At 45.8% G+C, this 119,888-nt stretch overlaps 4 protein-coding genes across 5 annotated transcripts; 2 read left to right on the top strand and 2 right to left on the bottom strand.

The window, feature by feature from the left end:
* Positions 1–1,820: 1,820 nt before the first annotated feature.
* On the top strand, positions 1,821–25,305 carry LOC149371163 (acid-sensing ion channel 4-B-like). The gene is made up of 13 exons (XM_089584934.1): positions 1,821–1,948; positions 3,037–3,438; positions 6,506–6,660; positions 15,218–15,321; positions 15,854–15,947; positions 17,177–17,243; positions 17,808–17,915; positions 19,769–19,883; positions 21,114–21,195; positions 22,439–22,484; positions 23,799–23,827; positions 24,891–24,963; positions 25,082–25,305. Exons 2-13 carry the CDS (start codon positions 3,052–3,054, stop codon positions 25,274–25,276), a joined length of 1,455 nt encoding a protein of 484 aa, XP_089441060.1. The 5' UTR covers positions 1,821–1,948; positions 3,037–3,051; the 3' UTR covers positions 25,277–25,305.
* A 15,583-nt stretch (positions 25,306–40,888) lies between these two features.
* LOC149371162 (uncharacterized) lies at positions 40,889–62,105 on the bottom strand. 2 transcript variants are annotated; one of them, XR_016286541.1, is made up of 8 exons: positions 61,775–62,105; positions 61,599–61,686; positions 61,259–61,467; positions 60,551–60,685; positions 58,079–58,219; positions 51,885–52,156; positions 47,534–50,813; positions 40,889–47,463 (listed from the first exon to the last, which is right to left on the bottom strand). XR_016286541.1 is itself a non-coding variant. In XM_089564719.1 (7 exons), the coding sequence occupies exons 1-7, from the start codon at positions 61,854–61,856 to the stop codon at positions 50,037–50,039; spliced, it is 1,704 nt and encodes a 567-aa protein (XP_089420845.1). In that variant the 5' UTR covers positions 61,857–62,105; the 3' UTR covers positions 40,889–50,036. The 2 variants fall into 2 exon arrangements, 1 of the variants encoding a protein (XP_089420845.1); XM_089564719.1 differs by having other exon boundaries at positions 40,889–50,813.
* Positions 62,106–62,280: 175 nt separating this feature from the next.
* On the top strand, positions 62,281–98,685 carry Irbp (Inverted repeat-binding protein). Its single transcript, XM_089564726.1, has 16 exons — positions 62,281–62,608; positions 63,020–63,092; positions 63,253–63,354; positions 68,115–68,189; positions 69,429–69,531; positions 71,045–71,135; positions 72,410–72,593; positions 75,795–75,871; positions 79,652–79,832; positions 84,634–84,748; positions 87,874–88,091; positions 89,581–89,782; positions 90,769–90,846; positions 92,080–92,198; positions 94,386–94,478; positions 98,520–98,685. Exons 2-16 carry the CDS (start codon positions 63,033–63,035, stop codon positions 98,631–98,633), a joined length of 1,812 nt encoding a protein of 603 aa, XP_089420852.1. The 5' UTR covers positions 62,281–62,608; positions 63,020–63,032; the 3' UTR covers positions 98,634–98,685.
* Positions 98,686–98,688: 3 nt separating this feature from the next.
* On the bottom strand, positions 98,689–111,133 carry LOC149371160 (peroxisomal trans-2-enoyl-CoA reductase-like). Its single transcript, XM_089564723.1, has 8 exons — positions 110,068–111,133; positions 109,739–109,875; positions 109,100–109,265; positions 105,046–105,127; positions 104,848–104,944; positions 103,453–103,554; positions 101,714–101,828; positions 98,689–98,786 (listed from the first exon to the last, which is right to left on the bottom strand). The coding sequence occupies exons 1-8, from the start codon at positions 110,195–110,197 to the stop codon at positions 98,722–98,724; spliced, it is 894 nt and encodes a 297-aa protein (XP_089420849.1). The 5' UTR covers positions 110,198–111,133; the 3' UTR covers positions 98,689–98,721.
* Between the last annotated feature and the right edge of the window lie 8,755 nt (positions 111,134–119,888).

The following is a 119,888-nucleotide window of genomic DNA, read 5'->3' as shown; positions in this document are numbered from 1 at the left end:
TCCTGTTGGGCAGGCGGCGAAACGTTTTTTGGAGTGCTAATGTATTGTGAAACACACATGTAAAAAAGAAATACTATCCCTGTTCTTAATCGTGAACGGGCCGTTTGACCCGTACATAAGCCGGTGACCTTCCCTGGTCGCTCGCAATAGTTTAGCGAAGTTTAGCGCTAGTCCTGTGTGGTCCTCTCTTGTGTTCGTCTTGGTTGCCCTACTGTTGTTTTCTTACAACATGCACCATCTAGCCCAACAAAATGTTCTTCTAATCGCAATAGGACTTAGCCGACTTCCGTATCTTGTGGAACCCTGGACTCAGGGCTCCATCCGCTGAGTGTCTTTTTTTTTTCTGTTCTTCCAATAAATATTTATTTATCTCTTTTCGCTTTACCCTATTCGCACATCTCTCTTCTGTACGGCCTTTATGTCTGAGTTACCTGGGCTGCAGCAGTCCCTTCTGGTATTTTCCTGTCATTTCGGCTCGCCTTGTGCCACGCGTGAGGGACTGTAGACCCTGCGAGACATCCTTTCAGTCTCAGCCTCAGTTTTGGTTTTGAAATAAAACGAAGAAAAAAGACTCATTACTTCAAGGACGGAGACTCGAACTGCTGTTTCCCGCTTTCAAAAATGAAGCGCTTATCTATTGCACCACAAAGACTTTTGTTTTTCTCACAGGTTTTCTTTACAGGTGTTTATGCACAAGAACGCGCCATGTGCAGAGGCTATTTACAAAGAAGACAGCTAGGCGGTTAAGAAGAGGGAAACAAGCACCTTAATTTTCTATTTTGCGTTAGGTGACAGTGCTGATTTTTTTCATGCGCAATTTCAGTGAGCGCTTGCACGCAATATTGGAATCGCTCGTTGACAACGGTGTCAAAAAACCCCGGCCGCACATGCGAGGCCGTCTTTTTCTCCATCGCTGCCCTCTTTCCGCAATCAGGATGTCGGCGGAAGTGACGACATGTCAGGTGATCGCTCTTCTGGGCGTCGTATGCTGTAGTGTGTTTACGGGGGATGTTTTGGCCATGAGCTCCAAGAGCACGGCACCATTCAATTAGTCTTAAAGGCTTTACAAGAGATTATCACCGTCATCGTAGGCTAAGCACACGGCAGGGACAAGAATCACTTGAATAAAGCCTCTCTGACTTCACCAAACCATCATCAGAGTGGTAAGGCAGCACATTTCAGGGATTAAGGGTACCAGGGGTTAAACTACTCACTCGCTTTTTTACGGTGGTTTGTTTTACTTGTCAACGAGAACATGCATTTCGTGATTTAAGGTTAATTAGTTTCGGCGAAAATATAAAGCAGTTTATCATACGCAGCATGCGCTTATAGTTTTGTGACACGTACATACTTCAGCTAGAGGATGCGTAAAACAAAGGAAAAATGAGAAGATAAAAAAGATCTCGCAACAAAGCTTAGGTGGCCGCCTTCTCTCCTTTTCGACCTTGAACAGCAGTTCCAATGGTCTCGATAATGAAATAAATTTCTTCGAAATATCCAGCGCTAAGGTCGTTAACGCGTTAGCGGGCAGGCAGTGTGATTAGCGTTAGAGCCATACAAACCTTTCCATCAATCGCAAAGTTGTTCCAGTCGTTACTGCCTGCGTGCGGGGCGTGTAGGCTTGGCCGAAAAACTTCCTGGCCCAACTCGAACGCCGCTTTTTTTTTGTTTTTTTTTTTATCGATGCGGCACATCCTGAGAGCACGAAGAACACGCTTCTTCGATTTGGGGACGAATTCTTCGCTCAAGTAGAACATCGATAAAAGAAAACTGCAACAACAACCACCGAGAAAATCACTACTCCTGATCCCGCGCAGGCGATCATGCCCCTGAGCTGCTTCCGGTTCGCGCCCAGGGTTCCGCATCCGCTCGACACTTCCGGCGTGAAAATGGGTCACTTTATGGATTCAGCTGCGAGGGCGTGAGCGACCACAGTAGAGGGCGCAAGGTCAGTATCGTTACTCCGGCGCTGTTCATCAAAAAAAAAAAAAAAGAGGACGCAATCGATTCTGCAGTGTGGCCATACACGGTCGCCTGCGGCGGTTAACAAGAACCAACAATTAACAGTGATCTTTTAGTATAACTTAGCGTGACAGTAATCATTAACGAAGAATGGGAAAGCGCGTGCATGTCTAAGCTTAAAAGCCGAAACATTTCAAAGTGAGCCTCACTCTGTGGACCCCTTATTACTCACTAAGGTGCGCCGTTACATGTAGGTTGTTGGCATCTCTTTGGCCATTTTCTTCGGTGCACGAGTATCCAACGTGCACTCAGGCTCGGGGAATTCTGTAAGCACCCTCTTCTGTTTCTTCTGGCGTCTCTTGCTTAATCGGGCAGGTAAGCATCGTCGTTTATTCTTCCTGCGTGTTTTAATGTTTTAAAGAAAGGAATTGCGTCGGGGCTGATCGCACTTTTCCGAGATATGTGAACATGATATTTATGCTCGCTTGTTACAAGTCTAAATGGAAGACAACACAAATAGCTTCCTGTTATTGGTATCTGGCAGCCCTTTCGCTATACAAAAGAAAATATGTTAGGTGACCTTGCCATAAACTCGCTTCAGCTTTCAGCTGGGTACGTCTATTGCTGCTATCAAAATCGTACACGAAAGTTATGAAGAATTAGGTATCAGAAGTTGCAAGTAAACGTGGAGTCTATCCTTGTTACAAGGAAAATACACCGATTCAGTGAATTTTCCAGTTTAGTCTTAAAAACTTGTGGCGAAGGTAGCATAAAATAAAAATCTTTGTCTCAGCAACCACGTCTAGTACAGCAATACTACCCTGTAAAAAAAAAAAAAAAATGAGTTAGCGGCGGCCCATAGAGGCTCGCAGGTCACGTTTGTGACCATTTGTGACTTGTTGACAACACAGATCCGTTTCTTGTCGATGTAACGCATTTGCGCAAAGAAAATAATAAGCCAGTGTTTTCTTATGGTTATTATTACGATTGCTTCATCTAACTAACAAATATGTGACCAGCTAACATGAAGACAGAATGAGGTGATCAGTGATTACTGCAACATCACCTTTTCAGGTCCCTGAGCCAACAATGACAGGCGATTTCAACCGAGAGGACAGCTTTTGGCTCACGTGCGGTCGCGTGTATGGTCAGCGTGCTCGAGACTCCGGTCTTCCGGGCGCCGAGGCCCTGGTCGAGGGCGGCAGAGTGCGCCGACTCCTGTGGGCCGCGGCGCTGGTCACGCTGCTCTACTACACCGTCAGCGAGACGACCGCCATCTTGAGCGAGTACTTCACGTACAGCGTGACCGTCGCCTTCGAGTACAACACCAACGAGTCCTTCGAGATGCCCGACGTCACCGTGTGCAACGTGAACCCGTTTCGAAGGTCCGCACTGTGCGCTCTCGATCCGACAGAGAGGGATATGGAGCCGGAGCTGGAGGAGCGCCTCTGCGGAGAGGGACAGACATTCAGAGAAGTATATACGCTGGACTATGTTCTAGGAGAAATTAAGAGTACGAAACTGACTTAGGTGGGGCGCTCAGTGGGAAGGGAAGGCAACCGAAGGTCCTATATAGTTTGCGTAGTGGATTTAAAACGCAAGGAAAACATAGCCCGGCGGCGCCAGATGATCAGATGGGAGATGAAATGAAGAAGCTTGCATCTAAGTATGCCTTGTGCTGAACGGAGTAATCGCAGATCACTGGGATAGACCTTTGTCTTGCAGTGGATGAACCTAGCTGTTGACGGTAACGACGATTGCCTGCGTTCTGACGCAGTGACCGCAGTAAAACAATTATTTGGGAGGGGTAAACTGGTAAATTGGTTTTTGAGGAAAGGAAATGGCGCAGTATCTGTCACATATCTTGGCGGACACCTGAACCGCGCCGTAAGGAAAGGGAGGAAGGTGGAAGTGAAAGAAGAAAGAGGGAAAGAGGTGCCGTAGTGGAGGTCTCCGGAATAATTTCGACCACCTGAGGATCTTTAACGTGCACTGACATCGCACAGCACACGGGAGGGGAGAACAGCGAAATGTTTAATGGAATCAAAATTGAATATTAGGAATATCGAATAGAACGCCTAATGTCTCCTGTTGTAAATATCAGGCAAAATAAAGATTGAGAGAGCAAGAGCACAAAAAAAAAATCGTTTCGATGTCTGTTCGCTTTTTTAACCGAAAACACATTTAATTCCACTTGAGCGTACAAGAATAGGTTTACCGCTCGTACTGTGCAGTTCTCGTCTTCGTCCTGCTTGGAGTTGTGATTTTCCCAACAAGTATGTCGGACCAACTGGCCCAAAACCTAGCTTTGTGGAAGTATAGTGGAGTTGAAGAGCTTGTTGGCTCATATATATGGGTGAGAACGGATCCAGCTGTCTCTGAGGCCGCGAAATGCATAGAAAAAAAAGTTACTTTATTTCTTATTATTATTGCTTTTTGTTGATGAAAAAGACTAGTCGAAAAACTTCTTTAGGTGTGAGATAATTTAGAAGAAAGTAGACGAAAAGACAATCACAAGCCGCCGCCATGATCCGAACCTTTGACTTTCCCATTTCTCGTGCAGTGCTTTCTTATCTTTCTTCTTTCACTCCCACCTTCCCCTTCCCTTACGGCGCGGTTCAGGTGTCCGCCGAGATATATGAGACAGATACTGCACCATTTCCTTTTCTCAAAAACCAATTTACCATTTTATTATTTTGCTGTACCAAAACAGTTACAGCGGCGGCTTCGCCTTCTACTTTCGAAGGTATCCGTGTGAAGCGTGGCCCAAGAGGCGGGCGTCTTGTTATAGCGCAAGTGCCACGTGTAGCGCGTCCGAAGATTGGGAGCGGCAACCGTACGAGCAGAATTGTATCCTGCCTTTAGCATCAAGCCTCCCAGATCCGAGTCCAACCAGAACCAGAATGCCATTTGGTTTGCGTTGAGATACACGGTAAGGGTTCGAGTGTGAGTGAAGAAACTTTATTTCCGCCAGAAGAAGACCCGTGCCCCTCCGGGTCCGCACGCAGGCGTCCGGGGAGGGGCAGCGTCGCAGCTGGAAGACTAGCAACGGTATAGTCGCGCAGCTTCTGCTGCCAGGCGGGTAGCGTATCGTTGTATGCTAAGGTCGGCACTTCTGAGTATGGTCTCCCATTCCTCTGCATTATTGATTCTGCCATACCCTGGGGCACTGGGGCATCTCCATAGTATGTGTTCGAGTGTAGCGGTATGCCCGCAGAACTCGCACACCTCCGCATCCTCCCTCGTGTCACCTCCTGTCCAGCTCCTCCAGAGCGGGGATGCGAAGTTTCTAGCTTGGAGTCTTCTCCAGTCATAGGCCTCAGCGGAGCTAAGCGATCTATCCGGAGGAGGATAGATCCTTTTGTTCTTTTTCTGAATGTCTGTGATGCTATTAAAGGTATTGGTTTCCTCTTTAGTGCTGAATTCGTATGAGGTGTCCACGAGGTATGTCACGGACGAGCGTATACGATGCCTCCACTTCTTGGCGTCAGTTTCTGAAAGGGATACAACAACGGCGAGCATCACAGAGCCGGATGCCGACAGATGGCGCCAGTCGATACCAATACGAACAGCAGGACAACATGACGAACTCTTTTGGCACAGTTCGCGCCGGACAGGGCCATGTCGGTAGGGAGGCGTCCTAGGGTCCCAGGCGTAAATAAATCTACAGCTAGTTCGGTAAGTGGAGAACCGTTAAGAAAAGAACCTAAATGCAGCGCGTGTACTGCATATGACCTATTCAAAGCATAAACAGTAAAGTAGCTTTAACAGTGCTCGAACTGGAAGCTATGCATGCAATTCCATCACTCCAGCTTACAATGTTGGCAGTACGCCCGTAATAAATTCCACCAGGAGAGGAAAAGATGGGATGAATTGGTTTCTGTTAACGATCGAAGGCGAAGCTGCAGTGAGGCAGTCGTTTTCTTCTAAGGCGCCTTTGCTCGCTAGAGCTCAACCACCACCCATGTTCGCTTAACAGCATGCTGCGCTTGCTGTCGCAACGTGACAGGGTCGTTATGATACTTAGACATAACCAGCGGTAGGGATTTTGCCGCGCTTTGCCGGATGTAATGAAAATAAATTTCAAGGGACCAGGTATAGCTTTAACCGTCACTGCATTGTTGTATTACAGTACTGTAAGCGCGTGCAATGCTTGCAAGCTGCCTCAATGGTGCTTTAAAACAGAAATTTCGGTTTGGGCTAGTTGGTTCATTAAAAGATTCAGATGAAACCAGCGCAACTAAACGAGGACATGAAAGACACACGTAAGACAAGCTGAGCGCTGTCCTATATGTTATAAGCGTCTTTCATACCCTTAGTTAGTTGCACTGCTTTCATCTCTATCTTTCAAAGGTGTCCACTCAACAGTGTACCAAAATGGCGTTCCAAACGCTAAAGGTATGCTGCCTAGTATACTCAAAATCCATGCCCTGGTCTGCGCTGCCCCCTGCCCCCTTCTCCTGATGATTCCAGCATACAGCCTTACTTCCTTTGCCCAAAGTCTCTCAACCGTCCCGTCTTACAAAGCTCGCGTCGTGTGCAGGCCAACACGGACGACCTGAAGCTTCAGCAGCGCCTCTCGGACTGGATCGCCCAGCGGAAGGCGGGCAACCGAGAGTGGCTCAAGACGCTCGGCCATCAGTTCGAAGACCTCGTCCTCGACTGCACCTACCACGCACAGAACTGCAGCGACGAGACGTGAGAGGCTGTTTCCATCAGTCCAGAGGACACACGCACGCGAGTGCAATGCTCACACGACAGAGTTTTTATTGCATTTTAACCATTCTGCTGTTGGAAATGTAGATCAGGGAAGAGATCATGAACGCAATTTTCTTCATACATTGTAACATTTCTCAATAACAATTCATACATCCGCAGATCTCCCGTCAGCAGGCATGCATTTTTTTTTTTTGCTGCTAACGTTTCTGCCATCGTCGAAATTGTTCCCCATTGGTTATCTATGGCAGTTTTAACTGCTCCATGCGAGCGATGGAAAAACTTTAAAAGAAACATTCTGCTAAACATCGGAAGAATGGACCATTACCTTCGGTATCTCCGTAACAGTGGCTTACAATTTTCCAATATTCAAAATTTTTATCCAAGAATGTTTGACGATGATTTGTCACCTTCGATGGTCAAAGAGGTGTGAGGCTCTAAAGTGCTTGAACGCGATTTAGCGGCATAAAGTCAGGCTGTGGAAGGACCTCTGATCATGATTCGCAACATTTTGACGATATTTGTTTGCAATCTGACCATATTTGCAGTTAGTATGTTTATTAGTATGGTATGGTATGGTATGGTATGGTATGGTATGGTATGGTATGGTATGGTATGGTATGGTATGGTATGGTATGGTAAGGTATGGTATGGTATGGTATGGTATGGTATGGTATGGTATGGTATGGTATGGTATGGTATGGTATGGTATGGTATGGTATGGTATGGTATGGTATGGTATGGTATGATATGGTATGGTATGGTATGGTTTTAACGTCCTAAAGCGACAGCCTTCTTTAACGTGCGCTGCCATCTGCCATCTCAGAGTACACGGGGTCATTAGGTTTCCCTTCCATCGAAATGCGACCGTCGAAGCCAAGGTTCCCCTTGCGTCCCGGGGCTCAAGAGCCGCTTACCACTGAGCCTCCGCGGCGGGGTGGATATCCGCTGTGGTTCTATCACTTGGAAGAAAATTCGTTCTAAACCAACTCGCTGTTTCAGGCACTCTTCCTGCCGCCGAGAAGCAGCCTCTGCGTGCAACCAACGCGCCGGGAGCATGAAGCTCATTCGGCATTTTCAACGTCTTCCCTTGAAAAGCACCACTTGATTCTTCCTTCCATGCGCACAGCGCTGTTAAAATGTTGAGTCTAAGGTGATTGTTTTTGTTCCTCTTTATTCATTATGGACGCACTGGGATTTCATATCCGTTCCCGGGAAAACATAGCGTACATGAAGCGGACCATAGAGGACGAGGATCAAAGCGGCGGAGCGGAGTTCCAGCCAGAAGAACACGCTTACGCTCAAACCGAGGACAGCCACAAAGTAGGTGCCCAGTCGCCTCATCGCACCCGCAGTTCCCGTACGCTCGAAAGTCTGCCATTCCGACTAGTTGGGAGTATACGCATTTCTAAACGCCACTTCCAGCCACAGGCTACACATTAGCGTAGCGTAGCATAGGGAGAGGCCGAAAGGTATATTCAATGGCCTTAAGGGGTCGAAGTGGTGCAAACAGCATGCCTTGCCTCCTGGGGTAGACCACGACGCTAAAGTCACGTTTCGGGCAAGCACTCGCAGATGATTCACTGTGGCGGCTCTTGTAAGTGGTATCCAGACAATGCTGACACTACCGTGGGCCGAACTAGCTGCATCGGCAGCTAAGTCGTTTTCGACAGTGCCGCTGTGACCTCGTACCCGATGGAAAATGCTGTCGTGAACCTTTTTCCGTGATGTTGTCGACATGAAATCTAGAAGAGTGGGGTGAGGGGCTAGTTGGTATGACAATATAACAAAGGAAAACTGCGCAAAAAGGACGGCACAAGTGAGAACAAGAACCACACGGGACAAACGCAGACTAACCACTGCGTTGTTAGTTGTTAGTCTGCGTTTGTCCCGTGTGGTTCTTCTTCTCTCTTGCCCCGTCCTTTTTGCGCAGTTTTTCTTTGTTGTATTGTAGACGTCTTATCTCCGCTACTAACTAACTGCCTGTCGTCGCCATAGAGTAAAGCATATTTGAGACATTAATAGGGCACTTTTAGAATCGCAGAACACAGCCCATTCGTGGGGCATTTGTGGACTGATGTACTGCATAGCCGCACGAAGGGCGGCCAATTTTGTCCCGGTAGAGTTTGTTCTATGCGAAATTTGGCTAATGCTGGCCTATCTAGCCAGAATCACTCCGGCGCGGGCTTAGCTAGTAAACAAGGCCAAGCCGTCTGTATTTAAGTAAGTAAGGTCCTTATACTCCGCGTGAAGTAAGAGTGAAGTATCTCGGCGTGAAGTATCTGACTGATAAGTGAGATTTTATCGCTATCACCGGAACTGTAATGCGCGCGCATGGATCCCGCAGAAACCACAGCGCAGAGGAAGGTCGTGCCGCCTGGGTGAACTGTGATGGGATGGACGACAGGTGGGCTGCTGTAACGTTTTGAAAGCTGCGTGCGGTCTTTGTATCGCCGCCGGCACGATGGGATGCAAAGGAATCGTTGTACGATGACGTAGTACATTCGCAGTGTGACAACAGCACAAGGGTTCACATACGTCGAAAGAGGATGGTCCTTGACAAGTGCGATGGTTGCAACTGTTGATGTGCTGCAAGAGAGACCCAAGCATGTGCAAACTGCCTGACATTGTATGGTCTAGAGGGCATGCAAATTCGTCTTGCACGTGCTTGAAAGAAAGGGTTATACATTACCGCAAAAATCCCAAGAATAGGGCTCTGTACAGCTCCAGCATTGACTTCGCCGATGAGCCCAGTGATTTTTTTGCCAAAAAATATGAGTAGGTGAGCAATAGAGGTTAAATTTTTCCGATGAAAGATGCAATGCGGGTTCCATATGATAGATTCCGGTCTATTAAAACTGATAAAAAGAGATGAGATGTACAATAGGAGATCGTAGGATCGTTGATGGATACCGGATATGGGGTCCTACATGTATATTTGCGTGTAAATGCCGCTAACGCCAACTTCTAAGCTCATACCTTGCTTTTAGAGATAGGAAGAAATTATAGCTGCTGCCCACTGAAGTATTGCACGTACCTGGAGTCGCGTCAATACAGGAGGCCCAAATGCAGACGTCATCTGCGTATACAGAGATGTGGACAGTATTTGGTAGGGTTTCTGGGAGGGCGATAAGTTCAAGATTAAATAAGGTATGGCTGAGAACTCCGCCCCGGGGTACGCCCCGGTGGGTGTAATGCACAGGTGTCGGGTGATCTTCACACCAGAAGAAAAAATGACATTTTGACCAGATAACTTTCTATCCACATAGTAACCCGACCGCCGGTTCCAGCAGCATCCAGCGCATAAAAGATGGCTTCATGAATCACGTTGTTGTACGCGTCTTTGACATCGAGAAAAAAAAATTATGGACACGCTCTTCAGGCGTTTCTGTTGCTGAACTGCAGACACGAGATCAATGACGCTGTCAATGAAGGAGGGACACTGCCGTAAGCCCACCGTTGGGGTAAATTTTAGAACTCTGAGCAAGACGAAAAGTTGGGCATGTTGATATTGGTTCATTTTAATGGATAGCACACTGCGAAAAAGACAACAAACGTGAGGAAGGCACACAATATAAGCGCTTACTAGCAACAGGGGCGTTTATTCTATCGCTACACTGTAAACAAAAATATACCCAAAAGGGAGTAAAAGGAGTGGCGGGCACCCTTTTTACTCCATTTGTGAAAACATTTACTCCATGAGTGGGGAGTAAAAAGGTGGACTGTCCTCTATTTTACTCCCATGAGGAATAAGGGAGTAAAAATGAGGATTTACCAGCATTTACTCCAATCTAGAAAGGGAGTTAATTGTGACAAATACTCCACCAGTGCCGAAATTGAGTAAAAAAACACCATTTTGAGCAATCCGCCCCGCCACCTAGCGTCTCGTCTGCTTCTGGTCAGTCGTCTCATAACGGCGGTGAGTGAAGGCCGCTTGGTTACCATCGTCGCCGGATCTCTGCTGACTTCTTCTCCTTCATGGGCGCCAGCCGCGGTACAAGATATCGGCTTGTCGCCGTTTTCCGCTACAGTACGGTACATAATTGAACTGCTCCTGTGAAGCCTCCAGTGCTCTAACCATACCTAACTTTCCTTGGTTTGTATCGCCACCCCGTTACAGCCCCCGCTTAGGCCTAATTCTCACAGGCTTTTTTCAGTGTGGTCCTCGCATTGTGTTGCAGCAGATTATGTGTTGCATGAACAGGGAACTGTGATAGAACATAGTGTCAACGCTGAGCTCTTGATTGAGCTCATGAGGCCACATTTTTCCTCAGCCATGTTTAAAATCCAAGCCTTAATGAAGTGAATATGAAAACAAACACTGCCATTCCAAACTACCATCAGGTGTATTTTCATCTTTTCTGCTCTGGTTTTGGGTCAAATATAGCGTGGTGCATGACCGTGAAAACTACCCAGCCTCTCTTTTTCAGTTTTGGACTACTGATTATAAGGTTACATCCCTTTATCTGCGAACATGGCCAACGTAACGAGCTCGTACAGCAAAAGGAGACGACAAGCAGACGGCTCCTGCCGCGTACGCCGCCGCTGGGCTAGCAGACGGCGGAAAGAATGCGTGACGCGGGGTCTGGGGCAGCGCAGTTTCCCAAGTTGGGTTGCCGGCGGCCCGCAGAGCTACTGCCCGTTTCCGCCGCTGTCACTGCTGTAAGAGTGAACCTGAATGAGGATAAACATGACGCCATTTTTGGGCTCCATTTCTGTGGGTACTAAAAAATTTACTCCCTTTTCACTCCAAAATAGCGCCCTTTATACTCCAAAATAACTCCCTTATATAAGGGAGTAGATAAAAAAACACCATACATATGGAGTAAAAAAACCTCCTTTTGGGTGTGCGTTAGAGGACAAGCCATTTACTCCCTTTTGGGTGTTTTTTTGCTAACAGTGTAGGTATTAATGCGGGCCAAGAAAAACCAGTACAACGAAATACCATGGAACAACAAAAACAAAAACCGAAGATTAAGTGTTATCATCTAAAAAGGAAATGCCTCTCCCCGTCAATTCAATGGATGGCTCGCTGAAAATGTTGTAATATATTGTCTTGGCAATATTGTAGGCTTCTACAATCTCCCAGGTCTTCTGATCATGATGTGCAAAAGTTACAAAGGTTCGCTCCATGGGGGCTGCACAGGTTTTATGTTTCACGATGTTTACACACATGGCATGCAAGGCGAGTACCTGAGCTATTTTCAACGCTGCGCGGTGTCCTGCGGGGCGCGTATTGATGCAACGGCTGGTTTGACCGATGTACACAACCCCGCACGACACAGGGATCTTATACACCACGTTTCGCTAACAGGCGACCGACGGAGTCACATGTTTTATCTCATATTTTCTGCGCATGCTTGCGTTTTCTTTTTCGGCGGGCTTTTTTTCTATCGCGCGACTAATTGTGCTGAGCTTGTTCGGCGCGGAGAAAAAAACGTTAACGTTGTAACGCTCACCAACTTTCTTAAGCCGTTCGATGAATATAATCTACCCAAATAATGTGAGGCCAAAAGACGACGCATCACAACGTTCGAACTTGTGGTCTTTGGGCTTGTGGAAGGACGTTCTGCCATTGACCCACGGCGCCTACATGGTTCTGCCAAGAATTAATGGGGAAAGGAAAATAAAAGGAAGACTTTTACATTACCGCTACCGGGGAGAAAATCGCAGCGGAAGTCACGAGGTTCTGGAGGCCATCTTGTCCGGGTGCTTTAAGCAACGGCCACACATTGCGCTGTAGTTGCAGAGAACTCATTGGTATGGCAGGAGCGGCTGTGGCGCTTCCGGTGGCAGATCCAGAGGGAGGCAAAAAAGAGAGGGCATGTAAAAGAGTGAGGACACCTTGCCCAGACGAGAAGCGGCGTTATACGGCCGGGGTTCTGGCGGGAATTTCGTCCGGGTGCTCTTGGGAGCAAATGCCAAAAATGCCAAAATGCAAATGCAAATGGAGCAAATGCCAAACATGACGGGGGGAGCAAATGCCAAGAATGGCGTCGCAGTTGCTATGAGGAGATGAGATCTCTTCCAGCTTGAAAAAAAAAAAAAAGAAGTGGTGTCATAGCCTCTTCTGTCCATCTTCCTTTCTCTTTGGCTCAAAATCTATGGCGATGCATTTGAGCCACGAATCGCTGTGGCGCAGTGGCTTTGGCGTTCGGCTGCTGATCCCAAGGTCGCGGGTTCGATCCCGGTTGGGGCGGCCGTATTTCGATGGAGACAAAATACAAAAACGCCCGTGTGTTGCGCGATGTCAGCGCACAGGAAAGAACCTCAGGTGGTCTAAGTTATTTTGGCGCCCTCCACTACAGCGTTCCTCGTAGCCTATAACCCTCAATTACAGTGTGGTCGCATGCCGATGCACGGCCTTCTCACTTACGCTGGCAGCTCTAGAGTCAGGCTTATTGATGCTACAGTCGTCACGATCTGAGAATGTGTGCTGTCGCAACTAGCTTAATTCTTTCCTGCAGCGTTTGTTTAATCGGAACATGACACATATATAGCTCAAACGACAAGAGACACAAAAGGGCACATGACCACTGGGCTATCAACTGAAGGTTAATAACACATACATAACATATAACTCCATGAAACCAATTAACCCATTCTATACAGCGCGAATAACCCCGCCGCGGTAGCTCAGTGGTTACGGCACTTGGCTGCAGGCCCGAAAGACGCGGGATCGATCCTGGCTGTGGTGGCCGAATTTCTATGGAGGCGAAATTCTAGAGGTCCGTGTACTGTGCGATGTCAGTGCACGTTGAAAAACCCCAGGTGGTCAAAATTTCCGGAGCCCTGCACTACGGCAACCCTCATAGCGATCGCTTTGGGACGTTAAACCCCAACAAACAAACAGCTCGTATACTTCTTTTATATTCCTTTATTGCCGTGACGACGAATGACAGGAGCCACCTTAAAAAGCCTTGTCGCGGACTTCAAACCTGACATCGTTTCTGGCGGTTCCGGTACACTGCAGACTGCAAGAAAATGAGCATGGCGACGGAAAAGCAACGAGTGCCCTCATCAACGGTGTAGGAATAGTGCCGTTTTCGGTGTCGGTCACCACCTGTCTACTTTGCGGTTTTATGGTCAGTGAGACAGCGAGACACCAAAGAGACACACTTCATAGCAGTCTTCAAAGGCTAGTTCAATCCATGACATTTACCATCCTACTGAGATTGTGCGTTGCTCTCACGCAGTGGTACCTCATTTAATCGGACTCGCGCAATCTTCAGACTGCGCTTCCTGTCACACCACTGAGATATATCGACCATGTAATCGTAATATTCCCTGACTATGCGTGCGAAAGACTGGCGTTGAGCGCTTCCTTTGAGCTTTTCGAGAGATGGCCGGTCTCTGAGGACCTAGCACTGAACGCTTGGCTCAGCGGTGAACTTGGCACGCTTGAGAAGACTTGGCCCACACTTGGTCTAGACTTGGAAAGTTGGCTGACAATGCGGGCGCTCTCGTTTATTGCGCAGCGCTGGCCTCGACTCGCGATTGCGTTTAGGAAGGCACATGCTGCGTTCGTCCATATTAGCATCTCTCCTGTCCACATGCTCGCCCACTATAACCATTTTATTCTCCTCTTCCTTTAGAGTCGCTGGCCTTATAACGATCCCTCAGGACAGGACGACATCTCCGCATTTCCCTCAAGTACACCTCTCTCACTTCCTTCATTAGTTCTTGCAGTAGTAAGAGCTAAATACGTTGCATTTCATTTTATTTTGATTGATTTTTTTCTGTTTTCTTATGTCTTATGTTGTATGGTTATGTCGCGTCCCATTTTACTGCTACGCTTGTACTTTCGGCGTATGTAAAGAGGAAGATGGACGTTCAATAATGCTGCATTGTGATCGTTCGATGGAACACAGTGTCCAAATTATAGCTGCCCTGGAACTGCCGTCCTGCTGCTCCCGTTTCCCTGGCTCGTCTAAACAAACCCCTTCCCAGACGAAGACAAGTCCCCTTGTCGAAACGTTGGCTCAAGCAACCTGAGGTTTTCCCCTCCCTTGTTCATTTTATGATCGCCAAGGACCATCTACCACACCCTCTCTCTACCATACCCTTCCCAACACGTGTTTTATTTTTATTTTATTCTTTCGTAGTTTTCGTGACATATTTCCCTCCGTCCAGGGGTTACATATTTGCATTCTACTCTTCTTTCCGACTCGCAATATCCTTATTTTTTTCTAAATCCAAAACATCCTTGGCAGTGTAATCTTGCTCTTGAGAAAATATGAAATAGCGCATTGGTGGGGTCTGATTGGTTTCTGGGGGCATACATATTATTCAGCATTTCAGGAACCTTCACTCGATGGTCTAGATGTCATCAATAGTTCATATCTCTGCATGGTGGTGATTGCGCTGGTTTTTTACAGTGACATGTACCACTCTCCCGATTGGCAGTTTTTTTGAAGGCTGTACAAAGACGCTGAGGCAACAGGTCATCATCCCTCACATTGATGCGGTAAACGCTACGAGTCTTCCCGCACTGCATTAACCTATTGTAGCTCTCAAGTATACTTCTGTTCATTTGCAGGCAATATCGCTGGGTCACCAGCGCCTTGTTCGGCAACTGCTTCTGCTTCCAGTGTGGTAAAAAAGAGCGGCTCGAGTACAACGCCCTGTCCTCACCTTATGACGGTAAAGCCTTGCAAATACGCAGCATATTTGCGCTAAGTGTGAAATTTAGAATCCTGAAAAGCATTTTTCTCTATGTTGAAGTTCTTACAGATTATTAGTTGAGGTCTCATACGTTCCTATTTGCTCCGCAACTTCTGTGGAAGATAGCTGTACTGGTATGCACAGCAGAGAACAGTGGGGTGTTCTAAGGAAGACAATGAGAAATCGCCAAAGCAATTTACTTATTCTGTGACTCTTTTGTAGGAGCCCAAGCGCTCATTTGTTTGCTCCTTTACTTGAATGCAAAATGTGATAAATGAGCATTTCTTGACAGGAGAGCCCAAAAGAGCTGGCGAGACCTTCGCTCAGTCATTCAAACTTGGATGAGCAACGGTTATCTCAAGACAGTTCACATATAGACGAAGTCTGTGCGTGTGTAACAGTTTTCTTAGCTTTGAGTTTCGTCTGGTTGTCCTGGCCGCGACCATTGTGCAGTGGGAGAAGGATGTAGGGTCCGCACTCCTTATGCCCCGCTTTCTTCCTGGTATGACAGGTCTGGTAATGACACTGAACCTGGAGCTACACGAGTACTTGCCCACGTCCTACCAGGCGGGCTACATCGTAATGGTTCACGCAGCTGGTACTCGGTAAGCCAAGCCGGTCAGAAGACGATGGGAGGGGTAGTAGTTTTATTGTTACGCCTATGGCTTTCTGATTGTATAGTGAGAATGTAGACCAGGAGATGATCCTAGCCAACACTGTTACAGCAGGAGTTTTTTTTTTTTTTTTTTGGGGGGGGGGGAGATTTTAGCAGCTTTAAAGTGATAGTTGCGCAAGCACCTTTCTGCGAGGTTTTTTATCACGGCATCGAATTTGCCAGCGTCGGCGTAGAATGTCGTTAGAGAAGATTCTGGCGTTCACCTGCTTCTTGAAGAAGATGCTACTGACCAGGCGGGCTTCCGCCATTAGGAACACGCAGAAAGGAAAATGGGTGGTCCTGAGAATGTGCCGTATGTCGTCATGGGACCCAGACGAGACCCCATGAGAAGGCGTACTATCGTCAACAAATGAAACGCGAACAAGGCATTCGAAATATGAATGGGAAAATGAGACTATCTTAGCCTAGGGAAAATCAAAACTACCGCATGTTAATTTCAAGTAGAATTTCAAGCACGAAGATTAATCAGTCTTACATGTATTTCGTCCCCAGGAGCTAATGTTTCTTTCCGAGCGCAGCTCTAAAAGAAACCTGCCAGCAGTGGCAGGTGGTGCGTGAAGAGCTGCGCTCAAATTTTGCGTGACCCACTATCGCAATAGTCTGTCAATTTTTTTGTGTTGGTTTTTCAGTTCTCTTGTTCGCGTTTCATTTTGAGAGTAGACGCATGGTAAGGTTGTAGGGTGGTAGAAAATGTTACAAAGCACTCACTCTTCCTTTATTTTTCCTTATTTCGGGGTGAACACCACTGGGCTTCCGCAGATTTATGTTGTTTATAGCTGAGGTACTTGCGGTACTTATGTGGAGAGGGGAGCCCTCCTTCTTTCGGGTCCATCTATTTTCTGTCTACAGATGAGGAAAATGGCCGTTAACCAAACCTGTGGGTGCACTCTTTGGGCAGAAGAAAAACCTGGCGGTAATGTCCATATTTGCCCTTGTGCATCTCCTAAGGCACGACACGGAAGGAAATAGCCGTATACAGACCTGAAAGCAAACATGACGCGAGAACTTTTAATGTGCATCATTATAATCACAAACGCCATGGCAGGGATACCTCTCCCTGGTGTGCCTGCATAAAACTAAGCATATGGACAAGTTGAATTTTTATTTGAAATATAAATAAGGTAGGCAAAATGCACTGCGCATTGTTCTTTCGCGCAGGACTTCTGTGTGCAGTGACAGCGTCTACCTTGCACCGGGCTACACAACGTACGTCGGAATCGATGTGGTAAGGTTTAAATTATTGTCAAAATCCCTCATTGCAGACCTCTTCGGTCAAACCAGGTATCTACATTTAGTGTTAGCAATGTAGATCATCACTGCAGTTTTTGACAGTGGCACCAGTTGCAGCCTACTGGTGGAAAACTGATTTTAAATCTAAAAATTGATTTTAAACAAAATGTGCCATAGTGCATTTTGTCTTCAATAATTCGCCACCCCTGGTTGTCCTGGTCTCTGTAACAAGTTTTTAGTTTTATGTTGACGCGTCATGCAGACATGATGCATGCTGAATACTGACCACATCAACTTTTCGGTGTCATCGGAACAAGAAATCTTCTGTTGGTACCAGTATACATGAAGTTTTACTGAACCCATCAGCCCACAAGTTATATGCCAATGCAAGGCACACAAACGAACTCCATCCGTGCATACGCAGCAGAACACCACTCTTTTTAATATTGATAGTTATGCACCTCTATTATTCCCCACTGTCTCGACGCCGCCGGTACGTGGAAATTTTGTACTCAGTGAATCTATGTTGTGCAGTCTCGTAATTGAAACTTGGACGCAGTTGGCGCAGACGGGACTGCCGGAACCGTACGCCAACCCGTGTCGAAACTCATGGCCTCCTCCCCTGCTGGGATACATGGATAACATGTATGGCGCTTACACGAGAGAGGTAATGCTGTTTTTACCCTCCCCTATAGGTAGGTACGTGAAGTCAGGTGTTCAGAAGCATTGTAGTAGCAAGTGTCAGATCCAAGCAAGACAGCACGATGCATTTTGGCATGATTTATGCTTGCGTAGGCAATAGAGACAATGTCTGACGCAACTGAGCTGAACTGCTCTGTGTGCCGTCAGACCGAGCAACCTTTTAAGTACGGACAGCACTCAAAGCGCCATTCACAAACTGTGCATTGTCCATCCTGCAAACATCATCATCAGCAGCAGCAGCAGCCTGACTACGCCCACTGCAGGGCAAAGGCCTCTCCCATGTATCTCCAATTAACCCAGTCCTTTGCCAGCTGCGGCCACCGTACCCCCGCAAACTTCTCAATCTCATCCGCCCACCTAACTTTCATCTACATTACCTGTCAATAATTCCTCGGGCAGTAAACGCCATGAAATGTCGTAAGCGTGAAAGCATAAGCGACGTTGTGCCATTAGCCAGCTCATTTCTTTTTTTTTTTTATCTTATGTGCTCATTCAGTACGTAGTTTTGTATTATACCCACATGTATTCTGTGTGACGTGGTCCCATGCGTTAGACAGATATACATATGACATGAGAGCGAGTCGAACACGCGAAACGATGCTTTTTGATTTGTTACTAATCTCTCTCTGACTGGGAAGAAAAATTTTTTTATTAAAACTCGAGCGGGAAATTATGCCTCAGCCGAATCTGGTGCAATATACGCTCCATACTGACACCAGGTCTTGGCTAAAATATTGGCTAGACATGTTCAATTCCCAGCCGAGTAGTATGCGTGGAACTAAAGCCTCTTCCAGAAGCACTGGGCGCAGCAACACGGCTTACACGATTCAGAGTCCTGATCTTTGTCTGCTGTGCGTGTGGATAGTACGTCTGCGCTGGTGTACAGATAGCTTCATTAGCATTTATTTCTTGTTTTTGGCCTCTGGAGGAATGACACATACCCACAGTGGGGGAGTGACCAGGCTGCCTTGCACATTCAGACATTACGGACAGTTAATATTAACGTACGTGAAATTTTGTTGTAATGGAAAGAAATGCTTGCAGATAATTACAACTAACAAAGGAATCTCCCTGATGCACCCACTGATTTTAGGACATATCGCCTGGCGCTTGCCCCAAATGAATGAAGGACCGGAATAGAAAGTGGAAGCCCTAATCGAGCGATGGGAATCTCCAGATGAACTCTACGCAGAGAAGGAAACCACTGACAGGAGAGAAGAAAGTGATCAAGTGGTTAAATTTCTCCACATGATTCACAAAGGTTCGACCGAAAGAACCCCGATCGGCACGAATAAAGATTCACTCACGGTATTATTCACTGCAAGAGGAGCATAGACACGTCGCATTGCCTTGAACTGCATAAGCGGACACTCCAATGGAATGCCAAATGCTGAAAATATAGAAGGATAGGCTCATGACTGAAGGAGTGCAGTTGCAGGAACCACTGAAATCGGGCTATTGTCAAGTACACAGCGTTCGAAATTAATGGCCCCACAGGTTTGCAAAAGGCAGACTTTGCTAAAAAATCAGTCTTCTCATAAGCATCAGTGCTGCGATGACCGGGTATCCAGTGAAAGCGCACCTCATTAATATGTGGTGGAATGAAAAATCTTAGGGAATGGCTCAGAAGATCGGACCCCTCGAGCCGTCGAGCGCAGTTAGGACAGAAATGCTATCAGCAAGGATTATGACCTCTTTTACATTGCAAGGCATCTTTTGTAAGGTCAGCTGAATCGCTAGAAATTCGGCATTTATTTTCTGAGCCCGATGGACATAACCTTCTGTCCTCATTTCCTTCCATACTCTGGGCGCGAGCAGGACTGCCTCAACATGTGCCTGCAGTTGAAAATCGTGGAGAAATGCAGATGTCTCTCGGCCCAGCTGCCGCAGATCAAAACTCTGGCGAAGAAGTACCGCACCTGCACAAAGAAGAGTGAGTTTCGCCGCATGCTCTGCTTCAGCAAAACTTCGTTTTGGGTGAGCTGGTGTGCCAAACTCTCGTAGTACTTAGCGCGAACAAAAAGACAGCACAAGAAAGACGGCAGAGGCGCTAACGTGGTCAACGGGTTTCTACATTACGTGCACTAAAGAAAGAAAAGGAAATTATCAGAAAACAAGCAAAACGTACGCGCGAGCACACAGTGATGTAGCATAAGAGATATATCTCCATTTTTTTTACATCGGGCTTACAGATAGCCGCTCCCTTGAACTCATTCTAAATAGCGTAGAAACATGCAAATAATTAAAAGTAAACATAAAAATTACCAATTACTGTAATAAATAATTTTATCGAAAAACCTAACTAACAGTGCCCATGCGACAAGTTTGAAAAGTTCTCGCAGCGCGGGAACCAAAAGTTATCCTAGTTCGCTGATAGGTCTACACGACAGATCTGAATACCAGACCCTAAAGAGACTTATGGTTCATTCTCAAGAGTGGCACCTACAAAGACTAGTAGTGACGACATTGCGGAGGTCGTGGACAGCCCGCTCTAGCTTTAAGAGAACTTGCTGTTGGGCTAGTTGGTGGCACAAAACAAAAAAAAAAAACAGACGAAACACATCGTCTTGTCATGTACCTATGTGTTTCGTGTGTTTTTTTGCGCCATTCGTCACTAAAATGCCACTCACAGTAGACCCTATATTAGGTCCTTTAGGCTGCTACAGACAGCAGCGACATGCAATGATATTCTTATTTCCCTGTTCACAGGCTATTGGTGTTTTAGACTAACTCTAAATTGTCCGAAAGCTTGATCACCTCGCTGTACATGCACAGAACATGACTTCGGTCTCGTTCAAAGAAGCCATCATGCAGTGAACTATTGCGTTACAACCCTCTTCAATGACCGCACTCTTTTCTGGCACCCTTCTTCCATCTTTACTCCCCTATTGCCTCCCCTACGCAGAGCAGTAAGCCAGCGAATATTCACGCCGGCTAAAATGCCTATTTCTTTATTAAAGAGCTCTCTCTATCTTTTTACCGTTAAAAATATTTAAATATGAACCATTTTAGCTTGTCTTCAAGCTTCACTTGTGACCAGTATTATGGCAGTAGACGAAATACAGCGAAATGGCGTGCTCATGACATCACTCCTCGGTTCAGCTCACGAAAGACATCGTGGGTATTTCACATATGATTTTAACAATACTCCATTCTGGTGCAGAGCTTGAGTGCGCTTCCGAAGTTTCCGCAATCGAGACCAACGTGAAACTTGAGAAAGAGTGCAGCTGCCATCGTGCCTGCTGGTAAGAAATGGGATCTATCTGGTATACTGGGTAACTGGGGAACTGGGTAAGAACTGCGATATTTTTATCCTTTTTTTCTCTCATTTATTCCGCATTTTCTTGCCTCTTCAGTCTATCAGGCTGAAGTGTAAACTGCTACTCGCCTTTCGGAAGAGGCTACTCTGAGATGGTCCAGCTGCTAGTCAGGATTCGCGTTCCACTGCTGAGCCTTTTCTTATCGGCTCGATTTCAGGCCGCGGTTCCGACGAGCCTACAGACACGCTTGCGCCGAGTTCTCCCCAGTCTGTCATAAAGAGTGAACGGAATAAGTCTCGCATAAGAGTCGTGTTGTCACATTTGCCGTAGCCATACATAGGCGTTGTATCGAACTTCAAATCCTACTTAAATACAGAAGTTCAAGGCGGTTATTTGTTCAATACAACGGTGATCGCAGTGTGAGATGACAAGCAATGAAAGCACGGGAAAAGCAGTGCTTATCTAAGTGTGACTTTGTTGTAATATGATACCACAGTTTTTCCGTAACAGCTGTTCAGATGATTTTAATGATGCCTTAGCATTAGAACAGTGTGTGCCAGCGAAAACTGCAACCACCATCACACATGATGTGTGGCGTGGCTTGTCCCCTATAGGATATAACGAGCCTAAGTATGCCACTTTGGGTATCGAACTTCCATATGGTAACCTCGAACATAACGAGCGTTCGTGTGTTACCCTCGAATGTAAGGAACTTAAGTTACCACCTCAGGAATAACAAACTATAGTGTGTCAGTCTCGGATATAACGAACGACTGGCTGCTAACACAATCAAACGATCCACCGAGAGTCGCGGAAGAGTTTTTCTTTATTTGCATTGGCGTTATCGTCTTCGTATGTATTTATGAATCAACATTGTATTCGTTGTGCATCTGCATCATTTGTGTGATCACCAATTAAATTTGATTTATTCACTAAGCTTAGTGGTGACATCTCACGGTGTTGGAAGTATGCATGCGACGAAAAACGAGCACGTAGCGAATGTGCACTACTGTCGCACGAAGGCACCGGCACTGTTACATTTGTGTGTTCGGTTTGACCGTGCTGAAGAATGCACAGTATGTGAGTGAAACCCAGCGTGGCCATTTCGTGAGCAAAACTCTTGAATGCAGTAGAACTCTTCGCTTTGTATTCAGCTTTGAGACAATGTCACGGGTGACTTGGCACTGACGCAAAGACAGTGCATGTAGAGTGTCATCCTTCTTTGCAGGGACATCTCATACAAGCTCGATGCGACAGTTACTGCTCTGAGAGAGGTAAGCAAAGGCGCCGTATAGAGGAAACAGAGGGTGCAAAAGAAGGCAAGTGGGGAACAAACTCGGCACTGAATGCTGCCTAAGTAGGCAGGAAAAGTGTAGTTAAGGCACTCATGCATGTTTATGATATTAAGCGGCTATTTCTTCGCAGTACGCGGGGTCAAAAATATAAATTTGTTATTTCTGTTCTCATCCGTCCTGCCACTCCCTGACACATCTCATTGGTTCGACAGCATCATTGATTTCGGCATCACTTGTTTCTCAGAGAAACACAAAATTGCTTCTTTCCATTTCATGTCTAGAAATTAGCGCACAGAAAGTGAAATGCAGATGTCATGACAGTTATGAGGACATTAGAAAGAACTTTCATCATGATGCGTTATTGAGAAGAGGAAAAATTACCACAGAATCTTCAGCGGTGTGCTAAACGGTTGTAAATGCATATCGGAACCATCAGTGTGCCTAGTTTCGCAGTCAGTGAACTAAGGAGTGCTGAGTTGACTTTGGCCAGTAAAGCAGCATTTCGATAATAAATACTCAACACCAGTACCATTGATAGGACAAATGAGGCGTTCTTCGATAGAGCAAAGTAAACGGGCCAGCAACCATTAAAATAAAGGACAATCCTTACATAGTAGGGGCCTGTGAATAGTATATACAGGGTGTTTCACGTAACTTGAACCAAGAATTTTAAAAAAGCGGTAAGCTCCAGCCCGCTGAAACCAACGATACATTGTTCGTCCTCATGTGGCGCTCCTCATAATATTTTAATTGCGCTTAATTAGTTAATTTACGAAGTTGAATTATGCAAATTTTCAAATATTCATTTTAGTGCCAAGACCGTTACGTGAGGTTGTAGAGCAGGCTGATAAACAACCGATTCAGTTTACTGCAGCATCGTATCTCCTACGGGGTCCTTTTTTACGGAATTTCAAGAAAGCCCGCGAAATATGAAAAAATACCACGTGACCACGCTCGTGCGCTACCAAATTGCAGCGCTCTCAACGGCGTTTCGAGCAAACCGAGCATGCCCGCTGACCGTGGCGAAGTGAACGGCCGCCGCTCTCAGCAGCGGCTTGACAGTGCGTCAGCACTTTCCGCAGCGGCGCGTGCCGTGGCGAAGTGAACGGCCGCCGCTCTTAGCAGCGGCTTGACAGTGCGTCAGCACTTTCCGCAGCGGCGCGGCGGCCGTTCACTTCGCCATGGTCAGCGGTATGTTGAGATAGGAGTGAAAAGATATGCCTGTTGAGAAATCATCCTTGTGCAACTCGTTTTTTTGTGCGGCTGTCTTACCGATTTCAACCCTCATTGCAGGATATCACGGGACAGCCCAAGGAGCACGGGTATGATGCTCGCTGAGTTTTTATTCTGCTGCACACGAAACTATGCGAAAACGGCGACGTCATAGTCAAGCCTCCACGCATAACCTTTTTTTTTTTTTAACTCCTCACCTTGGCTTGTGTTGCGTGCTTTACGCTTACTGTCAACGTGCATCTCCGTGGGCGTCCGGAAAGGGGGGGGGGGGGGGGGGGGGCGGTTGCAACCCCTTGGAATTGCAGATATTATTTATGCACTCGTAGAAAACAACTACACAGCTTGATTAGCACGCTTAGGTGATATTAACTTATCGGATTTTGCTTATTGAGTTCAATTCTTTGTTCATTAATAAATTCCGATATTTGTTCTCCAAGCCTAGCACTAATTTGCTGCTTCTAATTTTTGTTTCATGTGCGCAGTTTAGACCACAAATAGTTCCTTTTTGGTGCTAACCTACCGCCTCCCCCATACCCAGCCATCGGGTGCCCCCCTTCCCTGGAAAAAGTTCTGCGGACGCCCCTGTGCATCTCTATTTTTGTTTGTTGTTTCTTAAGCCCTCTCTCTTACGCGTGCTAGCGTGCGCTCCTTTGAACAAGCAGTAAACTAGAAATCCGAGTGTGTTTTTCTTGTCACCCATCAGATGAGTTCGTGGCCAAGTGAGTCCCTTTCCTAGTGAAGTGCTACATGCGCTAAGTAAGCTCAAAGCAGTGCACATGGGGTCACCACAGCGCAAAGGTGACCCGACTGCCGAATATACCACGGTACCATTAGCACGCTGCGGACCAGGTTATAGGGCGTGCTCAAACATCTCTCGTCACATGTTGCATTCTATTGAGCGCTATAGAGGACAGAAAACATGGAGATACACTACCGTCCATTTATTGTGATTTGTTACCAGGGAAAGAAATGAGTTGAGCAACATTTCCGCCGTACAACTTTACTTGTGTAAGGGGATAACAGAAGTCGATGTTGTGCGCATTATAAACTAGGTGGCACTAATCTAATTATCCAAAAGATGAAAAGGCTTAATATTCTCTTCTCCATCTCATACTTAGCTTATTTTTGCTTTATTTTTTTTTCCTGACGTAGGCCACCGGCTCGCCTGGTCCTCTATTTCAACAGTCTCACCTACGAGCACATAAGATCAGTACCGAAATACGATGTGAGTACGGGAAACTACTCCACATCCTCAAAACGTCACCTAAAACATCACCTAAAACATCACCTGATATCCCCTAAAATTATTTCCTCTCTCGTGTGCATAACGCACATTTCCCCAGGAGATCGGTGTGCTGGGCAACCTTGGTGGTGTGAACGGCATGTACCTAGGCCTGTCCTTCTTCGTGCTCTTCCAAGTGCTCGACATCCTGGTGGTCGGGGCTCTGCGCCTCAGCGGACAGCTCCGGTGGGACGCACGCTCACGCCGATTCGTGGTCCCGGTTTCTGAAACCTTCCTGCAAAGGCGGCCTGCTTGAACATTTGCGCTACTTACAGCACGCCAGATTATACTGTCCATAAAGATTCACGGTAAACCTCGGGCCAGCCAGCAACCTTTTTCACTTGGTGTAGGAAGTGGTTATAGTGGTCATCGTCAACTCTTTGAGCACCTCTAACAGTAATTGATTGGTTGGTTGGTTTATGGGGTTTGACGTCCCAAAGCGACTAAGGCTATGAGAGACGCCGTAGTGGAGGGCTCCGGAAATTTCGACCACCTGGGGTTCTTTAACGTGCACTGACATCGCACAGTACACGGGCCTCGAATTTCTCCTCCAAAGAAATTCAGCCGCCGCTAACAGTAATTGAGTCGTCTCCTTTTCATCAGGTATGAAGTTCTAGCTCTTTCTTCGTAAGCACCGTGGCTGCTCGGAGATTGTATTTATGCAAGTCGACTGCTTGGATTGCAGCGACAATCTTTAGAACTGAACAGAGCGAAGACGACAAATAAACAAATACACACACACAGTGGCTTAACTAGGTCTTGATGGAACAGCGCAAAACATCGGGACAAGAGACAAGCGATGTTTTGCGCTGTTCCATCAAGAATGAATAACCAACATGCCCAAGCTGCTGTCCTGTCTTAACTAGGTCGCCCCGTCTGGCAACCAGAGCCCGTAGATCTTTTGGGACGGGCTAGTGGATGGGAAAAGCGTGACATTGACGAAGCGGAGGTGGGAGGATTAGTGGCGGAAATCAAGGGAGGGGTGAATTTGGAGGGGAAAAGGATAGCCAGACTAGACATTGTAGGAGCGAAAGTGAAAGAAAGGGAAAGGAAAAATAAATCAACAATGGGGGAAGTATAGGCTAGGTGGCGAAAGCTACCGCCCGGTACAAAGGGTAAATCCATTATCATCCATCCAACCACCCGTATCCCCCCCCCCCCCCCCCCCCGCCCCCCGTCCCTCCGTCACCACCGAGGCGTGTCGACAGGAAGTCCTTGCGTGCAAGTGTTTTCTCGCTAAAAAAGTGTAAAAAAGGGAGTTCCTAGCTGCAGGCTACCAAGTTCAAAGCGAGTATCTTTAAAATTTCGGGGGAGCAGGGGATGTTTGAGCACCAGCACAGCCGCCTTGGCTACGTGCATGCCCCTCTGCCTCCCCCCCCCCCCTCCTTTCGTTCCATAAATGTAGCATGTATATAGTTTTTTTTTTTCAGCCCCAGATTTCAAACCAAGGGTGTTGCAAGAGAGCATTTTTGCGTCTGCCGTCAATAATCTAAGACATGGCAGCCACTGTACAAACGCGGCATCGTGCACACTACGGCTGACAATTAACGAAAATGTTTTAGGGTCATTCGACGCCAAATTAACGCCCCAGACGTTGCGCTCGACCATCTCCAATTAGTTGAAAAAAAATTCATGGAAACTTATCCGAACGTGCGTACGTATAATACGGTATAATCGATGCCTGAAGTATTTTCGCCGAAAAAAAATTATTCGTGAGGTGAGCGCAGCTTGAATACTTAGAAAAGGCAAGAAACCAGGCACAATAATTTTAACAAATTCAAATTTTTAGAAAACACTCCACATTTTTTTTTCATTGACATTTGCATAGATTCTGGCTTTCAATATAATTCGGAACATGCAGCTTTCACCCTGAGCTGGCCTAAGTAAAAATGCAAACAATAGCGCGTTCCATAGAACAATTTATTGCCTTTCATTTCTGAAATTTTTATCGAGGTAATTTTTGTTTAAAGCGAAATTAATTCTTGAAGTTGAGCTCTCGCGCCGAAAGTTGCGTCGATGTGTGTGCGTGCGTGTGTGTGTGCACAGACAACGGAAGAGCAATGAGGGGCTCATCATTATACTACAGAGGCTGGAAGGTTTTCCTAGTGTCGTGAACGGCCGCCGTTTCAAGGGGCCCCTGTGAAACCGGTTTGGATGCTCAGCGTAGGTGGCGCTGCAGCTGCCAGGCGTGCGGCTTTTGGCGCGCTATGCAAGCCGCGCCGTTCGCCCAGCAAGTTGGCAAGTGCGCGCGGGCGATTTGAGCGTGATTTTTTTGTGCGACTCTCGATGCCTCGTAGTGTTGAGAAAAAGTGAAATCTGTGCAGCACGTGTGATAATGCCGACAAAAAAAGGTCGCATGTGTTTCGTGCCGCTCTGCAAAGGTGGCTACAAGTCTTCGAAAGAAAAAGTATCGTTGTTCCGCGCCCCGTCCGACCCTCATCGGTTGCAAGAATGGGCTCGAAATATAAAGCGAGATGACAAGGCTCTCGATGAAACCTGTGTCGTGTGCTCAAGGCATTTCGACGAACGCTACATCCAAAGGACGTTCAAGCACGTCATAGACGGGAAGGTTGTGGAAATTGATCGCGAGCGGCCAGCGCTCACCGATGATGCCGTTCCGACGATATTTCCTGATGCTCCTTCCTATATGACGAGGCCTGTTCCCCAGAAAAGGAAAGAAAGGAACCTAGCGGACAACTGTCCGCCACCAAAGCGCATGGCATCAGGTAACGGAATAAACAACTACCCTGCAGATGTCAGTGATGAAGGGTGCACATTAGAACTGCAATCGCACGCATCGCATCCGTTTCGTGACATTGTCCCGCCGTCATCATCTTGTTGTAGAATTGTTTTGATGAACGATCCTGCCGCTCTGTGCTTCGGGTGGCACATTAGTTTGGAGCCAAGTGACGTGCGCGTGATCAAGCACGTAACGTTTTCGGCTTGCGCCGAAGCAGCTGGGTACATCTGCACATTGCACTGCAGAAACATCAAAGTTGAAGAATTTCATGTGCAGTGTCAAGAGGACGCCGTCGCAGCGTTGATGAAGGCAGATAAATTGCAACTTTGTCCCGGCTTTGAGATTGAACCTCTCTCACCTGGCCAACATACACAGTATGGAAAAGCATACTTCTCGAAAACCTGTGCTGTGACGACGACCGATGGCAACACTTGTCTACGATGCAAATACTCAAGAAAGCTCATCTTGAACCAGTTCAGCAGGCAGCGTAAGAAGCGACTAGCGACTTTGAAACAAATAAATGCAAGGAAGCGAAAATCCCTTGATTTATTCCGAGCCAAAAAAAAACTGTCTAAGCTCAACAAGACCGTCGAAGACCTCCGGGCACTCACGCAGTCCATCCCAACTACTGTGCTGGAGGATAAAATCGCAGGCCTTCCTCCAAAGCAGCGCCTTGCTGTGAAGGCATGTTTCGAGGCAGCTTCCAGAAAGTCAACCCGGGGCATGCGGTTCGATCAGCTGTGGGTGTTGGAATGTATCCTCATGCGGATGAGGAGCCCACAGCTGTATGAACATGTCAGGCGGCACGAGATTATGGCCTTGCCAAGCAAGTCATGCCTGGACAAGTATTTGCAGGGATTTAAGAGCACGTTTGGGTTTAATGACAGCGTATTCTCTGCACTTGAAAGAAGACAAATGAAATGGATGAAGTTAGTCGCCATGGGGGCCTTGTGTTCGACGAGATAAAGCTCTCCGAGAACATTAACGTGATGGGCTCTGGTGAACTTAGTGGTTTTGTTGATCTCGGCCCATTTAGCGACGAAAGCAGCAAGACCGTGCTCAGTGATCATGGCCTCGTGATAATGTTCCAGCCATTTCAAGGTGCGTGAGTCAATTAAGGTTGCGCAATTGTGTTTTATTATACAAAAGTTACTACTTGTGTATGTTCAGGAGTTAAAATGTTTGAGAACGAAGCAGATGATTTCTTTAAATGCTTTTCACTGACACCATGCTTCTAGTACTTACACTATTTTCCTCACAATACAATGGTCTATATTTGCAGGAAAATGGACACAAATTCTCGGGATATTTGCTGCCAAAGGCAATGTGAAAGCTCCATTGCTTTCCAAAATACTTCTTGAAGCCACGATACTTGCCGAGAAATCGGGTCTTTTTGTCGATTTCTGGACAAGTGATGGAGCTCCCTGGAACAGGTGCCTGTGGAAGCTCTTCGGCATCAAAGGTAGGTTGATTGTTGCATTAAAACTGCTTAAAAGGTTTTGTTCTGTTTAGCTCATCAGTTACTGATTCTGCTTTCTCATCTGTGCAGCTTCTTGCAAGGAAATCAAGTGTAAAGTGCCCCACCCTGTAAACAAAGAAAGAAGTATCCACTTCATATCGGACTTCCCCCACCTGGTGAAGTGTGTGCGGAATGCTTTTGTTGGAAAAGGCTTACAAATTCCAGCTGGATATGCTCATGCTTATGTAATAGAGGAAGCCTGGAAAATGGACAAAGAATCTGTGACATTGAAGGTGATGCCACACATCACGCAATCACATGTGCATCCAAACGCATTCGAAAAAATGCGAGTAAACCTTGCATTTCAGCTGTTCAGTCAGGAGGTACTAAAGGGTATTTTCTTTTATCGGGACCATTTGCAAAGGGACAACGTCAGAAACATCGAACCGACAGAGCGGTTTGTAAAACTAATGGAAAGACTAATTTTTATAATGTCATCTAGAATCCCATCAAAAGGCCTTCGTGCTGATTCAAGAAGTGCACAGTTTTTGAATGAGTTCATTGTTTTTCTCAAGGAATGGGAGGAACATGCTGCACAGTATGGTGGCGGCTTTTTAAGTGCAGGAACTGCCCTTGGGCTGCGTGTAACGCTGCAAAGCACACTGTCGCTTGTAAAATACCTGACCACGTCGCTGCAGTACAAGTACTTGTTGACTGCAAACCTAAGCCAAGACAGGATGGAGAATGTATTTGGGATTGTGCGCCAGTGCTTCGGTTGCAATGATCATCCAACTGTCGGTCAGTTTTTGATAATTATCAACAACCTTTCTTTCTACAGCCTCGCAAAGCCTCCAAAAGGAGCAAACGTACCTGCAGAAGTCGTGACTGCCCTCTTGCAACCATCTGATGTTCCCAAAGAAAAAAAGGAAAGAATAACTGAACTTGTCGATAATTTACTGGATGGCGGAAACTTGGCTTCTGCTGCAGAGCTGCTCGAGGAGCACAGCAGCTTGAGCGATCATCAGGGCTGTGTAGACAAAAAAGTGACAGCAGACTAATTTTTTATGTAGCTGGGTATGTTGTAAGAAAAATCCTTAAAAGATTTCCTTGTCCCGAATGTGCAACTTGTTTCAGCACTTCGCCTTTGCAAGCCGAGTCAAACAACAATGCCTCACTTACTCGAAATTTGACCATGGAGGCTTAGTTTATCCATCAAGGCCAATCGAACAGCTCATAGCTAAGCTTGAGGACGCATGTACGGTGTTTTTCAGCCGCAATGAGCTACACGCAGATAGCATGGTCAGCTTTCTGCATTTTCTTCAGGGACGTGAACTTCAAGGTGTGGGCTGCGCGGAGCATGGACGTCGAATTACGACAGAAGTGGTCAAGTTTTACGCCTTGACTAGGATGCATTTCCTTGTAAAGTCGGTAAACAAAGAGCGCGGCGCGCAACGCGAAAAGAAAAAGTTGCTGAAAATGAGGCGCTGTCAGTAGCCTCGCACAGGGCACTAAGCACAAAAAAAGGCATTAGTACATTGTTGTCATAGAACCTTGTGTAATAAAGACGTTCCACCCTGCAATTTGTGCCGCTTCCTTTTCTCATTTCGGTATCATGTACAAAATGCGTTTTTACGCTTCTTTACGGCGCAGTAGGTGACGCCCGACGTGACGCTTGCATTTGCTCCTGCCGCGGCATACTGTCGGTGTTACAGCTAGTCCGTGTCGAATCTAAATGAGAAGAGAACCTATGCCAGTGTTTGCACCGTCTTTAACACTTTAACGCCTTGTCAAAGCAGTGATAGCAACCCACACACGATCAACCGACTGAACCAGCGAGCACTACCCATAGGGGCTTTTTGCGGCCGCCCGCACGCCAGCGGGCGGCAGCGCCATCTGCCTTGAGCATAGCAAGTTATTTCAGCTGCGCCGGCTCGGTCGCGACACTAGGAAAACCTTCTAGCCTCTGTAATTATACATATGAGAGAAGCCAATTGACAGACACAGAAACCAAGGAACACAGGGGATTTTTTATATATCCCGTTTTTATATGGGGTTTGCTGAAGCAGCAAACCCCAACTCTCTTTCTTACATTTATTTTGTGGTGTTGATCAATGGAGAATATTATATGTTATCGCTTAAAGATAATTGATGCGAAACGCAGAATATCTATATATATATACATACAGATGGGCTACCTACCCAGGTGTGTGTGTGTGTCTCACACACACACACACCTGGGTAGGTTGCCCACCACCTGGAGGGCAGGTGAGCAGCCTGCCACAAAACTGGCTTCGGACAAACTGACCCAACAAACACAAAACCTCCTCAAAATCTCTCAAAAATGACCCATCGGGACATCTGGAATCTCCCCAGGAGGTGCTCATTTTTCCCGAACACATCTAAAAAACGTCAAAAGGTTAATGCTCGATTTCTCGGCTCTGGTTCAATAAAATTATTCCTCCTTTTTCACGCAGCCTGCAGGCATCCAAGCGCACATATGTGCCAAATTTCAGGTGCATACTTACGTTACAGGTGGTGTAATCCACCTTTCCACTCGTCTGAATGCGTGCTGGCTCGGCCGTTCTGCACTTATCTGTTTACGTGAAATGTCCTAGCATTTTTCACACAAAGAAAATATTAACTCAAAAAGTCACCCGATTTGGCCCATATAAAAGCAAATAGCTAGCAGCGCCATACAGAAGTAATTTCACTTTTAGCACGAATTGTATCCTGTCGTCCATGCCGGCGACCGCACCATACACCACCACAATCAAAATGCATTCATGTTTCAGTCAAAGAAAAACAATACAGACTGAATTGAAAGTTCGTGCCGAACAAAACTTACGTTCAACGGCGCAAATCTGAATGAATACAAACAGCAGACGCAAACGTATGCACCATTTAATACACAGTGTACATACACTACGGCGCCATGCATATAATGATGGCCACTTTTTTCTCCAGCCCTGAGAAATCTGCAATATGAAACAAGTAAAACAGAATACAGGCTGAAAGTTGATGCACCTTAAACGAGCATTCTAAGGGCTACAAAAGCAGATATGCACACGCAAAAGCAAACGCATGTAAAGAGCAACTTGGGTGACAAAAGAAAAGACGAGATGGGCGTACGCTGCAGACACGCAATTTCAGGTCACGGATTTTCTTCAAGTTGAAACCCCCTCACGCTTAGAGACTCGGAGCAAGCTTCAGCGACGTGTTATCAAAACAGAAAAAAAAATATTAGTTCTACTAGGCGAAAATAAAAAAAGTGCGAAAAGGGCCTGCAGTATGCTTAAATAAATAAATAAATTAATTAAATAATTAATTAAAATAAACCAACATACCTTGACGACGTTGCCTACGGAAACCCAGGGATGAAATACAAGGCTGCAACAGCTGAAACCGTAAATTAAACGCGGCCGGGCTTCTGTCCTGCGCCTTCTCACAGCACAGCGAGCGCTCAAACATACGCGTTACACCCTCGTAACGATCCTGGGAGTTTTATTTTCTTGTGACTAAGTGTGGGGTAAGACTGCTTGGAGCCAGGCGGGAAGGTGAACGTGCTCAGGTACGTGCCGCGGTGGCGCGCTGCATCCATATGATGCGGCAGACCGCGCATGCGACCAAGGGCGTCCGCAGAATTTTTTGCAGGGGGGGGCCCCATTGTCTGTTGGCGCCGGAGGGGGGGGGGGGTTATGTTCGTAGCAAAAAGGCACTATTTGCGGAGTAAATTTATTTATTTATAAATAAATAAAATAAATAAGTAAAATACACACATGAAAGAAAAATTACAAACAGCAAATTAAAGCGTGGCTAGGAGAGATACATTGGAGTTTATCAACGAAGAAACAATTAAAATTAATAAAAATGCAAAAAGATACTATCACTTCGTGGAGAAGAGTGCTCAGTCTTGCTGCATACGGGTTCTCGACACACCCGGATTGATGACCAGCACACAGCACAATATGTTCACAAACACGCAACGACAGTCAGTCAGTAAACAGCAACTGTAGACGCCTCGGATTTTTCTGGGCGAATTGCGTGATGACACGGGTGATAAATTCATTCCTGTGCTTCATTACACGCTCTCGGTGCACACTCATCATACAAAGGCCGTCCAGTCTGTCGTTTGTCATCGTTGAGCGTAGCCACGTTTTCACTCTCCTCATTGTACTGAAGGAGCGTTCGACCGTACAGGTAGTAACTGGCAAAGCCAGAGCCACCTCAATGGCTTTTGCAACACCAGGGAAGAATGTCTTGGCCTGATGTAGAAGCTCGCAGTAAGTTATTTCTGATGGGTCCCCAGTTTTGTTGCACCACATCTCGTACCAAGAGATGGCCTCTTCCTTGAAGTTGTCGATGCCGTAAAAGCACTGGAGTTCTTCGGCGAGAACAGCGAACTCAACACGGCTCAAGTGCTTCATTTTTGATGGATGCAGCTGGAGAAGTTTGAAGCTCCTCTCATTGCTTTCAGAAAAGCGCCGAGCTAAAGAAGCAGTGAGGGAGCCCAAGTACGGCACATATATTGCCACACGGTAGTATTCCTCCGGCGACTGAATCCCGTAGTTGTCTCGGTGGGCCTGACGAGAGACTTGTCTTGGCACAGATATCACCACATTTAAGTGATTGGCTGCCTCCCTTGCTGCATTCATGATGTTAGAGAACTCCTCTACAGCGTTCGTCCGGTGGCCGCGAAAAATACGTTGCAGCTCAGTGATGTGGTCATGCACAGAATGGAAGTCCATGAATACACCTTGCAGAATGTTCGTAACTGGTTCGAGCCGAGCGCTGTACTTCGCTACAATATGCAAGCAGACGATGAAAGATGAGCTTGTTGTTGCACAGTAGAGGATGTGAGCTCGTTGTCTAGTTGCAGCGTTCGAGCATGATTCCGTGGACGCGAGCTCCTCGAGTGCTTCGACTATGGCCACGTAATGCTGAGAGAAGATCCTAACAGACTTATATTTTGCAGACCATCTTGTCTCACACAGCATCGGAATGTTCGGCACCAATTTTCTCCGGAGTACGCTCTCGCGGAAGAAGTTTATGGTTTGTTTGATTATGCCAATTGTGTTTCGAATTTCAGAGACGTCGTTCAGATCGTTGATGACGAGATTTAGTTTGTGACTTGCACAGTGGAAAAATAGTACCTTCGGGAACTGTTTTTGTATAATTTTGTTCACTCCAGCTTCTTTTCCAGCCATTGTAGAGCATCCATCGTACCCCTGTCCAACGAGGTTCGAAAGAATCAGCCCGACATTCGTCAAAAACTTCAAGATTGCCGCGGCGATGCAAGCGGAGTTTAATTGCTCCAGCTCTACAAATCCCAAAAACTGCTCTCGAACGCACACTTCGGCTCCCGCCTTGTCAATAAAGCGAACGCCTATAGACATCTGCTCTTTTCCTGAAATATCTGCAGTTTCGTCAGCAAGAACGGAAAAAGCAAACGCTTTGTTAGCTTCGGTAACTATCTGCTCTTTCAGGATGTCGCCACAGATTGTGATGATCTCGTTCTGGACGCGGACAGAAGTGTACTTGGCATTGCCAGCAGAAGAAGCGAAGTGCTCCTGAAGTAGAGTATTTCCAGCTTCTACACGAAAGTCAAGCAGATCATTGAAGACTCCACTATCGGACTGCTTGCCGCGAATTGGCAAGTCATGCGTCGCGCAAAAGACAATGGTGGAAACTATTGGAAATAGTTTCTCACGGTTCCTTTCAACTTGCGCGTGGAGTGCTCTGTTCAGCTGCTCTACAACGGGTAGCTGCTTGCCTTTCATCACATCCATAAAGTTCTGTGAGGCCGTCATTGCCTCCTGGTGCCATTGGGATTTTACGTGATCCCTGCACGCCTCGTGCATTTTTCTGTAGTTACTGAAAGCGCGCACGATAAAACTTCCTTGAGTACCCCGGTGAACACGTGGAGGAAAAATGACGCAAAAACGACAAATAGCGCATTTCGCTGTCGCTGAGTACGCAAGCCAGGGGGCGTAATCTCCCAGCCATTGATGTCGAAAAGGCCTCTTTCCAGGTGTTACATCCTTCTTAAAATCGTATGTAACATTTGGTGACCATGGCTTAGTAAGAAGACGTAACTTCAAAAAGTCCGGTATGCCAGTGAGTTTAGCTTTGCCTAGAAACTCTCCTAAGTCATATTCTTGAGGCAAGTTATTTGTTTTCTTGATGTTGTCTCCGGACTTCGATCCCAAGCAAGGAGAAAGGGAATCGTCTCGGCTTACTGCGTGACCGGAGCTCGCTGGTGAAGTTCCTTCCATGGAGACGACGACGTCGGCTACTGTCCGGTGATGAAAGGTTGCATCGCTCTGGTCAAATCCGGACTTAAATCCCAAGAAAGGAGAAATGGAATCATCTCGGCCTGCTGCATTACCTGAACTCACTGTTGACAGAGTCCCTTCCATGGAGTCGACGACATCAGCTACTGTCCGGTGATAAAAGCTTGCATCACTCTGTTCAAATGCTACACCGTTGTCACATATCACACCAGAATCTGCAGGGGCGCATTTGGATAACGCTTCGTCAGACAACCGCTGACGCTTGAAGAAGCGCCGAATGTCCATCATTCGGAATTCCGCGCGAGACAAAGCTGGCTATGGAGTTCTTCGGGGTTGGTAGTGTTAAAAATATATACACATTGATTGAAAAAACGGTTGAATGCGTACGTTGAAAACAAAAAATGACTATATATACAACGAAAACTTATTTACAAGATAAATGCACGCTCGCAGCTTCATACACCTCGCTCCATCTTGCTCGCGCAACCGCACAGTCGAGTATTTGCACACACACTACTCGCCGCTCGTCGTTTTCTCGTCCGCTGTCTTGATTGTTCTCAGCTTCGTTGACAACCGGCCACTAAAAATACCGAAGCACAAACACAGAGGCGCGCACACATGCAAGGGCCTACTTGCCGCAGTATCCCCGAATACGCACTGTTGGAGTTGAGGGTTCAGGACAGGAGTGCCGCTGAGCGAAGAGGTAGATGGCGAAAGGAGAATAGGTTTATTTACATTTTACATTGGTGGTTAGAAGTGAGACGATTCTGCCGCATCCGTTGTCGAGTTTTATATCCTTCTTGTTCCCTAAAGTCCCTAGGTTGAGGACGCCCTTGCCGGAGTGGGAGGGGCCTAGAGCTTTCACCTGTGCGCACACACACGACACTGCACTCATGGTCACGCCCCCTTCACATCTGGAGTCTGAGGGAAAGAAGGTTGTCGTCGAGGTAGCGTTGACGGCGGTAGGTGATGGCCTCCGGCCAGCCGAAGGTTTCTGCGGGTCACCGACATCTGTTGATCATCAAATGCCACCCGCCGCTCGAGGCCAGACGCGAGGTCACGAAAACGCCGAAAGTGGTTCCTCGTGCTTGGGTCGGAGATGAGGCCCGCCAGCTTGTCGCGGTGCTTGGGCACGCCAAAGAGCAACCGGAGACGAGGCCCTTTGTTCCCTGGCACGGTCACGGCAAATGGGGAAGATAACGTTCGTCTCCCCGAGGCGGCGGCGGCGTTCTACACGTGCAGGCACTTTGTGAAGGGGGTCTGGTTTTGTTCCTGCACTCCAACCGGGCAAACTCCGTAATTGAAGTCAGCTGGCACCTGGGTCCTCTCGGTGCTTGTGGTCCATGGCGGCAGGCCCGAAAGCAATCACCCTCAAGTCGCTAGCAGCCATACACAGTAGAAACAGGCGTGCTGGCGGCCACCCGGCGAGACTTGTTGTCGTCGTTCCTAATAGCACTTTGGGGGTGAAAGGAACGCCTCGCGACTTCCGAGGGGAAGGGACACTCGCCACTCCGGTCGGAAAATTTGTTTTGTGTGTTTTTATGGGGTTCAGAGCCCCAAAACGACTCAGGCTATGAGGGACGGAGTAGTACAGAGTTCCGGATAATGTCGACCACCTGGGTCTCTTTACCATGCACTGACATCGCACAGTACATGGGCGCTGTTGGGATTTGAGGCCCAGCCAGAGGTGACAGGCGAGCCAGGCGAGCCAGGCAGGCGCCATCGGGCTGCCTTGACCAAAGGCGCTGGCTTCCGGAGAAGATGCAAGGAACGCTGGTGTGGGGGCGCCTCTGGAGACTGCGTCGCCGTGAACAAAAGCAACTGCTAATCCCCTTTGCCGAAGATTCTGAAAGCGGCGCTTCTACCGAACTGCGCTCTCCCGTGGATCGGAGGAGACAGCGAGCGGCGGCGGCGCCAACTCATCGCCTGCTTGCCCTTGAGCAGCCCGACAAAGCGGGGGTGGACACGGCTGATTTGTCCCTCCCTCCTGAAGAATTCATCGGTGGCCGGATTGTGCACTGTCTGCCTCCGTGTGGCTATCTCTCTAGAGATCAAAGAAACAGGCACCCATCTCAAGACGCCTCGAAACACATGCTCGCCGGTGCCGCTGTATGTCTGCAACGACGCGTCCCCGGACGCGGCACTTCGCAGATGTGACCCAAAGCTGGAAGCGGGGCCGCTTTTACTCTTTTTGCTGAGCGCACCGCCGCCCCTGGTGTGCGGCCATCACTCACGGTTAGAGTGAGTGATTTTCCAGGGGGGTGCAGCCGCCCCCCCTTGCCCCCCCCTCCGGACGCCCATGCATGCGGCACAGTCCAGCTTGGGAGTCGAGATCAAGGCACGATTAATCCAGTGGGAGAGAGTCAATATAACCACGCGAACACTGCACAAACTATAAGGCTGCGGCATGATGGCTGTGCGGTGAAGTAGGTAGAGCAGGCTAATCCATGGGCACTCGCAGAAAGAGAGTGGTGGGTCTCCGAAGGTCCTTCCCGCCTCAGACCGTAGTAGACGGCCACGTTGCCACCACCAACGTGCTGCAGTCGTCGGAGGTGCTGAGGAATGCAGGGTGCGTGCGAGGAGTCCCCTATTGCCACGAACTCCGCTGCCGCGAACGCCGCCTCGAACAGCGGCATCAGTAGGGCCGTGGAGCTGCGCAAAGGACTTGCGATGCGCCGCCGCGGCATCAGCTCCAAAAGGAATGGTGTGGGCACGCCGAGGTGCGCGGGAAAACTTCCGTGAATCCGTAGATACGAAGTCCACGACAGCCCAGTTGGAGCAGTGACGAGAGCAAGAACTGCCGCGCGCTGGGGCTTGTGCTCGAACGTCTCGGGCAGCGCGAATAAGCGCACGCAAAATGGCGTCCGTCCAGCGAGGAAGCCGGGCGAGCGACGGGAGGCCATTACTGCACTTCTGCTAGACAGCGGCGCAGCGAGGAGTGCCGAGAGTCGGAGACGCCTGGAGGGACCACCACACAATGTCGAAGTTGGGCGGAAGCTGGGAAAACGCTAGAAGACGGGAAAGCTCTGCCGCTGCCGGCGGTGCGATGAAAATGCAGACCGCCGCCGCCTGCCTGCAGCATGGAGCCGACGGCCACGTGCGAGAAACGCATGCGCCGAGAGAGATGCGGGGTTTACCGTTTCCTTCGGCTGTTCGAATGAAACTGCTGTTTCATCTCTCAAAACGGCGAGTGCAAGAGGAAAACCTTCTCTCCCCGCAGCTTGTGGCGCGAGGGAGAGAGAAAAGAGAGCGAGCTGTCAATTTTTATTTCTTGTTGAAAACCATTGGTCCCGAAAACGTTATACCCAGTTACCTTTCTGGGACCAAAATGCATTAATTCTTTTTTGTTGCTGCTTAAAACTCTCGAAAGAACGTTTCTAGACCTTTAGTGGGAGCACTGCCTTTTTTCTTGTGTTTCTATGTCTTGCCTCTATGGTCTGGAAACGTTTGATAAATGCTGTACTGGGACTGGGACATTCCATCCTTTTTTTGAGTTTCTGAGGAGGTTTTGTGTTTGTTGGGGACAGACAGAAAGATCACACAACGGCTAAATTCGTGGAGTGGCCACAATAAGTGCTCACGCACTAAAACCTAAAAAGTTTATTTTATAGTAACGCTGGCTTAAGTGCATCAATGGGCCAGCTAGGCGTAGGCACCTTTCAGTCTCCTGCACTCTTGTGCCGTGGCGGGGGAGCGAAAGGCCGCACACACAAAAAAGCGAGTCGGGCGGCTAAACCACGGGCGGAGCATAGTCCTGAATAGTAATCTTTTTGTAGTTCACTAGCATTAGAGTGTAATGATTAGACCTTCCATTCAGACGCTTTCTGCGCGGTCCCGAGTGGGCAGGTTGGGACGTCACAAGGTCATCATCATCATCAGCCTGACTACACCGGCTGCAGGGCAAAGGCCTCTCCCATATGTTTCTCCAATTAACCCTGTCCTTTGCCAATTGCAGCCACCATATCCCCACAAACTTCTAATCTCATCCGCCCACCCAATTTTCTGCCGGTCCCTGCTATGCTTGCCTTCTCTTGGAATCCACTCCGTTACCCTTAAGGACCAGCGGGTATCTTGCCTTCGCATTACATGCCCTCCCCCCCACCTATTTTTCTCTTGATTTGGACTAGGATGTCATTGAACCGCGTCTGGTCCCTCACCCACTCCGCCCGCTTCCAGTCTCGACATTTTTCGAAGCGCTAAAACAACAAGGACGCAGAGGGAACAGACAGGGACGAGCGCTACTTCCAACAGTTTATTTCGTAAAACCGCAAGTGCTTTTAGTGCTTTAGTTTAGTAGGAAGTAGCTAGCGCTCGTCCCTGTCTGTTCCCTCTGCGTCCTTGTTGTTTTAGTGCTTCGAAAAATGTCAAAACTGCACCAACTAGCCCGATCCGCTACCCTTCTGAACTATTTTACTTTCCATAGCTCAATGCGTTGTTCTTAGCTTAACCCTCTTCGTCAGACTCCACTTTTCTGCCCCATAGGCAAGTACCAGTAAGATACAGCTTTTGTATATTTTTCTCGAGGGATATTGGTAAACTGCCATTCATGAAAGGTCACGTGACCTATAGCTAGCCTGCCTACCACCTAGGTTGCTTCTGAGGGGATTTCAGTGCGCTAGCACTGGAGCCTCGACTCGCTTATTTGCCGGTCCCTCTGCGATCTTGAAGAGCTGGGTACCACCCGCCTAGGTAGCAGGTGGGCCACCTAGGTCACCTGACCTTGTGATGTCATCACAACCCGCCCACCAACCTGTGAGCAAACTGCCAACCATGCTTTCGGTTAATTACAAGCCCCACCGGTGGTAGCACTTACCACCGCAGGGCAGTGGAGCATTGCTTAACCACTGCATCACTGCGCCAGGAGTGGTACGAGGACTCCCTGCGATCTATGATGGATAATGACCAACGAGAGAAAAGAAACTGAAATGCTAGAGCACCTAATTCGCATCTGGCCTACTACGCTAAATCGCTGGTCACTTTTACTTTTTCTGGCCCACTACATTGCTTCATTGAAAAAGTGGACGGTCATTTTTAACCACCAATATCTCTGGCGCTACAGAAGCTATAAATGGAAGATTTTTGCGGGAGGATGATGGGTGATTTAATATCCATATCTGGTTTTTATCATTCTTGGTGGAAACCTGTTCAGTGGACAGCTGGATTAATTCGTGTCTAAAATCTAATACAGGGCTAGTTACATGCGCTATCCTGGTGGATGACGAGAGAGTCGCAAACACATTCAACTAACGCAGTTTTCAGTGCGATGTTCTTCCGTCAAATGTGAAAACATTGCCCAATGATGTAGCTAATGGTGTTGTACGCCAAGAGCCGACCAGAACGCTGGCACAGAAAACGAGGCGAGACACGGCCACACACTGGTATCGGTATAATATATAGTTTATTAGTCATCGTTGCAGCAGATATTCCATATATAATGTATGCGAGGCTCAGCAGCGATCGAGCCGACCAAGAAAGACGAGCAAGACAAAAAACAGACAACGGACACAAGACAACACGACTGACAGGAATGGATGGAGTCCTCGACCAGCTGACGTCGCTGGTCTTTGCCTCGCGCCGTGCGGAGCGAAAGCTCTGTAACATATCTTTTATCGCTTAGGACGGCACCGCCCAAGAAAAAAAAACAAACGGCGCATACTTCTACACCCAGAAAGATGCGTGGAAACAGGCGAATGACCGCTGAAATGCAGTCGCGTTCACACATCTGATAAATCAGGGCGCCACAGGTTTACCACGTATACGAACCCAGCATAACCTCTCTAGCGGCCCTACCTTTGAATGGGACTTGAGAAAGAAGCTGTATATAGACTAAGTATTTAGGCATTTCCTTTTTCTGAAGTTGAGAGCCCACATATACACAGCGAACCATGTTTCCTCATGCTCCAAGCCGATGCGCATGCACTGGAAGAGATAAATTTTTAGGAAGGCCTTTCTCGAAGCCTCTTGTTTTTCGAGTTTCCAGCTTCACATGCCTATGATTTGAAGTCTGGCAGGACGAGAGTCCCAAGAAATAGTCTCTACACACCATCCTGGGTGCAAAAGTGCTTACAATGTGGCATAGTAGCGCAACACACCAGACACCTCATTCTCCGAGGTAAATGATAAGAAAAAAAGGCCCCGGGTGAAAACGACACCACGTACGAAACATGGATATGTTGCAGCATGATAACCAATTGCACTCAACAGTTCACATATTCAATTACAGCAACTTGGAACACTACAAATGCAATGTTCGTTGACGACAGTGACATCAGCTGATAGCAATGTGAATGCGATGGCGGGTGCAAACACCTTGAAGACAGGTACGGTGTACTTTTCCAAACGTAGTTGAATCGTTTGCACATTAAGTTCAAGAGGGAACGGTGAAAAATCGCATAAAGGAACTAACGTATGCCATGCATTGATGCGCGCTGTTGTTCGCGACAACTTGTGCGTTACTATCCGCATGCACTGCTGGCGTGTAAGTGTCGCCGATAAATGCAGTTTTCGCACTGAAGTATTTGCACAGCCTCTAGGGTCATTTACATTGTTACATTGCACTTTTTCTTTTGTCAGACAGATAACGCTTATTCGGAATAAACAGTTTCGAGTGGCTATATCGCACAGGAACAGTAAAGATGCACAACCTAAAGTACGCTGTTACGCTTCAGTGTACAGTGCACAACACGTGAGCAATAAGGTACAGCTCTACGTAGCTTTGTAACAGGTACACATCAGCTACGCTGAAACTGATTTGCGAAAATGCCCCCGATGCTGGTGCCAATGGTTGACAACAGCTAGGGGTTCATCACTATAGGCGAACCAAGTAAAGTGACGGGAGGAAAGACACACCCGGTTACCGTGCTTTCCCCCCCCCAACAACGCTTCCAAATACTTTGATTCAACCAGTGAGCGTAGCTTGTTCTGCCATCGGCACTGTTTACTGAGTGCACAGCACATGGCTGTCATCACTACATGGTAGCAGAGGCGTCATTTAGTTACCGCACAGAGTCACACAAGTGTTTCACCAGACACGGTCGCACGAATTTTCTGACATTAACCTGAAAAACCTCCTAAACATTCCGGCCCTGCTGCACATTGGCTTCAAGGCAGTGAAACTTAATTTTCAGACTTCACTAATGCAGTACCTTTTGAGAATGTGTTCTAAAAGGAGTTTTTCCAGAGAACGGACCCTTTGCGCTAGCGTTTGAGGACTCGCAAACGCCCGCAGCACAGACACACGCGCGACCGTGCCTTTTTGTCACAGGTGAGTGAATGTGTACAGGCAGTTACTACGGCCACAATGCCACAACTCGCTACTGCAACAGATTCTCATTTGTTTCTAAAGTACAGAACGGTCAATTGTTAAAGTGAACACAAGACAGCATTTACTGCCGATGCTCCGCGGAGCGCCACACGCAGGTGCCTTGAAAACTAACGAGCACATCCACAGACTACGGGAAGCGGTGTGGGCACATCATATGCTACACTTCCATTTCAGAGCAAGGAACTTTCCTGTAGGGAACTGTATGTCAACCACTGATTTATACTTCTGATGGAGTAAACATCGCACACTACAAGAGTAAGAGACAATCTGCTCTGGAGAGAAAACTCAAAGTCCACGAGACGAAAGAGTCGAGTCTGCTTTGCCGCAAGATAAGAATGCTCCAGTAGCACTTGACGCACTGACAGTGCGCTGGCCACTCTCCACATGCACATCAGTTCGCAAGGAGCCTGCCTGTGGCACTGAGTGGATGTTGGCCACGCGTTCCCGTGTTCACCTTAACACTGTAGCACTCTGTACACACGTTCGAGAAGGGACAACCACTCAAAAAAAAAAGGCAGCCACTTCAAAAAGGAGAATCACATAGCACACCATGGGGTGATAGCGTTCAAACCAGCACATCTAACAGATTACATGTCACATCACCAACGTGGGAAACAGCAAAAGCTCTGTGATGCATGTGTCTCATGCACACGCGGGAGAGCGGCTCGCCAATCAATACACACCAAACAATGCGGGATGAGCCCATTTCAAATGGTCACATCATTTTCAAAGAGAAGTCAGGTCACCCAAAAGCAGCTGTTACAACGCCACTTCTGGATGCTGCTAGACGGCGACAACAAGGGGATGTGGTGGGAATAACAAGTGGTTAATTTAATCAACACGATAGGTAAGTGCAGCCGTCATCTACATGCGGTAAGATATGCTTTGTAAGAGTTCAGGGGGAAGAAGAAACAACACTGCGAGCATGACTTGTTTACCAAAAAGGATGACTGCAATGCTGCTTTCATACACAGTGCAGCACAGATACGTCACAAAAACCATGCACTAACGCACTTCCTGGCTGACACTAGGCTGTCTGCAAGTGCACACTTTCTAAACTGGCGGGATCCGACAACAAATGGGCAGTTCATGAATGATGACGGCTGCACTGTGTACAGCACAACACAGAGCGGGAGAGGACAATATTCAGTGATGAGAGTTTTGAGCACTTGACAGCAGGATGGCTCGATCGCTGCAAAGTTGCTGCACCAATAGGTGCTTGGCTCTGAGGCACTAGAAGGAACTGTAAAACTCTTCGCTGTGAACTGCCCAAGCGCACAGGGCAAGGTGACAGAGAACTGCGGAAAGAGAAGCCAATATGGTTAGGGACACTTCACTGGTGGGAGGCAGGTTTTCAAACTGCAGTGCACAACCTTGAAGCAGCTGGCAAGCTAGAGAAATCAAACCCTACAGGGAAGAATAGAAAGCTCTGATAAATGCGATCATGAAGAGACGACCCAACGGTTCACATACAAGAGAGATGGGAATCAGGTAACACTTCAATTACTTACGATTTCATGCCATTCAGTTTATTGTGGTGCTGCCTTTTTCGTGGTATCATACTGGCTATGCCGCGTACATACAACTCTATTCTGTCATTTTTTTTTATTCTTCCCACTATAGGTTGCATGGCAATATTTTAATGCTGCCACACGTTGTAAAAGCTCAATTGTTGCTTGTTTTCTAAATGACATTGCTACCATGTTGAGGCTTAAAAAAAAGGGATAAGAAAAAACACTATTCAATCTTTCTATGCATGGCTGTAAGCAATAATAATTCGCAGATGTTCACGTTTTCCCTTCCACACCATTTTTTTCTAGAAGCAGTGACTTCTGCACCAAGCAGCCAACACTGCTACTCGTTGCAACGCCCAGCAGCAAGCAATGTGCCCGTGCGGCAAGTTGCCAAAAGCAATACTAAGCTAGACTACAATGAACAAGTGCTACAGTGCAACTCTGAGAACAGCTGCAACGAGGGTAAACGCTTTGGCACTGAAGGGGGCATCATCTGAAGTCTGGCACAAGCACGGCTATAGTCGATACCTTAACAGGAATAACTCGAACGCCAGTGAAAATACACTATTGGCAATGAGAAAGAAAGTACACCTCGAGGGAAGGGTGCATGTACATTGCATAATTGTGTGGCAGCTCACGTTACAAGGATCTGTGCTTGAAAGCTAAGCTTGGGGGCTGCTGCAGTCTTCACAAAAAACAAGTGCTTGCAACAACAGCAAGGCACAAACAAGCAACATCATTGAGCTTCAAACAAAGCTGTGACCTCGATGCACTTTGTATAGCAACAGTATTTTGAGTAAGCCCACCAAAAAGATTAAGCACTGCAAGCCACTAACTGCCAACAGGGGTTTCGATGCACCTCTGTCTATAGACAGTTGCTTGTGCGGTCTACTCAGTGCATCATACCACAGCTGCGGCCAATGTAAACAATTACTTTGCGCAAGCTTCCAAATAAAACAAGTTAAAACAGGACAGGAACAGCCTGCAGAAGTGTTCCAAGAATGAAAGCTCATGTGCACCATAGTTTCAGTTAGATGCCTACGGGGACCATAAAGCAACTGCACTACAGCCAAAGGTAATTTTCAGCAATGCAAGCTGTGCACACGTGTTTCCAGGATACCTTAGCTACTGAAGCATGGGATTCATATTTTAGGCTTTAATACACAGCATAAACCACAAATAGCTGCAGCCAGAAGGCTAATGGCGGAGCAGACTAGCTTGCTTTTGCTCAAACCATCAAATGCAGAGCTCATTGCCGGATTGAGCTCTAAGGTCACACAGCAAGACATCACGTCAGTTTCCACAACAGCTGTTCTCTATCGACCAACAAACATGAATTTATTCCCTTCTTAATTCATTGTTCTTGTGTGTGTGCATGAAAAGCTATGTAAGGGACATCTCTGATCACACAAGCCAATACATTCTTCAGCCTTCAACACAAATGCTGAAGGAAATATAGCATGTGCTACGATTAATCTGCCGCTGTACACAATCACTATCAGAACTGTAATGCGACAACTGTACAGGCGAAACAAAATCTACAAGGGAAGACGCTGTGTTCCTTTCATTTTGCGTCTGTTTCTTTTCATTGTTTGTGTTAATTTCCTTGTGCAGTTTTTGTTCGCACTGCAGTTTGTTTTTTTTTTTACTCGAAACTAACAAACTCATCATCTAAATTACCATCCTGCCTCATCAATTTCTTTTTCAATTAGCAGTTAAGCACAGGCAAGTAACAAAGTACCCTGCATTTTCAACACATCACACAGAACTACTAACATCAGGTTGAAAATCCCTCACAGGTAGTAATTAGCTCCCTAAAACGTAACCTGCTGTGCCACTGCTGCGTTACAGTCCCCCAAAGGCTGAACAGAAATACTATGTTGGTGCTGTAGATCCCAAGCAGAGCAGAAAGCACAAGCCCTCGTAAGCAAGCTGTTTGGCAGGAATTCAGTCTGAGCTTTTTGCCAGCAATAACCCATGCATACACGCGACGCTCCTTGATATGCTGGTTCAAAAGGATATGCCTGCTTAATGATACGCTGCGCCATCTTCTCCACGGAAAGCAACATCATTTGTCAAGTGCAGCAAGCAACAGACAGCACAGCTTTGACCAGGAAACAAGGACACAACCATGGCTCCACTTGAATGTGCTCTGGCATAAAAATAATGTCACAGTGTATCTCTCGCTTCTGTTTCATAAGAGGGTGAGAGGTGGTAGCACAATAAATGCGCACTGCCACCACACGAGGGAGTTACGAACCTTTGTTCACTTTGAACTTTGTTTTGAAGCACAACCAGAAGTAGTGGGGGAGGAAGCTCTCCTCTGAAGATCAGCTTTTCGGAACAAATGTTTGTGCTACAGAGGCAGCGACGTGAGCAATGAATCGCGTTATTCAGGCCCGCTAATGCAACACGACGTTGCCAATGAGGAGCGACGTGACGTGCGTTCCTCGATGCTCAACTCCAAAGCACAAATTTTCCGGCTATTCCACAAACTCGTAAAAGAGAAGCACTTCAGTGGGAGAGCCTCCTAAACCAGTGGCGTGCAGCATGTTCAGCAACGCACGCACTCTGTGCCATTGTCCCAAAGCATGCTTTCAGATGTGATGGACGGGCAGAGGACAAAAAACAAGCAGCAGCACTCTCAAGCATTTTGGCACAAAGCATCCCCTTCTTCCCCACGGGAGAAACATATTGCTGCTTTAGGCTAACTGGTGAAAAACGTGTGAGCAAGAGTAAGCAGTGGGCTGGAGAAATGTCTCCACACTCAGCAATGGTGCAACCTTCTCTATTCTCCCTTCTTTTCCCCAATTCAGTTTTCTTCTCCATCCGTCCCTGTGCAACCTTTTCCATCTCCCTATTCTCCCTTCTTTTCCCCAATTCAGTTTTCTTCTCCATCCGTCCCTGCGCAACCTTTTCCATCTCCCTATTCTCCCTTCTTTTCCCCAATTCAGTTTTCTCCATCCGTCCCTGTGAAACCTTTTCCATCTCCCTATTCTCCCTTCTTTTCCCCAATTCAGCTTTCTTCTCCATCCGTCCCTGTGCAACCTTTCCCATCTCCCTATTCTCCCTTCTTTCCCCAATCCAGTTTTCTTCTCCATCCGTCCCTGTGCAACCTTTTTCCATCTCCCTATTCTCCCTTCTTTTCCCAAATTCAGTTTTCTTCTCCATCCGTCCCTGTGCAACCTTTTCCATCTCCCTACTCTCCCTTCTTTTCCCCAATTCTGTTTTCTTCTCCATCTGTCCCTGTCCATTCCCTTAACTCCTATTCTTTTTCCCCTGTCCTTGCTTTCATCTCCCTGTGCCCCTCGAAGACTAGCCATTCTCAGCGAGTTTTGTACGCTAGCTGCTGATATGTTGCGGCACAAAAGAGCCCACTTTGATGAGAGACTGGAGACGCGTCGCAGACAAAAATCCTGCAACTGTGATTTGCCACTGCAAACGGCATCAAAACTAGCAACAAAATGCAGTGCTCACAGCCATCTCACGGCTTGCACTCAGTGGCATATAAGACATCAAGAGCCCGCTCCGCCTCTGGAGTCACAATGCATTTTGTATCAGTGCTACTCACAAAAACTTGCAAGGAACCACATCCATGCAATCTCGGATCAGTTACCAGAGTGATAAACTGTTAAAGAAAGCACACCTTATTACGTGACCACGTTCATTACAAAGTGTACTCCAATAACACAGTCTGTTTTGTTTTTTTTTTGTCACGAGGTTTGGTGCGACACTTTACACTCTTTTGGGGAAAAAATCACTAGCAAGAATGCAGTTTTTCTGCTAAGAGAAAGAGGCAGGCTGCAGCCTTATGTTTCGATGTCAGCTAGGCGAGGAAAGTTTTTCCCCATAGTGTCTAGCTTCTCTTGGTCAGGCAACGGACCAAACTGCTATAGAGTAATACAAAGACTAATACAATATACTCCACGTAGCAGCATGCTCTAAAGGTGTTGCCTCAGCTGTATATAGCATGCTTTGAGCAAGCCACCTGAGAAAAACTCTGGAGCATATCACCCTCAACTCAAATCGTGCTTCCTCAGCTTAGTGAGCCTAACAAGCTCAGTCACAGAGACCGGTGCTTCTTCAGCAGCACATTTCCTCTTTTCCAGTGCTTGCATTATGAGAGCAAAATGTAATCAACTAGCTCACGTGCACCTCTAACAACCTCAAGTACAGCACTGATCTTTGTCATATGTGCTTTTTGGCTTATCAAGCGCATTCACATTGGGAGCTGGTGTGCAATTTAACACCATGGAAGTCCCAGTGCTTAAGGACTCATCCTCGAGAGAAAATGTCTGACAAGAAAACTAGTACAGTGCTTGACTATTGCACAAGAGAAAAACCTTAAGTAAGCATTAACCAGCACATGGATCGGTATGTCACACTACTAAAGTACAAAACTCAAAATTCCATAAACAGACTGGCAGATACAGCACTGCAATCATACACACAGCTGTCAACAGAAAGTATGTTCACATGAATGCCACACCAGAGACTTCTGGAATGTCCTCATTGGCACAATTACTACTATTATATAGAAATAAGCAGGAAACAAATCTACACAGCAACACCACACAAAGCTACGAAATGAATATTAAGAACCATGACGCTGCACACAACAAAACAGAATAATGGAAAGTTACAAAACTGAAAACTGCCCTGCTCTTCACTTTTCTCAGGTCACACCTTGAATACATCTGTCACAGAGCCTTTGGCTCCTCACGCAATTCTTGCAGTTTTGAATACTGAAAATGTGGGCCTTTAAAGTAGCAACCCAGTGAAGAAGGGAGGTATAGTTAAAATACTAAAAGTGCAACCCAAGTAATATAATGATAATAATGCTAAACTTTCTTTTCCACCAGATTTCTCCACTAGTCACACAAATAGTACAAGATTATGTGCTCCACCAAGACAGCAATAACTGATGGCAACAAACAACTCAGTAAAAAGCACAACATGCCTATAGCCTATACTCATCGTGTCTATTATATATATCAGTGCCAGCTCCTTCAAAGAAGCATGCTTTGCGCCATTTGTCAGAGCCATTTAGCTGGACAGCCCAAACAAAAATAAAACAAAACAAAAGATTGCTTTTGAATGTTCACTGCCTGCAGTTACATTAACAAATGTAGGGCATATCTAAGCAACTCCTTCCTGTCATGCAATGCCAAAATATTGGACATAAGCCTGTGAACACAATACAGCACCTTGTATTCAGAGGAAGGCGTATTTCCACATCTGCACTACACTTGTAGGCTGCTGTCTTGAGCAAGCTGTGCCTTGCACACATAAAGCTAAGTTGAAAACCTGAAAGACAGCTCAAAGCGTGCAACAATGCCAACGGTCACGGCAGTAGATCAGCTTTAGACGCCTTTGGGCCGTCCACAGACTCAAGTGCCTGTACTCTGCCCACAAGAAAGCTCTCTTTAAAACGGCTTCTGTTCATGGCATGCGCGTAATCAGTCTAGTGTCGCTTGTCAGCCGACAAAAGTCTCTCGTTGAGTCTGCTCGGTGTTCATAGCAAACCAACTACTGCGTGCCTACAATTTCTTGCGAGAATCCAGCAGAACAATACCATGAAACAAAGATGGGCTCTTTTAGTTAAAAAGGCTTGCATGAAACTGCCACACCACTAAAGCAGCATTGCAGCATGCAACTATTCCCGTTTCTCCTTCCGAACATCGTTGGATCAGGTAGATGCCCTTTGCTCAACACAGCTAGCTTCCTCAGAAGCGCTGTCGCTGTTCGCGTTGCCAGAAGCAATGGGACGGTCGAAAAATGCTGAATCCTCTGCTCTTGCAAAAGCTGGTGTGTGGCAAGACATTGCACCATCGGTGCCGACGGCGCGGCCGTCAGAATCGGTAGGCAACCTGTCACTTCGACTTCTGTCGGTTGCTAGAGGCCGCTCAGGAGGCCTCGACGATGCCTCCCCTCGCACCTCTCTGCCGGTGTACGCTGGCACATCGTAGAAAGGCCGGCTGCAGAAAGCCACCTCCTCCGCAGAGCAGCGGTTGCCAGCAATCCCAGTCGCCTCGTCAAAGGCCGGCAAGAGGCACTGGGCTTCGCACTCACTCAAGTCCTGTACGGAAGAGAAGCGCGGTGGTGGCGATTCGTCCCGTGGCCAAAGCTGGCACGGCCACGACGGGTGAGCGGCTGTCGGACCCCGTGCCGCCGCCCCGGCTGTGTTCCCCGCAAAAGATGGGGCAGAGCCCGACGAGTGCTGCTCCTTGCTGTTGGTGGCGAGCTGCTCGGTGCTCTGGTAGGGCGGTGGTGGGCCCTGGGCGAGCGGCGAGTACTCGGGCGGCTTGGGAAGCTGCTGGAGGAAGTGCAGCTTGGGCCGGCCACCCGGAGTGCCGCTGCTGCTGTACGTGGCCACCACGTAGCTGCCGTGGGCGCACGTCACCGTCCGCAGGTCGGCCCCTGCCAGATGGGCGCAAGACGCAGGGCCCCCTTCGCCAAAGCCCACCTGACCGGCAGGAGACGGAGAGGAGAATGCAAGTGCCTGGTTATTGAAACACTCAGACCGACAGATCGATGCAGATAGGCTTCAAAGTGGGCAAGCCTGGAAGAGGGCACATCTTTGCTGATAAGCTCTATTCAGGATAACATGTGAAGAGCTGAAGAATTTCCCATCAAAGAAAGAGTAGAGCAGAGCAAATACTGGATGTAAGATGCAAGCAGGCACGGGTAGCTACACCACATTCCAGTACTTTTCTTTATCTGTCTGGTTTCATGGACGGACCACTGACACCTACTGCTCCTTTCTTTAACTTGACTAAGAAATCTTCTTTACGCACAGAGCACAGATAATGCAGCAGCAGGTTGTTTTTTTGGTTGTTTGTCTAAGGAAAGGAAGGGGCACAGCAATGGTCTCACTTCTCAGTGGACACCCAAACCACACCATAAGGGAAGGGACGAATGGGGTAATGAAAGAAGAGAGAAAGCCGAGCCACAATGGAGGGCTACAGAATAATTTCAACCACCTGGGGATCTTTAATATGCACTGACATCGCACAGCACACGGGTGCCTTTAGCAGCAGGTCATTCTGAGCCATTTTTAGGGCTCCTAGTGTCCCGCAATTACGAGATTCCGCAGAAAAATAGTGGATTTAAGCATTTTTCGCAGAACTGCATGTCCGCAGCCATGTATAATGGCCACTGAAAAATGTTATCAATCCTCCTCCCTCCCCCCATGTGATACCTCAACTTAGGGGCATTTGAGGGTTAATGAATGAATGATAAACGATGAAAATTCCTTCTTTTTTATACTAATGTCATTACAGACATCGGTAGGAATGATAGAACAATGGGAAAATGACTAATTTACTTTATATGCATGAATATAACAAGAGGGGTAGTTTCAGACCTCAGGAGAATTCTAAAAGAAATATTATGATTATAAAGCAATCTGAAACTGTTCAGGCAAACCATGGCCGAGGGTTCCCCCAGAAAAGACACATATTACACTAAAATACGGTAACAATATATACATTGGCGTTACTTGAGAGGCAACACTTCACAAGTGCAGGTGACTCACCCCTGCTGCAGTGACGGGGTGATGCACTGGGCGGCACCAGGGCAGGCAGCGATGGTCAGTGCGGCTGCTGACGAAAGGGAACGGGCTCGCCATGACGGACCGCCGCATGTGTATGCGGCAGATCGCGGCCACCATGACTGTGGCGACCAGGATGAAGACCACTGCGCAGCTCACCACCGTGTACACCGATGACTGCAGGTATTCGACGCTGGCACCCAGCCGCTGGTGCGGGGCACCCGTGAGCACACCCACCAGTGCAGTGGTAGTGTTGGCTGCAAACACCACGAGGTGTAAAGAAAAACCAACAGAGTGGTGCACTGAGTGACAGCTGGCGAAAGCGTGTTCCCAAAGAAGTACAGTCATGAAATTTATGAGCGTCAACATGGCAGCGCGTGGCAGATAGCCTCAAGCCCTACGTGTGGCGATACACGGCGACTGCTTTTAGCAACGTGGTGGAAAGGGTTATGCCGCCTTGACAGCTTCCAGCAAGCCGAAGGACACACCTCCCTTTCCACTTTGTTTATGAAGGCAGCCGCCGCGTATTGTCACAAGTAGGGTTCAAGGCTATCTGCCACGCGCTGTAGTGTTCACGCTCATAAATTTCATGACTGTACTATCAGCAACGAATGAAACGCGAACAAGAAAATTGAGGTGGCAACACCAAAACACCAACATATTAGCTCCTGTATTGGAAATACAAGTGCGGTTGAATAACACTTCTAAAGAAGAGTCTTCAAGCCTTCGAAATCGAAATAGCAGGAGCTAGTATACAGCTTCCCCTGGCTAAGAGCTGCGCATTTTCCAGTGCGTGGTTCAATTGCCTTGTTCGCGTTTCGTTTCTTGCTGATAGTACATCAAACACGGTTCATGCATGCGACGTAGGAAACTCACTACTACTCAGCACCACAAACAATGCTGCTTAACGCGTTAACGGGTCCCCAAAACTGCGCCTGTCCAAACAAGAAGGTGACTTGAGGACAGAACCATGGAAGCGCTTTTTTTTTTGTTAGGATTTTTTTTCTCAAGTGCCCTGCTCAAAGGCAGCCAGGTGTGATTAAAAGAGGCATGCAAATAGTGTTCTTTTTTTTTGTTCCAAGTGAATTTGAAGCGAAGGGTAATTGTCTTCGAATAATTTCAAAGCAAAAATTTCGAATACTTCTGAAACACAAAAAAGTTTGAATGGCACAATAAGCATTTTCAACATCACATGTTTTTATAACACACAGGGTCAGTACATAAAAAAAAAGGGAGACGGTGCATTGAAGCTTTGTAAACTCACTAAAGCTGTGTCCACTTTCTGCAAAAATTGCCGTCGAATATTGCTATTTGAATATCGCAAGAGGCAACCTCCACGTGGAGCCAAAGTATTAGTGGGGTGTGACAACTATCTGCGGGATCTACAACTGCAGCTCTTAATTGCATCACTGCACAGCTGTTGCTCTTTTAAGCGGAAACTCCATGGACACCTGCTAGCCATAAGCACAGTGTGCCATCCCGCGTGAGCTGCCGAAAAGAGGCACTCATCCCCATGTGCACTGAGCTAGCTCCCCTTTATACTCACGCAGCTACACGTGGTTAGTGAATTTCACACATAGAAGAGCAGCTGTGGGAGCTTCAGTCAGCTCAGACTCATTCCGTAGAGGTGCAGCCGCAGACATAAGGCAGGTAGAGATCTGGGAACCACGCATCTGCGCAGACTGGCTCTGGCATAGGCACGGATGAGCAGACACGCAGTGCATACTCCTAGGAAGTGTCTATAGAGTCGGCGCTGTGGCTTTGCGTGCCGCGATGTCATCTCAGGGGAGGTACATTGAACCGAAACCACGCAAAACAAGTGTTCCAGCAATGTTATTCACTTGAGAAGAATACTTTGAGACCAAATATTTGCATTGAATCGAGTATGGAATACCAAATATTCAGATCGAATTGAATACTGAACACCTATTTGATCGAATATTGCCCCACAGTGATTAAATATCACCCTCCCTTCAATACACTACCTTCATCCTCAAAACTTCCTCCACGGCCACTTTCCACTCAGTAGACACTGCAACACCGTTGTGAAATGAAAGCTGCCTGATTTTGCCGAGCTGGAGCTCAGTGCTAGAGCTTTGTTTACAAGCTCCCACTTTAGAAGGAGCCCTATAAGACTACCAGATATATATATACAGACGAGGGTGATTAGAAAAGAACAGATAACTTCACTACTCGCTTAATTGGAACTACTGTAATTTACATGCCGATAATTAAATTATTCATGCATGCCTCAGTACATAGCTCGAAGATATGTTTCTTAGACATCTGTGCATTCACTAGACGCACCTTCATTCACTTCCAAGAGGTGAACATGTCGTGGTGGAGTGGAAGTGGCCCTGTCTCGCATGCCGGAGGCCCGAGTTTGACCCCCCCCCCCCCCCCCCCAAACTACAATTTTCTTGTTTTTTTATTAACTGAGGCCGCTTCAAGGTCATATCTGCACCGTAACATGACTTTCAATGTTTGTACATGAGAAGTGGAGCTTTCAGTAAAAAAAAAACTGCAGAAAAGGACGTGTTATCCTGAGAAACGTTGATCCAAACAACCTAATTTTGAAAAAATGTAACTGTTGAAGGAGGTACAGAGGCATTTATTGACAATTTCAGTTCATAAAAATGCCAATCAGCATTTCTTGGCACAAGGTCTGAGCAGCTTAACAAGTGCTCGCAGAATTCATTCCACGTCTGCACTGTCTTGAGCACGGAAGGAACGTGACAAAGTTGTCAAAATTTGGCAAAAGTAGCCAAAGTCGCTTCCTTGTCATTGTCGGACGCTTCGCCCCTTGCACCCAAGCATTCTGGGGAAGCTGACTCAGCGACCGATTGTTGCTGAGTTTGCTTTTCATACTGCATTCTCCAGACCACCCCAACACCCTTAGGCATCACAAAATTACCCTATCGTTCCTCCTCTTCAAGTCCCCCTCCCAAAAAAAATGCTCGAATGCACAGTTTTTTAAATTTTTTTGGTGCTTCGCCCATTTGTACCAGGCATGGCAAAGAAGCTATCCCATGGTGGATGACTGCCGCTGCAATCCTGTTCTTAATGTTTCGTAACCTCAAGTTCAGCGAACTTGCATATTTGCACATTTAGTTGGTCACTAAACATATTATACGACCTGAATTTGTCAAAATTTTGAACATAACAACCGAAAAACAGTCTTATCCGGGAACGCATTGACCAGGAGAGGTATAGTGCATCTCAATGGGACATTATTAATGCTCGCGATTTAGAGTGTATAAACTGGGAAATCATACGAGCCGGGAACGTATCAACAAGGTTTTACTGTATTTTATATCAATCAGCAGCTCGCAAACACCCCCACCTTCCCAGCCTGCTCCAGCAGGAGCATAAGTGTTTCAAACCCTGATTCGGGGTGAGTGTTCTTGGCCAGATTCAGGTTCTCTGTCACAGGGCAGGAGTTTGCCATTAGGCAGGAAAAGCACCAGAATGCCACTGCTGCAGGCCAGACTAATACCAGTGCCACACGGACATATTTAATGCCATTAAGTGCTTACTGCCTTAAGTTTTAATGGCATTCGTGCGGTGCCACACGCATAAATTTAATGGCATTAGCCTTACTGCCATTCGTGACCTACTGAGTTCGCCACAACTCATTCGCCCGTGCAATGTGTACTCTCGTTCCCATTCCACACACAGAAAAGCATGCAGCTTTGTCAGTTACAACTGCCTACCCCACTATAAAATGGTTAATTCTTAACTGTCAGCCAGATGAGGCACCTAAACTGCATTTTCGATGCGAAGAGCGCCATTTTAACCAGCCTTACTGACAGGTACTCTCGACTTGGGTGCTGACATGCGAGTTTATGGCTACATTTACGACTTGTAAAGCAGGAACAGCCATATTTTCTGGAAAATCGTTTTTACATTACATTTGACCATCATTCCCGATATATTCTGCTCATTAGGAATGTTTATATTAAGATGAAACTTTTGACTACCTTACAAGCATTATCGTCATCGTCACTTTCGATAATGGCATTAAAAGTGGACGTGTAGCACCAACTCCGAAAATAATGGCATTAACAAACTTAAGGCCTTAAGCATTTACTGCCATTTCTTGTGCGCGTGTGGCACGGGTATAAGGAATCATTTGCACTGAAGGTCATGCATTGAAGGTCATTTGCTCTTTCCTTTACACCCGAATACCCTCGGCAATGAACACCTACTGTCTGGTCTGCACGGCCATTCGCCAAGTAGATGATAATGTTTGAGTGTTCACCAATCTTGCCACTTAGTAAGCTCCCAGCCAACAACACCACAAAATTGATTCACTGTACTTCAGAAAACAGTTTAAATTAAGACTATTCACGAAGCAACATGCACCGAATGCACGAGTGAACCACATGGCAATGTGGCAAGATGACATTTTTCTCCCAGGTATGCACTAAGCTTTCAAGCTATGAAAAACTGCAGACTAAACAAACACATTTTGCAGGACCGAGCAGCGTTCCTCTGTCAGCAGGAACAAGCGGAACAGCAGAATGAACACGGAGTGTTAGCAATGAGCACATCCAAACGAGTTACTCCATCTTATGCACCCCTCCCCCCATAGTTTTTATTTGCAGAAAACTAGCAGATGACAAGGTCCAGTCCATTTTACACTATCCACTGGTTACAATGGCAGTGGCAATGGTGCACCACTGGTGATAATGAAGGTGACAGGCGGGAATGGATAAATCGACCAAGACGTACGCCACCATGTCAGGCGGCATGCCTCCTTTGCAGGAGAAAAAAAAATTACACGGTGGTTACGAGTTTGTAACGTTAATGAGCCAGCGTGAGCTGGCTTGTGATTGTGAAGAAATGGAAACATACTAGAGTGGATGCTGCAGTACAGCAACACACCGGTCTGGTGGTTAGCGTGTCGCCCATGTGTCAGAGCTACATTTTAAATTTTTACTGGTGGGAGTCCAAAGGTACAGTTTTACTTGTGGGTGCCGGGCTTGTAGGTGGGCTTTAACAGCAGCAGTGGCATACTGATTTGAGCACCCACCTCACATGTGGGAGGTGCAGGGTTCGATCCTCAGCACCACCAAGTACCCACCTGTTTATTAAAGGGACACTGAGGAGAAAGTGAAGTTGGCTTGCATCGACAGAATACCAGCTCCTGATTACAAAAACGCCACTCATACTGACAACAAAGCTCTTGTAACGTAGAAAAGAGCACGAACCAAAATACAGGTATCGCCGCCACAGGCCAAACTCGCAAGTACAAGCGTGATGAGGTCATAGGACAAAACAGTGTTGCTAGAACCAATGGTTCTAGCAACACCAGGAACCGAGAAGCCATGAATCACTGAGGCGCAGCCAATGCATGCGCAAATCTCCTTGACGTCGCCAGATGGCGCCACGTGCCCGGCAACTATGCGCGCTCCTGAAGCATCGGGACCAATCAGCGCCTGCTTATCGGCGGTAGGCGGGCTCCCAGTATTCCGCTAACGGTAACAAGGTACACGGTATGCTAAAGGTGTCTATTTGCAAGAACTTCGTTGACGACTTTGAGAGCAGGATCCATCGTAACGCTGGCAAAACGCCGGTGCAAACGTAAATGAAGCGATGGTAGCGACGGCCTCAATAGCCGATAGATGCCTTCAACGTGCGGCCGGCGGTAGCTTTCTTTTCGGCTGCTGCTGGGCCGCACTGCTGGTCACCAGAAATCACGGAGTCTGCGTTACGTCATGAGCACGTCATGTTTCACGTCACTTAGTCCTGTGTCGTCATAAGAGAATCCCAAGTTTGAATCAGAGCGGCGGGAAAAACTTTTTCAACTTCGAATCCAAATTTCTTAGAAATAAAATCATCTTTCGCTGCCGGCCAAGTGGCAACAAAGCCATGAAATGCTGAACTATAGGATTTTGCATTAAAAAAATATTAATAGAGCTCTCCTCACTGTCCCTTTAATAGGTGCAAGATTTCCCCGCCTGATGCTCGGCTTTTCAGGTGTGAAATACTTGGAGAAAGGGTCTTTAGCCGACCACTCTCCCCTTTCCCCCTTCCCCTTTCAATGGATCACTGATGCGTGAACGCTCTAACGCGTGAACGCTCTAAATCACCTTCTATGTGCGGTAAAACCCATCTGAGATATCAGTCAACCAATCAGTCAAACTAAGCATCCAGCACTTTACAAGCAGCCTCACCTATGCTGGCCAGGTACTTCTTGCAGCAAGGAAGCACGTAGGTAACTCTACAGTCTGGCTGCATTGCTGGGTCACAGCACAGCGAGCGGGGTAGACAGCGGCGATCTTCACAGAGCACCTTGTCCTCACAGGGATCAGGCCCTGGAAACAGTGACCCATGTTAACATGAGTCATCACATGATGCCTTCGTCTTCCAAAGTCCTCAAGGTGGCTCACCACTTAAAGGGAGCATGTTGTTGGGTGAGTCGGTTGTTTATTATCGCAAAGCTAACTGCCCACACGCAAACAAGGAGGTGGAGGGAATACAACAAGCGCAGAAGTGAAGAGAACATAAATAGTACCGTACTTAAAGGTGCACTGAAGAGGAATCTGAACTTGTCTTTTCGCCGCGGGAACTCAATCTACACATTCCGAGCTTTCTTAGAAACTGCGATTTACTGCCCTGTGTGGCCGATTTCCCCAATTAAATCGAATTAACTTCCGGCTCCCGCCTTTTTTTTTTAATTCTGCCTTGTACGGTGGGCAGAGTCGACCAACGCATGGAGCGCCTTTCACCCAGTCCCGTGGCGGCTTGCCGCTCTGCCATCGGCGGAGTAATACGTAGTAGTCCGTAGTAGCAAATAGTTCGCGCGTATTTTTATTTCTTCGGCCGTATTTTGCGGCTATATTAGCTGCGAATGAAACTATTTATTCATGGAAACCTAAAAAACAAAATGAAGCGAAAGCAAAGCCTCCACGGGACTGGGTGAAAGGCGCTCCACGCGTTGGTCGACTCCACCCACCGTACGAGGCAGAATTAAAAAAAAAAGGCAGGAGCCGGACGTTAATTCGTTTTAATTGGGAAAATCGGCCGCACAAGGCAATAAGTCACTGTTTCTAAGAATGCTAGGAACGTGTGGATCGAGTTCCCGCGGCAAAAAGACATGTTCAGAATCCTCTTCAGTGCACCTTTAAAAGGACACTGCAGCCATGTCATAAGCCGATCCCTGTCGTCTTATATTCAAATAACTGAGAGTTACTTTTTCAGATAATGGTTGGTTAGTAATATTCTCAAAACAGGTGCTGTTCCTAAGGTGTAAAACCCGATTCCAGATACTGCTACGCCCAATGCAACGCAGCTAAACAAGCTGGTTCTCCTGTCATGTATGATCCCAAAAGACTGCACAAATAAACCAGAACAATAAAACAAATCTCAAAAGCCAACTGTACAAAAACACATGTGAAGTACAGGATGCCACTATAGGTAGAATGCGGAATGGCTTCACATAGCCATATGATGTCACACACTCCTAGAGTCTCGTAAGCATTCCACAAAGCACAAAATGGCATCATATGCCATTTGTCGATGCGACTAATGCAACCTAATGTAATGTAATGTATTCCAACCTTTTCGAATGCTAAAACGCATTAAGCCGCTCCCACCATCAACTCCGAACCATGAAAATGGCCCAGCTTGTGCATTCACAACACCCTGTTTACAGCTCAACAAACTTAAATGAAGTTAGCAAATGAAGTTAGTTAGCAAGTTCGTAACCGGGCTTGGGTCGAGAGAGCTTCTTTTAACTGATGTCAAATGATCAGTATGTCAAGAAATAATAAATACAATAAAATACCCATGACTATGTGGAAAATACAGATAACTGTAAAAAATAACTCTTAAACTGATAACTGATAACTGTTATCTGTATTTAACAGTTAACTGATAACTGTTAAATACAGATAACTGTAAAAAATAAGACATTTCTATGTAGTTTTTTCCCCCCTCAATAACGGATCTCATGACCTCAGAAAGGTCAATGACCTACAAGACTAACCTAAACTAAAAAAAACAAACAAATAACCTGAGTGGAACAAAATCCACAAATGTTTTCAGAGAATAAAAACCCATTAGCTCAGAGAATTGTATTTCTGGCCACAAAAACACAAATATTTAAAACTGAAAGTGGGATTCCAATGAAGTGCTCAAAGCAAATCTGAGCAATTCACTGTTTTCTACTGTTTCTCAAAGGTTCAGTACGATATCATCTTGCAGCCTGGTACTATTTAAAAGCATGCCCAGAAAGAATTTGCAAGCCTGTACATGAAAGACCTCTTTCCATTCATGACTGGAATCGCCTGCCCCATGAAATTGTTGAGTGCCGTTCAGAGTCTATGTTCCGCGCGTTGCTGTCGGATGTATGAGTGCGCAGTTGGCTTTCTTTTTTTTTTTTTTTTCGTCATGTCTTTTTGTTGTTTCATATTTCATTCATTTTGTACTTGCTGTGTCATGCCTTGTTGTATTGCTTTTTTTTTTCTTCCTCTTTTTTTTCCGGCCTAATCTCCTGTTATGTATCCTCATCCCCCCTGCAATAATGCCTTCGGGCGCTGCAGGTATTTCCAATAAATAAATAAATAAATAAATAAATTTAACCACAGTGGCAAGTCTCTGTAGTTGTGTTAAATCACAGAAGGAAACTCCTGGGAGGAACCTACCGCAGTGTTCTGGAGCCTCATCAGAACTATCGAGGCAGTCGACGCGACCATCACACGCAAACCGCTTCGGGATGCAGTGGCCATTTCCACACACAAAGGACTGGTCGTAACACGGTGGTCGCCTGCCGGACAAGGCTGCAGGAGAAAGTAATGACAGTAACAATCAGACATTTTGGCAGATACACGAACTGAACAGTGGCATTGCCACAGTGAAATTATAAGCAACTCCTTGCTTTGTGAGGAGTTTGTATTAGAGTACACTTTGCTTCGCTGGAAGGAAACCTTCAAAGCCGATATTCACAGTCATCAAAAGGGCCGTGTATAATAGGAACACAACGTCCACTGTTGGCTGAAACCGACATATGGACTGTTCTGTTGAACACTCGGTTGACGCAGGGATCGTGGTGCCTGTAGCAGTGTTGAGTCACTGACGTCATGCTGCCAGCATCGTGACCTATTATGTCGTCTTCCCGTTTCTTTGTATACTCACTTCCTATCTGCAATAAACGTTGTTCTTCACCGACAGCCGGCCTGCCTACATCCTGCCTACATCCTGCCAGCTGGCCTGCTTACACCTTTCTTCGTGAGGAGTTTGTATTAGAGTGTACTTTGGTTTGCTGGAACGAAAGCTTCATACAAGCGACACTACCTCAAGCCGACATTCACAGTTACCAAAAGAGCCGTGTAGCATACGAATAGAAAACTCACTGTAAGCTGAAACCGACACGTGCACTGTTCTGTTGAACACTCGGTTGACGGAGGGATCGTGGTGACGGGCAACGCATGTGTACCAGCCGGAGTCAGGCTCTTCCAGGTGATAGATGGTCACCGTCCTTTCGTTGAAGTGTACCTCCTCGATCTTGATTCGGTGCGCTTGGCGGACCTTGTCTTGAGGGATCACCCATGTTATGTGGTACCTAGGAACCGAACCACACAGCGGTCTTCGAGTTAAACGTCCACTAGCCATTGCGAGTTCGGGCGGAAATCAGAGACTCGGCACAGGGACGACAAACCGAAGGTTTGGCGACAAGCATTACGAGGCACTTACCTTTCTTTAGAAGCGACTCTACAGGTGAGGTTGAGGTCATCCTCGACTCGCCGCGTTACTTTGCCAGACGGGACGGTTATGACAGGCTCTTTATCGGGAACGAAACGAATACTTGTTACCGTCGGCGAAGCGATCACAGGTCAAGCAACGCGTAAGGCCAGCGATCGAGTACTTACCTTCAGACTCGGAGGACCCGTGTACTGCACCAAAAAGAACCACAACTGCAAGCAATTGGCGAAAACTAGGGAGGATATCCATTTATACAAACGCATTAAGGCAGCATTCACAGGGACGCTCGGCTAGGCGATTACTCCAATTCCGAACGCGTAAAAGAACCTGCGCTCCGCTCTTTGGCATCCGGCAAAACGGCGTAAAGATGTTAATCTTGTACGCAATTGGGTGGGAGTAAACTTAATAGCGTTTTACTACTACAACAAAACACACGCAACGCTCAAAGTATAAACATTATCGTGTTGCCAACAGCTTTGAGCCCCGATTCTGCCAAAACAGGAAAGCAGGAAAGCAGCTTTACTTAAAGAAATGGTCGAAAGAATTACACACGCTACGAAAATATTTTCTTTTCAACTTGTAAAATAGTCAGTTTTTGTGGAGATAAAACTTGGAAGTAATTTTATTCAACCTTTCTAAAAATGGATAAACACAAGCCAAGCGGATCTAGTCACGTGGTCCGATACGAACGCGTGAAAATGAAAAGCATGAAAAGTTGCAGCGGCGGTGTTCAGTTGGCGGTTAACTTTTGTTACTAGTTTAGGCGAAGTTTGGTTTTATTGGGCGTAACAACACACCCCGCTTGCCGTAGTTAGGGCCGGTCACGATCTTTCGTGGCTGCCTTGCGTAAGGAGGTTCGGTAAATCGAAAATAGTGAATCGGCGCGGAGAGCGTGTGTAGTGTTTTTGATGTGATGCTGTCGAGCTCTTGAAAGATGGCCTTCTGAGCAAAGCTGCGAAACGTTGACATCGCTGTATTGCTGTTTGGTTGCAGCGATTCGGGTGAGGGGAATATATGTGTTGCCGTTAAGCGGTGTTGTGAATTGCATTTTTGAGCGTCGTTGGTTTCCCGGCTTCGCACGTCGACTTTCGCGTAGCCCATGCTACCTTGTTCGCTCCAGTACGCTTGTTGTTTTCCGAAACTTGCATTCAATTTCGTCGTCGCTTGCATGCCATCGCCTGCCGCAGTTCATCCATGGTACTTTGTACTTTACAACTGCTATGTTTCAAGCAAATCCCGACTCCGTTTCTCCCGCCCCAAACCGCAAAAATGCGCGTGCACTGAGATTTTGGCGTGCGCGAGATTTTGGCACATGCGATATATCCCCGTGTCGAAGTTATACGTCGTGATTCACAGTGTTGTTCTGACACGTTAAAACCTATTCATATTGACACTACTGCTTGTATTTGCAGGACTTAAGCCGACATGGATCAACCATGGATGCGTCAGGACGATGAAGAGAGTGAAGATGAGAGCAGTACTGTGGTACTTACCTTGTTTATCAAAGTTTCAGCATATTAATATGACATGTAATTCATTATACTACTGAAAATAATAGTACAGATGAGGGTCCCGGAGTCGCAGACTGAAATGGTGTTCCCGCATTTCCTTGGTTCTGATAATCAAAAACTTTCTTTTCTGACAGGACTATGGACAGGCTGTGGATGCCATCCTGTTCCTTATCGATGCTACTGAAAGCATGTTTGAAGACGCAGATGGCAGCACTGCCTTCATGCAATGCCTTCAGGTGGGAAGAACTGGGTTTTCTTTTCAGCATTATCTTGTGTATTAAAGGGACACTGAGGAGAGCACTATTAATTTTTTTTTTTATAGTAAAATCCGATAGTTCGGCATGTCATGGCTTTGTTGCCACTTGGCCGGCAGCGAAAGATGCATTTATTTCTAAGAAATTTGGATTCGAAGTTGAAAAAGTTTTTCCCGCCGCTCTGATTCAAACTTGGGATTCGTCTATGACGACAGAGGACTAAGAGACGTGAAACATGACGTGCAGATGACGTAACGCAGACTCCGTGATTTCTGGCTGCCAGCAGTGCGGCCTAGCAGCAGCCGAAAAGAAAGCTACCGCCGGCCGCACGTTGAAGGCATCTATCGGCTATTGCGGCCGTCGCTACAGTCGCTTCGATTACATTTGCAATTGCGTTTTGCAAGCGTTATGATGGTTCTCGTTCTCAAAGTCGTCAACGAAGTTCTCGCAAATAGACACCTTTAGCATACCGTGTACCTTGTTACCGCTAGCGGAATACCGGGAGCCCGCCTACCGCCGGAAAACAGGCGCTGATTTGTCCCGATGCTTCAGGAGCGCGCGTAGCAGCCGGGCACGTGGCGCCATCTGGCGACGTCAAGGAGAATTGCGCATGCATTGGCTGCGCCTCAGTGATGCATGGTTTCTCGGTTCCTGGTGTTGCTAGAACCATTCGTTCTAGCAACACTGTTTTGTTCTATGATCTCATCACGCTTGTACTTGCGAGTTTGGCCTGTGGCGGCGATACCTGTATTTTGGTTCTTGCTCTTTTCTACGTTACAAGAGCTTTGTTGTCAGTATGAGTGGCGTTTTTGTAATCAGGAACTGGTATTCTGTCGATACAAGCCAACTTCAATTTCTCCTCAGTGTCCCTTTAACGCAGAACGAGTGCTGTTGAAACGAATTACCGTTGTGACATTTATAGTGTGTAGTGCACTTAATACACTTTGTGTGAAATACGCTGGTAGTTCATTGCTTTCGCGACATGACTGCGCCTTCACCACTTCAGTTTTGGGACACATATCGATTGAAAAAAAAAAAAAACTATTACAGTATGGGTTAGAACCCATTGAAGATTAATATTTAATAGCAGCTGTGTCGGTACATAACCAAGCCCTTTTGTTATTGAAACGTCTTATTTTGCCAGTTTTTATGATGGCTATTGAAATATGTTTTATTGGGCAGAAACTAAAGCAGAAAAACAGATACCAGTCCTACATCGTTGCTTCATTTTATATGATGTACAGGTCACTCCAGTATAAAAGGGAACTACCGGTATGTGCAAAAAAACTAATTTTGAAGGGAAAAGCTTCACTAGGCTAGTCAAACTCCAGTCTGGCCTATGCTCTGTGATCAGAATTAGCCCCAGCTGCACATGCCCAGAACAAGGAATGTCACAGGAGAGACCAAAAAAACAAACAAACAAAGACAAACAGTGCACCAGGAAACACTGATATCTTGGTGCACACCTGAACCCTGTTGTAAGGGAAGGAAAATGAAAAGAAAATTGGTTTTTTGAGGAAAGGAAAGGGCACCTGTCTCTCTCTCTCATATCTGGGTGGATACCAGAACTTTGTAAGGGCCTTAATAAGGAAGGGAAATGCCTGTCTCTCATATATTGGTGTGCACCAAAGGAGTAAAAAAAATAAATAAAAGACAAGCAGTACCTGATCTCATGCTGTAAGGGAAGAAAAATGAAAATAAAATTGGTTTTAAGGAAAGGAAAATAATATGAAATGAAAATCGCTTTTAAGGAAAGCAAATGTGTGTCTCTCATATCTTGGTGTACACCCAAAAAGGAATGCACACCAGAGTGCATGTCTCTAAAGCAACCTTCTAAGACAGCACCCTATTCACTACACTATTCACTACAGGTGCAGCTCCACCTGGCCCCAGCTTTTCGCTTGGAGATATCCAGGCTTAACCTTACCTAAGCCACAGCCAATTTTTTTGGGTTATTTCTTTACTGATGTTGAAAATGGACTTTTGGGTAATTTAAGCCTAGAGAAAACCTAGTTTAGTTTGAAAATATTGAAGGGCGCTTAAGCTTCACCTTTAAGAGTGGAAGGTAACAGCTTGTTGCAGCTGCCAGGGAGTCCATGGAATGCCATCACCCATTGGTTCGGCAGGCAAGGCAAATCAAAAATTGGTTTTTTGAAGAAAGGAAATGACGCAGTAACAGTCTTGTGTATCTTCCCGGAAACGCTGAATCTGTGACACTAACATTCTGCAGCAAACGGTTGGATACGATTGTTTTTACACAGCCCCGGATTACTTGATTATTTCCGACACTACACTGGGGCAAACGATTGGCATGGATTGTTTTTATTGTTTTTCAATATCAATATCCCTCAGAAAGAAAGTATGTGAGCTGCTTATTTTTCCAGTATTATTTATGTGGCTGAAACTTCGAGGCTTACAAAAGGGTAGAAGTCAGGCTAAGGACAGCACAGCAAGGGGTGGAAAGGAAAATTCTCTGGTGTAATGCGGGGGTACAGAAAAAGAACAGTACAGACTAAAGAACAAACATGAGTCAGTGTTATTCTAGCTGACATTAAAAAGCATGAGTGGCAAGTAATGCACAGAGCAGACTGCATATGTTCTTGAATCATATGTTGAAGCGTGTGTTCTTGAACCAACTTGCCCAAAAGCGTGTTTTACTGGAGCATATGTTCTATTAAGAGTTGGATACTAAGGGCAGGAAAATGTAGTCGAAAGCGGCGAAAAGACATATTGAGTGACAAGCTTTGGAAGTTTGCGGGGAATGAAAATGTGGCTGCAACAGATGCTAGAGATAATTGGAGGTTTTTTTAGAAAAAAGGACCATTTTTTTTTTTTCAGTGGAGCCTATTTGGCTGATGTGATATTGTGTTAACTTTGGGCTATGAACCCATACCCGCTACCCAAACTATTCAATATGTAACGACGAAGAAGTTCCTGTTCAAGCGAAGACGACGACGAACTTCTTACCGTTGTGTTGAGCGGCATTGCCATCACTTTGTGTGTGTGCTCGTGGTGCTCGACCTCTGTGTCTACGAGGCCTGTGTCTCTGTGTCTACCGCCGGCGCACAGTACTCTAACCATCCCAGTACCCATCTTACATTTGGTGGAGGTGCGGGGTAGAAATCTCCATCGTGGAGCTGCGTAACCGCACTCTTCCCACTCTTGAAATGCCAGAAGACGCCCAAACCCAGCACAACAGGCGAAGCCCAAGGGCTACTGGAGGGCTGGATCACGCCGTCTTGGAGCATTTTATCAACTTGCTCTTCGATAGCATGGCGCTCGGTGGCAGATACACGATAGGGGCACTGCCGCACTGGTGCGTGGTTGCCGGTGTCGATACGATGGGTGACCGTTGAAGTTTGGCCCAAGGAACTCCGATGACAGTCGAAGGAGGAGCGGAACTGGTGAAGGAGGTTAAGAAGCTGCGTCCGTTGCGGGGAAGGAAGATCGGTGGCGATAGAGCGAAGGAAGAGGTCTGTAGCGGAGGAATCAGGCGCAGAAGATGGAGGGCTGAGCGCAGTCATGGCTAGATGAGGCGAATCGGCGGGGTCCTCACAGGTGAGAATGGACGCAATAGATTGTACACTGCCGAGACATTCGCCATGGCGCAAAGCAGTAGGGAAGGAAAACGGGTTAGAGACCCATAGCACGGAGAGGCCAGCAGAAATAGTGAGCACAGCGTAGGGCAGCGGGAGGGACTTGCGGCGCAGGAAAGTGCAGGCCGGCGTGAAGAGAACAACGTCATCACAAACAGAGTCACAAGAGATGCTTACAAGCGCAGTGGAGCTGGGAGGAAGGACGATGTCTTCGGTGACGACGGCTTTAGCGAAGGGAACAGAAGGAGCAGCGTCTGGCGAGACATTAGGCAAAGCGGAGAACCCAACTTCTGCGCGAGCGCAGTCGATGACAGCTTCGTGACGCGACAGGAAATCCCACCCTAAAATTAAAGAATGTGAGCAAGAAGGCAGCACGACGAACTCGATGTAGTATAGTGTGTCCTGGATTCGAACTCGAGCGGTGCATGCTGCTAACGGCGTAATCGGCTGTGCGCTGGCCATGCGCAGCGTTAGTCCCGAAACTGGCGTCTTAACTTTCTTTAAAGAAGTACATAACTTTTCGTCCATTACCGAAATCGCTGCACCGGTGTCTATCAGAGCCATCACAGACACGCCCTCAACAAAAACATCAATAAGATTCGCAGGTGATCGATGAGGTCTTCGAAATTTCGACGGGGGCGCAGTTCTTGCCTCCGGAACTGCGGCGCCTAGTTTTCCTGCTGAGAAGAATCAGGGCGACGTCGCAAATATTATGAATTTCATGAGTATTAGTATTAACATTTTGTTCCAGTGTAAACTTGACAGCGCTTCATGGCTGTTGTCATCAGGTGGTTAATTTTGCAATGGTTTAAGCAATGTTTAATGTGGCAGGTATTTGAAAGAAGAGAAGAAATACACAGTTGTAAAATCTCTGCCAGCATATTTTCATGGGCGTCCATTTCTAAATATAAAGGTGGCTTGAATATTATTTGGTAGCCCACCTATGAGCTGGCTGGAATCTTTGATTTGTGGCTACTGGTTTCTGTGCTCACCATTGCACTCTTTTTAACCTACTATCAGTTGGGCATATTTGCATAATATAAGAACTTGAATGGAATGAATGTTTATGTCTTTGCTTACATTCTGCTGTGTATTGTTGTTTTAGTGTTGTTTAGTGTTTTGCATTGCCATGTTGTTTTGTCCCAGGCTGCGAAGAGCACAATGTTGAACAAGATCACCAGCAGTCCAAAAGACCTGGTTGGCATAATACTTTTTGGCACAGTGAGTATCTGCAAGTGTCATTGTTATTAGTGCTGCTCTTGCACACAGCACTTGTCTTTGCAGAAGTCCTACGGGGCCCTCTGACATGACAACCGTAATTCTTTGTACCGAGAGTTCAGGGCATGTGTAATAGAATGGGAAAGTATAAAAATAGACCCACAGGAATGGGAGAATACAAAAAAAAAAGTGAGAAAAGCTGCCTTCATTTCATATTTCAGTTCTGCACTGTCAACATGGTACCAAACTCACTAAGTTTGCTCATTTGCCTTAGGGAAATTTTTAAACCTTAAATTTGAGTCTGGCATGGCTGTGAGTACACTACCAGAGGACAACAGATGATTTAGCTGATGAACCGGTGAGGACAGTGCTGTAATGCCCTGTGGGGCGATGCAGGTAACTAATAAATAAATAAATAATAAATAAATTTTGCTGTAGGGGGCAGGTCTCGGGCTGCAATGTCTATTCATATGCCTTTCACATGCCACTTGTGATGGTTGTTTCATACGTTTTGCTATAGGTGGCAGGTCTCAGTTGCAGAAAATGAAAGAAACAGAAGTAATTCTTGATGCACATTTGCATGCTATCGTCGTGTACAGAGGGAGGATCTTTGGAGAGCTCTGCACTGGCAGCCAAGAGAAACAAATCACAATCACACAAGGATTGCTATTGTTATTAATGTATTTTCTTTTTTGCTGTTGGTTGAATGACATGTAATAGTTATACATCAGGTACGCCTACTTATCAGTGCACTTCTGGGTTGTCGTCTAGTTTAGTTATACTTCGTATGGTTTGGGCAGCTGCTTATGTTAGGGACGTAAGTTTCATTTCAATTCTGTTTATTACAGCAATAACTGTAATAGCCTGGTTCCCACGTTTTGCTTCGTTGTCATTGCTGGTGACTTCGTCATCAGTGTCGTTGTCTATCTGCATGCCCCATTCTGCAGCAAAAAAGATAAGCAATTGTATGTGTAGGTATGAAGCTGTCTTTGGTGAAGGCCTTTTTGTGCATCCGGATTCTAACCGCAGGCCCTATCGTGGTCTGTGGTGCAGAATACACTTCCCGTTAGCCTCTTATCCACCCAGCCGTGAAGTCTCATGCCACTGTGGCTATTTATGCTTCTGCAATGGTAGTCATGCATGGAGGCATCTTTGTGCTAATCATTTTGCCTAGCACTGATCGCTCGTCGTGCCCTGAGGGTAAGCGGTTGTAATTTTTCTCTTTTTCTTTGGTGCCAACAGGACAAGGACAGCAATCCAAATCGCTTCAAGAATGTGTTCGTTCTGCAAGAACTCGAAAGTCCTGGGGCGGAAAGTGTCCTCAAGCTGGAGAAATTGATTTCAGGTGCACAGAACTGAGGAGTTTCTCTCCTTTCATTATTTTGAGTGTCTCCTTGTGTGTACCAAGATGGTGCGAGGCAATGCCATGGTTATGGCTTTGTGAAAAGGCGTGTGGGCAGTTCGGCTAAAAGTTAGGCCTAATAGTACAGGTAGTGCAAATGTACAGTATTGTGCATCTTTATCACGAAGACTTTTAACGGTTTTCTCACCTCAACCGCTTGCTCCTTCGTGCTGAAACTGCACTTAGATCTTGGGTATTGCGGTAACTTTTGTCTCGTAGTAAGTTTGTCAACAGTACTTACCTGATTGAGCTGCGCATGATGCAAACCTGTAATCGCCTGCCTCGAAATCCGTGAACCGAAAGCCGCCAACTCAGGTCCAACTCGGGGTTTTTGCCGAGGGGCATTAGCAGTGCCGAGGTCAGCATTACGTCTTTTGATGGCACCAGTACTGCTGCCATTCGCGGCAGTCCGGCACTGGCTGCTTTCAGTTCATCGATCTCGGCGCAGACAATTATAGTGTGTCATTCGTAGCTGAATCAAGTAAATATCATTGTAAAACTTGATACAAGACAAAAGTTACCACAATGCTCAAGCTCTGTGCTCAGTTTTACCCCAAAAGAGCCAGCGGTTGAGGAGAGAAAATTTTCTGCAGTCCTCACTATAAATATGCACACTTGCAAGTGAATCAGAAAAGCTAGTCTTTAGAAAATATTTTTGTATTGCTGTTGGTACTGGTGCCATATTTCACAAAAATTGTGTTTAGTAGTCTAATTAGATGGCCAGTGTTCTACGGTTGTCTGCCCAGAAATTTTCCTTGTCAGTAAGCTGGGTATTCTTGACTGTGATAATGCAAAATATTTTGTGCCTTGAAAAAAAGTTGGTTAATTTTTCTTATATATTTTTCAATTGTTTATTTGTTTAGGTATGCACGTATTCCGTGCAGAGCCCTATTGATGGGATTGGGCAGAAAAGTCAACATCGATTTCTATAAGACAGAAGTTTTGGAGTGGCTAAGTTTTTTAAATGAGCTGGCAAGGCAGCTTCCATCATAACATTCCATTTTACAATTTTCCTTAGCAGGTTGTTTGCTAAAGTTATTTGATTTATAATCTAATTGCAAAGTGAACGCAGGGCATTTTTGTTCTGTGCTAGCACAACATAACTTCAAAGCACCATTTGTGTCGAGCTTTTTTTTTTCTAAGTGTGTGTGCCCAACCACGTCTAAAAGGAGTCACTCTCATTTGATTGTAATGCGCTTCCATTTCAAGTTGTGTCTGACATTGAATGGTAGATCTCTCTGCGTACAAAAGTAACGGACTAAAAGTAATGCAATGCCAGGTTACACAGAAAAAGTGCATAGAGTGTTGCCTCACGTGACATGGGGGAAAATGGTGATGCTCATAGATTTCACTAAGGAGGGTTAAACTGCACATTCCTCCATTAACTCATGGTCGCGAAGTGAATTTATGTAGGCCGGTCATTTATGTTATCTTCCTTCCTTCTACTCCTTCCTAGGTGGGCCAAAAAAATTCAAGCAAGAGTACGGACATGGCAGTGTCTGCATGGCCGATGTCCTGTGGACCTGTGCTCTCATGTTCTCCAAGTCGTGAGTGGCTTTGCTTTCAGGCTACCTAACACTGCCGTGAAGAGCTGTGCCTCTCAAGCTATATCAGAATTTTGTTGTAGGTGCACTGCAAAACAGGCATGAACACGATGATCAAGGCTGCAGCATTTTGCATGCTGGAATTAAATGAACTCGAGTTACTGTGAATGGGTGGCGGCCACTTTCAAGCACTAAGGAGTAAGATTTAAATGCACATAGAAGGGTATTCATTGCACCTCACTGCTTTTAACGTTAATTGAAGTTGTTAAAGCTGCTGTTTGTTGTGTATGGGAGACAGATTAGAAGTGCATGTGTCAGTTTGCGTGGATCTGCTAGCATTTTTTTATTTTAGATTTTTTTTAACCCTATAGGCTCGTTAAAACATTACACACAGGAGGAATGTGTGCACATACTGCAGTCAGTATAAACTATATAAACAAATGTGAGGGCCGCTGCTATGGCAGCTATCGCCCGTGCATTCGCCAGCCATCGAACCCAGCTGACCGCTGCTATCAGACACCAACTGGCCCGTCACTAATTATTTCTTTTTATTTTTAGAAGCACTCTCACGATTCTGATGCCAATGTGCATTCGCTTTACTCACATCTGCATTCATCCACTATTGGTAACGGGCTTTTCACTGTTTGTGCGGTGGATCCTCCTTACATAGCCTACTGCATTTTCTAATTTTCGGTGCTTTTTTTTTTGAACGCGGTGGACTAAGGTAAATTAATAACTTCACCTTCATATAATTGGGGCATTTCTACTGGTCCCCTGAAGCCCAAATTAATAACGTTTTACTACCCATCATGTTATATTTAGATGCCAGTGCCAGGCAGGTGTCACTCATAGATTTCATTTTGTTACTCAGTTTGCATGACAGTGGTACAGGTTGCATACTGTTGCACTGTTTTATAAAAACAGCACACATTTCTCTGCACGTCAAGTTTTCTGTTTGTTTGTTTGTTTGTTTGTTTGTTTGGTGCTGAGTCAGTCTAGGTTTGTTTATTTTGTTTAGTAAGACCATGCACTATTTTGGAAAAAAAATAAGGTCAACAACATTTTCCAACATATATTTTTCTGAGATTTTGTTGAATACTTAACAGATATTCCATTCTTTATTCGAAGGCATTTTCTGTTCATATACGTGTTCGAAATTTTCAACATTCACTCACACCTAAAAATAAGAAAAAGTAGTTTTTTTTTTTCCTAGGCATGCTTTCTCTCATTTCACAGACAGCGGTGCATTGAAGCGCAGGTTTGTGGCTGTTTTGCAGCCGTGCAGGGCAGCGGCGGGTGCTGGTGTTGACCAACCAGGATGACCCTCACAAGGGCTCGGCTGACCTCGACGACAAGGCGGTCGTCAAGGCCAAAGACCTCGCACAGTCGGGCGTTGACCTTGACCTGGTTCACCTGAAGTCACCAGGAGACAAGGCCTTCCGGCCACAGATCCTCTACCAGGTGCGCATGGCAGGAGGCTATGGGGAAAGACACGTAGTAAGCAGTAGAAGCTGTGAAAACGTATTGTTCAAGCATACCACCACTCATTGGGATAAGCATTAAAAGTTACCTTATTAAGGGGGGACACTGGTCTTGAAAAGAAAATTTTATTAATCTAGATATAGTAATGAAATTTTCAGGGCACATCTATTTTTGTGCGCTGATGCTAGATATGTCATTTAATATCATGTAAAACAATTCCTTGAGCACTTATGCACTTTTTATGCAAGTATTTTGCGGAGAGTTTTGAAGAAAATTTGCTGCGGGAAACTCGCTTAAATGTATGCCATTGGGTTCTCTTGACATCAAGGAATGCAATAAGGGTAAAATTATCATCCTGGCTCTCAAATAGGGTACTGAAGCTGCCATTTCGCACACAGGAATACACATTTTCCTTCTCATTTCGGAAGCGACAACTTCAAAACTCTATAACTTAAGTTCTATGATAGCCAAGATGATAATTTTACCCTTATTGCATTCCTTGGTATCAAGAGAACCCAATGGCATACATTTCAGCGAGTTTCCCGCAGCAAATTTTCTTCAAAACTCTCCGCAAAATACTTATTTGAAGGAATTGGTGAGCGCTAAAAACACGGAAAAGGGACGAACACACAGGACGAAGCGCTTTCTAACAACTGTTTAATCTCAAAAGGAACATGACTATATACACAGTTTTGAGATTAAACAGTTGCTAGAAAGCGCTTCGTCCTGTGTGTTCGTGCCTTTTCCATGTTTTTAGCGCTCACCAATTCTTTCAAGTATGTATTTACAACTAGCCCCAGTAGTAGCTCTTTTGGCAAAATACTTGCCCAAGGAATTGTTGTGCATGAAATTAAATGACATATTTAGAATCAGCACACAAAAATACATATGCCCGGAAGATTTCGTAACTGCGACTTCATTAATAAAAATTTTTTTTTTCAAGACCAGTGTCCCTCCTTAAAGCAGGTTAACATTTCCAAAAACACTTGGTCCCATTGTGCTGCCTTGTGACTGTCAACACGACATGTGGAATCGTGCATTTCTTAGATTGCCTAGCATAATCGATTTGTTGAAGCCACAAGGTTACCCAGGGCATATTGGCCATATGCTTTAACCGTTTTGGTTGGCTGCAATAATTTCATGCCTAGCAGTGCAGTTTTATGACTGCATGAATTTTAGGATTGAGACAGCCTTGAAAGGAACACTCAGGGCCACTCTGTCCAATTATTGTTTGCAGTAATAATAGATTCCTTGCTTTTTTCTCTGTATGTTGACATTTGTCCAGCAGCAAACGACACATTTATCGCGTAGGAAATCGGATTTATAATTATTCCCGCCAGCCGATCAAACTTGGGTCATCCTTGTCGAAAAGGACAGGCTGCCACAAATTTGAAGTGAACAGTGGTGTAGCATGGCCTCTGAGATCCGTGTTCAAAACGCAGTGTCGATGCACGCATTTTACTTGCGAAATTGGCCAGTCATGGCGACACCCGTATTTCGTGTTTTGACCTCTTCTAGCTTGTCTAATCTCTGTTTTCGATCTGGAGTAGCATGCTCTCTTTTTGATCAAAGATTAATTAGAATGCGGTACTCTATAAATTCAGGCTAACCTCTATTTGTCCTCAGTAGCCTTAAAGGTGGACTGTGTTGAACGTTTTGAGATAGGTATTGTTATGCCAAGTTGTATCAGCTGGTGTTGCTGATTTGGGAAAGCATGGCTTAAACTGTGTTTCAACAGAGAGCAGGATAACTTGGGCAGTCAAGTCACAATTTCTTATTCGCTCTCAGGGCTTTGCATTACCTAGCTTACCAATATCCCTGAAGAGAAAAGTATACAACAGCTGTATCCTACCGGTACTCACCTATGGGGCAGAAACGTGGAGGCTAACAAAGAGGGTTCAGCTTAAGTTAAGGACAACGCGGCGAGCTATGGAAAGGAAAATGATAGGTGTAACGTTAAGAGATCGAAAGCGGGCGGAGTGGGTGGGGGAACAAACGCGGGTTAATGACATCCTAGTTGAAATCAAGAGGAAGAAATGGGCTTGGGCAGGGCATGTAATGCGAAGGCAAGATAACTGCTGGTCCTTAAGGGTAACGGAATGGATTCCAAGAGAAAGCAAACGTAGCAGGGGACGGCAGAAAGTTAGGTGGGCGGATGAGATTAAGAAGTTTGCGGGGATACGGTGGCCGCAACTGACAAAGGACAGGTTTAATTGGAGAGACATGGGAGAGGCCTTTGCCCTGCAGTGGGTGTAGTCAGGCTGATGATGATGATGATGAGTTTTGCGTGAATTTTTTTTGCTGCTTCCTCACTTATTTCGTAATTTCTGCACCCTGAATGCAGGGTATAATGTGAGACTGGTGCGGAACCATACTGTCTAAAATTTTAATGCTGTTTCATGCAGATCAGTGCACATGGGTACATAAATTTTTGGTTTTGATTTTGTTTTGAGTTTATTGAGTTAGAAAAATTTTGAAGATCATAAAATTTTATTTTTCTACTTGATAACGCTTGCCTGCTGGCCACTGCAGCGATGCATCCAAGTTGGTGTGGCTACTGCATTGCAGGCATGCCTGAGTGGTCATAGTCTTGTGCACTTTGTTCATAAGAAAAAAGGGATGTCTCTTACGAAGACGTTTTCTTCTTTTAATGCAGGATCTCAGATTTGTTTCCGCAGCCTGCTACTTGCTAGCTGCAACTTTTCTTGTATCTGTAGCAGCAGTAGTGTTAATTGATTGTAACTGATTAGTTAGTTTGTTGAGAAATAAAAATACTGCAGCTTGAATGGTATAAACACTAGTAGGATTGCTTCTGTTTCATGTTTCTGAATTGTATGGGTTTTTTTTTTAATGCAACTTAATTGTGTGAAGTGTTCCTTGTAGCACATTCAGGGTTCATTGACATGATGGAAAGCAGCAGGAAATTGTTGTCCAGCTTGTTGTAACATAAAACACAGCTTTCTTTAACACTTGCACTGATAATGAACTGATACTTACACTGATAATTAATTTTTCTGCATATGGTTTACATATTTAGTTGCGTTATTGTGTAATCACTCACAGGCTTCGTTGAATGACATGCTAAACTTATGAGCCCATTTTTTTTTTTATGAAAGGCTTGGGTGCCTTTGTGCCAGCGAGCAAATCATTAAGTGGGGAGTTTGTTGTTCTTCTGCACAGAACTTGTTGACCAACAAAGAAGGCTATGAGGATGGCTTTCCCGAGGCATCAGAAAAACTGGAGGAGCTTTTGCTGAGGTACGCGTACTTATCATCTCGCTTTCAAGACTCTTTTGAATTTTCACATCTGTTTCCTGGTTAATGTTCAATAGGTAAGCCCTTGGTTGCAGGGAGCGGCTGCTTACAAGCCTTGAAGGGTTGTGCCTTACCCAGTTCACTGCTCTGCATGCAACATTTCGTGCTTATTTCCACTGCCTCCACTGTTGCAAGGAGCTTCATAGGAGCTGTGAATTTTGACAGACGTGCAGTGCATGAAAATGCTCTTGCTGGGAACTAAGGTATGTTGCTTAGTAAAGTCAAGAAAGAAAGTGTTAGTAAAGTCAAGAAAGAAAGTGACACAGACACTGTGTTGTATACTGCTGCCCTGAAGCAGGTGCAGATGCCCTCTTGGTCGTTAGAGGGAGAGGGTGACAAATGCAAGCATCATGTGCAGGGTTCCTGCACGGAGGAGGCTTCTATTGCTTTAGATGGAGCTTTGTAACTCTTGCCCTACCTTTCTGGGAAAAAAAAAGAAGAAAATATAGTTCTTGCAAGAGGGTACTTGAAACAGGTGTTTTGCTGATGGCAGGTCTATGCAACACAGTGCTTTAGAACCATGAAATACTACTATAAAAATGATATTTGACCAGACAGGGTTGGAGCATTTTACGACCACTCCTAAAAGTTGCTAACTGCTGATTTCCAGGGGTGGGCCTCGGTTGCTTTGAGTAACGGCTTACAAACATACTTGTCGTTAACTGTATTAACTGTCGTTAACTGTAAGAGCCCCGCCGCGGCGGCTCAGTGGTTACGGCGCTCGGCTGCTGGCCCGAAAGACGCGGGTTCGATCCCGGCCGCGGCGGCTGAATTTCGATGAAGGTGGAATTCCAGAGGCGCGTGTACTGTGCGATGTCAGTGCACGTTAAAGAACCCCAGGTGGTCGAAATTTCCGGAGCCCTCCACTACGGCGTCTCTCATAGCCTCAGTCGCTTTGGGACGCTAAACCCCAATAAACCAAACTGTATAGAAGAGGCTCACAGTGTTTACTTTGTGTTTTTCATTTTCTTAACAGAGCTATGTATAGAGCTTGCAAGCTGTGCTAGTTGTCATAAAGTTTCAATTGTGATGGCGCACATAGTTTACTAGCAGGCCATTATGCAACACCATTTCACATTCTTCAGCTCTTTGATAGTGCCACGTGGTGATTACTACGCCAGGAAGAATAGACGAGCTGTCTAAGGTGCCATTGGACTGAACTCTTTATTGGGCTGTCTAGCGCGCTCAAAGAACTGGACAACTCAGCGGCAGCGATAGCCACAAACATGCTCGGTGGTTGTCATACAGGATCACCATTGCCCTCAGCAGCGCTCAATTTAAAGCTAGCTAAGAACCTGTGAGATAAAGTGCCAAAAGCATCTACAGTAAAATTTCGCTTATTCGGTCTTCAATGGACTACAAAAAATGTTCGAATTGTCCGGAAGTTCGAATTATTGAATTGCCCTAAAAAAGCTTCAGAAAATCGTTTGCATCACAGTAACTTTATTTTGTGAAAGCTTGTACAATGGTTATCTACATTTGATATGAAAACCAAGCAACAACAACGATTTTTCACGGTTTTGTCAAGTGCTTTGCCTTGCACACACAGTCGGGAATATTGGTTTGGTTTGGTTTATGGGGTTTAACGTCCCAAAGCGACTCAGGCTATGGAGACGCCGTAGTGGAGGGCTCCGGAAATTTCGACCACCTGGGGTTCTTTAACGTGCGCTGACATCGCACAGTACACGGGCCTCGAATTTCTCCTCCAAAGAAATTCAGCTGCCGCGGCCGGAATCGAACCCGTGTCTTTTGGGTCAGCAGCCGAGCACCATAACCACTGAGCCACCGCGGCGGCACAGTCGGGAATGTTGAAGAATTGCACCAAAATCGTAAAGCCCTCCGCGGTCCTTTTTCGTACTGCGACGCAGTTGCAGTGGTGCATATTCAACGCCAGCCTCATTGCCTCCTGAGGATGCTTCACCACTTGGACTGGTAAAAGCTCATTTCAGCTTACTGGAAAAACAGAAGAATCATGTGGAGAGAGAAATATGCGTAGTCATTAGAACGGCATGATGCCATTCCAGAAAAAATTAATGAGACCAATGGTGTGCCACGCAGTGTTGGAAATGGAGTGACTGGCCGATGCGCACTCGTGATATCAGCTGCCAGTTGGCGTGAAGTAAAAGAAAGTGAAACCGACACTGTGCGGCTGAATGGGGCAAATTTCAGCAACGGGGCACTTCCGATCATTGTTGCGCTTGCCATCGCGTGCATGCTTGAGGTGTGCGGGCACCACTTTCTCATGCAATTCAGGTTCAAAGAGGTCTTTTGGTTAATTGCTGGCTGTGCATAATATACCTCGACGCAACCTCCTGTCTGAATTAACTAGTGCAAGCCCACCTATGTCCGAATTAACGAGCATCCGATGCCATAAACTCATATGGGCATTGGTCGCGGCCACGCTTCTAGTTCAAATTATCCAAATTTCTGAATTAACAGCGGTCGAATTACCGAGATTTCACTGCACGATAAATATCAAACAGTGTAGAAGCAGTTGCTTGTGGCCGTGATCGTCCGATATAAACCTGGTCACATCTCTTATGACGAACAAAGTGATAAAGCCATATGCCAGCGGCTTTCGTCATGAACAAACAGTACAAAGCTTTGTGACAATAGTCAGCCATTCACCGTACTTATATAATCTGCTAGTGATTAAGCTTAGATCCTCAAGAAACGGTTCTCCCATTTGCAATGTCATTTTGCTTGTTTTGGGGCAGACACAACCCTTCACTGATCATTGTCAATCGCTGTGTTCTTTCTGGGGAGGTGAGATGTTACTTTCACGTTTTAAAGGGGCCCAGAAACACAATCTTAGTTGACTGTTTTGCCTGTTGATTGCATACAGTGAGTCACAATGGTGCTATTAGCGTCGGTAATACCGCGTACATTCCGTTTCTTAATATTTTAATGTCCTCCCATAAAACAACTTCATGGCTCTGATGGTGTCGCCACACAGTGGCAGGTTTTTAGCAGCGGATATGACATCACCTGGCGCGAGCTTGATGACCGGACAAACAGTAAATATACTGCAAATTGTGTGAATAAATAGAGACACATATTGTCACCTGTCTGCGTTTTATATTAGATCAACAAAAACAACTTGCTTGTCTTAGATAAAAGCCCTGCAAAGCAAGTAAAATAAAAATACACCACCAGGGGCGCCCTGGCATGGAAACAACGCTGCCAGTCTCAGCAAGAACGAGTTACAGAGAGCAGGCAACCCTGGAGTACAAACTTCCGCGACGTGCTCTGGCTGGCTGTTTTGATTGGTTGCGCCAGGTGCCGTCATTGGGAGAGCGAAATAGGAGTGGGAAGCCCCACCAAAATCGAGTTGAGGGCAGCGTTTTGTTTGCTTGTATTTTGAAATTTCTTCACTGAATAACTCCCATTCCTGTGCATCGATTCCTGTAATTCTTTTTAAGTCAGTATCTGTGTGACATAAAGAACCCACCTGAAGTATAGCCGGTATTCCCCCAGGCAGTGTTTCGCAGCCCCTTTAAGGTGGCTGGGTACCTGTTTACAAAGCATTGGCAGTGTTTTTTTGTCACAACTAATGCAAGAATCTTGGCTTTGCTGTGTGATCTTAGAAGACTTTGTGAACAGTATCAAATGCTATCTAGTGTGTGCTGACTGCTGCAAGATGAACAGACATCCCCTTTGTAGCCGCTTATGTCGGAGTGCAGCACACTGACTGGCATGTCTTTCTGTGTTTGGCTCTGCCAGGGTGCGGCTCAAGGACCACAAGAAGCGGCGCCTCATGTCCCTGCCCCTGTGGCTGGGACCGGGGCTGAAACTGTCCCTCTCCCTCTACAACCTGGTGCGGCCCACGGGCAAACCGTCCACAGTACGCCTTGCTAGCGACACCAACGAGGAGCTGCTCTCCCGTCGAATCACCTACGCCATGGTACAGTGGCTTCCCCATGCCTGTGGCTGGACACAGTCTGAGTTGCTGCGCCACCTTTCGTATAATGCTTGGCTGTTGAGGTGTCGAATTGACTGCTACGTAGGGGTTTCCTTAGTCATTCGGTAAATTATTAAGGCGAAAGCCTTTAATGCCTCATGCTGTCGTTAGCAATCCAGCAATCCTGTTAGCAATCCAGCAATTCGTGTCAGCAGCTGTGTCTGCCTCTGTGTTCCTGTGTGTCCACCAAGATATGTGAGACAGTTACTGCGAAATTTCCTTTCCTCAAATACAATTTTCAGTTTCTTCATTAGGGGGGGGGGGGGGCCTCTTTCTTCTTTCACTGCCACTTCCTCCCTTCCTGTATGGTGCTGTTAAGGTGTCCACAGAGATGACTGAGAATTACAGCCCCATTTCCTTTCCTCAAAAACCATTGTGTTCAAAGAGCTACAACACACCAGGTTCCACTCCTAAAGGCGAAGCTTAAGCGCCATTAATTATCAGTCAATTAGTGCTGAGTGATTAATCAGTAATTAGTCATGAATTAGTAATACTTCATCATCAGTTATGTGTGACGTCATCCAGTGGTGACGTCACCAGTGTCACATAAGCAAAGTGGTGCGTAAAACGCTTTCGCCTCTGCGCACTTTAGACAGTCAAAGTGCCCCCTGAATTTTTTTCTTCCTTTATTGGCCAGGAAAGGGGGGGGGGGGGGGGGGGGGGGGGGGGGGGGGGGGGGGGGGTGAGGACAACATTCAAGAAGTAGCTTGACATTGTCCTTCCTCAAAAAGGAAGCCCATTGTTAACTATGTGCTCTGCGGCACTTGATGTCTTCTTGATGTCTTGGCTTCAAAGAACTTTTCTTAAAAGGGGAATGCAGTGCTTTCGAGCTGTAGACCTGTAAAAGGAAGGTACAGGCTCTGCCTGAAAAGTTTTCGATGTTTTTTTTACTACATAGCAACTTTACATCTCTTTACAGGGCAGTCAAAGTTCAGATAGTGTGTACACAACCAGGAAAGTGTCACATTTAGGAGCACTGTAATACCAGTAGCATTTGTGTGTGCATAAGAGGTTGTAATGACGCTTGCTGGAAAACATCGGCACTAGAAATTTAGTTATGTGCAGGATTAGCTCTGAGTGGATTAATTTCTGAGCTTATGGTAACTTCGTAGGCGCCATTAATATTTGCAATACATTCGGAGGTCTGACCGCATTCAGGCGTCCTGTCCAGTAAGTTCCAAGTTCCCAGCATGTGCCCTCCCTTTGGAATATCTGTCATCTAAAAAAAGAAACCACGTTGAGGAGATGTGAAGGTTGTGAATGGTTTTCCAGGGCGCAGAAAAATATTTTGAATGCCCTTCTTAACCCTTTCTCTACCATGGGAAAAAAAGGGCCATATTTTGGGGGTTTTCATTCAACTTTTAGTGAGTTGGGTTGCTCAGGAAGAGCAACTTGGGTCTGAAGAGGCCTACAGGTGTCAGCACCTGCCATCACAGGGCAGTGGCGCATCGCTTAACCGTTGCACCAATTCCCAAGGAGTGGTATGAGGACTCCCAGGGATCTGTGAATGTAAAGTAGAGAATGACCAATTCCGCACATATGGGCATTAACCCGCTAACATATCACTTCGTACTTTTAAGGTGGAACTTAAGTGACCCCTGCAGTTTTAGTGCACTAAGACTAAGCCCCACCACTTGCTAACTTTGCCGATTTTTGAAGCCCGCTTGACCTTGAAAACCGAGCTTCTAACTGAAACTGAAGTGAAAATCGAAATACCTAGCACATCTAATTCTCATTTGGCCTAACCATGCTAAATCGGCCGTAATTTGTTTTTTGTCCAAGAGCTATTGGGTTTGAAATTTAATGCAGGACATCAAGATGAATCCAGTTCAACACAGTTTTCAATAATATGTCTCTGCCTGTATATTTTTTTTTTTTCGTACTGAACAGATAATCGATATTTGAAGGCATTTTTTCTTCATATTCATACTCAATTCAAATCTGAAAATTTCAGTATTCGCACATTCTGAATATAAAATTTTATTAATGAAATCAAGGTTTTTAGATAAAATTTGAACAGAACTTGTAAAGATGTGCTTGTTGCCGAAAAAAAAAATTAAAGAAACTTTGGAATGTACAAGATGTCTGCCTATCCAATAGTAAATACTTCTGAAAAAATCATAGCTCTAGCTCATGCAGTTTTCCAGCAAGACAACAATCGCTTTAAGTGCTTTAAGTAATGGGGCAGAACGATCAGGCGAACCCTCCACAACGCAGACAGTATCAAATCCTTCCCTAATGATGTGGAAACCCTCCAAACAAAGCAAATAACGTCGGTAACATCATTACACTCTTCAAAATGACCGCTGAGTCGAGCAAAATGGGCGCAAATAAGAAACTGATCCGAGGCTCTACCACCAATGTTCTAGCCAGGTTCCTCGGGTCTTCGCTGTCTGAGCTAAAACCAGGTGATGAGGCAGCATCTTCAGTCACCGCTGCTGCCTGCAGCATGTTCAAAAACGGTGTAGAAACGTTTGAAAAAAGTGTTCGTATCCATCGTAAGATTCCTGACAAGTGTTATACCCCTGCCACACGGCAAATTTAATGTCATTCCCATCGAATGACATTCGTTCAAAACGACATTAGTTTGCTGCCACACGAGAAAATCTAATGTCATTCGATGAAAACGACATTAGGTATCGAATGAGTTCCCTGAACACATTCTCCTGCGAAGTACGAGCTAATGTGTTCCCTCGACACCAGAGACTTGGTGAGAATATACACCGAAAAACACGATTACAAAAACGTCACAAGCACTGTAATATTTCTGCGTCCCTACGATTGTGCTGTCGTTCATTTATGTATATAAAAATGCCAAATAGAATTGGAAAAAAATAAAACTCACTCTCGCTACCAGCCTTACGTGGTTAACATTCACAACATGGCGACGCCTAGCTCGCCCGGTTCGGACCGAATACTGCGTCGCCGCCGCATTTTTCGACGCGATAGCTTGCTCTAAACGGTTGTATTCGCTTTTATTTTGTGCATTCTCATCCCTCTGTAACAATATAGGTTTGAAATATCAGTCACTTTTGAGATAAATTTCAGAATTTCTTGATGCTAGGCTTAACTATGTACGGCGTACACTGTCGTCATAGCAACGACCCCGAGCGAAGTATTTCTCCAACTTTGCACTAGAATCTACATTTTCATTTCATCCAATTGATTTACATTAAAAAAAAAACAAAGCCTTCAAATGCATTCATTACTGCCGTTAATAAAAGAGAAAAACGTTTTTTCAGCACTCAGTTCAGGAGGTTTGACTTGCTATCGTCTAGATGGCGCCACAGTATGTTATGCTTCTCGCGCGCTACGCTAGTCACACCCAACCACCGTGCTCCCTACCAAAACTGTTGTGAGGACGGGCGGCAGTGCGCGCAAGGTGCGCCCGTAGCATGCGCAAAGCTTTTGCGGACGCACAGCTAATACTGTCTAATTTCACCATAGAGAGCATTTCACAATATGACGTCCGCCATTTGCCTGCCGCCGCTGGCTGAGGTTTGGCTTGGCTTGGACTTGTGGTGGATAGCAGTGATCAACACGTTATTGAAATCAACGTTTTTAGATCCCTCGCACAGCACACCTATCTAAATATGTTGATTAAAATGAGGATGAAGATTTTAGAATCGGTTTCCATTAGCAAAGCAATACTTTTTGCAACGTATTGAAGCATACATCGAAATTTTTGTATGCTGTACTCAATGTACTCTCTTTCCATCGCAATCGCCATCATTTGCAAATGACATTAGTTTTTGCCGTGTAGCAGCACGCAGAAAAAATGACATTAAGTCGAACAAATGTCATTCGATGAGAATGACATTAAATTTGCCGTCTGGCAGGGGTATTAGTCGGCGTGGTAAGGAAAGAATTAGACATTTTTACACTGTGCATACCATACTTGTCCAAATTGTTTGGTCATCTAAACTTCAGGCGATGGAAAGGACAGAGAATCAAACAAAAATATTTTGCTGTAAAACGTCTGCTTTCATTGGTTTTTTCAGGCCCGTCAACAGCACTTCAGTACCGTATATGCGCGGGTAAGGGCCAAACTTTTTTTTGCAATTTTGGCAGGGTGCGGCCCTTTCCCAAAAGCAGCATCTTTCAATTCAGTTTTCAAGCTATATTATGGGGAAACTACTTTATTGTCCCATAGAGTCTGGTGCTGCTATATCTGGTGCCTATATCTGGTGCCCTTACCCGCATATATACGGTTATTTTAAAAAATGTGATTATCTTGTCACCTCTTACAGCATGTTTCAATTTAACGAGCAGCGCAGATTAACTAGGGACAGATTATCGGAGCATGCATGGCCTCCGAGATTAGGTGCACTGTTATTCGCAGCCGGAGCTAATTGCAGAGGCCATGGCGCGTGCATTTTGAAGGCTATTCCCGCATGGGTCATGGAAAGTTTGGGTGCGGCCCTTACACGAATCTTTTTTTTTTTTTTAGTATTTCCTTCAGGAAAACTTGACGTGGCCCATACACAGGTGCAGCCGTTACACGTGTATGTTTATACATTATGTTCAGTTTTAAAGCGTGAGAATGCAAGTCGAAAATTGTCGGAAATTTTACTCCGCGTAATAGGCGCACCCCGAACTTTGAGCCGGATTTTCTGAACAAAAAAAAAAAAAAGTGCGTCTATTATGTTAGTAAATACGGTAGTAACATAAAGAAGTTGGCTAAACCATACATGAACTGTGATGACAAATTTGGTTGGCTCGTCATGCCCTTCTGGTATTTCAGGACACTGCAGAGGCCCTTATGCCCGGTGACATTGCCAAAACCCAGGAGTATGGTGGCAGAAAGGCGTACTTCGACATCTCTGAAGTGAAACAGATCAGGGCATTGGCTCCTCCTGGTGAGATGCCCTTTGTCTTGTTTGCCGTCTTTGTCTTATTTGATGTGTGTGCTTTGCTACGTTGAAATCCTTCATGAGGGAAATGTCTGCTCGGCATGCCTGCTTGAGCCACGGTGCTTTTGTGCTTACAGGGTCAGATGAAGGAAGTGTGGTGAGGCATTCAGTGTGCATTGCCTAGTGGGGTGGTGGCAGTGTTTATGTACAGGTGGGATTAGTTTTACAGTGGCCTATCGGCAACTACTTTGTTCGAGTCACTGATTTGAAAGACTGTTTCTCTACTACTGTCCCTTTAGGGCCAGTATCCTCTAAAATTATCTAGAGTGTTTTTAATCACTCTTTGTGGCTCAGTTCGTGAGCCTCTCGAGGTACATGATGCGAGAGGCGTCGTCCAATGGGATGTTCAGTCTCCTCATGGTTACATAAGAGCATTTCTCACTCATCACAAAAATGTGAGTAAGCTAGAAGGAAATGGTTCGCTTCACCTGTGACAGCACAATTGTCGCACTTAGGTGAACTGACATAGTGAATCTTCTGCCACCAGACTGCTGTATAGGCAGAGTTCGTGCACAGACAACATACAAGAGAGTAGCTCTCTTGCACAACAAGCTCCATGTGACACAAGGTTGGCACAGAGGTGCCCTAAGTGCAGAAACATGGTGCGCCACTAGCTGCTTTGAGAAACTCTCGTCCTCCGGGACAGCCATTGAATTTTGATATGGCCGGGCTTCTTGGTAAAGAAGGTCTGCCGCCACATTACCGGACTATATTTGCAATAGATGCTCAGGACAGTGAAGCTCTTTGCCTGATTTTCAACAAAGCTATCATTAGTAGAACACTGTGCAATGTTTGCTTCTCGTAGATCAGGTTTGCAAGGGACGTCATCAGATTATCGACATGGCCTGCCATGAAAGAGATAGAAATGTACTCTTAGGTATAGTATTTCTTTTTAATGCAACAGCATTAGAAGCTACACGGGGCAAATATGCATCATCAGTCATAAAGTTCGCCTATTGGTTGGAGGGAAGTGACATCATCAGACCCGAGCATTCCCATTGGCTGGAAGGAAGTGATGTCACTTCCGGTAAAGGCATCAGCAGCTGCTAATGCTATTGCATTGTCAACATGCAATGATGTTAGGTGTCCCTGTGAATTTTTTTTTTTTATGCTGTCAACCTCTATGGCAATGCTTTCTGTATTTGTAGAATAATGTGTGCGCTTAAGACTGAGCTCCATGTACGCGAAAAAGTAAGCGACGCGACGAGGCGGCGTGGCGACGACGGCTGGCTGTCGCTCCGTCGCCCACCGGCCAAGCTCCATGTGCTGCGACAACGCGAACGCGAAATGGAGACGACGATCAGTGTTGCTTGCATAATACACCACCGCAACGCTGTTTGCGTTTATAATAAGAGTCACATTATTTGCAAGGATTAAAATTTGGGGCAGAAAAATGACAAATAAAATGTGTTTACAGCTTTGTCATTGTATGTCAATTTCACGGGCGCCGCCATGTTGCCTGAACGTGGGGTGCACACCTGTTTGAACCTCGCGCGCTTTGTGACGTCAAACGACGAATACTCGCTAAGCCTAGCAGCACTGCAAACACAGAGGCAATCTGAAAATCTGGAGTGTTTTATCACTAAAATTTTGCGGTTGAGGCACGTTCAGACAAAGCAAAAGCTTTGTGCGCATTTAGTTTGCCGTGAACGTGGGGCACAGCGTAGCGACAACGACGAATCGGTGGTGAAGCAAGATTCCCGGCCAGAGCCAGCGCCATCTTGAATAGAGCCGGCAAGAGGCCCGGTAGTGACGTACGCTGCCGGATTAGCTGCTATTGGCTAATCGCGTAGGCAACTTCCGGGTGACGAGCGAAATTTTCTGTGAGTGCAGATCCAAGCGACACGACAAGCGACACGGGCATTTCGCTTCGCGCGACAGCGTCGCTGATTGCTTGTCGCTGTCGCGTTCGTGTTCACGTGAGTTTTCGCGTACATGGAGTTCAGCCTTTACTCAAGAGTGCCGTAGACTGTTGCTGTGTTCTAGCCACCTGGAAATAATGTTGGTGTATAGCCAGCTTCTGTCATTGTCACTATTCCACCAGAGCTTGCTTCGCACTTTTTTTGGCTTCAGCATTGAGGGACATGTTAATTTGGTCATTGTGCATGCAAAGCTCTTTTGTTAGGTTGCATTTCATTTTGTTCTCAGTGCAGTGTTGACAGCTAGGTTCCACGGTCACTGCAGTCGAGCTGACTGTTCAGTTTAAGATGTAGTGGCCATTTTTCCGCCATATTTTCAGCTTTAGTTGTCTGTTACTGGCACGACACTGCTGTGAAAGTTATAATTGATTTGATTTTACTTGCTGGTAGTGGACTGCCACTGACAACTACAAATGAATTTTGCAGCGCATCACCCTCAATCTCAACTCTTTAAGGTGCTTTGTACGCAATGGTGTACACAGTAAGCTTTCTGATTTTTCCCAGTGTATGCTGCATTTTGCAGTGATTTTATTCTTTCAGCTGAATTTAGCATTGTTCTTGACACTAAGATGTTCTTTTTTTTTGCTTCGTATAGCCAAAGCAGTAAATTATATTTCGCGAAACAATGAGCTAGGTAGTACGTTGTCCGCCATTCTTGTGGAGATAGATTTCGCCGCTAGTAATACCATCAGTTTTTTTTTTTTTTCACAATTTCAAGCACAGTGTTCCTCTTTCAAAACAGAAATTCATCCTGCAATCCTTCGGGTAACATTTCCTGGCATTTCGATGTTGCCATTTTCACCAGTTATGACAATTTTATGAAAGTTTGCACATCCCTGTAAAAAATAAAGCGCTTGTAGGTATTCTGTGCTGCGAAACTGACAAATTATCTTTTTTAGGGCCTCAATATAATGTTTGGGCAGAAAGACATTTCTTTTCGATGGAAACAAATAATGGCGCCAAAAAGGGTTAATGCTTCGTAATTTTACTTTAAATTAATATATTAGTGCATTAATATCAGGATGTTGCAAAAGGTGGAGCAGCATGTTTTGCATCTGATTTCATCATTTATCATATTTCTCACACGGGACATGATTTGCTGCAGTTCGTGGCGTGTCTTGCACAAAGCATCTGCGGTCCTCTTCTTTTCAGGCCTGCGACTGTTGGGCTTCAAGCCCCTGAGCTGCCTGGAGAAGCAGCCGCACGTGCGTCCCTGCAGCTTTGTGTACCCGGATGAGGGCACCGTCAAGGGCAGCACCCGCCTCTTTGCCGCCCTGCTGCAGAGGTGCCTGCACCACCGGGTGGCCCCCATCTGCTACTGGGTCTCCCGCACCGCCCAGGCTCCCAAGCTGGTCTACCTCCTGGCACAGGTGTGGGACACAACAGAGTGCCATGTCGTCATCTGGGCTGTCATTTGAGTAGAAATGTGCTTATGTGAAATTTTTGGTTGCCAGTTGAATCAAATAAGTTCGAATATCAGTACAGATAGTTCAAACTAAAGACAAATGCTTTTCCACAAAACACCGCTGTGAACCGAAACAGAGGTATTGCAAACAAGTCTTGTTTTCACCCATCATCAGTGCGATTTACTACTATACCTGTAAGGCCTATCTGCAGGGGTGTGTGAATAGTAAAGCATTCGATGTTTGATTCGATCCAAATGCAAATGAGTGGTATTTGAAACATCGAAGTATTCGTTTCGAGTGAATAACATTTTTGGAACACTTGCTTCGCTTGGTTTCAGTCCAGCATACCTCCTCTGAAATGGCACCATGGCACGCACGCAGCCAAAGCGGATTAAGGTGAAAGTGCTCGCCTTAGAAGAATACTACCTTAAACCTGCTCTCTCCAAGGATAGATATACTCTGCACCTTTGCGCAGCGGCACATTTGGTGGTGCAAGAGGCTGTGCTCAGATCATATTGCACTTCATGCTGGCCTGTGCTGATGACACGCCTCCATCCAGAGCCGTGTAACGTGCAACGTGCATCACTGCGAGTTTTGGTGGACTCGAAGACCCATCACAGAAATTCCGGATACTGTGTCCTCCAGTTGGTATCCGATAGCATGCCATGTGTCGTATTCCACTTCTGGCGAGTACGTGGTGCCTTCGCTGACATCTTTTGATGTTCGCTTAATAGACGAATCAGGCCAAACGCACGATCACACGTGCGCATTGTGGTCACATGACTGCGTACTGCCATGAAAATGAGGAGAAATCACGGTATCAAATGCAACGTGTTCAAAATTTCAGCCACGGTTGTACACTGAACTTCGCGGGATGTGTGACTTGTGGTGCCGCGCAGTTCTGGAGTATGAAGTGTTCCTGAAATTTCAGCGGTCGAAAAATCTGTCAACTACCCTTATATTTGAAATCAAGCACGTAAAGAATCGCATAGTAAAAAGTTGAGGCTATGATACTTGTGAACTCTGACTCGCTGCTGATCGAACATTGCCTAATTTAAGTTTGATATCGTTTTTATTATTTTGTTTCATTTTTTATTTCACTTGCTGTAGTGAATTCTGAAAACACCATCTTTTGGCATATGCTGTTGAGTTCTAATGAATTGCTTCTTTTTTTTTTTCGCTTGTACATTTGCAGTTGCAAACTATTCGCTTTGATTCGAAAATATTTGCTTCACTTTTCAGCTGTTCGAACAAAATAACTATTCGCTTTGAACTGAAAATGTAATATTTGCTCATGCCTAGACATTCTACATCAGAAATCGTAATCCATTATTGCAAGTGGAGCATTGTAAAGGGAAAAATCGTAAAGAAATTTTGATGTCTTTAATGTGGGTCTTGGCCACATCATGAGAGTGTCATCAGAGTGTCATTGTGTCATGCCTTTCTCGCGCAGGAGGAGGAGCGCGACACCCATGGTCTGCAGATGGTCCCACCAGGCTTCCACGTGGTGCAGTTGCCTTTCAGTGATGACCGGCGCCGGTTGCAAGCGCTCGAAGAAGGCAAGGCCAAGGCAGCTCCAGCTCTGGTTGCCTTGGCAAAGGAGGTGGTGCAAAAGCTGCATTTCACTTATCATCCAGACAAGTTTGAGAATCCAGGTACTATATGCCAACACACTAGCAAGTCATTGCAGCTGAGAGCTTCGGTGAATTGCCGAATATTCTCCTCTCCCTGGAGTGTCTGCTTCATAGCAGTGGTTGCAGTACTGCTGGCATGTCATGAAAGTGTAAACATGGCTTTCGGTTGATTCATTGTTCATTTGCTTCTTGTGCACCACTGACCTTTCCTTGTAACCAGATAATCCACATGTGTATCTTGAACTGTACTCTCAAGTGCTAGGCTGGTATTTTACGATGATTCTGTTTCAACATGACATTTCTTTGACAGCAGCATGATGATGACAACGCTTCTGCAGATGCTGATGTTGTGTGACATTTCTTTTGTGGTGCTCCACTGTTTCTATGCAGGAACAGTGCTGAAAGTGACTAATATCCGTTTACAGCGACATTCTTTATCACTCTTGTTGTAATCTCATAATCTGTGAACAGTGGCATAGTCTTGTGGCAATGTCTTATGGCATTAGTAGATAAACAAAGGCTTGGTGTACTGATGACATTACGCCAAAATGAGGCCTTGACTAGGTAACCTTAGTTCAAGAATTTCTATGGAATCTGGAAAGTGGTAAGCCAGAGAGAATGGCTGTTCTTTCAATTTTTTGTTACTCAAAAACCTCATTTGCACATGCATTTCTTGCTGTTTTTGTAAATAAATTTCGGGCATCGCACTGCCTTTTGCTGTAAGTTGAGCCTGTATGTGCCTTTTTGCCTTTTTGTGCCTTTTTCGCGAGAAGCTGTACAATTGATTTGTACTTAGGCACGTGTTGGATAGCATTTCATGCACCCACTTCCACACTACGTACATGTGATATAAGATGCTTGCTAAAGAATGTTCTTCCATCTGGAAGACAGTTTTGGGAATGGTGGGATGTATGTGCCTGTGTTATATTTTAGACTGAATTTATTCAAAGGAAGTACACCGCCCTCTTTTTGCCCTGGAATCTGACATGAACCCTTCCTTCCGTCAGAACTGCAGAGCTTCTGGAGTTGCTTGGAGGCTCTGGCCCTTGACCGAGATGATGTCGAGCGGCCCCCGGACTACACTCGTGAGTTTCTTTGCTGCTTCATGAGCATTCATCTTGTGGATGGTTCAAAAGTGGTCCTGCAGAGCAGCAGTGTTCTACAACGGCCTGCACTGATGCCTTCTTTACAAATTCCGGGCTGTTCGTTTGTCTTTGTATTGTGCGGTGCCGTGCAGACACAGAATGCAAGCCGAGCTCAGATTTGCTTTCAGTTTACCTTTTGGATAGAAGAAGTCCGTAGTGCTTAGGTCCTCATGAGTGAGGCTGGATTGCATGGCCTCTTCCTGCTGTTGCAGAACAGCTCGTTGTAGTTTTTGGGTGCTTTGCAATCTTGCCCTTAGGCACTGAGAATAAGCCGCTGCGTTGTATGTCGCGCCCCTGATGGTACGGCCTGCTCATATGTTAGCACACTTTTGTCACATCCTTCTGGGAGGGGGGAGGGGGGGGGGGGGGGAGGGGGGGGGGTGCTTCATTTTTTTGCATTTAGGCACTTCAGAGAAACCACCGCGGCGGGTGACAACTGCCGAGTTTTAGCGCTTTTCATGTTGCATGCCTACAGGTTCGGCCTGCCCGTAGGTTAGTAGTTATAAAACACAAGAACTGTGCGAAAGGGATGGGACAAGAGAGAAGAAGCACACGAGATGAGCAGAAACTAACAACTGGTTTATTTATTGCATTAACGCCTCCTTCCTTCAACAATGCACATGCGCACCTTTTCCTTTTCGCGCATTTCTTGCTTCTTATAATGTCATGCCAACTAGCCCCTCACCGCACTCTTCTAGATTTCGTACGTTTACACATGCTGATGACTAAATGTATTATGTATGCAACAAGAATTAGTCGAAATTTTTAATGTAGTTACCGGGTACTCATGTGGTCAGGGAACGTATTAACCGGAAGAAAAACAGCGTAACTGTATGGGATGTTTTTATTGCTCACGATTTTGAGCACATAAACCAGGCATATATCAAGGAGGTTCTGCTGTATTTACAGTGTGAGGTGCATGGGTTAAAGGGAAGGTACTTTTTAATGAGCGTGAAAAGCTTTTGTTTGTACAAAATATTTTTTTATGGCCATACATGTTATGTAAATTCAGGAAATTAAGATTCGCATTGTGATCTTGTGACATTTCATATTCATGCATAGATAACAAGAGTATGAATTAAATTCAGTGTTAGCGTTAAGAAGTTTGCTTACTAAAATAGCTCTTTTGCAATTCCTAGGTGTCGGCCTACATTAGCATGTGCTATTTTCCAGGTCCCAATCATGAGAAGATGAAGAGCAAGGCAGGAGAAGAGATGGAGGCCTTCTTGGAGGCCGCATTTCCAGACGGTTGCAACTCGACCACTACCAGCACAGGATCGAGGAAAAGGGCGGTCAGTGCCAAGCACTGTCCTCAAATCAGCTGGAGACCCGCAGAGGAGTTCCTTCTTGCAGAAAGTCATAAATGTGATTATGTCGAGCTGGCTGCCTTTAGCAGCAATAGAAATTCAGGGCAAGGAGTAAGCTGGGTAATACAGCAACTTTTCTCTTCTCTTTCCTTTCGCTTCGAGGGGAGTCGCAAGACCAGAGAATTGATTTTGGAAGTCCATAAGTTTCTAGATGTGGGGAAAAGACTTTTCGCATGTTGTTTTCAGTCATGCAGCACTGAAGTTTAAAAGGGCGATGTGACAGGCCCATTCCAGTGTTTCCTTTGATACCGTCCTATCATTGTCAAGCAGTAGGTATTGTCTGTGAGTCATTGGAATCAATATAAAAGTCTTCAGAGGTGAAGAAAATGTCGATAGTGCAGGTTGGTTATGAAGCATGGTTTTCAGAAGTGCCTTTGCAGTGTTGTGCAGTGAGCTGCAGTGGGATAGAACGTGCAAAATGGGAGGGCTATTTTGGAGCAGTAGTATAGCTTTTCTTTAGTGCAGAAATGGAAAGATATATTTCAGTTGCCCAAATAATTGGTGAACTGTATTCCATTCTACACTGCGGAAATAGTAATTTGTAAACGGCTGTGCTAATTGATGAGCCTCACTTTTGCAAAGACTATATTAATATAAAAGCCACGTACAGCAATTTTTTTTTTTTAGTTTTTAGCATGACCAATTTCTAATTATATGCGGAACTCGAATGAGTTTCAGCTGAAATTTGCAGTTGTGGTCTCATTATTATTGAGCACTATAGCCATCGTGCTTCGAGCGAGAGAAAGCACTATCTAGCGATCGCACTGATTCGCTGTTTCGATGGTTTCAATTTTGACGGCATTTCGCCGCACTCACTTTGTGACACTCACACTGTCAGAAGCACAACGATTGCATCTCGCATGATACCCGGACTGCGAAAGCAGTACTTGGCTGCTTTTAAAAGGAATAGTATAGTCTTAGCTGCCAAAAGCACTAGCATTGCATCAAGCGTTGCTACAGGGACCGGACTATGTAGGGAGAGCTTGCAGTTACTGCCAACGGACGGCTGAAACAGGCCTGTCGAACCACTCTCTGCTGTTGGATCACAGATGCCTTGGCCAGTGTTTGCGAGGAGCTTGTCGGTCATGCTTTCGAGAAATGCAGGGTATCGAACGCACTGAATGGTACTGAAGAAGGGTTTTGATGGACAGATGTCTCTGACAAGGGAGTCCTGGGTGAGGGTACACCTGATGACGACGATCACTAAAGCCCAGGACTTCGAGGACACTTCCAGGGTGCACACGCCGCGCTCCTGCATACAGTGCATATGTCGAAGTCTGTCTGGGCATGCTTGGTGCCCAGGTTTATATACATACTGAATATCGGCGCCCGCACTGCCATCTCGCGCATGCGCCAGATATGCTGCACCGGTTTACAGCAGTCGGAGGACCGTGTTGCTCCAGCGAGTGCGAGCTGCACTTTTCTTCACAGCATGCAATTCTCTAATACAGCCACTCAGCGTGAGAAGGGAAGCGAGCTAGCACCAGTCACATGGAGATGCGTGCCCCTTTTAGATGCCTGGCACGGGGTGGCGCTGGACACGCAAGTGCATGGCACATATGCCTTTCGAGTGTCCATTGAGTCACCAAGTCAAGCGCGAAATGCAGTGCAAATAAATGCTTGTGGTGAGCTTTCCTTACTCACATTATATGTTGCTAAAAACTTTTTTTAATTTTTGCTATCCTCGAATGACGCCTCGCAGGTGTTTACGGTATTTGAAGACGTGAAAATGTGAAGACGTGAAAATGTGCATAAAGGTCCATTAGTCATTGACACATTCTGTGTGGCAGCAATTTTCGGACTCCTAATCCTGTGCATCATGAGAAGCTTCTGCGAGCTGCCAACAGAAACGAATAGCGACCTTGCATGTATGGTTTTCACAGACTCTTACTGAGCTGACCCAAGACTTTACTGCATGACTCAGCATTAGTGGCTGTACAGCCTGCATACACAGCGTGACCGACCGATGACCCACGATGCAGTATCATCTATCTCATGGCTTCACTGCATCAGTCATTCTTGGCCGCGCAGCTTGCATAAGAGTGTGACCCACTGGTGACCCACGACGCAGTGAACATGTTGTAATTAATGTTTCGCTATTCTTCTTCACAGCAAACTTCTGGAGATGGAAGCCCAGCCAAAAAGGGTCGATCGGAAAACCAAGGCAGTACTGTGGATGTCCGCGAAGAGGCAAACCGTGGCAAGGTAATGCAATTAGCTTGCAGCATTTTTTTTCTTCTTTTTTTCTTCGTCACTGGTTATGGGTCAGGGTTCATGCAGTGCATAAGAAAAAAAGAAAAACAATGGTGGTGGCCACTTGTTGCTAACATGGAGCCGTTAAACAATGCTAGGTGGAAGTCCCATACAGTGAAACCTCGTTAAACCGTAGTTGGCCGGAACCCGGAAAAAGTACGTACTAAACGGTAGTACCGCTTAACAGGAGTAGCATAAAATCGCCCACTTACCTACCAAAAAACAAAACCAAAGATCAGTAGTAGTTGAAAGAAGGAAAAAAAACATGCAGCCTTTATTTTGCACTGAAAAAGTCGGCAATCTTCGTTTGACGCCGCGGTGTTCTGGCAGCGACAACAGCAGCCTCAAACTCATTTAGGCCGCGAGCCAGCTTCTCGGCCAGTCCCCTTTTTTCAGCGAACAGCCGCATCACGTTTACAGCGCGAGCAGCCTCTGCCACTGTTGGGCCCAAATCACCCTCACTTTCCACGTCGTCCTCATCACTGTCCGGCGCGCAGGCACTGCGCGCTACCCACTCGAAAGTAGCGCGGGGAGGAGGTGAAGCGGGCGCGGCTTTGGCCGCTTATCTGTTCTTTCAGCCAGCGTCGGCTTCGCGGTTGTTGCTGCGACACGCGTCTTATCTTTTCTCTTTATCTTTCCTCTGATCTTTTAACTCTCCTCTATCTGCACTAGGCAGCGGTGGTGGCTCGGCTGAGCCAGTAGGCAGGGTGCAATTTCCTTTCACCCTTCTCTCAGTCGCAACAAAACAGCAACAAGCAGCGCACGACTGCTGCCACACAACAAAGCACAAAAAAAAAAGACGCCAGCTGCTTCGGCCGCCGCTAACCTCGCTTCCCTCGCCCTTTCTCACGCTGCTGATGACGATGACCATACCGATCGCCTATGAGCAGTACAGTAGCGCCGCTCGTGGCAGTATTTTTTTCTTTTTGCTCTCGGCGCACCGGCTTTGCGGGCTGCGGAGTGAAGTCGAATTAACCGACGCACGACAAAATTTGTTCGAATTAACGAGAGTTTCGCCCCATAGACTCTTATGTATAATTGTAGGGACCTCGCGTGCGCGTCGAGTTATCCGATTTTCCGAATTATGGCCTCCGCGATCGGCTCCGGCGGCTCGCCGTCGCGGAGGCCACGGGTAGTTATTGCTGCCGCGGCAATAAAACCCCCAAAGATGGCGCTAGTTGTATGATTACCAACTTTGGCGCCAATTTGTCATTAGAACCGTCCTTTGGGTCGGTGCTACCGGCGTGAATTCGTCACGCGCGAGTGCGACGAAAAGTGAAAATGGTACGTGCTAACCGATACGACCGCGATAAGCTGGTACGGTTTATGCGGATGCAAAATGCATTATGTTCAATGGGTGCTCAGTCGGGGACTTGACTTCACTACTTTTAAAACGAAAGTACTGTTTAAGCGGGTACGTTTTAACGAGGTTTTACTGTATATGTCTTTGCAACTTGGAAAAACAGCTACTTTCAGTGACATACAAAATGCTGTAGCAAAGCTCAGTGCAGGCCTTGTTAGAGTATAGCAAGCCACCATCAGACGTGCAGCATAAAGCGCCAAACCGGAACTGATGGTACAGCCTGGTTCCTAGTTTGGCTGGCCAGCATTTGCTTTTGGATTAAACTGTTGTAGGTGCTGTTAGAAGAACACAACTTCCGAGACGGAGGTGGAAAACTTGGTCGCATAATTGTAGTTCAACGTGCAGAGTTTGTCTGGTGGAAAGAAAAAAAAGCTGTACAGTCTTCAATTCTTGGCTTTATTTTTTTTCCTATTGAACACAATTAGATTGCAACAAATTCTGAGCAACAATTTGCAGGCTAAACACATCTGGACTAGAGGTGCTGCTTTTGATCTGTATAAATCAAATAGGAAACTGCCAACGATGTCATTTCTAAATATTAACAAACAAAATGGCATGTGTAATTTGTACCAGCGAGTGTCCTGTAATCCAAGACTAGTAAGACGTTCAAAGCAGTCAGTCCCAGCGGTGCATGGCTACCATAAAACCTCCCGTAAACCAAATTCCAGTGGAATGCTTTCACCTTGCCAGTCTAGACACTACTATTAGTGCAGCAAAATCATCCTTGCAGCTGATATTTCTCACACGCAGATTAGGTTTTTTTACTCAAAGGAACAGAGGAAGCTTGGTGGAATTTTGTTGTTAGATTACTACATATACAAATGGTGGTTATAGCTCAGAGCGGCGAACCTGCTGATTGCTACATGTTAAGTTACCTGCTCAGCATTATCTTGTACCTTATAATTTCAATGTCTGAAGCTTTTGAACCTAGTCTAATTGACACCAGAGTAAGGTCGAAGTGTTGATGTAAAGATGTGGCTTTTATCACGGATTGTAGCACTGTTGCTGTGGTGTAAGGCCATGGTTATTTTGTTCTCACTGTCATAAAAAAGTGTGAGCCTGCAAGTGTGTCAAAGGCACAATGCTTTGAGTGTCCGCAATTTGCAGTTCAGTAGAATCTCAATGATATACGATCACGGCCGATACAAAGGATTTCCTGGCCAAAAGGCATTGTGTACAATATGTAGAATTTTGGGTGTTCGGAAGGCCATCGTGTGCCACTACAGATGATATGAATGTCTTGGGCACTAGGTGCCAAAAAATTGTAACTTGTGGGGTGTACATCCCGAAGCGATACATGAGCTATAGAAAGAACACCGTTCTGAAGAAATCCGGGTTAATTTAGGCCACTTGGCGTTTCTTAGCATGCATTGACATCGCACAGCACACGGACATTTTTGTGTTACACCTGCTTCAAAATATGGCCGCTGCAGCTAAGGCTGAACACCAAAGCTACTGAACCACCACGGCAGGTTGGGCACACGGCACTGCTCTTACATCGCTGACACTGCAATCACCAGTCATGCGGTACAATCACAAGCACTGAGCAGTGACATACGGTGATAGGTCAATCCTGCCAGCCATAAACAGATTTGCGTGATTGGATTTCCTGTACTTCAGCACACGGGTTTTGCTCGCTTTTGAGTGACACGAATTTCAGGTGATACGTATATTTTTTTGCGACTCCGTGAGATTTGTATCATTGGGATTCTACCATATCTTTGTGAGGGAATACTTTCCACTAAAACGTGTGTGCATATCACAGCAAACAAAAACAGTCGTGCTGTGTTCGTGAGACCAGTGGTCTGTGCGCAGCCAACTACCATCGTTTCCAAACACCGTGTTGTAAACACATCGCATGTTCCACCACCTTTTATGCATAAGTTGTTCAGTGTGATGTAGTGTCAGGTTGGGTGTAGTGTTTAACAGGACTTAAGTAGAGAAAACATAACAATCGATAAAAATTGTGGGTCTGCTGTTCAACAAGATCCTCAAACTTATACTCAGTTTCATACATAGCAGGCAATGCTGTGGAGGTTGCTGAAGTAGTGCGTCCACGAAACTGTATTGCTCCGACATATATCATTCGTTGTTCTCGAAACTCCGTTCATTGTTTGGACAATTGCAAAGAGCGGTATAAAACAATGTAGTAGCACTGAAAATGACGGTCGAAGCTGTGAAGCGCACATTGTTCGGGTTCTCTGGCCATAATTTTCACGGAGAGCGAACTACTTTTGGGCGCGGATTTAGTAGAAGCGATTCGCCCTACCAACTGCGTATCATACCGCCACATGTACTTTTTGCTTCTCGAAATCTCGACGAGTCGCAGGACGAAAATGTGGCAAAAGGTAAAACAAAGTCCAGGAGGTGCCAGTCATGGTACTTAAGATTTGTCACTACGAAATATGTTTGTGTTCGCTTTGGTTGTATGGCGAACTACTTTTTGCGTGCGGACTTAGCCTGCGCGAACAGGCGTGCCAGCTTTGGCAGCATTGCCTGCTATGTATGAAACGGAGAATAGAAAGATAATAAAAATTTTAAGACTTGTTCGGTAGTCCTTTGGTATGTCAAGAGAATATTGCTCCTGCTGCAGTCTCAAGGGTCACACATCTGGCTCTCTTGTTTCACAGTTGGCCAGCCTGACCGTCAACGTGCTGAGAGACTTCTGCAAGCAGGAGGGCATCCGCTGTCCATCTAAGAAGGCGGACATTGTTGAATGCATCAAGAAGCACCTCAAGCTCTAGCCTCCATCATCACTCCTGCAGTCTCGTCAGCTTGGCTTGGAAAGAGATGGAATGTCTCGCACTAGTGACATAGGACAAAATGCTAGAGCTACGATGATGATGCCTTGGTGTCACTGTCGATACAGCTGTCATGCTTGGGCCATCGGTCGTGCTCTGCAGTAGAGAAGAGAGAGGCATTCATTTCATAATATTGTTTTCCTCATTCCATTTTATGTTAACGAAAATAAAGTATATGGTTCAAGCTTTTCGTTGCTTCATCAAAACTGCAATGTTTTGCTCCTGTATTACATTGTTTCATATGACTTCGGCTGGGCAACACAGAGAAACCACGTAATATAAATGAGAAAATATCAACAGAATATGTCTTGTAACATATACTTCTTTTCTGGCCGGAGTATTGTGATCAACTACATTTTCAGTAATTTCTGCGTGCAGTCAGCATTTCAACATTATTCCTCCTATATCTAGCACTAATTCAAGCAGGTGACCGTTCTTAATGTTACATAAGTGCCTTTCACAGAAACAACTTATTGGTGTTAATTACAGCTTTCAGTGAACTTCAAAAACCAAAGTAAATGCCAGCACAGAGAAAAATCAAGAATATATGTATGATGTGTTACAGAAACAGTGCTTGCTTTTAAAGGGACACGTTAGATCAGAAGCGGGCGGAATGGGTGAGAGAACAAACGCGGGTTAACGACATCCTAGTTGAAACCGAGAGGAAGGAGTGGGCTTGGGCAGGGCATGTAATGCGAAGGCAAGATAACCACTGGTCCTTAAGGGTAATGAGTGGGTTCCAAGAGAAGGCAAGCGTAGCAGGGGTGGCAGAAAGTTAGGTGGGCAGATGAGGTTAAGAAATCTGCTGGGATACGGTGGCCGCAACTGGCCAAGGACAGGGTTAATTGGAGAGACATGGGAGAGCCCTTGCCCTGCAGTGGGCGTGGTCAGGCTGATGATGATGATAACAAATTGAAGTGTTGATAGGTTACCGCATTCTATTCGCACTGAGACTACTTTTCACCGAAAAACAGATCTTCTATAAGCCAGAAAAGGCCGGAAAATGAGAAACAGGCGTCGTCACCACCGGCTGATTTCTCAAGCAAACTGCATGCGCCAACACCAATTTATGGGTGCGGATTCCAAAGGCTAGGCTATACTGTCATTCACTTCAAAACAGTGGCATCCAGTCCTCGGTGTAGACGTCACAACTCTGTATCGAGGGGCGGGAAATTTTCCTGAATCAATTATCTCGGCCATAAATGCGTGTATGCCGACACAAAACACTAACGCACCCAAAAAGAGCCAAAGAATCAATTTTTACTGAGAACAGTAATTCGATAGAGTGCTTTTCTGACAAATAGCTGCACAAGTACTCAATGACCATTTTTGTATCGTAATAAAAAAAAAAAATGTGTACATTAGGGCCTGCGAGTTGGATAGCATCTATCTTCACAGAGGCACAAAACACAGATACAAGAGACATACTTATGTTTGTGCTCCACCGTCCCTCTTCTTGTGTACTCGACAATGATCTTCAAAGAAACGTAAGGCGTAAGAAGGACTCAAAAGAAGAAAAATCCTTGTTTCACACCACAACAGCTTAACAGCCAGCCGCTACCCCAATTAAAGCGAGATGAATCCGAGTGCTGTTGTGATGACAGAATAAGCTGTCGTTGTACCCTGATGCAGGTCTTTTCTGAATGGCCACTGTAATGCAGGAATTACGAAAATGAAATTCTGGCTTAAATTTCTGCACTTAAAAAAATTGGAGGGGACACTTGAGCTCCGCCTTGAGGATATGAAGCGATAGCATTAATGAGTTAATGCCCATATGTGCGGAACTGGCGATTCCTCATACCACTCCTTGCGCAATGGTGCAGTGGTTAAAGGGATACTGAAGCAAAATCTTAAAATTGAACAAAAACACTCAAAATAGATTCTCAGAATGTGATTACACCGAAATCTAGTCGTCACTGCGCATATTTTTCAGCGGATGGTTTTATTTTCGATGTTTCATGAGGACGCGCCAAGCCCTCCCGGCCGGCGCGAGGTGAAGAGCGTGACGTCATGGCATCCTCCTGCGGCGATAAATATGGCGGCGCCCTTCGATACATGAAACCTCGCTTCGGACTGGTTTCGTCGCTGTTACTGGCTTCTTCAACGCATTCACTGGCCATAAATGGGCCACCGGTCTTTCGCTATGTCTCCTGTCCCCCATAAGAAAACGTATGAGTAATAAATTTGCTTTATTTTTTATTTAGAGTGACGATTCTGCCCCCTTTAGGCTAAGAGGGTCGTCGGTTTGTTGACAATAATGGTTCCCCATCCTAACCACCAGATGGCGCCACTAGTCTAAACATCGGCGGGCTTCTGTTTTAAAAGTGAGAATGTTAGAAATGGCGCAAGGTCCGGAAAAAATAGCTGCATTTAGACGTAAGTGTGCATGCAGTTATGATATGTAAGCAACATCGATTGACATCTTGACATATCTGTGTAGCCGTGAGCAGACGACGAGCGGCCGACGCGATGGCAATCGTGCTTCTGCGGGAACAGTGGGCACGCGGGTGTAATGATGTCTAGTCGCAACTTCCACAGGCGGCCGCCAGGTGCAACGATACCGCGATAAATCGTGAAAAAAAATGTGTTATCCGCCTTTTTCGCTAAAATACTTGTCGCGTTTATCAATTTTAGCAGTCAAGCTCTTGTTTACATGTAAAAGAGCAGCTCCAAAAGTTTGTTTCAGTATCCCTTTAAGGTGTGCGCCACTGCCCTGCGATGGCAGGTGTTGCCACCGCAGGCTCTTGTGCGACACGAGTTCCTCTTCCCGAGCAACCTCTTGTGATCAACCATTAATTTAACTGCCACCTGCCAGGGTGATTAGTTTGCTGCTCACAATCCGGTGGGTACATTGTGATGACCCCAGAAGATCACGTGACCTAGGTTGCATCTCCGGGGGCAGCTGCCTGGGCCACCCTACACCTCCCTATTGACCGCTCGCAACACCGACAACACCGCCGATGCTGGCTTTTCTGGGTAACAGAGACTTTAATGCTATCACGTTAAAAGGCAAGGCTGCTAACCTGGAATTTCAAGTGATAGAGCCGGGTAGAACTGGCCAGCACCGTCCACCACTAGTGTAGCTCCAGAGATGTAAGAGGCGCCAGGAGACAGCAGGAAGCACACTGCGGATGACACCTGTCAGAATGCGATGAAAACGCTGGAATATCGCATAGCACAAATTTTAACACTGCAACCCCCTCCCCCACACAAACACACACACCCTTTTTTTCTCTCCTTTCTTAAACTTCGGATTGTAGAGAAACAGGGTGCTAAGAACCGAGTTGCGCCTGCATTCATAGGCAACTTACAGCCATTGCAAAAAGTATACAGGCCACTCGCTTTGCTTCTAGGCCCATATATTAGGGTTCACTTTGTAGCATCCTTGGCATGCAGGAGCACTAGAGTGTTAAGGACGAGTTCCCCTCATCCTCGACGAGTTTGGAGCACTGGAAACAGAAAATGAGCTGCAGTGCACAACCCAGAAGCAAAACTAATGGCCTGTACATTTGTTGCAAAGGCTGCACTTGTTTTCATTCGCCCCTGGGATAAGCCATGAAAGCAAACGAGATGCAAAGGATTTTCAAGTGCTATATGTATTTACATGAAGGGCTGTCATGGGCAATGTACTGGAGGGAAGAATAATACATACGCGAAAAAGAAATTAGCACTTCTGTTGGCAGCAAAAGCAAAAAATGTGATGCATTCATATCGTGATGCAATGTTTAAAGACAAGATGCGTGCAAGTTAGTACATATTCATTATGCGACGCAGCAGAAAAAAAATCCTCGACTAGCATTGGGATGTCTGTCCAGTATTCTCGACGGCCTGTGGTCCTTTCCCACTAAGCCTTGCTGTTTTCTGGGCTGTGACACACAATGTACACAACGGAAGCCTCTTGTTAAGAAGCATGTTTATGTTGAACAAAACTTTACGCTTTTGCCATGTTTCTCAATGTCTAACTCCTGCTGCAAAATGCCAGAGCTTCTACAAAGTGACTTTCTGCGAACTACAGAAAAAAGCCTGCATAAAGCCTGCCACGGCCAAGGCCTTAAAGGTGCACTGAAGAGGATTCTGAACTTGTCTTTTTGCTGCGGGAACTCGATCTACACGTTCCTAGCATTCTTAGAAACTGCAGCTTATTGCCCTGTATGGCCGATTTCCCTAATTAAATCAAATTAACGTCTGGCTCCCGCCCTTTCTTTTTAATTCTCCCTCGTACGATGGGCGGAGTCGACCAAAGCGTGAAGTTCCTTTCAGCCAGCTCCATGGAGGCTTTGCTTTCGCTTTATTTTGTTTTTTAGGTTTCCATGAATAGTTTCATTCGCAGATAATATAGCCGCAAAATAAGCCCGCAGAAATAAAAATACGCGCGAACTATTTGCTACTACGGACTACTACGTATTACTCCGCCGATGGCAGAGCGGCAAACCGCCACGGGACTGGCTGAAAGGCACTCCACGCGTTGGTCGACTCCGCCCACCGTACGAGGGAGAATTAAAAAAAAGGGGTGGGAGCTGGACGTTAATTCTATTTAATTTGGGAAATCGGCCATATAGGGCAATAAGTCGCAGTTTCTAAGAATGCTAGGAACGTGTAGATCGATTTCCCGCGGCAAAAAGACAAGTTCAGATTTCTCTTCAGTGCACCTTTAAGCGTTTTGTAGCAGGCTTCACCAGAGGCTTTGTGGCTCGCATGCAAGAAGGGAATGCATTCCTTCCACTAATACAAGACAACTAATCTGAAACTGTACACTACAGACCTCTTGAGGGATGCCAGGTCTTTTGGCAGGAAGTCGTGGCCTTACTAATGTAAACAAGTCAATTGCATAGTTCTTTGCAGCAGTCTCAGAGTAGATGGTACCCTGTTGAAAAAAGAGAAGGAAAAAATAACTGCTATTACACATTTACGGCACCATATTGCTAACCTAGCACTGAACTTAAGGCACCTGAAGATGTCAAAAAAGTACACCAAATGTTGAATCCTGGCAAAGATCGGAGAGATGTCACGGGAGAAATCTATTGCGTGAGGTGCCTTTTACAACTGCATACATAGGCATTAGAAGTAGCACTATTTACATGCCAGTGCACTAACCTTCACTTAGTGCCCTTTCCATGTTGCTGCCCATCGTCAAAAGAGTTGTTTATCCACAAAGCAGCCACAAACAATTATACACAGTGCACATTAGCAAAGCACACAACTGAAGACCTAGTTTACTATGTTGCATACATCTCCAACATGTAGGTAATAAGCGCACAGTTTTGATATGCGAAATTAAAAAAGAAAAAAACATCCTTACGATCGAAACATTAAGGATTATTTTGTGAGGTCTGAAGGGCCATATTTGGTTAGGATATTGTAATAAGGGAGTAATTACTCACTGACGTCCACCCGAGCGCAGCCATACGGCTACAAAGGAAAGCTATACAGCTTTCTCAGAAACTTCGTAGTTAAAGAAAAATTCGTCCTGGTCCGGGGCTCAAACCCGGGACCACCACTTCACCGAAGCAGTCGCTCTACCAACTGCTCCGGTGAAGCGGTGGTCCCAGGTTGGAGCCCGGGACCAGGACAAATTTTTCTTTAACTACGTGGCCCGGGTTGGAGCCCGGGACCAGGACAAATTTTTCTTTAACTACGAAGTTTCTGAGAAAGCTGTATAGCTTTCCTTTGTAGCCGTATGGCTGCGCTCGGGTGGACGTCAGTGAGTAATTACTCCCTTACTACAAAATCTACTCCACCTTGGGGGATTCCGCTAAAATTGGACCAGGTTTGAATAATTATTTCATACGGTTCATGCTCACTGCATAAGTTACATGTAAGTTACAGACAAACACGGAGGCATGCCTTTTTTTTTTTCACTGACATCATAACTGCTGCAATGAAATTTTCCTTTTTCTGTCGCCTTCCGGCCATTGCTATCAACTGCTATAAACACGGTTACCTCCATACTCTTTGAGCAGACACAAATAGGTGAGATATTTCTTTTTTTCTTTTTCACTCCAAGGGACAGAACCAGGCTACCTTCAACACAGGGAAAGCATTGAGCTTGGCTGCTTTAGAAGTATAACTCAATATTCACAAAGGCCTATCTTTCGCGCAGTTCACTCTTACCCAATGTGTGAAAACAAAATTGGTATTCACAGATTCGTGTTCTCACCGGCATGAGAGCATTGATTCGGATTCCGTTTGCTGCCCACTCGATCGACAATGTGCGGGTGAGGTTTTCCACACCAGCCCTGGCTGCTCCCGAGTGGCTGTGAAAATTGCACACATAAGCACAACTAACACAATGCTCAAGCTGTATATGTGTATATATATATATATATATGGCCACATGTTTAAAGGAACTGCTTACGCTGCCACTGGATATCCACGTGTGTTCTCCATAATGATGTTAACAATGCTTCCTCCGTGCTTCTCCATCCACTGTTTATAGGCTGAAAAGCATTGGAACAAGCCACTCTGCATTCTGTTCTTTGCACCCAGGCCTCATAGCTGGGTTTTCCGATTACAGCATAGCACCCTGGCAATGTATTCAAGGCAGGAAGTGATTAGAAGCTGTGCTCTGCAAACTTCAAGCAGAGAACTTGATCAAAAAGTAGGGGTGTGCGAATATCAAATTTTTCGAATACGAATCGAATACGAATACTTAGTTCCGAATATCGAATCGAATATCGAATAATCAAGGACAGACGCATTTAATCACTACAAAACATTTATTTGGGCACCCAAGAACATCACAGTTCAACTATCAATGATTAAATGAACACAAAAGGTGTGTGTGGCTGCACAAAAAGTATCAAAGTCTCGAACATTATTCTTAGAAGAGTGGAAATATCAGAGAAGATGGCTAGTACACAGCATTGATTAGGACTAGCTTGCCATCAGCACAAAAGCGCGTTGCTGGGATGACGTAAAAGGTTGTCGTGAAGGAAAACCAGCTGCACCACATAGTCAGACAGAAGTAGTTCCCTTCTAACTGAAACGACTCCTCCAGCCACAGAAAATGCCCTCTCACTTGGCACTGACCTGGCACGTATTGCGAGGTACTTCGTGCACACCTCTGACTATACCCGCTTCGCAGGTATAACCACAAAAAAGCTCACCAGTGCAGTTAGCAACGGCATGGCCCTTGGAGGAAGAAAGAATTTTCCTTCCGTGTAGGCACCGCCATATTGTTATATATCTGTCGATAGGGCTTGCGGACCGAAATGCACGCCGGTGCTCTCAACGAATATTCGGCTAGATACGAATATTCGCTTCGGGTCGAATATTCGAAACAACACGAATACTTGGATTTCGAATCGAATTCGAATACTAAAAATATAATATTCGAAATATATTCGAAAATTTCGAATATTCGCACACCCCTATCAAAAAGAAACAAACATCACCAGAGAAATACCTCAAACTGAAATCTATCATCCCTAGGGCTTCCGATAATGTGCTACTGATGATGTCAAGAGGTGGATTTGAACCAGTAGCCAGTGGATTGGAATCTTCTTGAATAGATGGTTGCACCACCAAGCAATGTAGCCATGTCACATGATAGTGACTGTATGAGACTTATTACGGCTAGGTTACTTCGCATACCACCAAATAACATGAAATTTCTTGCATAAAAATTTCTTCCCTTAACACCAAGTGGCATTAAACTGCCACTGCAACTAACGTGCCTCAATGCCAGCACTGCCATTCTCAGTACAAACTTTTTTATTTGGGGGGGGGGGGTTCAAGGGTAAGGCATTTATATTTGGATACAACTAAAGAATACAGAGCCAAATGCCTAGAGGCAAAGGAGGCCCCCAAGCGAATGGTGTCGACCGGTTTTCATGAAGTTACAGTTCATCCCCTAGCGTGAAAATGCAGGCGAATGTCTCCATGAAATGGAATTAACTGCAACATTGTGACCATTGGCCGACATTGCTGGCTGCAGGGCCTGCTTTGAGGGGTATTTGCCACTATGTCCTTGACTTGTAGGTTCATGGAATACAACCAAAGAAAACCACGTTTGCTTGTTCATGCAATGCACGAATGTGAACAGCATAACTGCAGGGGATACAGGATATTAAACACTTCTAAGTATTGGTTTTTACTGTACAGTGGATTAAGTAGGCTGGTATTCAGTCTCCCTCAACTAAGGTCTTCTCATTTCATTCTTCGTGTAGCAGCTGTCTTGCTGGTATTTCATCTGACACCGCCAGTATATTTTATCACTGCATGCAAATTCTGCTCAACTTCCTAGCTAATGCTTGGTGGAGTGACATAAGCAGACACGTGAACCAGGAGGCATGTTTGGGCAAAACTTATATTTCACCCCCTCATTTTATGCTGTTTCATTTTGCTAATGACTTCATCAGATCTCATTCCACATTCACAAAGCACCAGTCTTATTCCATTTTGTTTTTTGCGCACCAAGATATGCAGTCATTATTTGCAGGAGTTGACTGGTGAAGGAATACAGACTTTCCACAGATTTCGGCTTTCTATATGTTTCCATAGATGCATGCAGCATTTTTTTTAATTTATTGCAGTGCTTCAGCTATTTGCCAATTCATATGATGTGACACACACAAACATCTTCACATTTGCAAAAACCATTTTCCACACTTGCAGGTTCAGCTGCAGCAGCACGTCTGTACACATGAAAATTCCAAACCAAGCTATCTGCCATTCACTGCAGTTAGACTAAGTTGAGGTTTTTGTTGGATGTTTCAGTGGCATTTTTCATCATAACCGCTACTCTCACTCAGGTATCAGTAGTCGCGGTGTACTGAGGTCTTAGAATGACAAGGAAGCTTTAAAGTGTAGCGTTGGGATAACCAATAAAGAGGTGCCAAAGTTCAAAGTCCAGACATAAGTTGATGGAACGCTGTCAAAAACACTAATGCTCATTAGTTGTAACTGCTTTCAGTGGCGCTAGATGTTTGGTCGTGAATAGGCTATCACTGCCGCAGTGAACTTTTGCTCTCATTTCAGCGTCCTAAGCATGATGCTGAGGGCAGCAGCTATGACACAGTAACCAAGCAGCAATCTGTGCTTGGCCAGAATGTGATGCTAATCAATAATAACATGCTTCTTTCCTTTTTTTTTTCAGAAACATTAGTGCCGTTTGCTGTTTGATAATGTCATTACCAGTGTCTGAAGGTGTCTGTGCTACACGCCCTTACTAATTCTTGCAAAAGGTGACATATGAGCAACCTGCACTTTTGAGGTTTCAAGGCACATAAAAGGACGCATAGAGATCTTCAGTCCGTCAGCTTTGGGCTTTTAAAGCGAAAGCTCTACTACACGACCAAAGCTTTTTGCAAAAGCCAGGCCATCGATCAAGCCCTGACCTTGACCTTGACCTTGAATAACTAAATAAATAAGTAAAATAAATATTGCGGAGACTTGGATTCGAACCCGCGGCGATGCAAAAAGATCAGCTTTGCTGGCCACTGCACGAGAGCACTATGCTATAGCTGCAGTCGATCACGCCTCGTGTTGAACTGCAACACACTCTCGCGCCGTGCATTGCACATCGTCCTCTTTATCAACTTCCATCTGCGGCGCGAACAGATTAGATAGCTTAACCTTGATCAGAGCTTAACCTGAGTCTAATACTTTCGCAAGATGTGCCGACAACCCAGCAAAGCAAAACCATCACCAATTAGGCTAAACACTTGCTTTCACACGGCTACTCGGTTTAACTACGTTAAAGCCCTACCATTTTTTACACCTACCTGTATTTCTTTTATCACGACGTTTCTTTAAAAATTGTACCAGAGAACTACGCGTGCCCACTGTTCATGCAATTCATTATATCTACCCTAATACAGGTACAGTGGCCAAATTCTGGACTTTAATAATATTTTGACAATAAAATAGCAGTGGTTTCGTCATGTGTTGCAGTTATACTCCTTATCTGAAACCACAAGAGCGCTTTTATCCACTACGTCAGATAAGAATACAAGCATCACCAAATGTGTGATGTCAATACCACCTCTTTTTGTGGCAAGCTGGTGATAACTGTCACAATCATAGCAGAAAAGCAGAGTTCTTCTAGGGACTAATGTCAGCTGTGATTCCAGCGGTACTAATAAAAAGGACTCCTTATTAGATAACAGTGAAAAGAGGTCTTGTTTATAAACAGTTTTACTTCTCTATCCACATGTGAATGCCCAGTCAACATATAATTGCAGCGTTACATATTTTTTTCGTCATCGGGAATGTAAAAAAGCAGTTTAGATTTAGATGTACTCATATGTAGCCGAGTGTCGTTTTTTGCAAATGATGGCATCATGTTCTGTTCTGCATTTGCCTTCCACGTTCGTGCCTTACTGGCAGTGACACCAGAGAGGCTAAGCTTGCTTATCTTAGCTTAGAGTTAATGGAATTGTGAGATGAAAACAGCTACTTTGGCTCACCTTCCTTGCACATGAGAAATGTTCCAGTTAGGTTTGTTTCAACAACAGCATTCCAGCCCTTGAGTGAAATACTGTCGGCCATAGAGATAAACTGGCCACCACCATTGTTGACCAAGAAGTCAAGGCGACCATGTTTATCCAGGGTGTGATGAAAAAGTTCCTTTACCTGTGGAAGAAAGTGACTCATCTCAACAAGTACTCAGTATAGAATATTGTCACCCGATAAAAGTTCACTACAGCTTCTTAAGAGATAGACTAGCGTTAAGAACAAGGCATACAAGCATTTTGAAATCATATGACTGGCACATGTGGATGCAATTCGGTAAAACCATGGAAATTTATAGGTGTCTCTATTTCACAGTCTCTGCTTGTTAGGTTGCTGTTTTCACATCAGAACTTCACCTCTTGTATGCAGGAGTCTTGATGTTGCATGCAAGCAACTCTTGCCTGCGACCCTTGCTATTACCGTAACCTACACACTGAGTGGGTCATATATTACACCGCCTGCTTAGCGACGTTTCTTAATTTTATAAATAGCTAAAACAAGCAACAACCCGCTGATTACGACTTTTCACGGCACTCGTTCTTTCCTTGGAGGAAGCGAGAGTAAATTCCAACTTGGATCAGGAAATAACTTGCCTGATCCTCCTTGCGGATATTGCATGGCGTAAATGTCGCTCGGTCCTTTTCGCCCTCCGGCAGTATTCTTCCTTGAAAGTCCTTGACTGCACTCTTCAAGTTGTCTTCGTTTCTGGATGCAATCGTCACCGAACAACCTGAAATTATTCAACGTTTCTGTGACGTAAACTTCACGAGTGCATGGTACTTCAGGGAAACTTTTGGCGCTGTTTACTTTCGAACGCGGAAAGTGAAAGCGCAAAACTGAAATAAGCAGAATGCATGCGCTCTAACCATATGGGAGACGTACTGCCAACAAATTCAAAATTCTGCAACTTGTGACACCGTACCTAAGTAAAGAAGTTCTTCCGTGATTGCTTTTCCTAGTCCCGTTGCACCGCCGGTGACGATGGCCACTTTTCCTTTGAACAAATTCGGTCTGAAGATGCTGCCCAGCCTAAGAGCATTGCTGGCCGCCATTGTGGAGCAGCGGTATTAAATCTCCTACACTTTCTGACACTCGTAGCTTGATCTATTAGCAAAAAACGCGGCTAGATGTTGCCTCATCTACACCGCTACATCAGCAAGCACAGCTGTTTCCTTCTTGTTGTTTTAATTTCGCTCCATAAATTGTAGTGTTGCCACTTGACATCCAAAATCTCGTTGATCCTAGCGGGGAGTGATTTGATGGCTTCTACGGTGGAAGTTGGAACGGAAGGCAACGCCACATGAGTGTTCCCAACTATTATAATAATGATATAAAATTGTTGTGTAAGTTGCAGTTACGTTATATGAAAATTGAAAATTGGTTTTCAGGACAGGTAATGACGCAGAAACTGAACTGTGAGGGAAGAAAGGAAGAGGTGCCGCAATGGTGGTCTCCGGAATGATTTCGACCACCTGAAAATCTTCAACGCGCATTGACATCGTACAGCACACAGGCGCCTCACTCGCGTTTCGCCTCCATCGAAACGCGGCCGCCGTGGTCGGGTTCGAACCCGGGTACTCCTGCACATTAGACGAGCGCCTCAACTGCTGAGCCACGGCGGCAGGTTAACGTTATATGATGAATTTGTTTCAAGGAAATGAAAGGTTGGTTCGTGGTTCATGTTGAAATGCCACTGCTGCAGCCGCCTGCTCAGTAGCCGAGTGCCCAAAGCACTGGGCTACCGCGGCGGCCGGGCAACCCATGGTCACCAACCACATCACACAATACCCCACAGGCAATGAAGGAACGAAACCTTCCTTGTCACAGACACGTAACAAATGCTGGACAACCTCCAAGCTTAGACAACATTCTAGCCAACCGTGGTTACATCACAGCGCATGTCCAAACAAACTGCCATAAGGCTTTTCAATAAAAGTTGGGTGTAATCCAGTTTTGTATAGAATTTGCAAGGCACTTGTGTACAGATTAGGTAATATGACCCCAACTCCCTCTCTATCGGGATCGAAAAAAAATGCAAATACGAGACGATTAGGTTCAGTCTTCCGATACACCATTTCCAATGCAGAGTCGGTGTAATAAGGATTCAGACTTTGATTATACTTTGTAACTATATTGGTGACAAGCCCACTTAAGTAGCTTTCCTTTGGGTAACCATAAGTCATTTTCAGATTTAAATTCGTTCTTGTATGCAAACTGACGCTATATCCTTTTCGTATTGGAACTACCCACGCACTTCCAACACACTGCAGTCAGTAATGTAAGTTCCGATGTTTGTGGATTCTTGAGAGTCGATTAATCCAAGTCCAAAGCCACTTTCTTAAAAATTTGCTCAGCGTTTTTGCTACCGAAGACCTTACTTGATTTCATTTCTTCTCGTTCTCCCTCCGCTCCAAATGAGCGATCCTGGCCCTTTTCCAATCGCAGAAAGCCTGGTAAAACAACACAAGGTCTCGGATTTTCGTTGTATTTTCATTTTTTTCCCCAATGAACGCTTTCAACAAATATCAGTACGTGAACACTGAACATATATCAGCTCCCCGCGGACGCGTCTGCAGTGCGTTGTAGGGTTCTCTATACGCTCCCTACGAAAAAAGAGTGGTGCGAAGGCCCACATTTTTGCTTTCCAGAGTATCCAAGTCAAAATTTCTTAATGGAATGCTACTGGTTGTACTGGTTCCAGCAGGGTACTTACTGGCTTTCTGTTGGTTGCAAAGGTTCCAGCAAAATAACTCTTTGCTGTTTTTGAGAGCTTTTTATTTGTTTGCATGGTAATAATAATCTTCAGCTAACAGAATTTTGCACTTAAATCTCTTCGACTGTGAGCGCTAACAATTGAATAAACAGTGCCGAAATTTAATGAAAGTTTTGCTAATTAACCATTTTGCTAACACCTGTGGAGTACCCATAATGGGGGGATATATAAGCATGAGCCTTATGATATTAGAATGTTAGTGTATGAGTTCCGCATGAAAGTTGTATGTATTCTGTAGTGCTTTATTGTTTTTCTAGCTGCTGCTTTCCGGGTGGGGTTTAAAGCTGTACTTGTTTATGGTTTAGTTTTGTGGGTCCCAAAGCGACTCATGCTATGAAGGACGCCGTAGTGAAGGGCACCGGAAATTTCAACTACCTGGAATTCTTTAACATGCCCTGACATCGCACAGTACACGGGCGTCTGGAATTTCGCCTCCATCAAAATTCGACCGCCGCGGCCGGGATCAAACCCGCGTCTTTCGGGTCAGCAGCCGAGCGCCATAACCACTGAGCCACCTCAACGGCTCAAAAGCTGTGCTTGTGTTCTCACTACGGGCAGATGTTCATGGTCCTGCGGGATGATTTTACCGTCGCTACTTGCGAGTGTTTCTTTTTTTTTTGCTATTCTGTGTGTTCTTAACGTTTAGGAATTTAACGGTTAGGAAATTACTTTAGCATTTCATTCTCTTTAACGCTTCAGAAAGGTTGAACTATTAAAGGACATTGCACGAATATGGTTTATCCAAACGGAATTAAATTTTATGTTTCGGTGCTGTAATGGAAGCTAACGGTTCCAGCAGCTACTGGTTTTCTCACCTACTGGTTCCATCAGCTGGTGGTTCCAGTAACCGCAGATAATGTGGTAATAAACAGGTACTACTGGAACCAGCAGGATCCCAGTAGGAAACCAGCAGGAAATTTCCCTTCATTTAGGAGCCACGCAGAGCGGGTGCTTGCTCTATTCATTTATTTTCTGCTTTCAAATTCGCTTTATTATTAGGAAAATACCCTCAGCGAATGAGACATCTTGTTAGCAGCACAATCTGGCACGTCGTACAATTGTTCGAAATATCGATAATTCGATATATTAAAAAATACCAGCTGATCAGCTTGTCTGTAATCTAGAAGGGATACATGCGATGTGCTTCTTGCAGCGACGTGCCGGCCGCCGGCGTATTGCAGCGCACCGCTCTCTATAGTCGTTGCTAGGCCTAATCTGCTATTTCGCGTCGAAACCGCAGCGGACATGCAGTGCTTTGGAGTTAGCCACTGCTTGTCATAAGATATCTAATACTTTTAACACTACAGCAGAAATTGAATAATCTCATTAAAATTAGGGCAGGGCCGGTTTCCGCATCGCCTTCGGCAGCGAAGTGGGCCAGGCGAAAACGACGCCGCCAGACTTTAGTTAGGTAGATTGGCTTCACCACATGAGAGCGATGTGTAGTGGAAAAGGAGTACCTCAGAGTGAAGGTCGCCGTCGAGGCACCCGACGTTCACCTCGCCACGGAGTTTCGCAGCGCTATTGCGCTGCCAGCGAGTGCCCCAAGGCCCCGCAGCTGACCCGTCTTCGCTCGCGAAAAGTTATCGCGGGAATGCCTTTAGGAGAAGCGCAGATCGCCGTTCGACATATCGAATGTTTCGCTGAACACGAATTCGATGAACTAGAACTGCTATATTTTTGCATAGGATTTTCAACAAGCTTTCTGACTGTTCGATATAAACATTAACTGCATATATCCGGGCTCGACTGTATCAACAAAATGCAAGCGTGGATTGGTGGCGATATCAGTTGTAAATGTTATGTCACTATACCGCTTCCTTTTCTACGATAAGAGAAAACTTACCATAAAATTGCGCCGTTCGAAGGTACAAAAAAAAAAAAAACATTTCAGTGGAAATGTGCGCTCAGGCGAAAATAAAACCGACAAGGCATCATAAGAGCAGGGCAACCTGTGAACGGACTTCCGGTAGCAGTTGAGTCCGGCTTTTCTGCAACGCATGGATGCTTTCAAGCCATGCGATTGCGTTTGCACAACAGAGGCTCGTGCGGCCGCACGGGGAAACAAACGAGAAACACTAGCTTCCGTACGCAGATCTATACAGTGTATCTACTCTAGTAGTGTGTAGGCGTTCGATGTGCTGCGACGCTTACCACAATACCCGAGCTTCGGGGGTGTACTCGCAGATGGTACCGAAAATCCCAGCGATGGCAAGATAAATGAGATGACGTCATCAAGCGGCCGTGTGACGTACACAGCAAGCCGAGCACCACCAGTTCAAGCAATCCTATACATTTCATTCGTTTACATATACTCGGCAATGGCCGATCTTCATGTGGCGCCAGTTTTCCCGACATTGGTATCGAAATTGTGACGCAATTACTGCTTGTCGTACAGCGCTCCTGGTGGTGTCATACGTTTTCTCGTTGCATATAGCTTACATGTGCTAGTCATGTTGAAGGCAAGCTTGTGACAGGGATTCGAACCGACGGCATATGCACCTTCAATTGTAGGTCTTCCCAGGCTTTCGTATCAAAATTGTGATGCGACCGTTCGTGGTACATCGTTCCTGATGGTGTCACACATCGCGCGTCTGCGGTATGGTGCGGAACCAATATCCCAATACATAAACTCGCAGAAAAAACTTTAATGCATGTACTAACATTACGTGTAAACAGCGCACCCAGGATCAGTACTGCTTTCGCATTCCTACACGTAAGCAGTCTTCAGTGCGTCTGCAGATTTTTTTTTCCCCCTACCCTTTCATTCCTTTCCTCATAGTGTATTAGAGTTCCTCACTTCGTGCTAGAAAGGTGCGGCAGACGAGTGAGACAGAACCTCCTGCTCTCTTGCTCTGTCCGCTCCCTCTCCATTAAACATGGTGTCCCAACTAAAATGTATCCAGATTTTAAAAAAAAAAACTGCGTTCTTCTGAACTGAGGCCAAGTGAATATTGTCAGGAGTGATGTGAAATACCGGCCAGCATTTGTTTTGTTGTGCCTACTTTAATAATTAGTCGATTATAATTAATTAACTATTTAAATATGGTTTCAAACGCTCTTGAGAAGTTGTTCAGCGGAGTAATACGGGACGCTGCGGACCGTGGCCCAGTGTTACCAACAGCTGTTTTTTTTTTTTTAGGTTGTATCCTCGTCTTGCTGTTAGTTCCGAGATAAACACTAACGGCTGCTGGCGGCGCGCCGAAAAAGCGTGCCGTCAACAGGCGCTATATCTCTGAACCAACAGCGGATTTTTTTTGTCTTTACGATCGCGCAAATACCCACACGTGCATTAAAAAAACAGCAAGAATCATTTTTTATTCAAAATCAACTGAATGTACATGGCTGTTCGGCGGCGGTGGTCTCGGTATGCGTTGTAAACCGAACGTGGAAACAGGGGCGACCGTGAAATAGAACAGAATATTTGGCTAGCGGCAGCAGGTAGGACCAACTCTGGTAGAGGTTCGCGCACGCCTATAGAACCATGCTTGGTGTCATCGCTCTTGACATCATCGTCGCGATTAGCGATAAAGGCACCCTACATCTGCGGTCGTTTTCGTCTCCACCTATCATAAGTCCTCATCAGTTTGTGGCAGCAATCCGAAGCGCGATGTACGCCGTTGGGGAGAGTACACACAAAGGAAAGGGAGTGTGCGTCCTTTTTACTCCCACATATACGTATTCGTGTAGAGTGTACTGTCTTTGGAAGGCTGCAAAACTGCTTCTATGTAGGTACCTGTTACAGGATGGGAGAGGAGGAGAGGAGGTGTAAGCTATTGGGAACAGTACCTCTCGGGCCTTCGAAGAGACTTAATCGCATTAGACTTTCATATTTTAAAAATGACGCGCATTCTTGAATGTTCTGTGCATAGAACCCTAAGAGTGGGCTTTTTCCTCCGTTTTATATATCCTTTCTACAGTCGTCCAGTTTGCGCGTTGCTCTCGGTTTTCCTCTCTGCCTTTAATGTAGACACACTGTTGACTTTCGTGAGAAGTTTCTGGTTCCTACAGTACAAAATGGACTTGCTCTTTCACCACATATACTCGGCGAAATTTCTCTACATGCACAAGCTGTACTTTCTTCTCTCTTATATAATCCACTGAGCGTCAGCCCGTCTTGCCAAGGTAAACAAGCCGCCTTAAAGGGAAACTGCATATGTTTTAGAAATCAACGAGCTTAAGAGGGTCGAATCTGTGGAACTTGCAGGTAAAGCAGGCGGAGTCTTTTTGGGCTAGCACTTGAAATAGTGAAGTAATCGCCGATTAAAATCCGGACAACCTTCAAGCTTCTCCGCAGCGCACAACGCCAAGTGGGGGGCGCATGATGACGTCATCGAAGGTATGGGTACATTCCCAACGCTCAAACGCCTGCTTTGAAGGAAAAAAACTTGTGACACCGAAGGCAAACCCTGCCGAGAGTAATTTGGCAGCGTCTAACGAGTCAAGGCAGGGAGTGGCTGACGACAGCGGTAATTTGAAATCATACCTTCCGTGACGTCACGCTGAGTTTTCCTGCACTTCTCCGGTGCATTGAGGAGAAGCGCAAAATTCACTCGTCGATTACATCACTATTTTAAATGCTAGTGCAAAAACACTTGGCATGCTTTACCTACAGCCTACATAGATTTGAATCCTTGAATATCGCGAAATTCTTAAAAAAGCGCTGCAGTTGCCCTTTAAAGGGCAATAGCACCACTTTCTGAGAATTTCGCGATATTCAAGGATTCAAATCTATATAAGCTCTCGGTAAAGCATGCCAAGTGTTTTGGCGCTAGCATTTAAAACAGTGACTTAGTCGACGATTTGACTTTTGAGCTTCTCCTCAAAGCATAAGAGGTGTGCGGTGAAGGTTTGTGTGACGTCACGGAAGGTATGATTTCAAATTACTGCTGTCGTCAGCCACACCCTGCCGTGCCTCATTGGATGCTGGCAAACAACGCTGGACGGGCTTTGCCTTCTGTGGCATTGATTTTTTTTCCCTTCAAATGAGACATTTATACGTTGGAAATGTACCGATACCTTCGATGACGTCATCATGTGGTTCCCCACTTGGAGTTGTCTGCACCGGAGAAGCTTGAAGGCTGTCGCGATTTTAATCGGCGATTACGTCACCATTTCAGATGCTAGCCCAAAGGGACTTCGCACGCTTTAGCTGCAAGTTTCACACACTCGACCCTTTTAAGCTCGTCGATTTGTAAAAGCTATGCAGTTTCCCTTTTGGAACCTTTACTGATTGTTTATAAGACGTATTTTCAAGATGTGCTAATCACTGCTTGGAAGACTTTTCTAGACATGTTGGTACGGTTTGTAGCCATCTTCTATATAGGTCATGCTGCACTTTAGTAAACTATACAAGATGTTTTGCAAGACATTCTGTACAAATCTGAGGCGAATTTTGTGTGTCGACGAAGGATTTTGAAACCTCCTGCAGCTGTTTGAAATTACTAGATTTTTCGCTGCTATTTGACACTTGTAGATGTTTTTAACACCACTACCATTCATGAAAATAAATACAAAACATTTTTCATGCCAGGTAGTGGTGTTGAAAACACAGGGACACCTAATTACATTATTTTTGGCAATGCAACCGCAATAGAAGCTGTTGTTGCCTTCACATCTAGTTCTGTGTCATTCTTCACGGTTGTGTTTGCAGACCCCAAAGCGTCTGTCTGCACAGAACCGGACATCTTTTCGGGTCATCTATAGCTGGTCGTTAAATGGTTTCCCGAAGGTGTCTCGAGGTGGCGATACGGACGCAATGAAGATTAATCGAAACGTATAATTTGTCATTTCCGGTCTGAGGGCGTCACTTCCTGTCCTTTGAATTATGCGACCGACCACGCATTTTTCTTTTTCGATGGGGCTTCTAATTCTATTAAATATAAAACACCTCCCCAAGATGTTTCTTAGCTATAGGGCCCTCATTCGAGTGCGTTGTTGAACTCTTTATGGCGCAAAGCTTGTGGCCACGCGTGCACATCGTGTCATGGAAGTGGAGTGCGGGCAGAATGGGTGCCCAAGAAGGAAATATGAAAACTATATCTACATCCGCGTGTGGTGCCGAGGCAAGATATTCACGCATGCTGTGACACTTTGCTCCCTAAGGCAACACGAATTTGTGCCACACTCACGAAATAAATCACGCTTCTGTTGCTGCGAACCCACTTTGTTTACTTCAGCCAGCTCCGCACGCTTGGCATTGACGTCGTTGCAGGCATGAAGATAAGACCAGCGATTAACGCTGTGCCTACACAGAATGGAAAGTGCCGTGCCGTGTATACCAGTACTGCAAATGAAGAGTCACCGTTGAGCTGTATGGTACGACTCCTTCTATAGTTTTAATAGATAAAAATCCTGGCACATAGAGCCTTGGCCAAAAGTCTTCGGGCCGCATGGTTTGCTTTTGATTCCTATAGTGGAGCCCCCTTACGGCGTGCCCTGGTAACCAAACGGTATTGACAGTGAGGACGAGGGTTCTCACCTTAGTGAGCTGAAGGGACACCATATAGGTTATCCTTTGCTCAGGTGAAAAAAATTAACCAAGTTGCCTAAAGAGTTTTGACGAAGGCGGTACAGAAATATAGACGATGTTCATTCCAGGTCCACAACGAATTTCTTGCTTGGCCACAATTGCCTCCCTTCCTCCGCTGTAACGTTATCTGTCTTCTATATCCGGCTGCCCTGAGGTGCAGCCGAAAAGTTCTGCATGGGCCTGTAATCGCCCTGCATTTTATTATGGGTGCAGGTTTTCGTTTACCGACTGCTATTGAAGTTTTATAGTGCATGTGCCGTCTTTGTCAAAAGTAACCAGGCTGCGTGGTTTGCTTCTAGCTTGTACAGTGGAGCCCTTGCGGCTTTCCTAACGATTAAAAGGTATTGGAAGGTAAGAAGACCCCCCGTCCTTACCTTTAACGACCATTTCTGCTTCAGGGAAGCCGTAAGGGCTCCACTGTACAAGCTAAAAGCAAACCATGCAGCCTGGTTACTTTTGACAAAGACGGTACCTTGCGATGCATGTGACCTCATTTTGACCCTTAGAAATGGAACTGAATGGAAACAAAACATATAGGAGGGGTCCTAAATCTCGACTATCTGCTCCAGGAATTTTACGCTCGGGCAGCTGAGTTCCACGCATGAGCATAAATACCCTTGAACTCTATAATACCCTGTTGAACTGCTCGATCTTCAAAGGCGTACTTTTTCACTGCACACGAATGCACTCAGCCCAAGTAAACACATACTGTCTGATCGGCACTTTAATGGTTTCCTTCACAACATGAGCGCGTTTGGCGGTCTTATAAGACCAGCAGCAGCGAATCTGAAACATGATTACTCGAATAATTATAGGGCGTTACACCCATCACATGACTGATATTTTCTTATCTGCAGGGCACCGCAAATGCAAGTGGAACACCCTTACTTCATCTGCAGCCTCAGTCTGCATGAATCTAATTGTTTTAAAAGACTTTGCGCAGATAATGTTACCTAATGTAAATTTCTTCTAAACTCATTGCAATACATTTGTGATGGGCTGCAAGTAGAGGTATATGGTTTAACGTATAAGATGAGCATGGAGAGACGCCGCAGTGGAGGGCTTGCATCGCACATCATATGCATGCGTGTTTTCGAATTTCGCCTCCATCGAAATGCAGCCGGCACAACTGGGTTTGGACCTTGCAACCCCGGTCGGGCTCATCAGCCGAACGCCACAGATGTATATGCATCGAGCCACAGCTGCGGGCTGTCACGTTTGCTGCAAATATTGTGTTACATGCTTCTTTGTATGTGATGTTAGTTTTCCGCCCACTCCTCTATAAGCCCTCGCTTTTAAGTCGTATATGTATATCTCGTCGTCAGCGTCACTATGATCATCAGATACGCCTTCAGCTAGGGCAAATGCTTCTCTTGTTGATCTGCAACTATTCATTTCCTGTGGTAACACACGTACACAAGATATATGCAGAAATAAA

This window comes from Amblyomma mixtum, chromosome 1 (assembly GCF_055824585.1).
Source record: "Amblyomma mixtum isolate Tamu chromosome 1, ASM5582458v1, whole genome shotgun sequence".
NCBI classification, from domain to species: domain Eukaryota; kingdom Metazoa; phylum Arthropoda; class Arachnida; order Ixodida; family Ixodidae; genus Amblyomma; species Amblyomma mixtum.
This window is presented reverse-complemented; position numbering and strand designations above follow the sequence as displayed.

Excerpts from the sequence above, each read along its gene's own strand:
- LOC149371163 (XM_089584934.1), top strand. The coding sequence starts at position 3,052 with ATGACAGGCGATTTCAACCGAGAGGACAGCTTTTGGCTCACGTGCGGT. Across the intron at positions 15,322-15,853 it reads CCTGTCCTCACCTTATGACG|GTCTGGTAATGACACTGAAC; the intron begins GTAAAGCCTTGC and ends CTGGTATGACAG. Across the intron at positions 17,916-19,768 it reads ATGGCGCTTACACGAGAGAG|GACTGCCTCAACATGTGCCT; the intron begins GTAATGCTGTTT and ends GGGCGCGAGCAG.
- LOC149371162 (XM_089564719.1), bottom strand. The coding sequence starts at position 61,856 with ATGGATATCCTCCCTAGTTTTCGCCAATTGCTTGCAGTTGTGGTTCTT. Across the intron at positions 61,468-61,598 it reads AGAGTCGCTTCTAAAGAAAG|GTACCACATAACATGGGTGA; the intron begins GTAAGTGCCTCG and ends TTCGGTTCCTAG. Across the intron at positions 60,686-61,258 it reads CGTGTCGGTTTCAGCTTACA|CCTTGTCCGGCAGGCGACCA; the intron begins GTGAGTTTTCTA and ends TTTCTCCTGCAG.
- Irbp (XM_089564726.1), top strand. The coding sequence starts at position 63,033 with ATGGATCAACCATGGATGCGTCAGGACGATGAAGAGAGTGAAGATGAG. Across the intron at positions 72,594-75,794 it reads GGCCACAGATCCTCTACCAG|AACTTGTTGACCAACAAAGA; the intron begins GTGCGCATGGCA and ends TCTTCTGCACAG. Across the intron at positions 75,872-79,651 it reads CTGGAGGAGCTTTTGCTGAG|GGTGCGGCTCAAGGACCACA; the intron begins GTACGCGTACTT and ends TGGCTCTGCCAG.
- LOC149371160 (XM_089564723.1), bottom strand. The coding sequence starts at position 110,197 with ATGGCGGCCAGCAATGCTCTTAGGCTGGGCAGCATCTTCAGACCGAAT. Across the intron at positions 104,945-105,045 it reads CGTGGATATCCAGTGGCAGC|CCACTCGGGAGCAGCCAGGG; the intron begins GTAAGCAGTTCC and ends CAATTTTCACAG. Across the intron at positions 103,555-104,847 it reads GAATCAATGCTCTCATGCCG|GGTACCATCTACTCTGAGAC; the intron begins GTGAGAACACGA and ends TTTTTTCAACAG.